General features: G+C 39.9%; 3 protein-coding genes across 10 annotated transcripts; 2 read left to right on the forward strand and 1 right to left on the reverse strand.

Moving 5' to 3' along the window:
• The first annotated feature begins 3730 nt into the window (after nucleotides 1–3730).
• On the forward strand, nucleotides 3731–14088 carry CSRP3 (cysteine and glycine rich protein 3). Of its 2 annotated transcripts, XM_002821964.3 has the most exons (5): nucleotides 3731–3842; nucleotides 7822–7990; nucleotides 9772–9904; nucleotides 11076–11169; nucleotides 13370–14088. In XM_002821964.3, the coding sequence occupies exons 1-5, from the start codon at nucleotides 3731–3733 to the stop codon at nucleotides 13444–13446; spliced, it is 585 nt and encodes a 194-aa protein (XP_002822010.1). In that variant the 3' UTR covers nucleotides 13447–14088. The 2 variants fall into 2 exon arrangements, with proteins under 2 accessions (XP_002822010.1, XP_054382160.1); XM_054526185.1 differs by lacking the exon at nucleotides 7822–7990.
• A 5606-nt stretch (nucleotides 14089–19694) lies between these two features.
• On the reverse strand, nucleotides 19695–72946 carry ZDHHC13 (zinc finger DHHC-type palmitoyltransferase 13). Of its 6 annotated transcripts, XM_054523839.2 has the most exons (18): nucleotides 72786–72904; nucleotides 72123–72370; nucleotides 53615–53760; nucleotides 50401–50523; nucleotides 48744–48821; nucleotides 47100–47244; nucleotides 45640–45704; nucleotides 44101–44263; nucleotides 43737–43862; nucleotides 40503–40636; nucleotides 37403–37505; nucleotides 32994–33116; nucleotides 32058–32120; nucleotides 31275–31368; nucleotides 30042–30125; nucleotides 25850–26007; nucleotides 23291–23388; nucleotides 19695–20291 (listed from the first exon to the last, which is right to left on the reverse strand). In XM_054523839.2, exons 2-18 carry the CDS (start codon nucleotides 72186–72188, stop codon nucleotides 20153–20155), a joined length of 1908 nt encoding a protein of 635 aa, XP_054379814.1. In that variant the 5' UTR covers nucleotides 72189–72370; nucleotides 72786–72904; the 3' UTR covers nucleotides 19695–20152.
• Nucleotides 72947–117336: 44390 nt separating this feature from the next.
• Nucleotides 117337–134916, forward strand: LOC100434444 (mas-related G-protein coupled receptor member X2). Of its 2 annotated transcripts, none has more exons than XM_002821965.3 (3): nucleotides 117337–117521; nucleotides 128579–128745; nucleotides 132944–134916. In XM_002821965.3, exon 3 carries the CDS (start codon nucleotides 132969–132971, stop codon nucleotides 133959–133961), a length of 993 nt encoding a protein of 330 aa, XP_002822011.1. In that variant the 5' UTR covers nucleotides 117337–117521; nucleotides 128579–128745; nucleotides 132944–132968; the 3' UTR covers nucleotides 133962–134916. The 2 variants fall into 2 exon arrangements, with proteins under 2 accessions (XP_002822011.1, XP_009244803.1); XM_009246528.3 differs by lacking the exons at nucleotides 117337–117521; nucleotides 128579–128745 and adding exons at nucleotides 129348–129605; nucleotides 129778–129892.
• Nucleotides 134917–144179: the final 9263 nt, after the last annotated feature.

The following is a 144179-nucleotide window of genomic DNA, read 5'->3' on the forward strand; positions in this document are numbered from 1 at the left end:
TGCCTCAGTCTCCTGAGTAGCTGGGACTATAGGTTCATGCCACCATGCCCAGCTGATTTTTGTATTTTTAGTAGAGATGGGGTTTCACCATGCTGGCCAGGATGTTCTCGATCTCTTGACCTTGTGATCCACTCGCCTCGGCCTCCCAAAGTCCTGGGATTACAGGCGTGAGCCACCATGCCGGGCCTGGATTCAGGATGCTTTAAAATATCCTCTACTTTTTGGCCTGTGAGACATCTTCTGTTTAGCTTCCATGGTTACATTCCCATCTTCAGAAATGGAACTGAGCATCATTAATAGAATACTTACAGATTTCTATTTTAAATGTCAAGTCCTGATGATGTATGTCAGATATTTATGATCACTTAAAAACAACCAGTGCTAGGATACATTAGTTTGTGAAGGAGGTATTATCTGTAATCCTATTCTCATTTTGAAAAGTACGCCTAGGCAATGAATCCACACACACACACACACACACACACACACACACACACACACAGATATATATGTATTTTTATCCCCCAAGAGGTATCTCTGTCTCCTATTAACTTGCAAGACGTGCCAATGAAATCTCCACTGCAAATCTGAAATGAGAAACTTGACCTAAGGTTGTTTTCATTGAAAATTTCTATATCATTAATTTTACAAGTGTCACTGCCATGTTTCTGGAGGAAATTTATTATATTTCTCCTCTATTTTATATCATGCTGAAACTCAGGATCAAAATGAACATGAGCAAAATTATGTGTCTATTCTTTTCTAGAAAATATATCAACTTTAATGAGAGAAGAATGGATTGTATAAAAAGAAGTTGGCTAAGAAAAATGTCCCTAAATGCTTACTTTTAAAATACACCTTGGTTATAAATGAGAGGGTCCAGCAATCTTAAAAATCTATTCCAGCCCTGAAAGTCTATAGTTTAAATGGAGTCCAAAATAAACAAATTTGGGCTATTTTAGAGGCTATTTAGGCCTCTATGCCTTTCTGCTTGCTCTTTTCTCTGCATGATTTCATTAGCATTACTCCTTCCCACTTTTCTGTATCTGGTGAACTCCTATTCACCCTTCAAACTCCCATTTGAATGCAATCTCTTCTGTGACCCTCCAACAGTTCACTGCCTTTATCCCCAGTCTAAATGTGGGGAGCCCCTCCGTCATTTGAGTTTCCATAGCATGTCTCACAAGACTCTTCTCTGGTACAGAGCATTCTGAATCTTGTCTATTTTTCTCACTACAACATGGGCTTCTCAATGCCAGGGGTCACAAACTACTCATTTTTATAAGTTTTCCCCCTTTTGTCACTGAGTACTTAGTGCAGTACTTGACACATGATAGGCAGGTAGTAAATGCAGGGTGAATGAATGAATGAACGAATGAATGTGCGTTTTAATTCTAAGCCTTTCAACTCAAAATCCATTACTCTTTCTAGTTTCCTAAACAACCTGAACTACAGAAATAGAAAAACCACATGCTTCCATTTTTTAAGAAATTCTTATTTATTTATTTTAGAGGCAGGGCCTCACTCTGTCACTTAGGCTGAAGTGGAGTGGTGTGATCATAGCTCATTGAAGCCTGGAACTCCTGAGCTCAAGTGATTCTCCTGCCTCAACCTCCTGAGTAGCTAGGACTGACTACAGGAGCATGCCACCACACCAGGGTAATTTTTTTTGTGGGGGGTAGAGACAGGAGCCTCACTATGTTGCCCAGGCTTGTCTGAATCTCCTGGGCTAGTGATCCTCCTGCCTTGGCCTCCCAAAGTCCTGGGATTATAAGTGTGAGCCACCATGCCCAGCCCAATGTTTCCTTTTTTAAAGTTCTTTTCTAAAATTTTACTGAATTAGCAGAAGATCCTACTTCTGTGAGAGGAAAGATAGGATGTTCCTGGCTAACCTCACAGTTTTTCTAAGCAGGAAAAGCTCTTTGGGGGAATAGTTAGACAGAAACATTCCTTCTAGACCTAGTATCAGGTTCAGTGGTCTGTTTGCTATTTACTTTCTGTTTCTTAGCAAAAAACTGCCTTTGTTATGAGACTGTGAGATACAATCCAGACCAGTTGACCCAGGAGGGCTTAGTGTTAATCGCCAACTATTATAAGAAGGTGACTGGTTTCCCAGAAGGGAAAGTGAAGGTCAGAAGCAGCCACTCAGAATGGCTGGATAGTGCTCCATGTCATGCCACACTAGGCTTCTTAGAAACCACAGGATCTCAGTGAAAATTCAGCTCCCCTGGGCAGCTGAATTTCAGAAATTTCATTTAACATCAATGGCTTATTTTAGTTCTGCTTTGAGGAAACTGAAAACTTGGATTCATACTAAAAACATATGCAGATGAGGACAATTATTATTACTATTTTATTTATTTATTTTTTGAGATGGAGTCTCGCTCTGTTGCCCAGGCTGGAGTGCAGTGGTACAATCTTGGCTGCCTGCAACCTCCGCCTCCTGGGTTCAAGTGATTCTCTTGCCTCAGCCCCTCAAGCAGCTGAGATTACAGGTGCATACCACCACACCTGGCTAATTTTTGTTTAGGCTGGGCACAGTGGCTCACGCCTGTAATTCTAGCACTTTGGAAGGCTGAGGCGGGCAGATCACTTGAGGTCAGGAGTTTGAGACCAGCCTGGCCAACATGGTGAAAGCCCGTCTCTACTAAAAATACAGAGGACAATTATTTTTTTAAATAATTTTCTTTGGTTAATATCTCTTAAATGTAATTCTGTGGTGAGGAGACAATGACAGTCCTGGGGCTGTGGCTATTGGCAGCTCCTTGTAGCTGAATGTCTCCAAGGGTGCAGGAGGACATGTCAGCACCATGGTCTGGCTCATGTTGAGCACTGTGAACTCTGTGGGACCTTCCTGCACATCATGTCATTTGATTTTCTAAAGGACACTGAAGCAGCAGGGAAAAGAATAACTGTATAGGTGGGAAAACAGGTATAAAGTTAAGCTATGTAGTTCATCCTGATATGCACAGCAGGTAGAGGGTAGCCCTGAAAGCAGAAAGCAAGTTTCCAACTACTGACCTAGTGCCAATATATCTTATAGCCTGGGTGATTATATTCTTAAAAAGGAATGTATGGATATGAGGAATAACTCGGAATAGGAGATTTTATATATTATTAATATACTTTTCTATCAGCAAGATAAGCTAAGAATTTGCTACCCAAAATGTAGTCCACTGCCAGCAGCATCAATATTGCCTGGAGTCTGTTAGAAACGCAGAATTTCCTGCCTCTCCCCAGATCTACCAAACCAGAATCTGCATTTAGCAAGGTCTAAGGTGATTTGAGAAGCTCTTAGCTAGACAAGAAGAAAATACCATCTTCACAGATGATTCCCACTTCTGATGGGATAATTTTTTAAACTTGAGATAAAAAAATGATATTTGTGTATACTTTTATGTACATGAAATTAGCCTATTCATTCCTTCCAAGAGCCCTGTGAAATACATAGGAATAGATGTTATTGAAATTTAACAGGAGAAGAAACTGAGTTCCCAAGTGGTAAAGTGATTATCCAAAGCCATCTAAGTGTCTGAGCTTATTTAATGACTAGCACACAGTAGCTGTTTGCTAAATGAATGAATAAATGAAACACTAAAAAAAAATTGGGCTGGATCCTGGTCTTCAGACCACTGCACTATTAGAGACTGGTTCACTCCTGAGGCCACTTCAATGTAGGGTATTTGCTTTATATCCCCTTAGACTTGACCTTGACCAGATAGTCTTCAAGATGCCAAACTGGGGCGGAGGCGCAAAATGTGGAGCCTGTGAAAAGACCGTCTACCATGCAGAAGAAATCCAGTGCAATGGAAGGAGTTTCCACAAGACGTGTTTCCACTGCAGTGAGTTGGGTGGACACCCTGGGGGCCCCTCAGCATCCAGACAGCATCACAAAATTCACATTTAATCACAAACACTGTATGCCAGTGGTTCTCATAGTGTGGTCCCGGGACCAGCAGCATCAGCATTACCTGGGAACTGGTTAGAAATTTAACTCTTGGGCTCCACCAAGAAAAGATGGTGCTTTCCTGAATACCCTTGCTTCAACTGCTTGCCCAGCTCAGAGGCCATTCATTTTCCTGTAGCTCAAAGTCAGAACAAACTAGCCTGTCACTGCTCTCTGTAGGGAAAACTTTGACCCCATGGCGACATTGACAACATGTGACTTGGCAGAGAAAGGAAGCCAGCACTTATCTGAAGCCAGGATGGATTTGGCTGTCTATGTTGCCCCTTCTGGTCAGCTGTGACTGAAGCCAGCTGTGACTGGTCTTGCCTGAGAGAGAACCTATGTCAGGCAGGGGGGCAACACATGCCAACTCTGTATGTAAGAGTCAGAGAGGGAAGCATTTCAGGGCCTGGGCACCAGTAACTGCATGAAAGAAATCCTGACCATTACCCGCCAGACACTGACTCACACATGTCAAAAATAGGGAGAACCTTGAGACCTTGTGGTCCTCTGTGAGTCTGGCCCTGCCTGACTCATGTGACTTTGGACAAGTCATTTCTCACATCTAAGCCCAGGTCATGTGCATCTGCGGTAGAGTCTTATACATGAACCTCTACCTTTAGACTCCATGTCCAGTGCTCTTTGACATGACTGCATTCTACACTGTTTCCTGGCAGCTAGTCCTGTTTGGGAGAAAATTGGCCTTGGTTTTGAAATGGCCGCTTACCTTCTCTGCTTCTCTCCAGGAGGTCTGGCTTAAGGGCTAGCTCTGCTGGATATTTGGCAAGCCCCCTCCTGGACTAGTCCCCACAGCCATGCCAGCACCCCCATGCTTCAGCCCGGTAGCTGCAAGGCGTCCATGCAATTGAAAAGAACTCCAAGGGCTGGACTCCGTCTGTTGGGGCTTTTGTCCAAAGAGAGCTAGCATTCTTTAAAAGTCAGGATTAGGAATATTAGAAATAATTCTAGAATTAGAGTAAAAGGGACTCGGGTTTGAGTCTGGGCTCTGCCATGTACTCACTGAGATTTGGGGCAGGTCATTTCACCATGGTGAGCCTCAATTTCTCCATTTATGAAACAAAGATGATTATACCTACTGCACAGGTTGTTACAAGGAGAAAACTGGGGGGTCTTGATCTGGAAATCCAGCCTTCTAGGCCTGTATTCTCCTTTGATCAACTTTGGTAACTGAGTGGGAACAGGAAATTGTAGGGAAGCTTTCCATAGTAGAGGGTGTCTTGTCTTTCCCAGGTAGCAGGAAGATGCCCTGTTCAAAGGAGTCATAGTAGAAGAGATTTGAGCATTTTTTTGGTACATCCCTTTTAACCCTTTGATATTTCCTGAGAACTCATTGATGGGATGAAGATTTGAGCAGCATACATTTCAGCAATGATGGATAGAAGAGCCCCAGAGAGGAGCACACTTTTCTATATTATTACCACATGATAATCACCTGTCCGCAGGCAACTCTGTAGCTGCTGGAAATGGCATTCAGAGACACAGGGTCTACCTTACATTGTGCCCAGGCCAGTGTCCCCCTGACTTCTAGATAAATCTTCACAATTAAATCTCTAGACTAATCATGAAATCTAGAAAGTAAGTTTGCTGTCCAAAAGAAATAAATATAATGCAGCAACATATGTAAATTTAAATGTTCTAGTAACCATAGTTTAAAAATGGTACAAATAAACAGGTGAAATTAATCTCAAAACATTTTATTTAACTCAATATATCCAAAACATTATAATTTCAATGTATACTTCAATATACAAATGATCAGTGGGATATTTTACATGATTTTTGCATTTGTACTGAGTGTTTGAAATCTGATGTGCATTTTGTGCTTACAGCACAGCATGTGGCTGTGGCCACAGCATTGGACAGCACAGTTCTCCTTTGTTCACAAAAGCTCATCAGAAGCCAGGGAGTGGCTACAGAATTGGCCAGGGCACCTTAGGGTATAGGCAGTCTTGGAGTGATGGGAATGAGCACTGGACTAGGAGTCAAAAGAACTGAGGTAAGCCGTGGCTCTGCAGCTTACTATTGTATAATTGTGAACAACTCACTGATTTACATTGACACATTCATTCATTCATTCATGTACTCAGTAAATGTTTACAGAGGACTAATTCTGGCCCAGGCCTTGTGCTAAATTCTGGGAATATTAAGACAAAACAGGCTTGCCCTCAAGGAACTCAGAGTCTAGATCATCAGCAAATATGCAAGCAGTTGTTGTGGAGGTTGGTAACTGACAGTAACAAGAAGAGTAGAGACAAGTATATACCTTCTATGTCTCAATATAAGGCATTCTCCCCCCAAATTCATCTTCATAAAAAAGATATGCCTTGTGTTTAAAGCCTTATAAAGTCTCTCCTGCTATAAGACAGTCTTCCAATTATTTTATTTACTGATTTAAACTTTTTTTTTGGTACAGATATTTTTTAACACATACAATGTTGACACAATAGTCAAATAAATCCCAGAATAAACTCCCTTGCCCCACACTCATCAGCCCCTGGCTAATCCTACCTCATCTACAACCTTATCTTCTTCCTCCACTCCCATATTCAATTACTTTATTTTTTTAAAAAGAAAATATCATTTGAAGAAGGCATATTAGCCTGAAATAACCTCATTCAATGCTGGATTGCTTGTAGGGATCATTTGATGGAAATGTTTTTTTAAAGGCAAATACATTTAATGTACACATATTATTATTCCTGGGGATATTATCTCCCTATTATAAGCACTGAGCATCACTATAAACAATCTTCAAGAATCATTGTTGCAACGCAATGTAGCAAGTCGTCACATGGTGGAAATTCTGTATCTTTTAAAAAATCTGCCCTAATGCTGTGCTAATAGGTCCTTCTTGTTGAGATGCAATTTCTAGGTGACAACCTCCTACTCAGGTATAAAACAGGGCTGCCTCTTAAAACGTACAGATAGAAGTGAAGGTGAGCTGCTCAGAAAAGCTGGGCCAGCTGCCCCCAGAAATGATTCTGGTGGTGAGGGAGATGCCGATGCTGAAGATGCAAAGACAGAATTGGAGATAATTATTCCCCGAATTTATGTGGGATTAGAAAAAAGTAACCTTTCCAAATCAATATATTGTTGATTTATATTACTAAATTAAAATTATAAGTAGATATTTGACATTTTTATTTATATCTTTAAAAGTTTCTTTTTAAATTTGCAAAATAAATCTTTCTATAAATCCTCTCTTTGGAAAAATGAGGGCTTGATTGCCTTATACTGGAGGATACTTCACATTAGGTAATATACAGTAACCACGGGACTTGAGCCAATAGAAGCCTAAGGAGTTAATAAGGCAGGTCTACCCCCTTCCCCTCCTCCTCTGCTTCCAGAATTTGACCAAAATTAGCCTCAATGGCAGTTGTCTGCTTGAATATCACAGTGTCCTTCAAAGGCTATGGTAAGTGCAGAAAGTGCTCAATCCTGATTCTTCTATGATTAAGAAAAAAGTAAGTTTCTCTCCTGCCTTAATCCACCCCCGCCAATGCTTGCGCCTACAAACACACACACACACACACACACACACACTCTTCCCTGATGTCATTTGGGAAGACTCAGGGATACAGTCCTTAGCAGGTCTGAGCCTATATATCTCGTTCTAATGCTAGCTTCCACCCTTTTCCAGCTGGGAACCACTGAACCCAATTTTGTCATCTGTGAGATCGGGACTGTCTTGGAGTGCACAACTCAGGACAGATGCGCCGGTCAGGAATCAACATTGTATTCTTGGCTCAGGGGCCCCTCGTGCTGGGTCTCTGGCCCCGAGCATGGCATTGTGGGTGCAAAGAAGGGGAGAAGGATTTCAACTCCAATCCCATGACCCTTCCTTTTCCTGGCAGTGGCCTGCAGGAAGGCTCTTGACAGCACGACAGTCGCGGCTCACGAGTCGGAGATCTACTGTAAGGTGTGCTATGGGCGCAGATATGGCCCCAAAGGGATCGGGTATGGACAAGGCGCTGGCTGTCTCAGCACGGACACGGGCGAGCATCTCGGCCTGCAGTTCCAACAGTGAGTTACTGCTCTGCTCCCCCTTGCCTGTTAAAGTCTCCAATTATCAGGACAGTTCATTTCGTTCCCATAGCAACGTTTTCTGGAAGTGGGAGAATGGACTCTATTGTTGACTTGCCAACAATAGGAATACTCAGTCTGACCGAGTTCGAACAATGTGTCATTTCTCCAAAGACTCTCTTTAAATTATCTGCCGTTCTAAAGGGCAATTACTTTTACACCATGGCTCTTGGTTTGCATGTCAAGAGAAAACCCAGGATGTACAGATGTTCCATTGTTTGACCTTTGCAAAACTGCATGGAGTCTCCTCTCTTCCCCTTTGAGAGTTTCTGTGTAAATCACATAAATATGGCAGGGCAGCAATGGCCATTCTTTGTGTGCCCGTCATGAAACGATTTCTTCCCTTGGATTGTAAGATGACAAATGTCCGCATGGCAGGGGGAGTGTGTCTGCAAGGATGGGCTGTGCCTTAGAGTTAACAATCAATCATGATTGTTCTGGGGGTTCCCTGGCTGCCTGTTGCCAGTACAGTGCTAGAGTTCCCGCCACATTATCCTAGGGAAGCTGGGACATCACTCTGGCCACCTCCATCCACCAGTCTGGTCCCCCGGGTCCACTTTCTTGATAACCACACTGACCTCCAGCCCAGAATTGAGGAAAGTCTGATGGCCACTGGCCTGACACTACTGTCTGGCCAGCTGGCCTCCAGGCTCAGCTCTGCACTGGGACTGTCCAGAAAGGCCCAGTCCAACCAAGGAAGTGTCCCATGGAGGGCCTCCCCCAGAGAGCACTTAGGCCATCTGAGGAATCAGCTGATCCCTTCAAAAGAGAGTAAGCCACAGGAGAGCCTGGAAAAGTGGAGAGATGTGTGATTAGTCATCTTAGAGAGAAGACTTCTTTTTGTTAGTTTTTCTTATTACTCAATCTCAAATGGAGACCCTTGTTAAGGAAGAAAATATACCACTGCATTCTCTGCCTCGCATTGACTGAAGTTCACTTTTCAACATTAGGGCTTCCTAGTGATGCTGCACAAAGAGTAACAAGGTCTGAAGACCTAGGATTTCCTCCTAGTTCCATCAGTCATGAGCTGCCTAGCCTTGGGCAGTCACACTCTGATCCTCACTCTCCTCCAACCAGCCCTGCCTACCTTATAGGGTTGTGGTACAGCTCAAGTGATATATAAGCAAACACCAAAAGATACCAACACATGAGAGGCTATTATTATGTCTCTATTTTGGACATTGTTCTCCTGGGACAGGTGATCCTTGGAGGCAGGACAACAGCCTGGCTTGTGATAACAAATGCATCAGCTCATGGACCGTGGTTCATCAGGAACTGATTAGCACCCACTGTCAAAATCCCACCTTGCTCTGTAATTTTCACAGCTCTCTTTAGAAAGGAAACAAGTGGCCTCGCAAATGGTCCAGAAGAACATAAATAAGCACAGTAGTAATAACAACACAACAACAACAACACAAGCTAACATAACTAGAACATTTGCTAAGTGCTTTACAACAAAAAGGAAAGCTCTAAACCCATTTTAGCTAACATTTGTTAGCCCTTACTACATGCCAGGCGGGAACTGTTCTAAGTGCTTTACAAATGTCACCTCATTTAAACCCTCTCAACAACACTATGAGAAGGACACCAAAATTATCCCCATTTTCCAGATGAGGAGTCCGAGGCACACAGAAGTGAGGTCGCTTTCTCAAGGCCACACAGCTCTTCTACTGTTTGCCAAGGGGAAATCTACATTTCATTCATTTGTCTATTTCCAACAGGTCCCCAAAGCCAGCACGCTCAGCTACCACCAGCAACCCCTCCAAGTTCACTGCGAAGTTTGGAGAGTCCGAGAAGTGCCCTCGATGTGGCAAGTCAGTCTATGCTGCTGAGAAGGTTATGGGAGGTGGCAAGGTAAGACCTTTTGTATGAGCCAGACAGAATTTGCTCATCTCCACCAGGCCATTTGGGAGGAATGAGAGAAAAATTGGGAGCTGCAAACAGCTGTCATTCTCTCTAGCTCTCAGAACCACTTTAGAAACCACACATCCTCAGCTACTTTCTCAGGCTGGGGCTGTCTGTCATCTAGCATTGCCCTTTGAAAGCTGGGACTGGAGCAGTTTGATGCAGCAAGCATTATTCTACTAGATGGAAGGCACCCAGCTGAAAGTTCTGGGATACAAAGCAAAAGCCCCTCTACCCTTCAGTGTCCACAATCCCCCCAAAAGATGTCAGCCCCAGATCCACCACTGCCTAACTCAACCTGTTGCTGCCACCACGACCAATGGATATAGCAGACGCCTCACGGTAGTGAGAAGCATCCTCACTTACGAACTTCCTGGTTCTCAGGGAAGTCATCAGATGTCCAAGACACTCATGCATATGTGCTCTGCAAGTTCCAGTTTCAGGCCCAAAGCCTGGGTACTCACCAAAGGAGTCAGACCTAAGGAAAGAGAAAAATTATGTTTATACCACATGGTGGGAGGAAGGGCCGTGGAGAGCATCTAACTTCAAACACAAGGGCAGGCTCCACCCTAAAACTGGCCATTTGAAGACATAGGAGAAGCCCTGGGCTGTACCTGGTAGACACGCAGATGTGCAGGAGGATGGAGATCTAGAACATCTAAATTGTGCAACACTGCCATCAGAATTACACAGAGGAATTAAACCAGAGAGTTAAAACAAGGTTGAATTCCCTGAACAATTGCCTGATTTCTTTATTTTTTTTCTTTCTCTAACTTTATATTCAACACAAACATCACCCAGTGCCCCCAGCCCAAGTCCTTCTCTGACCAGTTCGTTCCTTGGATCTTTTTGGCCTGGGGAAACCCTTTCCCGTTTAGTCTATTCTGAAGGAAAACATATGCAAATCACCAGGACAAATCCATTTTCAGGCTTCTGAGAAGTGCTGGCTAAGGCCATAGCATCTCATCTTCCCCAAACCCCTGGAGAAATTATGGGGCCCATTAGGTAAGCAAATGATTAAGACATGTCACTCCTCTGGATGCTGCTGCTCAGGGACTTGAAATGGAAACAGAATGTGTTGCCTACCTCACTAAATATGCAACTTTTCTGTGCCCCTCAGCCTTGGCACAAGACCTGTTTCCGCTGTGCCATCTGTGGGAAGAGTCTGGAGTCCACAAATGTCACTGACAAAGATGGGGAACTTTATTGCAAAGGTGAGTGATGCTGGAGACTTTCTTGAAATATGTTTTCCCTAAAAAGGCCCTTGGGAGGGGAAATTATGTTCACGCCTGGAGGTCTTCCTGTGTCTTCCAGGAGGTATGGCTGCTCAGCCTGGGCAGTGTTGGGTTCTCAGGAGCAAAACCACCTAAGGGGAGGGAATCTCCCACCTGACCCAGCTCTGGTCCTCTCCACTGGAGCACCTGGCAGAGACCAGATGCTTTCAGACACTCAGTGGTTCGAGAAGTTAGGCACCTGGGGGAGAGAGGAAGAGGAGGAAACAGTGCCCTGCCTCTGGTCTTGGAAGAGCCCTCAGGCCAGGACAACTAACACCACACCCCCTTCCAAAAATCGAAACACCATCTGTCCACCTGAGTGGCAGAGGGGGTGACTGGAGGAGGGTGAACTCGGTTTGGCCTCACTGGAGTTTATCACGACATATCTATCTCCCTCCTGCCTACCCCCCACTAACAGTTCTGTTGTTGATGTTGCACATTACTTGTGATCATAGGGACAGATCTGGTTTTCCTCCTGGTCCTTGCGGCTCTGCCCCTCGCTGCCTCCATAATCCCTTGGTCTTGTGGAGAAATAGTAGAGGCTTAGCTCCTTCTTGACACTATCAAAGGAAGGGATGCACTAGGGCCAAGGCAATGTGTCCTCCACCCCTGAGCCTAGGCCTATTCTGTTGCTCAGTGGAGTTTCATCACTTAATGATGGTGTCTCAAGAATCTCCAAAGGAGTATGTTGGAATGAAGTGAGAGGAGCAATGGAAAGGGAGTTAAGAGGGAAGACTTTATAAGTCATAACTGTAGGTTGCTGTATTAGTCTGTTCTCATGCTGCTAATAAAGACATACTCAAGGCTGGGTAATTTATAAAGAAAAAGAGGTTTAATGGACTCACAGTTCCACATGGCTGGGGAGGCCTCACAATCATGGCGGAAGTCAAAGGAGGAGCAAAGTCACACCTTACATAGCAGCAAGCAAGAAAGCAAGTGCAGGAGAACTGCCCTTTATAAAACCATCAGATCTTGTGAGACTTGCTATCACGAGAACAGCACGCCCAATGATTCAATTATCTCCCGCTGGGTCCCTCCCACAACATGTGGGGATTATAGGAGCTAATCAAGGTGAAATTTGGGTGGGGATACAGCAAAACCATATCAGCTGCCAAAGCTTTTCCTGTGATGACACAGGATGGGAACTAGCCCACTATCTGACAGATGGTTGCCGTCTCCCGGCAGTAGAAGACATACGGGGTCCTCAGCCTTCATAGCTCATAATACCCTAAAATATTGCTGAAGTCAGTAGGGAAATTAACATGTAAATGAATAATTGCATTTCAAAGTGAAAAAAAAAATCTATAGTAGAGAAACATTCACAATGCAGTCACCTACAAAGAGGAGAGGAACAAGCTTGGGGTAATGGGGAAAGCTTCTCACAAGACATGCTTCCTCTGAGGCTTGATGGGTGAATGTGGGTTTGGGAGGGGGCATTCCAGGAAGAGGGATCATTGATTACAAAGACACTTAAGCTAGGACATCATGGTTCATTCCAGGTACTGCAAGTGGTTCTGCGTGCCTGGAATGTAGGAAGGGAGGCAGAGGCGGGAGGCAACAGGGGACGAGGCTGGGCAGGCAATCCTCAAATGAGAAAATATCTGCAAACACATTTAGTAAAGTGGCAAGAAGTGTAAACAATTTTTATTAACAGATCTAAGTATTGTTCAATTTATTTTAAAAAGTTAGCTCATGCGTAAATCTTTTTATTATTATTATTTTTATTCTTGAGATGGAGTCTTGCTCTGTCATCCAAGCTGGAGTGCAATGGTGTGATCTTGGCTCACTGCAACTTCAGCCTCCCAGGCTCAAGCAATTCTCCTGCCTCAGCCTCCCCAGTAGCTGGGATCAGAAGTACACGCCACCACGCCCAGCTAATTTTTTGTATTTTTAGTAGAGACAGGGTTTCTCTATGTTGGCCAGGCTGGTCTCAAATTCCTGACCTCAGGTGATCTGCCTGCCTCAGCCTCCCAAAGTGCTGGGATTACAGGCATGAGCCACCATGCCTGGCAAACTTATGCATAAATCTATCAAAAGGATGTCTCTAATAATTAAAAGGACTGTGCCCAGACAGAAAGCCCTGAAAAAAATGGCACTAACCAATGCATTGTCTCTCCATTCATCCTCTTCTCATTCACAGTTTGCTATGCCAAGAATTTTGGCCCCACGGGTATTGGGTTTGGAGGCCTTACACAACAAGTGGAAAAGAAAGAATGAAGAGGTGCGCCATTTCTCAGATTTTTTGCGAACCTAAAACACTTGCCAAGTAATCCTGCACAGATGGATACCTTTCCCCAAATAGCCTCTCCTTTGTAGTTGTACGTTATGTGTTTCTCCTCAGAAGTGATCATGGTCTTTACTGAATGTTAGAAGAGGCCTTTGGAAGAAAATTATGTAAAGTTTAATCTATAACAAATGCTTTATTATTTATAATGCTTGGAGTGGGAGAGGCAATAAATAAATGTTTTAGTGCTATCTTGTATGGCTCTGGATCTTTTCTTTGAGATAGAAATTTTCAAAAAACATAAAGCTAGTTCAAAAAACGAGCTGCAGAGAACATAATAAATTTGGATGTCAACTGAGAAAGGAGTGAGAAGGAAGAAACAATGGGCAAAGGAAAGCAGTCTTTCAGAATCTGTCAGCCAAGTGTCTTTCTAGTTACTGCTAATGGAGAAGAAAACAGGGGGTCTGGGAGAAAATAGAGAACATGATAGCAAAATCTAAAAGGAAAATCAAAACTAATAAAATTGCTGAAGAGTTGATCCTTTTGTCCTGTCGTGGGGCTTTGTAACGTTACACATCTCGTGAAAACTCAGAAATGACAACAAAGCGTGGCATTTGCCTCTGTATTATAAATGACATGAGGATGATTTTCTTTTATTCTAGGACAATTCCCTGGGGTTTAGCAATTTTCTTAAGACTTCTACGTCAAATTTGCCAGCCTTGCAAATGAAATGCAGCCAATTAGAAATGTCTTTCTCTGCCTCTTCAGCAAGTTTCAGCAGCTCAAGCACTTCTTGGGCTTCTGCTTTTAACAACCACAGCACTTCCCCCAGCACTGTGCAATTCTGAATTATTTGGAATACATGAAACAAGTGAAAATCTAGTGATAAGAACTATAAAATACTTGGCTAAACCAAGGTTTTTTCCATGCTCCAAGTCCCCTGGGAAAGGCTTTCTTTGAAATGAGCATTTATTCAGTGCTGTTTATGTAGTGTCTTGGACAAGGCCCTACATGAGTTTTAAAAGCAGTATACGATCTTGGCACTACGCATGGGATTTCCAGGTTTGCTGAGCGGTAACACATATTTGAGAAATGACCACAGGACAATGCAACCTCCTCCTCCTCTGCTGCATTTCACAGTGACTCGCCCCACCGTCCATCTACCCAGGAAATCTGAAGCTAAAAACTTTAGCCATCCTTAGCTTTGCTCTCTTCCTCACCCCACCTTGCCTCACTTCTCAAGTCTCCTGGATTCTGACTCCAAATATCTCTAGAATACATCCCCTCCATCCCTCTTTTTAGGATGTGTAATAGTCTATTAGGGTTGCCATAAGAAAGTACCATAGACTGAGTGACTTAATAGAAACATACCGTCTCACATTTCTGGAGGCTGAAGTCTGAGATCAAGGTGTCAGCAGTGTTAGTTTCTTCTGACATCTCTCTCATTAGCTTGGAGATGGCTGTCTTCTCCCTTTGTCTTCACATGGTTTTTGCTCTGTGGTTGTCTGTGTTCTAATCTCCACTTCTTAGAAGGACACCAGTCATATTGGATTAGGGACCACCTGAATGATCTCACTGTAACTTAATTACCTTTTTCAAGGCCCTATCTACAAATGCAGCCATCACATTCTGAGGTACTGGGGGTTAGGACTTCAACAAATAAATTTTGCAGAGACACAGTTCAGCCCATAACAGTGTATCACATAAAGACTTTCACAAATTGGCCTCGGCCTTACCCCTTCAACTTAGCTTTAGACAATCTCTTCCAGACAAGTTCCAGCTACACTCAAAGACTCGGAGCTTTCCAAATACGCCCAGAACCCTCACCCCATCTTTTTTTTTCTAATGCTGTTCCTTCTGCCTAGAATTCCTGGAAGATGGGAACCTTCCCCCCCATCTCTACCCACTAATCCAACTTCTTAGCCTGGTGAACTCCTATTAAGCAAGTCACAGGTCAAATGCCAACTCCTCTGCAAATTGTTCCTGAACTACCTGGGCAGAATTAATCTACCTCTGTACTCCCATAGCCAGTATGTAATTAGCACAGCACTTATGTCATCGTATTGAAATTTTGAATTCCTATTTGCCTCCTTGTTAGAATGTGACATGTCAAGCCATTCACAGTGCTTGACACATAGTAGACACCTAATAAACATTTGTTGAGTGAATGAAATCGGGGAGAGTATAGGCCAGGCTAAATGCAAATTCTGCTAGAATCTAAAAGTTGATTACATACTGGAGTGAATGAGTTTAGAAAAAAACAAAACAAAGGAAGAAGCTTATTGTGGTTCAGCAACAGTTGTATTTCCCCTCCGTTTCTTGGGCATGCTGTTCCACTACATTTCCCAGGCTCCCCTGCTGTTCACTGAGACACATGACTGAGTTTGCCCAGTGAAGTCCTGGCCTCCATGACCTTTCAGGAGAGTCTCCATTCTTTCCATATGTCTGGATGTAGAAGTCCAGTGGATACCGAGGCCCTAGGAATGGTGGAGCCACTAGATGGGAAGCAGCTTGAGTCACTGCATGGAAGAACACCTGCTAACAGCTAAACAGACCATGACATGAGAAAGAAACATTGTGTGAAGCCACTGAGATTGGGAGGATATTTATTATTGCATGAGCTCCCGTGACTACTACACACCTGAAATATAGACTGTGCTACATCCAAGTGATTCCATTCATGGCGCCAGCGTCCATCCTAAGTCACAGGGGGCATGATCAAGATTTTGCCTGATATTTGTGAAAGAGATTCAAATTTGTTGTCTCTAATGTGGCTATATAGATATTTGAAGAAAGGAATAAAGTTATGGCAAAATAGCATAACAGTCACATTCTCCTGGCCCTGAAAAACATGATTGGGTTTGTCTTGGATTTAAAATAAAACAAAGACTAAACCTTGCTCTTATGCCACAAGCTACTGCTGTCTCCTCTCTCCTTTCAGAGCCAAGCTGTAAGACTAGATTCCACTTAGTCCTTAGTCTTTTAGACTCTTTAGTCTTCCTTGCCTCTACTCTCCATCCTCAACCACCACTAATAACTGAGGCCACTAATAACCTCTTTTTTTTTTTTTTTTGAGATGGAGTCTCGCTCTGTTGCACAGGCTAGAGTGCAATGGCACTATCTCAGCTCACTGCAACCTCTGCCTCCTGGGTTTAAGCGATTCTCTTGCCTCAGCTTCCCGAGTAGCTGGGATTACAAGCGTGTACCATCGTGCCTGGCTAATTTTTGTATTTTTAGTAGAGATGGGGTTTCCACCATGTTGGCCAGCCTGGTCTCGAACTCCTGGCCTAAAGTGATTCGCCAATCCCCACCGCGCCCGGCCCTACTAATAACCTCTTAATCACAAACTCTTTTGTCTTTCGTCAGCTATTCTCAACTTCTGCTCAAGCTGCTCCTTAGTTCCTGCCAACTGACTGCTTCCTCTCTGAAATGAATCCTCTCTTGATTCTATGACACTATTATTATTATTTTTTTTTTGAGGTGGAGTTTCCCTCTTGTTGCCCAGGCTGGAGTGCAGTGACGCAATCTCGGCTCACTGCAACTTCCACCTCCCAGGTTCAAGCGATTCTCCTGCCTCAGCCTCCCGAGTAGCTGGGATTACAGGCATGTGCCACCACGCCCGGCTCATTTTGTATTTTTAGTAGAGATGGGGTTTCTCCATGTTGGTCAGGCTGGTCTCAAACTCCCGACCTCAGGTGATCTGCCCACCTTGGCTTCCCAAAGTGCTAGGATTACAGGAGTGGCACCGTGTCTGGCTGACACTACTTTCTTGTCCTCCTACTCGATCTCCTTTTAGTTACTTCTTCCTTCTCCAGCTCCCTAAATCCATATTCCATAAGCTTTTGCTCCTGCCCTTCTCCTTCCTCTCACACTTTTTAGTCTGTTTGTTCGCATTAGTTGTCATCTTTGGTATCTTTTTAGCATTCATCTTTCCATTTGAGGAAGGTGACTCTCCATTTTCATCTATTTTCTACCTCTCCCCTGTGACAATCTTATCCATCTATGCAGATGATTCCCATCCATGCCCTGGCCTCTTTCCAGTTGCCTTCTAGACTTTCCCACTGGATAGCCTGCAAGTACCTCAAACTCAGTAGATCCCAGCCACCAAACTCATCACCTAGTCTCCCCACACTGTGTTCTTTATTTCTCAGAGTACCATCTTCATCCTCTCATTCATTGGGTTCAACATTTCAAAGCCATCTTTGACTCCTCTTTTTCTCCCCGTATCCACTCTGTGATCTGGGCCTGCTGGGTCTCCTCTGTGCCACCGTCATCATCTTGCTTCAGGCCTTCATTACTTCTTGCCTAGACCATCATTAACAGCTTGTTTCTAATATTCTGTATCTGTCAAGTTTCACCAGAAAAACAGAAACCACACTAGTTATTTTAATAAAGAGAATATAGTAGAGGCAATTAGCTAAACAGGTGCTATTATTTTTGAAAAAGTAAAAAGAGAACACACTGATTTAACACAGAGATAGTAATTGCTAGAGGCAGCTATCACTCCTGGGAATAGGGAAACTAAGAGAAGAGATGGGTTATCATAATTCAGATGCCCAGAGAAGAAGTATCCCGGGGCAGAAGTCAGATGTCAAAGGAGAGAGCCCTGCCTGGTTATTGCTAGTACTTCTAATGGGGCACAATGAAATAGGTTTTGGGAAGAAGAAAAGTTAGACATTCGTTCCAAAATGTCATTGCAGGGCAAAGGGCCATCGTTGGAGCAACACTGAGAGGAAGAGCTGGCAAGAAGAATGGAATAAGTCTCTTTTCTGCTCCTTCTTGCAGCTTACTGGCAGACTTTAACAGGAAGTCATCTGGCAGGGAGACTGTAGCTTGCAGAATTCTAGCCCTAGAACATACAACACAGAGCACAGAAGGCTGGATTTTGTGCATTTCTCTACCTCTAGCTTATCTTTCTGGTAATCAGTTTTCTGTTACACTTCTCAATTAATAGCCAGCATTTATTGAACATTTACTATATGCCAAGTACAATTCTAAGCACTTTTAAACATTAACACATTTAATTCTCATAATGACATTTCAAATTACTATTATTATCTACATAATCCAAATGAGGAAACTGAGGTTCTAGAGATTTATGTCATTTGCCCAAAGGGATTAAAAGTAACTTATGCAGTAATTAGTAGGTCATAGATTCAAACCCAGGATCCCTAGAATCTGGTCTCTTTACCACTACAACTGCATACCTATTAAGCAGTGATTCTCAAGCTTAAACTTTTCACAATGTATAGAATGGAGAAGGTAAGGTTCCTTAAGTAAATGATTCTCAAACAGTAGTGTGCATATGTAAGAATCATTAGGATTCCAGCACTCTCTCCCCAGAGACTGATTTGAAAGGTCTGAGATGGAGAAACTGAATTTTAAACTGTGAGCCCTAGACACCCACCCTGGCCCTGTGACTCTGATCTAATGTCTCTGGACCATTTGGACCACAATACTAATTTGGTAGGAGTTGGTGAGAGAAGAAGGGAGAAAGAGAATATACCTTGGAAAAGCTCTTCTGTACTCCAATTGAGAAGCACAGTCTTCAAACACAATTCTGATAGCATCATCTCTTGCTTAAAATCCTGAAATTGGTTCAACAAATTCTAATATTTTTTGAACAAATACTATGTGTCACGTGATATTCTAGGTGACTGTGACTGTAGAGTGGCAGCCCCATTTGGTATCTCTGTGACTCTGGAGAAGATAAAAACTTCTTTGGCTTTAGTTTCCTTATCTGCATCTCTTATCTCTGGTAGAAGAAAGAACGGATCCTTGAAATGAAAGGCCAACATGATTAGAGTACAACATGATCCACTGACACTGCTAAACAAAACAGGATTATATGCTTCAAGGCTTTGTAGGTCACAATGAGAATTTTTGCTTTTACCCTAAGAGCAACAGGAACCCAAGGGAGGTTGTTCAGCAGGAAGGTGCCATGCCCAGGGGTGTATAAATACTATACTAAAGTTGAATTAGCATTTCCTGTAGAACAAAGGAAATTAGTAATTATAGTCATACCAGTCTAATATTTTGAGGGTACTAAGTAAAGTTGTAATTAATATTTAAGATTTTCTATGTTCTATTTTCTAAGTAAGACGAAAAACCAAATTAAATCTTGTTTACTGGTATTAATCATAATCTCAACTCATTCTTGGAATTGTGAACTAATTTGTGTCCTATGTACATCTTAATTTAAGACTCTAGAAGTGTTAAGTGCCAGAAACCAAGTCTCAACTACAAAAAAAATTTTTTTATTAAGTGTGAAAGCAAAACAGGTACATCTATTCAAATATTTTTTACATATTTATAGATACAACAAAGACAGATAACTTAGCAAAAATTACAAGTTTAAAGAATAGTACTATTTTGAAACAGCCAATATAGTATCTGAAAATATTCCATTTTATCCATAATCAGTGAGTATTATTTCCAAAAAAAGTAACTTGCATTTTCTTGTGAAAAATATGGGTTTTTTTTTTTAGATGTCTGCCAAGATTTATCAGAAAAGTCCATCTTTCTAAACCTAAAAAATTGTGATGCCTTTATTGAGAACTTTTTTATACCTAATGGCTTTAAAAACCACGTGTTTTCCTTTGGACTTAGGTGAACTCTAAATCTTTACTTCACTTTCAAACTACAGGGCACCAACATAAACAAAAACAAATCAGATTGAGAGTTTTGGGTTGCTTTTCTTCATACTGAGCGAAGAACCTTCTCCCTGGCTGGGTGAAAGACCACGGTGTACTGTGATGTCCAATCTACCACACAGGGCTTCACCAAGCCAAAGCAGCCACACTGAAAAAAATCTGCCAGGTTCTGCATGAATCCAAGACTGCCAAGAAAAAAAAAGAGAACATGTCTTACTATATTTCCTGTGTAGCTTGACAAACATTTATGGAGAATCTATAATATACAATGTCCTCTGAACATCTTGCAGCAATCCAGGGGTAGATGGGGTAGATCAGATAGTTCCCGGGCTTCTGGTACCTTAAAACTGAAGCCTATTTCTGGACCTGAATCTATATTTTGAGATTTCCTGGCTTCTGCTCGCTCAGCCACTTAATTGGGTTTTTCGTCGTCACTTCATTTTGGATTCCCCACTTAATGGACTGGCCAGTGACATCAATAAGTTTCTTTCTTTCTATTCCTACTTCCCTAATTCAGACCTTGATTACCTCAAAGGCCACATAGGCCAGAACAACTGTAATCAACAAGATGGGATTTTCCCTAAACCTTTTTTTTTTTTTTTTTTTTTTTTTTTTGAGACGAGTCTCGCTCTGTCGCCCAGGCTGGAGTGCAGTGGTGTGATCTCGGCTCACTGCAAGCTCCACCTCCCAGGTTCACGCCATTCTCCCGCCTCAGCCTCCTGAGTCGCTGGGACTACAGGCGCCCACCACCACGCCCGGCTAACTTTTTGTATTTTTTTAGTAGAGACGGGGTTTCACCGTGTTAGCCAGGATGGTCTCAATCTCCTAACCTCGTGATCCACCCACCTCAGCCTCCCAAAGTGCTGGGATTACAGGCATGAGGCACCGCGCCCAGCCTCCCTAAACCTTATAAGTAACTCTCTAAATGAATTCTCTGTCTCAATTCCTTTTAATTCATCTTGCATATTGCAGACTGTTGTCCTCCAAAAACCCTGATATAGTCATAGCCCCTCACCTCCCAATCAAAACCCTTTAAAGATACTCCTCTGCCTAGAGGCTCAAATAAACATTCCTCCTCTTTGTATTCAAGGCTCTATACAATGTATCCCTCAAGTTCTAGCTCCTCTGTGCATCTTTATAAATCTCCTGCTCCAGCTACTCTGGCTCTATTTTTCCCATGATCATAGCTGTGTGGGCCTGGAATGCACACTGCTCTACACTTAGCTCAGGAACCCCCTTATCCTTTCAAGTCCTACCAGTTCTCAAGGCCCAGGCCAATATCCACATTTCCATTGGAGCTTTCCTGACTGCACTGTCTTGGGCATCATTTTTTCTCCATTAAATTTCAGAAGTACTACTATCTATTCCAGTTATGAGAAATGCTCATTTTTATGCATATGCTCTTATTTTTTAAGTGCTTAATCCAATCCCTTACACACGTCAAAACACACCTGTCCATGAGGATGACTGCGTTGCTGTTTAGAAGATTGTGTTCTGCATGGGGATGATGGCATTGCTGCCAGTAAAAGACCAACACTACTCAGAGGGCAACTTCCTGGGAAGAAGGCTATGTGGAGTTGATGGGGTGGCAGTGGGGACACATGCTAGAAATTTATAGGGCCTGGCTCAAAAGCTAGTTAGAGTAGTGTCCCCTTCCCCTTGGTTTCAGTTTCAGTTACCTGTGGTCAACAGCAGCCCAAAAATATTAAAATGAAAAATTCCAGAAATAAACAATTAATAAGCTTTAAATTGCATGCCGTTCTGAGGAGCATGATGAAATCTCATGCCATCCAGCTCTGTCTGCCTGAGACATAAATCATCCCTTTGTCTGGTGTTTCCACTCTGTCTACACTACCTGCCTGTTGGGTTATCAGACTGAAATAACATGGTATATACAGAGTTCAGTACTATCTGCAGTTTCAGGCATCCATTGGGGTTCTTGGAACACATCCCTCATGGAGAAAGGGTGACTACTGTACTGAGTAAAAGTAACTTAGGGCAGGAAAACAAGTAAAATCTTTGGTTTGGGCGGGACTTAGGTTTTCCCTTGAGTTCCTCTAGTTGATGCTGCCATCACTCAGCAAACGTGCTCTAGTGCTCTCATGTGTCCCTCTATTCAGACTCTTCTCTAGGGCTTGGAATGCCCTTCCTCCCTCCCAACTCCATTGTGCTCTGCCCCACATCTCTCAAGGCTCAGCTTCAAATTCCAACTCTATCACAGGCTTCCATAGTTTAGTGGAGTAAATATTTATTCCTCTGGTTTAGCTACAAAGAAAAGGACTTTATTATCACTGTCTATGTGAAACAATCATCACAAGTTTATACTCCTTTCCACTCGCCATTGCTTTAGCCATCTCTTCCCAGTTAAGTCAATTTCTCTCCTCTCCTAAATACACATTGTAGTTATATCCCAGTCTCTGATCCCCTTGTCTAACAGCCTAACAGTTTCATCTTGTACCAACAGCATGCTTTAAAATAGACTGCTCATGAGATATGCAGCGAGCGTTCAAATCCCCAGAGGGCTCTGGGTCACCTCTGCAGCACTCCCAGTTTCCAAGACCCTGCCATAAGTGGCAGGGAGATAAGCTTCAAAGCCCAATCTTTCATATCATAAGACGAAAGTCTTTCTACACATACTCTCATTTTCAACTGAAAATGTGTTTTATACAACCAAATGCTCCAGGGGGAACAAATCCAAATCTGAAAAATTGGCTTCTCCCTGGTACAAGTGGGCACATTCAACATAGGGCTAGAAGAATTAGTGGTGATAGAAAGCCAGGCTGAAAATCCTGGCAAAGCACACAAGTGAACGCTCTCTACAGAGCACCCTGTGGCTGGCTCTCTCAGCCATACACTTAATTATCTCACATCAACTCCACGCCAGCAACAAACAACCTTGTGACCATGTGGCTTGACTGGAGAGATTCCCCACCTTGGCAAAACTTCAAAGTCACTTACTATTTGTGTTGTGTCCACTAAACTAACTCTCGAATTCTTACCACCTTGGGGCTCACGACTTTACCACTCACCCCATCACTAAAGCTTCTCTAAGAAAAGGGGGGTCAACTGTACTAGATGGCAAATTACTGAACAGCAGCATGGCCATGGATAGTGGCACCAGCTTAGGAAACCAGTGACTAGGGATCTTCCACAGGACTCAGCGTCCAAAACAGGTCTCGCTTACTTGTATGGTGTCTTCCTGAGGGACAACGTCTGTTTCATATGCTTGCTCTGCTTCTGCAGGCTGATTCTCTCATGGGAGGTCAGGCCCAGAAAGGCAATCTGAAAAAGAAGGGTGGAAGGGACATGCAAAATACCACATCGTAGCTCCCTCACTCTTCGCAGTACATCACAGGACACTGGCAAACATTTAGTAGTCCCCTAAAGACAACATCCCCCAGCTTTCTAACCAAGGATCATGCTGATGCAGAGATTCAGCAGCCTTAAACTATACTCTCCCATATAAATCTAGTAGCTGGGCATTTTGTATTTTTTTAATTGTCTAATTTTTATTAACCTGCAAGAAAGTACTATACATTGACTTAGAGTTGTGAAATAACTGCTATATTAATTCAAGCTATGGCATATGGTAATGTTTAATTTTCAGCACATTCAGTGTGCAACTTTTAGATAAATAAAACAATATAAGATCAGTATCAGTGCAATTATCTCAATTTGTGTGTTCTCTTTAGTATTTCCTTGAAAAGGGCCAAAGAAAAAGTTAATCAGAAGTAAAGAACATTTAATTCCAAAAACATGCGGAAGACTGAGAATTAAGGTAACTTAAAAATTCTTAAATCATTAAAAACCATAACTACTCACAGAGTTATCTCATTTAAACCTCAAGTTCCTTATCTGTAAAGCAGCTCATCATACCACCCTCATCATATTATTTTAAGGATTTGAGATAATCTATTTAAAATACCTAACTGCGGCAGGGCGCGGTGGCTCACGCCTGTAATCCCAGCGCTTTGGCAGGTCGAGGCAGGTGGATCACGAGGTCAGGAGTTCGAGAGCAGCCTGGCCAACGTGGTGAAACCCCGTCTCTACTAAAAATACAAAAATTAGCTGGGCGTAGTGGTGGGCGCCTGTAATCCCAGCTACTTGGGAGGCTGACGCAGAAGAATCACTTGAAACGGGAAGGCGGAGGTTGCAGTGAGCCGAGATCCCGCCACTGCAGTTCAGCATGGGTGAAAGAGCGAAACTATGTCTCAAAAAATAAATACATAAATAAGTAAATAAAATCAAATATCTAATGCAGAGGATTAGAGAGATGAAGTAACTGATTCAAGGCCACACAGCTTAGAGTGGGAGAGCTGGGACTGACTACTTGGTCAGTGTGAGAATAAAGCCCATGCTCCTAACCAACACCTAGACACTCAGCTTGACTTGCTACAGTCAAAACCACGACTACCCAGAGCACTCAGGAAATGAACGTTTTCAAAGAACTGGATTGTTTTGTTCATTAAGAAAACAGCTTTGTTCTGAATTCTTCCTTTTGAAAATTATCTGAAACTTTGAGTCCATTTTTTGCCTTATTGACCTTTTACTAAAAAATTAAAGATATTATCATCTCATATACTTGTACTTATTCTAAGATTCCAGAAAAAAAGAAAGATAATTAGAAATGATGTCTCAGAGCATTATAAATACTAAGTATTATAAATGATAATATTAATAATCACAGATGCTAGTATCTATTCTTGCTGCTGGAGTCTATTGCAGTCAGAGTGATAGGAGATTGAGAGGAATGTTCAGAAACCTCAGTTTAGTCAATATTATTAACTCAGTTTCATCCCTAAACATTTTTTTCTTTTTTCTCTTTAATTTCTTTCTTTTTCCCTCCCTTCCTCCTTCTCTTCTTGTTATTATTATCATTATTATTATTTTGAGATTGATTACTTTCCCATAAAAGTGGAATACACTTTGATTTGGTTAAGTAATGCTCTAATTATCTGAGGTCTTACAGTAATTGATTCAGACTGATGACCACCTGCTGCCCATTCCACGTGGGCAGGACACAGCAATAATGAGAATTAGGTTAGGCTCATAGGGGATGGAAGCCAGCAGGGAAGGGACTAAAGCTTTGGAGAAAGCTGAAGGTGACTACTGCCCTGGAGCCTGAACTTTCTAATGGCCATGGCCTTCTCTGAAAATGTAATTACTATGACCATTGGTTAGTGATGTATTTTTCATTTCTTACCACTCTCATCCATTTAAACACTGCATAGTAATAAGGGTAATAAACAGGGTTGGAAAAACTGAGGGAAAACAATCATCTGATGTTTGCATGATGGTTTACAGTTTATACTATGCTTATATCCAACATATAATTTAACTGTACAACGGAAAAAGCCCTTGAATGAGACTGTCAGAAGACCTAAGTTTCCAGTTCTGATTTTATCACACACTGGGTGACCTTCAGCAATTCAATTTACCTTTCTGTACTTCTATCTATAAAATAAAGAGGTCAGATTAGGTAACTCCTAGGTCAAACTCTAATAATTTATTATGCTAACCTTTAAACCATCTTGTGGTTTAATGTAGTAGACAGGTGTTATTATCCTCATTTTACAGATAAAATACCTGAAATTCAAGTGTGGTTAAATGACATGGCTAGACCCACAGAGTCAGTGACAGAGGTAAAAACAGAATGTACATCTTCTGATTTTAAATTCAAGTCTGTCTCACTACAAGTTTTAGAAATTTTACCCAAAGCCATTATAAAAAGAGAAATAAATACCTGAAAGAGTTGATTCAATAATAAAAATGTTGACCATGAGAAATGGAAAGTTGCTAGCATCAAGATATATAAAACCCAAGGGGAACAGGCCACAATCTGATTGAGGTAAGTCCATAATCCATCTTCTTTGAATGTTGTGGCACAATGACTGGACCAATCTGTGAATTCACCAAAAAAAAAAAAAAAAAAAAAAAGGCAATAAACTACTTGTCAGTCTCCAAGAAGATAAAATCACTGCAGTTCTATATAGAGAGAAGAGAAAGTATGGCACAGATCATGATTCAATTTTAGGATTTCATTTTCCACATGACAGCTCAAAAACTAAAGATGACAAAATGGTGGCAATACAGTGTTAACTGAGGCTATAACACTGTATAAGTAGTTGACAGTGAAGGAATAAAGCAAAAAGGGTCCATAAAATCTTTACTAAAATCAGCATTCAGCATAAGATATACTGGCCTGAAGTTAATTATTTGTTTAGAACACTCCCTACCTTATTCATATTTATAGCAACTATGGGTCTATTACAGGACTGAATATAAACTCTTATTAAGCGTTCAGATGAACAGGCCATTGCTGTGGGCACAAGATATCCCATAAGCACCTAGATGTCATCAGAATACAATCTAATAGGATGCAGGGAGCTGGGCATGGGTACACTTCTGTACTGACACCATAACTAAATCTGCAGAGGAAGAAAGGCCAGATGAAGGGACTCACAAGACAGATACTCCTTGGAAAAGAATATAGAGCAAGATTCAGATGGTCACAGCTCAGTTTCTCCCCAGGTGTGCCAATTAAAGAACTTTACTATGGCTTTCATATTAACCTCCTAACCCATGTAGCTAGGAGCAGCAGTAAGGAGAAATACACACAGGAAGCAGCAGAAACAAGGGAACAGATCTTCAAGGTTATGTAAATCCAGTGACTTTTACAGGCACCCTGGCCATGCATAAAGCATGAATTATTTTTAAAAGATAATTCTGTCGATTTGCACCTTGAGGTTTCATAAATGCCTCCGACAATTTGACAAATAGTTTTGGACATTTTCCCAATGCTGCTCTGAAGAACTCCAGGGACAGGAAGAAAATGAGTCTATGACTTTCCTGTCAACTGTCCATTTAAATCCTAAAAATCTAAATTTTTTTTTCTCTTTAAGTCTCTGATTCCCAATCATCTTTCATGAATATGTGCCAGAAGCATTCTAAGAGCAATCATCACAGAGTAGCAATCAAGGTACAAGTTAAGGCAAATTACACTCTCTCTAGAGCGTCTCATTAGGACAGCAAAGAAAGATGCATCCCATGCACCTGATATCACAAAAAAGAATATGATTTCCAACAGTAGGTGGAGAAAACAGCTGTTGAGTTGGAAAGAATGTCTATTTTCTTTCAGCTTATGGATTTCTACTGCTCCCATCTGGGAATTCTTTTGATAATACAGCATGATCTCACACTGAAGTTTTCAGAATACTGGTTTTCAGATTTAATATCAAAGATACGACAGCAAGTTGTCACGTACATTATCTTATGCAATGTAACACTTTAATTTGTGCTAATACATTCTTATCAGCTGGCCAGTGGCTAATGGTAGGGAACTCACATCACTCCAGGTCAATCGTTTTCATCTTTAGATGGCTCTGACAGTTACAGAGTTCTTCCTGATGGTAATCTACAATCTGTCTTTCTGTAACTTGTAGGATGCTGACACTTTTGGAGTCACTTACTGTCCACCTTGTAAACAGACCTTACAAAAGATGAAACGGATAGAGGCTGTACAGAAGTAGCAGCTATTGGATCACATGAGAAGGAGAGTATAGAGCAGGGCTCTAGTAATACAGCATTAATGGTAAACAAGGGAGGTGGGATGACAGTGAGGCCTCATTAGAGAAATGCAGCACAAGTTCATGTTTTGTCTGTGAAATAATAATAAATGACACAATGCCCTCACTCAGTGTAAAGAAATATTGCTGGAATATAAATGGAATAAAGGTAACAAAATACACTCAGCTAGTTTATACAGTTGTAAGTGAATATAAGGTGGGACTGTTCTTATGAAACAAAATGTAATATGAAAATTGGTTCAGAGCCAGAGAAAAAAGACAAAGAGGAGGAAAGAATCAACATGTGTAATAAAAAAACTAACTTGGAAAGACTGAATGTGATGGAAAATCGCTTCTGTTCTTATCAATACAGTCTTATGCTGGTCATAGACGCCAAACAAAGGTGACTATTTTTAGTGAAGAGAGAGAAGAGAGGAGAGGCAGGAGTGGTGTAAACTCTGGCTCCTCTCCCATATGATCCAGTCCAAGAGACAAGTTGGTCCATGTGCCAACTTACAAAGGTTTTCCAGGAATATGCTTTACTGTCAGGCCTTGAAAGGCAGCTTTCTCAATAGAACCAAGCGCTGTCAAAAACTCTTTTACTTTTTACACCATAAGACATAATCTAAGAAGTTTTAAAAATCAAATGCTGGCCAGGTGCAGTACTTCATGTTTGTAATCCCAGCACTTTGGGAAGCTGAGGCAGGAGAATCACTTGAGGCCTGGAGCTTGAAACCAGCCTGGGCAACATGGTGAAGACGCTATCTCTACAAAAAATTTAAAAATTAACTGGGCATGGTGACAGGCACCTGTAGTCTCAGCTATTTGGGAGGCCAAGGCAGGAGGATCACTTGAGCACAAAAAGTTACGGCTGCAGTGAGCCATGATTGTGCCGCTGCATTCCAGTCTGGGCGACAGAGTGAGACCCTGTTTCAAAAAATACATTAATAAATAAGCAAAAAACAAACAAATAAAATTAAAATTAATTAAAATAAAAATAGAACGCTCAGGGTTACTGGTGGCCTTTGACAAGAACTGAGCTCAGAGATTACAACCTTCTGACTATCAGACCTATTTAAAATGGTGACAGTTACATTTAGCTACAAAAGCATTGCCTAGTGATCAAAGACACCCAAGGCGTCAGGTAGGAAAGGGTCTGACAAGGTAACTGAAGCCCTCCATGCCTATGGCAGGGCAAAAAATAACTCATTACACATAGATACTAGTTAATAATCTCTAAAAATAAAACCCCAAACAAAACAAAATTTGTAATACTTGATATTTCTAGGGAGGGAAACTGGGAGCCTGGGGGGCAATTGTACAAAGAATTGCCTTTCGAAAACTAACAAAAATTTTAAACTAAAGAGACAGAGAGACACAGAAGAGAGAAAGAGAGGAAAAAAGTATATGTGTATTGGGCTTAGGATGCTAAGGGGAAAATAATGTTCTTAATGTCTTTCGGAATTACTCCAGACTTCAGCTCAAGCAACAAACTAGTACCCTACTGGTAAAGTCTAAGATTTGACCAAGAACGTAACAGGAGGGTGGATGGAAGTGAAGTCTCTGTGTTTAGAGCCCAATTCTCCCAAAGCCTTAAAATAAATAAATAATAAACATTTAAAGTCCAAATAAACTACAAGCACTATAGGTTTTTCCAGTTAGGTAACCTATTTCCGAGGTCTGAAAGACATAATTACGCAATTCTTAAGACATAGCCAAAATCTTTCTTGCTTCAATTTAAACCCTGTCCTTCTTAGTCAACCACCGCAGAACAGCTGGCTGTCATTCCCTATGTGAGACCCCTATATACTCTTTTAAACTGCTACTGAAAGCTTTTTTCCTTCCTCAGGGCCGCAGAATAAGTGATCTAATGTTTTCTTCCAAGTTACTATTTCCAACCTTTTAACTGTTAGTATTCCCATCAGTTCTCAGTTTCAACTTGATACTTACCAAATAGCATGCGCTTTCAGAGGTTTGTTCCTTAATGACTGGACAACTATCCTCCAACCTCTCTACCACCGACCTTTTTTTTTTTTCCTGTTTTATTCGCTTATCACCTCCAGCTTTGTACTTCAGCAGCTGACTTTCCCTCTTCACTGGGGAGCAAATCTGCACTTGCCTTAAATGAATTTCCACTTTTGACCACTTTTCAAATTTACCACATTTTTTTCCTAAAGTACTGAGAACTAACCTCATCTTGTATTTCTTGCAGCTTCCCAATGCTGAGGGAGTCTTAGAGGCATTTGCTTTGTTTTTATTAGGAGTATGGTTTATAGTCACCCAGCCAGAATGTGATATACAAGGGTTTACAAGGAAAAGTAGAAATGGGTGTAGGTGTATGTGCTTGTTGTAAGAAAAATTTACACTTACAGATGAAAGATCCATATATAATCCAGCCACATACCATAGAAAGGAAAAACAAGAAGAATATGTAATAGTGATGGTTGCCAAAACCTAAAGAAAAAAGAAAAAAACATACTTAATATTTTCGTTTCTTCTGATTTTCAACATAAGACCTCCTTAACCACTTTCCTGTCAAAAGTCTTCACCAAAGTAAAATAGAAATAAAGCTGTTGCTTTGCTTTTAAGTACCATTAAATCAAACCACACATTTCTGATATGTCACAGTCAATTGTCCATGTTAACTGAACTAATATTTATTCATTGCTTACTTAAAAGAAGATACTTTTTTGGACTAGAATAAAGTTAACTAAGCAAACACTGCTCTAGGCTGGCCTATCCTGTGATGGAAGGAAGAGAAGCAGGCAGGAATTTGGACAAATCATACCCTGTCTCTTTCTTCCTTCCATGCAACATGTTTGTAAAAGTACAACTTCTGGAATAGAATAAAGTTAACTAAGCAAACACTTTTCTAGGGTGTCCTATCCTGTGATAGAAGGAAGGGAACCAGGCGGGATTTTGGACAAATCATACCCTGTCTCTTTCCTCCTTCCATATAACATGTTTGTAAAAGCACCACCTCTGAATATCAAGGATTGACTTAATCAGGGGGAACACAGAAAACGAATCTGAGGAGCAGCAACAAATTTACATGTTGCTACTGGACATGCAAAGAGTGGCAACCCACAATCTGAGAAAACTTCTACAGAAGGGAAGAAAGCGGGAAGGGCCAGGCAACTAAGTCTTCTCTTGCACACGCTGCCTTCTCAATGCTGGAGATGGGAGCATTTCAATGCTAATGACACAAATACTCCTCAGCTACTACATCATGGTCCGACCTTCTCTTGGAGCAAAACCCGGCAGAAGGAACAACACCCACTGGAATCAGGAGATCTAGGCTTGCATATTACTAGTTGTGTCACTGTAAGTTAAGTGTTTTAACGTCTCTGATCTAGCGTTTTTACAAGTAATATGGAGATAATACTTTTTCTGTCTACTTCACAGGCCTGTGGCTACCAAAAAGAATGATGCATGTGCAAATATTATGTTACCTGTAGAGTAATAACGATGTATGGGCTCATTGCTATTGGAATACTGGAATATTGAAAATGTAGCCCTAGGATGCCCTTCCACTTTTTCTGTGAGTCATAACTAAACATATGCTTAACTTCATAGTAGCAATTGAAAAATTAAATCTCTCACCTATGCACCGTCCAGTCCACAGGCAGTGTTGATCATATCGAGCTACACAGGAGTTGCATACATGGCAATGGAGTGACCTTAATGGCTTCCTTATCTAAGTGGGCAATTAAGAGAGGCCTAAGCAAAAACCAGTGTCTCAAAGTGGTAACAAATCACAAGCAAAATTTTAACTTTAGGTCACAAAGGCATTGGCACAAATCCTAAATAGACCATCAATTCACACAGAGGCTGTGGAATGCCTTATTAGTATTTACTTCCATATGTCTACTTTGATTATGACATCACTAAGTGGGATCTGAATTCCAGAGCCTGTTCACACTGGCTAAGTGGAAATGAGGCAGTACCACAGAGCAAAGTAAGCACAGAACTAAGGGAAGGAAACCCAAGTTCCATTTTTAGCACCACCAATAATTTGGGAGAATTTACTTCCTCCCTTGATTCCTCAATTGCAAAATGAGAGGTTTCACTAAGTGGTTTCTAAGGTCATTATGAGCCTCTGATTTGACGTTAGTTCTAATATATGCTTCATGACAGAGAAAAGCAAATAAAACACACAATGGATAATTCACAGAGAGATGTAACCAGAGACAACTTCAAGAGATTATAAACATCATTCTGCCATATGTTCAAGACAGAAAGCTGTTCAGACAGGAATGTAAAATTAGAAATGGGTAAAAACAAAGGTGTATAAATATACCATGAAGATCTGACAAATGCTTACATCAGCAACATTACCAAGAATTTGCTTTCACTATGGAAAAAAATTATATAGAAAAAACTCACAAGACATGATGTACAAAATGTTCTGAAGTCCAGAGAGCCAGTTTCTGCAAGGGTGATGATATTCTGAAAGACATGAAGTTTGACCTATTATCACATTTTATTGGAAAATGTATTATGCACGGTTATACACCATTCTCACAGTTCTCGCTCCAAAGTGAAGTAGTTAGAAAAGCAATTTGGAATACTTGCCACCAAATCATTCTGTGTTTGAAATGATGTGACTCTTCAAGGTTGCATTTTAAACCAACAGCTAATAAATTAGGATGCATAAAAATTATACCACCCCACCACTCCCGCCTATCACCTCATCTCTGTGAATGGCAATCATCTCCCAGTTATGATCTGCTAGAGAAAAATAAATATGCACATATACACACACATTAAAAAAGAAAAACCCACCAGTATACATCAAAACTGAAAGCTACAAGCACCAAGGGCTGGGTCTTTCAGGAACACTGGCTTTAGGTAACAAAGACAACATTCTCCAACTTCTAAACATTCATGAGCAACGGAAAACATGCCATGTCATCTGACAACTTCACATTTGAGGAAGAAGAGGGGCATCTCCTCAGCCAATAAGCAGAAGGACTCTCCCTGGTCACTGACTAGTTACTCTCCATTTGTTAAGTGGGGAAATGTAAGCTAAATGACCATTATGAAAATGTTATTACAAGGAAGTAGGAGATACTATTCCTAAAAGGAATCACATCTGAAAAAGTCTTGGTGGGATATTATTTCAACAGAAAATAAAAATATGTGTTAAAACTTTCATATACATAAACGAAAAAACTGCAAGAGTGGAAATCTAATTTTTGCTATATCACCCCACATGTCATGCAGCCGTAACAAAAAGCAACACATCTGCATATGTGCATATAAACTTTCTAAAGTTTACAAACCCTTCTATTAAAAATATCAGTAACAAAGAAATCTCACCACTTTCTTTTCTTCTTCAGAAGCCTTAGTGAAACCTGGATCAGTTGCCCAAGTCTTATAGAAAAAGTATAGAAAGGCTACTATGCTGAAAATGAAACTGAAATAGAAAGGGGCTCCTGCTAAATGTTAAAGCCAAGTTAAGGAATACACCAAACTTCCTTTAAAAATAATGTAATTATGATGTAAGCAAATTTCATCATTGGCGCCTAAGACTCTCACCTTCCTTATGCACACATGTCCCTGCCCCTAAATCTGTTCCCATCCTATGTTCTAATCCTACTGGAATTTGTTCCTACTTGGCTAATAATTAATGTTTCCTTATTAGTTGAAGTTCATATTAAATACTTGATGGGAATAGTTGCAACTTATGAGGAACATCCTGAAAAGTGACAAACACTCAAGACCAAATAAGTTTATCTCTAATGGTGTAATTGTGGCTCTCCTGTGAGCATCTAGAAAAATATTCTTTGATCATTTTAACAAAGTCATTCAAAGAAACAACCCTCTCGATTCAGAGATTCCAAATAAAAGTATTTCCCTATATATTAGACACATGTTTGCAGAAAGACACTATCAAAGGTACATAGGGCAAGATCCTTTGTTAAAGAATCACATCATAATTTTTTTATGAAATCCTGATCGACACATGACTCAGAATATATACATTCAGTTCTCAAAAATACGTTCAGTTTCATAATGCAATGATCCTGCATGCTGAGCTGACTGAATTTTCAGCTCCTATTTTGATTAACTTACAAAACAAATGGCAGGGGAATCATTGGATCACCACCACCACTCTCCAAGTAAAGTGAATTGCACCCTATCACCTCACATAGAAGCTGAAGACGCTCCTTGCTTCGGTGCTCTTGCCTGTGTGGTTCACTGACCTAAAATGTCCCCTACTTCCTCTGATTTTCTTCTAAAACCACACTTTTAGGGTGTCCAAGTCTTAACTGCGATTAAAACCTAACTTATATTTTCCCTCCTTCCTTGGAATCTTTTCTGATTCCCTGGAGAGAATCATTCTCTCCCTTCCCTGAATTTAAGAATGCTTTATCTATGGCACTCAGATTTGGACTATAGTTTATAGACACATAGCCTTCCCAGTAAGCTGGTAACACTTTTGCAGTTAAGTCTCTCAATATGGAGCAAAATTTGCCTTTCTATAACTTCAATCAACTGATTTTCATTCATTAGATCCTTTAGATCTGCACTGTAGCTGTCTTTTAGATCTAACCTATATAAGCTTATCCCCTCATTGATTCAATACATTTTTATTGAGTGCCCATTCTACATAGCGCATTGGCTTCCAAATGATAGACTTCCAAACACTTGAAATTGGAAGACAGTGATCATACCTCCAAGATAAATAGCAACACTGTCCTTATATAACATTTTCCTGGTCATGTTCCTCTGTTCCTGCTCCCATTTGTCATTCTCTCTTTTAAAAGGATATAATTCAAAACAGAGCAAACACCAGTGTACAGGACAGAGAAGCTGGTGTTGTCTTTTGCTTGGACACTCAAACCCTTGTAATACTATGTGAGAATATACTTGCTTTCTTGACAGCTGCATCACTAGCCACACTGAGCATTTAGTCACAGCTCCTCGTTCCTTTGCACTTGACCAGAAGCTATGTCATAGCTCACCATAACATGCACTTGTACAGCTGATTTTCTGAAACTCAGTATGGGACTTTACATGTATTTATCCCTCTTAAACTTAACTCAGTTAGTTACAGCCAATATCACAAATGTAATATTCAGTGATTCACCATTTCTCTCCTGAGTTTGAATTTTACCTTCAAACTCATCAATAAGGTTCTATTTTATTGTACTCAATCCCCCCTCGTACAAGCCACAGACATTACTTGCTGAACTTATAAAAGGTACCAAAAGAAACTGATTTTCTGAGAAGCCAACCTAGAATTTCCCTTGAAATTAGTTTAAACATGCAGCCTTCCACGTTAATTTTATTCATAAGAATAATTAATAATAAAATATTAGGTATATTTATAGAATGCCAATTTTGCCATGGGGACTGTGATGAGCACTTTATAGTAGTCCTTGCAGCCACACCATGAGCTTGTTTCTGTTATCTCCAATTTACAGAAAAACTAAGGCTTGGTGAAATTATGTACCTTGCCCCAATGGTGCATAACTAGTCTGAAAAGAGCTAAAACTCAAAATCGTTTTGTCTTCTTCCATAGTACCCCAGAACGTCTTCCCCTAATAGGCCAGTATCTGTGGAAGCAGATGCCCTTATTCAATCCAGACGGCAGCCTGAGACAAAGCTAGCCTAAACCCAGGGCGGCACCTCAGTTCATCCACAAGGCAGTTCCAAGATTTAAAATTTAGTTTGAAGAACATTGTTCTGATGGTGAAGTATGCCACCTACTGACTTACATGCCCTCACAAGTAGCAGGTTCATATGGTTGCCTAGAACAAATGGCTTTAGGTTGTACAAGCAAATACAATCATCCATCTTGTTGATTCCAACATCTTAAGATTCTGTCTAGCTATGGAAATCAGTTCTCTTTTGTTAATTTTAATCACGGTCCATTTAATTCTTTCACGACCCACTAATGAATAGCAGTCTGAGATTAAAACAAAAACAAACAAACAAAAAAAACTCATCCAAGAAATAGGTTTATTACTTAAGGATCAGGGCCCAGGACCAAGTCCAGCTTAGGGGTGTGTTGTTCTCTTAGTATTGGCCAAGTCCTGTCACCTAGAAATGGGGAGAGGGGTTACTTGGGCTCTAACCATTTATGACTTTGATTTATGACTTTGATTCTACAAATTTGAAATAATTCAATATTTGTGGAAAATCTGATATGTTTCTCAAATTTAAAAAATTTATCAAAAAACACATTTTTAAAACTGTTTTATTCCACTGCCATATGGATTGGTAAACAAAAATATCAGCTATCTTTCCTTCCTCAGTATCATGTCAACTACCCTCGAATTTATGAGCGTTAGGTCTTCTGCAAGTGATTTTGTTGTATCCTGTGCTGTTATTTGATGCACTCATGACTACTTATAAAATCATGTATTTTTCTATCATAATAATAGTATCAACCAAGCCTTCATTAAGTGGTGGTAATAAGGCTAGTGCTTAAAAAACTGCCACCAAATCAGTAATTATGAGACAAGAAGAGATAATAAAATCTTCTGAAAAAAGCCAAATGGCCCCCATGTATGCTGTGCCATTCATTTAAAGAAATCTGAAAAATTAAATTAGAGATAATGCTCAGAAATAAAAAGGAGCATAAAGGAAAAACATGCTATAATGGATGTAGACATATGTACTTTGAGAACTCATATGGCCATCTCATTTTACATTTATTCCTATGGAAAAAATATTCTTGAATTCAGTTTATACATGTCTCCCATAAACATTCTGTTCTTTCTTTTCGGAAATGCTATAACCAGAAAGAGAAGTAATGTGGAAGTTTAAATGAATACACTGAAAGGTATATTTCTATCTACAACATTCCTTCTTCTCCTACTCCATAAGCAAAGCAAGGCCATCAGGGATTCCCAGGGTCCTTGGAAGGGGAGAAGGGAGTCCGGCAAGAGGTGGGAAGATTGAAAATGCCTTCCACCTACCTGAAGTCACAAATGGTTAGAGCCCAAGTAACCCCTCTCCCCATTTCTAGGTGACAGGACTCGGCCAACACTAAGAGAACAACACACTCCTAAGCTGGACTTGGTCCTGGGCCCCGATCCTTAAGTAATAAACCTATTCCTTGGATGAGTTTTTTTTTGTTTGTTTTTGTTTTAATCTCAGGCTGCTATTCATTAGTGGGTCATGAAAGAATTAAATGGGCCGCGATTAAAATTTTTTAAAAAGGAAATCAGATGAAATAACACCATACGGTAAAGCATACATTAGGAGTACAGTCTTTGTTTTACATGTATGTTGAGTGGCAAAGTAAATTTATTTTCACCATGGATTAAGAGTCATTGCCTTAGATAATACCACTAACACTTACCATTACTGAGGAAGCCATATTTTCCCCAATATCCCTTTCATGCAGTCCATCTTAGTACTCAGAAAATGTATTAATTAACTGTAACTGCTGACCAAATTATGAGAACCATCTGACCTTGAAGGAATCTCAAGACAATCCAACAAATTATGATACAAGTAAAACAATAATACATTCTACTGTTCCCCTCCTATGAGTAATAAATATTAGATACTTACTGTTTCCATAATGTACTCTGAGACTACTTTTAGAATCAAGTAGATTTTCAACATTAAACATCTTCATCCAGAACCATTAAATGAATGCAAATATAAGTTGCATTCCCTGGGCCTTTTCCAATACCTAAATTCCTAACAATAACATTACTCTTTTAAAGGCAAAATGAGATATGCATCAAAATTGATGCTTAAAGGATATCAGGAAAAAATAAGATGAACCAAGTCATAAATATCCAAAAAACGGAACTTAGCAGAAAGGCTGTTGGTAAGTATACAAGGTTCTTATACCCAACCAAGAACCTAAAAGAAAAAAGATAAATATAAGTTATTAGTATGATTGTATTAATTTTAGTTCTAAATTTCCCTAAATAATAATGGTAGTAATAATAATACCAGCAGCAACAGTAATAGCTTTCACATACTGAGTGCTTACTATGTGTCACTTTCCATGTGGTAATAGAGTTATGCAACATCATCCCCCCATTTTACACACACGAAAACTAAAGCACAACGACTCTCAAGAAGTGTATGTTCTAGTTCTTCTAACCAACTCATACAATATTTAATTCACAACAATTTAATATATGTTTTCAATGAATCTTTTGTATTTCTACTGAGATATATATTTTTATTTCTTTTTTGGCATATATTTTTAAATACAGTATAATGCAAAAATTTATATACTTGAGATTTACCTTTACATTTAGCAAGCTTTCTTCCAGAGACTAAAATGATATTTGTTAAGCATACAGATGCACACAACCTTAAGCACATTCATCCTATAATCAGCTTGAGAAGTAGACACTTCATATAAAAAGATAAACAAAAGCTAAAAATGATACTAGTATTCAGAACACTAATAACCTCACTTGGGTCACAGGCAACTTGAGGTTCACATATAATTTATCCAAAATACTGCAGTTTCAGAAGAAAATGTCTTTTACACTAAATACTCACTACAGTCATCTTATGCATGAATATAGTTTACCTGAATATATTTTAAAATTTATTCCAGGAAAAAACAATGGTTAACAGTAGGTATGAAGGGTTAAAAAAAATTAGCTACCAGGATCATAACCATAATAATGATAAGTTCATATTTGAGAACTAAACAGTCCAAACTTTAGATGCTCAACATGCTGCCAAAATAGGCCAAATGAAACCCTTGCAACCTCCAGGGTATGGTCTGTCGGAGATCTTGCAGCAAAAAATGCATTTGAACAATTAGGTAATGCAACGAACTACTAATTTACAAGAGCCTGCTACCACTACATGTCCACTCCTGACAGGTGTCAGGTTAATAGCCTGGATCAATAAGCAACGGCCCTGTAATAATAATAGTTTACAGTTGCTTTCCTCCATGAAATTGGGACCCTATAGAGGAATACGAGAAATAAAGGATGTATGAATAAAGTTGTCATATGCATTTGACTCACATTTGAATTGTGTCCATTTTTATAATGTAGGCTTCAACTACAATAAACAAATAACCAAACACAATCTCAAATGTTCCTATCCTAGGGGAGTAGATATTACCAGCCCTTGCTTCCTCTCTGAAAAAGGAGTGATGACTCTGATCCCTGGTGATTTATTTAGAGCCCAAGTTAGTCCAATTAGTGGAAAGTGAATAAATATCTCTAAGTTACAAGTTGTCTGAATAGCAGAAAATTTTAGGCATTTTGCTATTTTTCAGAAATTTGAGTTTTCACATTACATTTAAATTCTAATTCATTTCCAGCCAATTGTCCTGCTCTTGGGTGATACAGTAGTAAGATTCCTCTAATACTTCATTTGCTCTTATGACAAAAGCAGGGCATGCTTATGCCAGAGAATGCTGGCAAGCTACAGAAAGACAGATGAATACTCATAATTATAATCTGCAAAGGGCAACCCTGTATTTCCTTTTAGATTCTTTTCTATGGATCATCATCATTACATTTTTCTTTCATTCAGTGAATGAAAATGTTTAACAGCAGAGTCAAGTTTCCTGCTTTTATGGGCTTTACATTGCAGGAAAGTGATTAAGTGCTACAAGAAAATAAAACAGGGATGCAGCAGCGTCAGTCAGGAACGGCCTCACTAAGCAGGTGACAGCTGAACTGAGGCCTGGATGACATATCCAACTATGAAAAGATAAGGTGTCACAACACTTCAGACAAAGACCCAAGCAACGGCCAAGGCCCCAGGTGGGAATGAGCCTGATGTGTGAGAAAGAAGGTACAGTGCAGTGAGGAGAAGGGGAAGACAGGAAGTCGCTGGGGAGGGAATGAATCACATAATACCCCATAGGCAAGGAGTCTGGATTTTGTTCTGAGTATAAGAAAAAGTTACTCGAGGGCTTTAAGCAGGGAGAAAAGAAAGAACGTATCTGCTTTTTAAAAGACTCCCTTGATTGCTAAGTGGGGGTAAACTCTAGGGGGATAAGAAGTCAGGAGACCAGTGAGGAGACTTGGTCTAGGATGCGAGTTGTGGAGATGGAGAGAGGCAGGTAGGGAACACTTGGTAATGGGTTGGACATGGGAGGTGAGGAGAGGATGACAGTAATCCAAGCATGACACCCATATTCATTTGAGGAACTAGATGCCATTTGATTGAGAAAGGAAAGAGAGAAGAAGAGATGGGGGGGTGATATGATTATTGAGTACTACGTGTCAGCTATAGTTCTATGTGTTTACATGTGTTAACTATGAGGCAGGCATTATCACAACAGTTAACCCTCATTTTATAGCAACTTGTTCAATGTCAGACTGTCATGTGGTAAAGCTTGACTTGAATTCAAGCAGTCTGTCTCTTAACCATTAACTATATATAATCATGTATAAATATTGTCCTAAAAATAAAACCATACCATATTTACTATTTTATAACCTCTCACAATTTAACTCAACTAAAAATGACTGACAGCAAAAATAACTAGCTTAAAATAAATTTAGAAAAAGGAAACAATTTCTGAAAAATGAGCAAAAATGCTTCAAGATGATTACAAAATCTTGAATAATTATGAAATGATCACAAAAATCTCCCCATCATTCACCAAAAATAACAATTAAAACGTGACCCAGGGTATTTATTTTCCACCAGTTGTCAAGTCAACCAAGTTACTGAGTTGAACAATTTGCTTTCAGCCAAATAATATGATACCAGAGCCCTTTCCTCCCATCCACCCTCAGGATGCTGTTATATGGTAAGTAATATTTACAGCATGATAAAAATCTGTGACTCCAGCTAACCAACAACAGAAATAAGAAATAAAATCAGAAACACAATAACCAGCCTTGCAAAAATTAACATACACACCTTGGAAACAAAGATGTCAGAAAAAACAATGTTACTAGAAGACATCCTTTTAAAAGCCAAGAATCTGAATTGAAGTCCAATATGTATCCAACAGCCCACATGGTAATCACAGAAAGCATCAGCAGCAGGAAGAGCTATTAAGAGATTCAGAATTTTAGAACTTTATGGATTTCACCTCTTAAGTATCTAATAATAGTGCAATATAAGAACTACTTCCAAAGTATATAACAATTAATACAACAACAAAACTAACACAAAGTTTTCCTCTAAAATTGCTGATTGATAAATTTGAGGTTTGAGAGATTGTACATCTTGGAAACAATCTTTTTTTTTTTTTTTTTTTTTGAGATGAAGTTTCATTCTTGTTGCCCAGGCTGGAGCACAATGGTGCGATCTCGGCTCACTGCAACCTCTGTCTCCCGGGTTCAAGCAATTCTCCTGGCTCAGCCTCCCAAGTAGCTGGGATTACAGGCACCCACCACCATGCCTGGCTAATTTTTGTATATTTAGTACAGACGGGGTTTCACTGTGTTGACCAGGCTGGTCTTGAACTTCTGACCTCAGGCGATCCACCTGCCTCGGCCTCCCAAGTGGGAAACAACCTTTTAAAAGCCCTACATTTTATAAAATGTTGCTTAAACATATTTTGTTTTGCTTTTCTTCTCTACAAGAAATGGTGGTCTTTTAGAAAACTGTTAATGAAAGCTAAGATTTTTCAAAATAACTTCTTGCAAACAGTATTCTATATTGGAAAGCATAAAGCAAGCTCAAGGGACTACATAGAAATTAATACAAAAGACTCAATGAGGGAACTATAAGAGCTCCAACCTGGGCACTGCACCATGCCATCCCTAATGCAGAAGATCAGATGCAATAGGTCTGCAGAAAAGATGAGCTATGTTTGGAGAACGTAGAATTTTAAATGCCTATGGACATCTAGGAGACAACCAGCAGGCAGTCAAAAGTAGGTCTAGCATTCTGAAAGACTTGAAATTTATCAGTACATAGGTAGTAAAGCCATGAGTGAATAACATCCCAAAGACTGTGTGCAGGTAGAAAGGGGGCAGAATCTTAGCCAAAACGAACACTTAAGGGGAAAAAAGCAAAGTCATCAAAAATAACCAAGAACAACTGACCAGAAAGGCAGGATGAGAACCGGCAGAAAGAAAGGTTTCAGGGAATCCAGGGAAGAGAGTTTCGAGACGGGGGATGTTGTCAGTGTCAAATGTCACATGGAGATCAAAGATTGAAATATGTCCTCATGATGCTACTAATTCAGGTTTATTTTGGCAAAGTTAAAAGAATGAAGCTTCTATGAAACAACAGTCTGACTGAATTGAAGCTGGGCCCCATGTTTGTGCAATGCAGTCTTTAATGACAAGATATGAGACCTTCAAAGCAAGCAGGGCTTCCTTCTTTCTTCTTCCATTTTCACCTCTCTAAGCCATATCTAGGAGTGGATAATTTCAAATGACATTAAATCTTTAAAATGTTTCCCATTCCAATTGGCATAATAACACAAAATGGGCTATTTAGATTTTTTTAATGTAAATTTAGAATATCCTAGCAACATAATCTCAGAACAGAGATAAGAATTAAATATGGATCTCAAAATTCTAAATCCTAGATATAACACTCTTACAGACAAGCTGCCCTATTCATTCAACAAATACTTGAGGGCATACTATATGCAAGGTACTATTCTAAGCACTTGGGACACATCAATGAATTTAAGATCTTTTTCTCACTTAAATTCTAGCTGGGGAAGATAGACGAATAAATATACTAAGTGAATTTTATAGTATATAAAAACCTGGATGACAAAGCACCTTATAGGCCGTCATAAAGACTTTGTTTTTACTCTGGGAGAAATGAGGAGACATCATAGGAACGTGAGCTGATAAGTGACATGACCTGACTTACATTTTAGAAGATTCATCTGCTGAACCAAAATGGCAGTGGTAGAGTGGTAAGAAGGGGACAGATTCTGGATATCAACTGAAGGCTGAACTAGTTAACCCGTCTTTCTAATGGACTGCATATGTGGTATGACAAAAAAAAAAAGGTGAAGACAGAGGAATGCTGGAGTTACTAGCTACTGAGATGGGGAAGGCTTGACTTAGTCAGGGGAAGGGTGGGGAGGGTATCAGGAGATGCCTATTAGACATCAAAGTGGATGAGTCAAGTAGGTAATTGGATATATGAGTATGGAAAGGTCTAGACTAGAGAGACAAATATGGGAGTTATCAACATATAGATGGCATTTAGGGAATGAATAGATAGCAAGGAAGTTCAATAACAAAATCCTGGGGCACCCTACCAACAAGAGATGGGGGAGAAGTGGAGGAGCTGGCAAAGGAGACTGAGGAGTAACCACTATTTCTTTCTCTCCCCACTCCACATGCCTAATGCAAAAGCAGTGTAGCATTCATGATGATCCTCTACATAAGAATATGGTGTCTGTTAATTTAGAATCACTCTGAAAGTACAATTACTAATTATTATTAAGATGATGGTATCATATTTGAAAACACTAGAAACAGTGGAATCAATCCAATATTCCATTTTAACAATTTAAATAGTATTCACTTCTATGACTTAGATTTTCTTAGCCATTCATGAGAATAAGCTGAAGTTTCTAACGTTTTCCATTATTCAGTTCATTTTAAAGTTTAGAGGAACACCACTCAGAATTGCTAAGCTAAAAAATGAATAAAATTTGGATTTAATCTCTCAAAATTTCAGTGTTTTCTTTTATGAAGTGACATCATATGCCTAAAGTTTTCAACACTATCATTTTTAAAGTCCTCATGATTCTAAGGAAACATTGTAAATGTTATTATTTTCTTTTCGAGAAATAAAATTTTAGTAAGGTATAAACTATTCCTACAAGCTTCTATAAAACTCCTTGCAACAAGGTGTTTTTCCCATTGTGTCTCTAAAAATCAAAACCTTTTGCATTTCAATACATTCATTAAATAAATGTGGAAGTACACAATAATATTCATAAGGTAACAAGCAGTTTTAGAGCATCTATTTGAGGACCAACAATAAATAGCCAATGAAAGTGCCAAATTTCCAACTTTGGGTAATAGGATGCAGGGGAAAGATATAGTCAGCAGATATAATGCAGCAAAAAGCCAACTCTCTGGTTTCCTCTGATGCCTTAATAAACAAAACCAAATGAACAAAAAAAGTCATCTATCCCATAGAAAAGACCCCATATGAAAATACCTCGCATTTCTGCAGCCACCTCCAAAGTCTGAACTTTTGGTTGGCTCTCATTTTGGCTTCTGTTTTTAGCATATGAATAATGAGCTGATTTTTGTTTTGTAGAGCCATATCAAGAGGTGTTTCTCCCTTAAAAAAGAGTGGGGTAAAAAGTTTTAAAGTATTTTTAATATATTATGAGTGCTAAACTTTTTAAAAACATACCAGAATCATAGACTCAACACATTACTCCAAGGATAGCCAGCTATTATCATTTACATCTATCTTGGGGTAACTGAAAACAAATATATAGCTTATCTTTACGTTAATTTATCAATCTTCTAACTCAAGATATAATAAACTAAGGGAGATAAATACCTGGCCATACCTTAACATTCTGGATATCCAGGCTAGAACCAGCTTCCAAAAGCTTATCAACTGCATTAACATTTCCTGCTGCAACTGCCCAGTGAAGTGGAGTGTTTTGGTGTATTTTATCAACCACATTGAGAGAAGGATTAAACTTTAAAAGAAATCCAGTTGGTTCTGGCCTGTCTCAAAATCATAAAATACCAAGAGGCATTAACAGAGATGATGACTTAAGGAGTAAATGCAAATTATGAATCTTTTAAGATAATGCCATCAATTAACCATTCAGTTAAGTATTCAGAACTGAGAAACTTCTTTGTACTGAGTTCTATTCTAGGTACTAATAGGAGATTTAAAAAAAAAGACATCTATTAAATGACGACTTGCTATATAGATAGATAATTTTAACAATGCAGTGGAATAACTGCTTTTGTTTTTCAAACTTTTCCTTTCATATTGTTGTTCTATTGGCTAACACTTTTCTTTGAATATAGATTTAACTTTAGCTAATATTAAATGCTATGCTATTTATTCAATTAAAGACTAAATGTATGTCTTAGTTGAGGAGCTAACTTCATACTCTCCATCAAATCAACTGTTAAATAAAGCAGGTATAAATTATGTCCTAAAATATTTGTATATCTTAGAAAGTTACGGACTAGAAGACAGAATTCAGTAAAATATTTTTACTTTACCAATACCTTTCCTTCCTTCATGACCACTGAAGAGATTCTTTTAATAAAACAATATTCTACTTTATTTATTCCATCAATATCTTTATAGAGATTATACCTGACTTCAGATTTACCAGCAAAGAAGAGAAAATGCTTTTTAATAAAATTCTACCTCCAGTCCTACCATTCCATGAACAAAAAGGAAACAGCATTAGAACTAACACAGTTCCTAGAAGAGAAGTTCTAAGTACAAGCAAAATCAGACATTCAATACAACATAGAAACAAACTGCTAAAGTGAGAACTGTCGCAAGTATCTGCTTAGATAAATACCAGAAGTTGAACTATACACAGTGGTCATTAATCATGTGTTTATAGAAATAAATACACAGAAAAACTTAAAATATGTAAGTGCCTGATCTGAACATATAGACTCTTTTCAGTTAATGATATTTTCAAAGTAGTCAAGAATGATGTCAGAGAATCTCAAAATTAAATATTTTCCAGAAAGCAGATTTATCACTTAGATTTCAAATTATGAGAACATTTAAAATTATAGCCATTTTTTTAAAGCCAAAGGAAGAAATACAAGTCATGTTAACAAGTATATTTCAAGGTATATCTACTTGTTAGGTAAGGAAATTTTTTTCTTATTAGTAGCTTTCAAACTTTTTGCCAAAGCTATCAGAAAAAAGAAAATGTATTTCAAGGCTGCTTTTCTAACTATAACTACCTTAAAAGTCGATTATCACAGTCTCAGCGTGGAAAATCTTATTTTCTTCAATGTACTATCATCTCACATAGACAGAGATACTTAAAATTACATACACAGAAAAGAAATAGTTGGAACCAAGAATGAGATTGAGGCGACTAAATTAAACTCACCCAATTACTTTGTGAGCTGATAACATGAGAGGTGTCTGCCCATTTACATCTGTCATATTCACACTCTATTCAAAAAGAAGACAATTAGCATAACTGTAAATACACTCAAAAGTCTATTTGTTCTCTTAATAGAAATATCTCTTTAATACATTCAATACTACCATTATTTCTACATAAAGGGCTCAAATATCATTTGATAAAAAGAATGTTCTGCTCACTTCCATAGGGTAAAAATCCATGGATTTCCACAAAATATTTTTAAAAAGAAAATCTGAATATATAATGTAAAGTGTTATATGATGTGAACACAGCTAAGGGAAAGAGTAAAATGTTGATAGCTACCATCAAGTACAAGAGATGGTAGAGACCTTAAAAGTCACCTAGTTGAGACCTTAGTTGACACATTAATTCGCATTATCATTTCTTATACAAAGTCATTCAGTATCTACTCAAACACTTCCAGTAAATAGTGAACTCCCTATCTTCTCAGGCAACTTGTCTTTCTGGACTTATCATATTAAGTTTTAAATAGTAAAATATGAAAATTTCCTTTCTATTTTCTGGAACACAGAAAAAAAAAGGAAATCATATTTCCATGAGGATATAATCCTTTTAATAAGACAGGTCTAGGTTTAAGGTATACAGCAATGGTTTCAGCTAAGCCAAAGAAAAACAGTTTCAGCTTCTGAAAATTCTTATGGGCCTTGGAGGAACAGGACTTGGGAAGGCACCCAAAGAGAAGCAGACAGGACTCTTCCTCATATATTTATACTTGTCCAACAATGAAACCTAGGAGGTTATAATTCTGCTTCAATCAGCTAAGTCTGAGAGAAAGTGCTTATTTAAAGGGAGCACAATCATTCCAACAGCATTTGTGCAAACACATTTTCATGCCTTTTACAGGCAAGTCTGCTAATACATAAACTACTTTGCTACCAGAAAACATATTCCAGGCAAGTATAATTGACAGTGAAACTTACAATAACCTATAATTTAACCTGTGCCTCTCAAGACAAGTCAATTTTCATGGAATTACTTTAGAGAACAATAAGAAACATACATTCAAATCGGCCTCCCATTTGGGCTCAAATAATGAAAGCAAATGATGGGTTAATTTAGTGATTTGACTACCATTTTTATATTCAACTAGAAGAAAAATACAGGCTTTGAAGTCATGTTTTTAAGAAACTCTGCAAATTACTGGGTTCATATGAAAAACTATTACCAGCTTACAAGTTTCAGAAACATCTATTATACGTTACTGAGCTAAATGACCTGTCCTTTTCCCTCCAATGAAGCTGAAAAGCAGTATTCAATAGCTAAACGTACTGAGGCTAATATCTGAATATCTGGATATCCATTAACCTCCACTTCAAAAATGAGAAGAGACTACTACTAATAATTTCCCCAACCTCTTCAGATGATAAAAACTGGAGTATAAGACACATTTCAGAACATACCTGTCCCTTTGAGATGAGATATGCTATAATAGGCATGTGTTGAAACAATACTGCCAAGTGGATGCTGCTGAATCCCTCTCCATCAATGAGAGTGGGGTCTGCACCATGCTGGAGTAATAATATGACCATAGGTAAATGTCCTTGTCTGCAAATAGAAGACAAAAAGCCATTCTGTAGCATGCAGAAAAAGCAAAAAGTCAGGGAGAGACTGATATTCCCAAGGCATGAGGGATTTTGGTTACATATAAAAAATATTTCCTAACAGTAAGATTTTTGAAACAATGGTGATTGTCCAAATGTTTTTAACTTAGATGCTGCAAACTTAGACCTATATGGACAACCATTCTCGTTTTTTTTGTTTTTTTTTTTTTGAGACAGAGTCTCGCTCTGTGACCCAGGCTGGAGTGCAGTGGCGCGATCTCGGCTCACTGCAACATCTGCCTCCCAGGTTCAAGCGATTCTCCTGCCTCGGCGGGGACTACAGGCGCATGCCACCATGCCCACCTAATGTTTTGTATTTTTAGTAGAGATGGGGTTTCATTGTGTTAGCCAGAATGGTCTCGATCTCCTGACCTCATGATCCGCTTGCCTCGGCCTCCCAAAGTGCTGGGATTACAGGCATGAGCCACCGCGCCCGGCCTGGATAATCATTCTTGAGTGCAAGTGATAAACTTGATAACTTCCCAATCTACCTTAAACCTTACACTACCATATGTGAATAATAATTTTTTATGACATGGTAACAATGAAGATTCTAAGACCACTTAGACGTCACTGTCATTTTAAAATCAAAAAATCATAAGCCAGATATACAGAAATATAATAGTCATAAACTATGGGTTTACTGTGATAATATTAAGAGCTATATATTCATATGCTTTTCTTATGCTTGACTCTGGTTCATTTTTCATGTAAAGTACTGTACCTCAGCAGCTTAAAGGGCGTGAATTAACCCTAGAGCTTCAAAACTCTTGGCTATGGAGAAAAGATTCAACTCCTTGACTTACATGAACAATTATTCACTTCAGTTTCAGATTCCTGTCAACCCCACCAACCACCGAGAGTGGAGTTTAAATTAACAAAAGAAACTGGTAAGTATTCAAGACTTATTAACTTCAGTTTCAGATGGCCAATATACAACAGAGAAAAGAGGAGAGTGACCACACAATATAAATGTTCTAAGTTGATCTACTCAAAATTTCTTGTTAATCCTGCAACAACTTTTAAAAGAGTTGACTCATTTGGCCCTAAGATATAGAGATATACTTCACATTTAAGAGGAAACTCACCTCTGAAATAAAATCGTAAATTTCTAAATAGACATCTGTCAGAAGCCTGAACTGACTGAGTTTGCAGTTCACTGAACTACTACTTTTATTTATGTTACCAAGTATGAAAATTATTTATTCTAATTACAAAAAAGAAACTATAAAACACATATTTGAGTTGGATAATCATAATGAAGCCCTAAATTAAATATTGAAAACATCCTTTCTGCAAACTCTTTAAAGCTGAAATTTATTTTTAAATAAAGGGGGGAAAGAAAAGAAAAGACAGCCTTTCAAATCGTCTATAACTGATTTTCGATATGGTGACCACTAGCTACATGTGGCTATTTAATTTCAGCGTTCAAAGAAACCTTACCGGATGGCCCAGTGAAGAGGAGTTGAATTTAAATCTCCACCCAACTGATCTACAACAGCACCTTTTGAAATATAAAACCTGTTAAAAGCAGACACATATGAAAATAAGATTTGAAACTTAAGCTTCATATTGAGAAAGAAAATACTAATTTTTTCATAGTAATAAATATGTTGGAGAACAAATTATGGTAGCAATACTCCCTAAAACACCCAGATCTATAGAAATATAAAAGACTCACATGGCAGAATCAGACAAATCCCTGATGAAACATTCTTAGGATGTAAGTAATTAGTCCTGCTGTAATTAGCATTCCATTATAACTTACATATCAAATACATCATAACTACTCTCTGCATAGTCTAACTACTGCAGCACTCTTGAAATTGTTTATATTCAAAAGGTTTAGGATCAGACAGATATTCTTACTTGACCAGAAGAAGAAAGGTAAAATTATGTCACCTTCAACAGTTTAAAAGTAGAATTACTATGTGGGGATGAATTTTAAAAGTAAGTAGTAAAGAATTAATTTAAAATCCTTTTGGAAAAGTTAGACATTTTGAGTGTTTTGCCCTGTATTTAGGGGACAGAGATGAGAGGCACTGTATAAGGTGGACATATAAGATAATGAGACTGATTTTCTTCTATGGTTTATAGGAATTAGTCTCATTACTTCAAAGTTGAGCTTCATACATTATGTAAATACCATGCCAGTTTATTTCCACAGAAGAGGAGTTTGCCTGTGAGTATTCATGTGTGTTAGAACATTTTAAACCTTAATAAATTTCTTAAACTTTGAGGATTTTAAATATCTAATCCTATAACACAAAATATACACACATTCACATACACATGCACATTTTACATGTTAAGCTGTTTAAAAAAAACAATGGGTAGGTAGCAGTGCTTTATGAAGGGGAAATATTTTATACAATCCAATACTTGCCCACTTAAAAGTATATTCCATATTTAGTTTTTTTAAAAGGTTAAATTTCCTACCTATCTATTCTTCGTGGTATTAAAATGTAAAATATTTCTTTTTTTTTTTTTACCAGCCAAATATAATCACATTTAATATGTTGTTTTATGTTTCCCATCTTTTAATAAATACATTAATGAAAATGTTATCACGCTTTACATACATTTTTAGTATAATCTGAATATCTTTTTTTAATTTTATTTTATTGTTATTACACTTTAAGTTTTAGGGTACATGTGCACAATGTGCAGGTTAGTTACATATGTATACATGTGCCATGCTGCGGTGCTGCACCCATTAACTCGTCATTTAGCATTACATATATCTCCTAATGCTATCCCTCCCCCCTCCCCCTACCCCACAATAGATGAGACTTCCCATTCCATTCTGAAAAAGTTTATTATACTCTTCCTTTTTTAAAAAATGTTCACTTTTACTTCCTAAACTTTATGATTGGCCCCCTTGGCTTTATCTCTAATTTTCCTTTTTGGATCAACCAGGCATGGTCTCTAAGGTCCTTTTCAACTTTATAATAACCAACGTGTGTGGCAGAAAAAGTTTCAGGTGTTCTTTTACACAAGGATTACACATGGTTCAATACTCATACTTAAAGAAAAAGATAAATGAAGGAGAGGTCTAAAATTATAAATACACAATTAACACACATATATCCCATCTTACTTTACAAGATCCAGTCTGTTGTTAATAGCAGCCCAATGAAGAAGCGACACATTTTCTTTATCTGGTTGCCTGACATCATATCCTGCTTCTACCAACTCTTTACATCGCTCAAAAATCCCGTATCTCAAATAAGAAAAAAAAAGCATAATTGATACAATTAAAATCATTTCAAATATCAAAATTTCTTCATTTTACTATATCTTTTCTCTATCCAAACTGCCTTTCAGTCAATACAGAAATAATAATTATAATAATTAACAAAGACATGCACAGAGAGGACACAGTATAGAGCCAAACAGCAAAAGGAAACCTGGTTTACGTACTGATCAGATTAATCTCTTTGGAGTTGAACTTGATTTTCTTAAGTAAACTTTAAACTTACATTGCCTTCCTTCAATAAGTTTCATCTGATTTCCACTATGTGCCAGAAACACCTGGTGCCAATTCCTGACAATAATCTTTCCCCTGAATCAAACCAAGCCCATGCAATAATCTCACAATAAGGGATAAAGACTAAAAGCAAACTTGGAATGGGATAAATTCAACAATGAAATATGGAAAGAATACAGGTATAGCAGACGAACGAATGATTAGCCCTTCCTGAAGGAGATGAAACTAAGCTATATTTTATAGGCTGACAAAAGGCATTTCAGGCAGAGGAAGCAGCATGTACAAAAATCAGAAATGTGAAACTACATGGATGTTCAGAGAAATAAAAGCAATTTAACATTGCTAAAGCATAAAGCATGAGAGGGAATGGTGAGACATGAGGTCAGAAGCAGTAGGCAAAGATCACATGGGCCTTCTGTGCTATGCTATGAAGTTTAGACTTTATCTACAGTTCAATGGGAAACCAATAAAGGGTTTTAAAGAGGAAAGCACTCAGACTGAGTTTTAAGAAAGATCGCATTGGAGGCAGTATGGAAGCTGCTTAGAGCAGGGTGAGGACAGAGAGTGAAATACCAGTTTAGAGATTATTGCAATAAATACAGGTGAGAGACAATGAGAGCCTAAAGTAAGAGAGAAGCAATAGGAATAGAAAAGGAATGATGGGCTTGAGACAGATTTAACTACTAGTTAATCAGTTACATAGTATAGCATTAAAAAGAGGTATTCATAGAAAAATTATTATAGCATTAAAAAGAGGTATTTCATAGAGAATAAAGAGGTAAGTCATTTATTAGCAATATTTCTTTTTTTTTTTTTTTTTTTTTGAGATGGAGTCTTGCTTTGTCTCCCAGGCTTGAGTGCAGTGGCACAATCTCAGCTCACTTCAACCTCTGTCTCCCAGGTTGAAGCGATTCTCCTGCCTCAGCCTCCCTGGGATTACAGGCGTGTGCCAGGACATCAGGCTAATTTTTGTATTTTTAGTAGGTTTCACCACGTTAGCCAGGCTGGTCTCAAACTCCTGACCTCAGGTAATCTGCCCACCTCGGCCTCCCAAAGTGCTGGGATTACAGGCATGAGCCACCACACCCGGCCTATTAGCAATATTTCTATGAAGTCCCAACCAACCCTTTAGCACTTTCTTTAAAACTTATTTCTATTTAAAAGTACCTGAAAGTTTCAATAAGCCCACAAGGATCAAAAACCAAACCAAATGGCAGAATTGTCTGTTTCTCACACTGTAAATTAGAATAATTTCTGCCTTACCAAAATACGCACGCGTGTGTGTGTCTGTGTGTGTGTGTGTGTGTGTCTTTTTGGCATCTTTAAAAGAGTAAATTTTTGAAAATGACACACATACATTTACACTCTCCATCTTTTAAATGTCAACTTTAACATCTTACTGGAAAATAAATACTCCCTTTATTTTAGAAACATAATAAGAATATACATTAAGGTTTTGCTAGTTTAGAAAACACACACACACACACACACACACACACACACACACACACACACACACACACTCCATAGCTCTCTATGCCCTTCCCAGATACTACCTACAGGTCTCCCCACAACCACTTGAGAAGGTCCAGGACCTGAAGAAAATTTTAGGAAAGACATAAAATGCGAGTTTTTACTGAGATTCCCTCTAAAAAGAGCCTAATTTCTGACATTTATCGTAAGAGTTTTATGGGCAACAGGGAAAGATTTAAATGTTTCCATCCTAATTAAAGCAAATATTTACCTTAAGAATACGCTTATCTTTGTACAAATAAAATATAAACAATATCAAATAATATTCACCTAAAAGAGTGGTTCCCAAGTCCTCTAGAGTTAATATAAATTGGTAATTAGAATACTCAAATAATTGTCAATATATTTTTTAATTAACATAGACAATACATTAATCCATATCAAGGCCAAATAGGCTAATTAATCTCCAAACATCTTTGCTTCTGATAGAAATTATATCAAGTTAGTATGGTAACATTAGTTCCCCTCAAGCTGATTAGATTGGCATGATTTTTATTTGATGGGCAATCTGCTGGGCAGATTTATGTTTGATTACTACAAAAATGGATTACTACTTGAAGTAGTCCGATGAACAAAATACTTCAAAATTTGCTGAATGTCAAGAGGTGTGATAGATGTTAATAATCAACAAGATCCATGAAGATGAAAATGTTGGAAATAATTGACTTAATGCAAATATCCACGTATGGAGATCTTAAGGGGAAACTTTCAAAATGTACTTCCATATCCAGTGCAAGCAAAACAACACACTATGTGTTTCAAGTGGTCAGAGAACATATTTCCACCTTACCTTACCATATTTCTTCTAGTTAATCCAGCACAAAAAGCACATGGAAAGTACTCAAGAAATAAATGATTTTTAAAAATATCTATAAATGTGTAAGTCCATATTTTTCATTCCATCTACCTATTCAGGTTGTAGTATATTTTAAAAGACTTAGATTTGTGTTTCAAATAAAGAGTTTGGCTTAGTGTCATTTAAAATCACCCATTCATTCAAGGAACATTTATTGGGTACCTTACACAAGAAGGAACTATGCAAAAGCACTGGAGCTACAAAGATGAAGACATGCTTTTGCTAAGAAGCTACCTACAATCTAATCGGACGTCCTGGTACATAAACAGCTCAGGTACACTGTACTAAGTACTGTGGTGTTGGTATGACAAATATACTGGTGCTGGTTTACTACCATTACAAAGCTAAGAGAGGTAAACCATATGAAGCTCCATAAACTACACATACATTACTATTAATTCTAGAGAACATAAGGATAGCATTTGGAAGACTTACTGAGTAGCTTTGACAATGTCACAGTTACTAGAGTCCTCTATAAGAGGAAGAGCTTCTCTTGCATTGGCAAGTTCTTTGTTTTCATGTGCACAGATGCCATATCGACCAAATCCTGGAGGGTGGGGGCCATGGCTGTGATTCCTGCACTGAAGAGTAAGAGTCATTTGACAAAGCATGAGAGAATTAATGTCACACTCAATTACATAATGAAGCATTTGCTACTATCAACAATATCTATATTAATAAATTACATTTTTTGGAGTTTTAGAAGTGTATCCTGAGAATGACTTGAACCCAGGAGGCAGAGGTTGTAGTAAGCTGAGATCACACCATTGCATTCCAGCCTGGGTGACAGAGTGAGACTCTGTCTCAAAAAAAAAAGAAAAAAAAAGTGTATCCTAAGGAAGATTTTCTTTATCTTAATTCTGTTCAGTAGAAAAGATGCTTACTATTACAAAAAATCCAAATTACATATTTTGTTCATAAAACAAAGGTCATCTAAAAAGGCACAGATGGACCTTGTTACTTGTAGTGGGCAGAGGACCATTGCTACTGACTTGGTAAGAAGTTTGCCAGGCCTCTACTTTTTGGAGTTGTGGTGGACATACCCTAAGAATATCCCCAAACCCCCCAATTAATCAAATTCTCATATAATTCCTTCCTCTTGAGCACAGGCAGAACTTGTGACTTGTTTCTAGGCAACGGAATATGGCAAAGGTGATGAGACAATCACTCCCATGATCATGTTATATCAGACTCTGTCTTAGCCAACTGAAGCAAGAGATTCTACTGCTGGCCTTGAAAAAGTAAGCTGCCATGATATGCGAGGGCCTGTGAGACAGCCACATAACAAGGAACTGTGGGCAGTCTTCAGGAGTGAAAACAGTCCTTGCTGACAACCAGTAAGAAAATGAGATTTCGATCATACAACAGCAAGAAACTGAATTCTGCTAATAACCAAACGAACTAGAAAGAGGACCCCAAGCTCAGCCTTGATGTCAACTGTGAGAGACCCTTAGCAGAGGATCCAGCTAAGCCATGCCTAGACTCCTGACAAACAGAAACTATGAGATAATAAATAGGTGTTACGTGGTGGCCTGCTAGCTCAGTTGGTTACAGCATAGCGCTAATAAGTAGGTGTTGTTTTAACCCACTAAAAGCGTGGTGATTTGTTATGCAGTAATGGGTAACTAATACAGAAGTGACTGCAGAATTTGGGAGGGTAAAAAGAATGACTGCCAAGATAGTCCCATTAGCTGAATCAATAAATGTTACATTCAGATCACCTATTAGAAGCAGCAGCAAATGGCAAGCTAAAAAATTTTTCTTTAAACAATTATCTCATATTTGTCATTCAAACTAATTTGAGTGTTTCTAATCTCAAACACTGAGCTTAGACCTTAGCAGAAAACCAATACAGGATTCGCTAATATTAAAAAAAAAAAAAAAAAAAACCCACAAAAATCTAAGATCAATTATCCATTCTGTGGATTATGAATGCATTTTATTTCTCCTTTCCATTACTACAGCCTTTTGGGTTCATTATCACCTCTAGGGCAGATGGGTAGATGATCAATTAAGATGAGCAATTTTGACACTTGTTGACAACTTTGCTAAAATATTTGGTGGACAAGCAGGCAGGCAGAGGGAGTTAAAATCTTTAGCACAAATGATGCTCACTAAATCACTTTAATACCCCCAAACAAAGACTTAGTTTTACTTGAGAGAAGGACTCCTTCAGCTAAAGATGTGGGATGCTCAAAGTTTCTGTTTCCTAAAAGCACAAATATACCAAATGTACATATTATTTACATACATTCTAAATAAATTTTAAAAAGACTCTACAGTGTGACCCTAATCACAGTGATATCTTTGACTACTCATTTACATAATAACCAATCTTCTAATCTCATAGGCTATTCAGATTTCCAAGTAGAAATAGATTCATGTTAAAGTAATCAACTTTAATAAAACATATTATATTGCATTCTCTAAAGAAATGATACCTTAAAGAGAAACCTCCCTGAATTAGTACAATTTTTAAAAATGTATTTATTTATTGGGAGGGGGTCTTCCTCTGTTGCCCACGCTGGAGTGCAGCAGTGTGATCATGGCTCACTGCAGCCTCGAATTCCAGGGCTCAAGCAATCCTCCTGCCTCAGTCTCCTAAGTAGCTGAGACTACAGGTGCATGCCACCATACCCAGATAATATTTTTTTTCCTTTTTAATTTTTTTTATCATACTTTAAGTTCTGGGATATATGTGCAGAACGTGCAGGTTTGTTACATAGGTATACATGTGCCATGGTCGTTTGCTGCACCCATCAACCTGTCATCTACATTACATATTCCTCCTAATGCTATCCCTCCCCTTGCCCCCCACCCCCTGACAGGCCCCAGTGTGTAATGTTCCCCTCCCTGTGTCCATACATTCTCACTGTTCAACTCCCACTTATGAGTGAGAACATGCAGTGTTTGGTTTTCTGTTCCTGTGTTACTCTGCTGAGAATGATGGTTTCCAGCTTCATCCATGTCCCTACAAAAGAAATGAACTCATTCTTTTTTTATGGCTGCATAGTATTCCATGGTGAATATGTGCCACATTTTCTTTATCCAGTCTATCATTGATGGGCATTTGAGTTGGTTCCAAGTCTTTGCTATTGTGAATGGTGCTGCAATAAACATACGTGTGCATGTATATTTATAGCAGAATGTTTTATAATCCTTTGGTACACCCAGCTAATTTTTTAGTTTTTAGTTTTGTAGAGACAGAGTCTTACTATGTTGCCCAGACTGGTCTTGAACTCCTGGCCTCAAGCGATCCTCTTGTCTCTGCTTCCCAAAGTGCTGGGATTACAGGTGTAAGCCACCACACCTGACCTGAATTAGTGCTTAATAAGCAAATTTAGTTACCTAGCTACAATTTTTAAAAAGCTGATTTTCAAATAAATGTATCAGAAATTATATCTTCAAAATAGTCTCCTCAGGAGATTATTAGTTATTCCAATAGCATTGCCTTGAAATGTTTTCAGAATTTCCTTTCTGAAACTGTCCTCAGAGCCATATAAAAGAGACTCATATTTTTAAACTCTGGATATCTGAAAATATTACGATTTATTATACAGAGTGAAGTATATAAAACATATACATATATATATATACACATATATATGGACTTCTTCTTTCGTAAAGAGTAAAGAATAAATATAAAATGAACCTCCATGAAACCACTACCTAAGTCAAGATATAGAACTGGGCCAGCACCTTAGAAGACTGCCCAGATACATGCTATGCTCCACCACATCCCCACACTAAAAGAACAGTTTCCTGACTTCAGTTATAATCACTTTTTGCTTTTCTTTATAGTTTTATCTCTAATGTATGCAACCCTAAAAAGTACAGTTCAGCTTTACATTTTTTAATCTTTGTACAAATGGAATCTATCATATGTATTCTCTATCATTTGTTTTGCTTAACATTAGACTTACAAGCTTCATCCATGTTATTATGAAAGCTACAACAGGTTCATTTTCATTGCTGTATAACATTCCAATACAGTAACATACTACAATTAATTTATCTATTTTACTATGGCTGGATATTTGGATTATTCCCAGTTTGGGGCTATTATAAAAAAAATATTGCTATGCGTATTCTTGTACATGTCTCTAGGTATATATATATGTGTGTGTGTGTGTGTGTGTGTGTGTATATATGTGTGTGTGTGTATATATATATGTAAACAATTCTCAAAAGCATATATCTGGAAGTAGAACTGTTGGCTTTGAAGATATGCTTAACTCATCTTCAAAATGGTTGTACCAGTTAAACTTTCCCCTGCAGGGTATGAGTGCTTCTGTTGCTCTAATCCTTACTAATACTTGGTATCATCAGACTCCATAACTTTTGCCAATCTGATGAATGTGTAAATATATCCCGTAGTGATAATAATTTGTATTTCCCTATAATATCAAGTTGTATATTTCTTCATGTTTACTGGCCATTTTGAGTTCTTCTTTTATAAAGTACATGTTTAAGCAATTTGTCCATTTTTGTGTTTTTACTGAGTTTCTCTCTTTTTCTTCTTGAATGGTAGCCCTTATAAATTCTGGTTACTCTTTGTTGGCTACATGTTAGTTAAAAATGAAGTAGAGCCTTCTACTTCTGTGCATGACGGGATAACTAGGATTGCACTTAACCTCTTTCTTTCTTGCTATAATAAAGAAACCTAGAAAAGTGAACAAATATATGAAGTAACCTGTATTCAGACTTTGGACAATGAGAACAGTAAGACTGTGATTGCCAAGATATGAGGAAAAAACAAAACAAAACAAATACACAAGGTGAGCCCCACCATCATCCCAGCAATTTTGCAATCATGGACACTGAGAGGAAAACACTTTGTTTTAGAGCCCAGCAGCCTTGCTAAATTGAGGAGACAGAAATTTGAGATCAGAGAGGCTGAGATAGCTGGCAGTTGTGGGCACATTTCAAGAGAGAAGTGAGCCAACCAGAAAAAAGGGGGCTCCAAAAAATCTGTACAGGAGGCCCATTGAGTCTTTGCAGAGTACTAGGACAAGTAATGCATAGAGGGAAACTTGACAAGGATAGGCAAAAAATGGAGATTTGTAAACTGAACAATTACTGGAGTTTATACATAGCAGGAAGATGTTCAAACTCTGATCAGCCAAAGCGGAGACTCTTCGATGATCCCTTGGGTTATTCAGTGGAGATATCAGAGGGCCACACCCTAGAAGTAGGGCCGAACTATATCTGGAATAAAGACTACCCCAGAACCACTCTAGAGAAGCCTAAAATCAGACTTCAAAGGACTCAAATTGAGCAGCATTAACTTTACTGCCTGCCAAACAATAGTTTTTAAATAGTTTTTAAAGACAGGCAACAAATACCAGATACTCATCAACACGCATTCACAAAGTCCACTATCAAATCAAAACTCACTAAACATGCCAAGAAGCAAGAAAAATGTGATCCATAGCCAGAAGAAAAGAACCAGACCTTGAAACTATAAAGATGACAAAATCAGCTGAAAAAGACATTAAAACAGCTAATATAAGTATGTATAAGTATTTAAAGGAAAACATTAACAAAATGAGCAAAGAAATTGAAGATATGACAAAAGACCAGGTTAGAATATCTGCAGATAAAAATCAATCTCTTGTAATCCCAGCACTTAGGGAGGCCGAGGCAGGCGGATCACCTGAGGTCAGGAGTTCAAGACCAGCCTGACCAATATGGTGAAACCCCGTCTCTACTAAAAATACAAAAAATTAGCCGGGCATGGTGGCGGGCGCCTGCAGTCCCAGCTATTCGGGAGGCTGAGGCAGGAGAATGGCGTGAAGCCGGGAGGTGGAGCTTGCAGTGAGCCAAGATCGCGCCACTGCACTACAGCCTGGGCGAGAAAGCGAGACTCCATCTAAACAAACAAACAAACAAAAATTAGCCGGGCATGGTGGCACGCAACTGTGGTCCCAGCTACTCGGGAGGCTGAGGCAGAAGAATCACTTGAGCCCAGGAGGCGGAGGTTGCAGTGAGCCGATATCGCGCCACTGTTCTCCAGCCTGGGCGACGACAGAGCGAAATTCCCTTTCAAAAAAAAAAAAAAAAAAAACCAGTCTGGAAAAATCAGACACATATGTTCAAAGAAGCAAAGATAAGAATACACTCAGACTTCTCATCAGACATAAGGCAAGCCAGAAAGCAACAGCACAACAGTTTTAAAGAGCTTAGTATGCAGCCTAAGCAGTGTTTACAGGGAATTTGTAGCTTTAAATGCTTATATTACCAAAAAAAAGGGGGCCTACAGTAAGTTATCTAAGCTTTCACGTTAATAATCTAGAGAAAGAAAATTAAACTGGAAGTGGATACAAGAAGAAGAATATAAAAATAGAAGGAATTCGTTAACTATAAAACAGAGAAACAATACAGAAAATCACTGAAGCCAAAATCTGGTTCTCTAGAAAGAGTAAGTCAATAAAAGTGATAAACCTTTGATCAGTTTGATCAAGAAAAATGAAAAAGTATCAATGACAAATATCAGGTTTAAAAAAGAGACATCACTACAAGAGCCTACAAATTTTGAAAGGATAAAAAGGGAATATTTTGAACAACTTTATGTCAATAAATTAGCAACTTAAGTGAAATATACAAACACCTTAAAAGACACACATTATCAAAATGGATCTTAAAAGTAATAAATAACATAATATCTATTAAACAAATTTGATTCATAATGAAAATCTTTCTCATAAAAAATTCCAGACCCATATAACTTAATTAGTTAACGCTATCAAATATCTAAGGAAGAAATAATACTAATTCCTTCAGAAAACAAAAGAGAGAATGCTTCCCAGCTCTTTTCTTTTAAGACGGAGTCTCGCTCTGTTGCCCAGGCTGGAGTGCAGTGGCGCGATCTTGGCTCACTGCAAGCTCTGCCTCCTGGGTTCCCGCCATTCTCCGGCCTCAGCCTCCCAAGCAGCTGGGACTACAGGTGTGTGCCACCACATGCGGCTTTTTGTATTTTTAGTAGAGACGGGGTTTCACCATGTTAGCCAGGATGGTCTCAATCTCCTGACCTTGTGTTCCGCCCGCCTCGGCCTCCCAAAGTGCTGGGATTACAGGCGTGAGCCACTGCACCCAGCCCCCAGCTCATTTTATGAGGCAGAATCACTACATACCAAAACCAACAAAGACATTACAAGTAAAGAAAACTATAGGCCCAGTATCCCTCATGAACACAGATACAAAAATCCTAAACAAAATATTAGTAAGGTGAATCCAGTAATATATAAAAAAGACTATACATCAAACCCAGCTTAAACATTTCAAAATAAATCAATGTAACCCACCATGTTAATAAATAAGGTGAATATTCATATTAACAGAATAAAATATATATTCAAATATATAACAGTAAAAAATATATATTCATCATAGTAGAATAAAGCATTTAACAAAATTCTTTATATGAAAATTCTTTATGTAAAGCACATGACAAAATTTGTAAAATCTTTCAACACAAGGGAAAAGAAGGGAACCTCCTCAATCTAATAAAGAACATTTACAAGAAATCTACAGCTACCATCACACTGAATGGTACAAGACCATTTTTACTCCAAGACTGGAAACAAAGCAAATATGCTCATTATCACCACTTCTAATTAACACTGTACTAAAGTACCAGACAGCATAATAAAGTAGGAAAAAGAATAAAAATGCATACAGATTAGAAAAGAAGTAAATCCATTTTTACTTGCAAAAACATGACCATATGCATAGAAAATCCTAAGGAATCTTTAAAAAAAAATGTTTACACTAGCATCAAAAAGGTAAAATACTTTAAATGCTTTTATACTGTACCCTGCATTTTTTGGTGTGTTCAGTGGGAGGGTTACTTCAAATATAGCCATGCTTTCATTAACAATGAGGATATATTCTGAGAAACATATCATTAGGCTATTTCATTCTTGTGCAAACATCACAATGTATATTTACACAGACCTAGGCAGTATAGCATATTACACACTCAGGCTAGATGATATAAACTATTGCTCTGATCAACATCGTATGTGTGGTCTGGCGTTGATCGAAACATTATGGGATGTATAACTGTACCTAGAAAATTGCTATAAATGAAAACTGACTTATTATTTTTTAATCTCATCTTGCTTTTTACCATCAATAAAGTTACCTAGCTTTCACCTACCTTATCACCAAACCTATTTCTGTGAACTTTTCAGTTTAAAAAGAAAATCATTCTCTAAGGATGAATACACAATTGAGAATAAAAAATTGAAGACATTTGAAATAATGTGCCAAAGTCAATTCTCCAAGAGTTCCAAAAAGTCTTAAGAATGAAAGTTTCTTAAATTTCATTTTTAAAAGGCAGTTTTTAAATATTTTTTAGAAATTTTTAATTTTAAAGAAAGTTTTTACAAGACAAGGATGCCTGCTCTCAGCACTTCTATTCAACACAGTATTGGCAGTCCTGTCCAGAACAATCAGGCAAGAGAAAGAAACAAAGGGCATCCAAATAGGAAGAGAGGAAGTCAAACTATCGCTGTTTGCAGATAACATGATTCTATATCTAGAAAACCCTATAGTATTGGCCCAAGAGCTCCTTCAGCAGATAAACAACTTCAGCAAAGTTTCAGGATACAAAATCAACATACAAAAATCGCTAGCATTCCTATACAACAACTATCAAGCCGAGAGCCAAATCAGGAAGGCAACCCCATTCACAACTGCCACAAAAAGAATAAAACACCTAGGAATACAGCTAATCAGGGAGGTGAAAGACCTCTACAATGAGAATTACAAAACACTGCTCAAAAAAGTCAGAGAAGACACAAACAAATGAAAAGACATCCCATGCTCCCGGATAGGAAGAATCAATATCATGAAAATGGCCATACTGCCCAAAGCAATTTACAGATTTAATGTTATCCCTATCAAATTACCAAAGACATTCTTCACAGAACTAGGAAAAAACTATTTTAAAATTCATATGGAACCAAAAAAGAGCCTGAATAGCCAAGGCAATCCTAAGCAAAAAGAACAAAGCTGGAGGAATTACACTACCTGACTTCAAACGATACTATAGCACTACAGTAACCAAAACAGCATGATGCCAGTACAAAAACAGACACATAGATGAATGGAATAGAATAGGAAGCCCAGAAACAAGGCTGCACACCTATGACCATCAGATCTTCAACAAAGCTGATAAAAACAAGCAATGGGGAAAAGATTCCTTATTCAACAAATGCTGCTGGGATTACTGGCTAGCCATATGCAGAAAAATCGAAGCTGGACCCTTTCCTTACACCATATACAAAAATCAACTCAAGATGGATCAAAGATTTAAATGTAAAATCCAAAACTATAAAAACCCTAGAAAAAAACCTAGGACATACCATCCTGGATATAGGAATGGGCAAAGATTTCATAACAAAGATGCCAAAAGCAATGGCAACAAAAGCAAAAATTGATAAGTGGGATCTAATTAAACTAAAGAGCTTCTGCGCAGTAAAATAAACTATCAACAGAGTAAACAGACATCCTACAAAATGGGAGACAATATTTGCAAATTATGCATCCGACAAAGGTCTAATATCCAGCATCTATGAGGAACTTAAATTTACAGGACAAAAACAAACCCCATTAAAATGTAGGTAAAGAACATGAACAGACACTTTTCAATAGAAGACATAAATGCAGCCAGCAAGCATATGAAAAAAAGCTCAGCATCACTGATCATTAGAGAAATGCTAATCAAAACCACAATGAGATACCGTTTCACACTAGTCAGAATGCTATTATTAAAAAGTCAAAAAATAAGAGATGCTGGCAAGGTTACAGAGACGAAGGAATGCTTATACACTGTTGATGGGAGTGTAAATTAGTTCATTGTGGAAAGCAGTATGGCGATTCCTCAATGAGCTAAAAGCAGAGCTACCATTCAACCCAGCAATCAATCCCATTACTGGGTATATACCCAGAGGACTATAAATCATTCTACCATAAAGACACACGTATGTGAATGTTGACTGTAGCACTATTCACAATAGAAAAGACATGGAATCAATGTAAATGCCCATCAATGACAAACTGGGTAAAGAAAATGTAGTACATATAAACCATGGAATACTATGCAGCCATAAAAAAGAATGAGATCATGTCTTTTGCAGGAATACGAATGGAGCTGGAGGCTATTATCATTACGCAGGAACAGAAAACCAAATACTGCATGTTCTCACTTATAAGTGGGAGCTAAATGATGAGAACTCATGAACACAAAGAAAGGAACAGCAGGCTGGGCATGGTGGCTCATGCCTGTAATCTCAGCACTTTGGGAGGCCAAGGTGAGTGGATCACTTGAGGTAAGGAGTTCAAGAACAGCCTGGTCAACATGGTGAAACTCCATCTCTACTAAAAAAAAAAAAAAAAAAAAAAAAAAAAATTAGCCAGGGTGGTGGTTTGTGCCTGTAGTTCCAGTTACTTGGGAGGCTGAGGCAGGAGAATCACTTGAACCTGGGAGGCAGAGGTTGCAGTGAGCCGAGATCACACCACCACACTCCAGCTTGGGTGACAGAGCAAGACTCCATTGCAAAAAAAAGAAAAAAAGGAGAAGGGAACAACAGACACTGGGGTATACTTGAGGGTGGAGGGTGGGAGGAGAGAGAGGAGCAGAAAAAATCACTACTGGGTACTGGGCTTAATACTTGGGTAACGAAATAATCTATACAACAAACCCCCATGACATAAGTTTGTGTATATAACAAACCTGCACATGTACCCCCAAACCTAAAACAAAAGTTTTTAAAAGAAAGCTTTAAAATTTTCAGTTTTACTTAAACGAGTCCATAACCCCTCAAGGGGTTATTTTGAAGGGGCACTGTTTTTAAAAAGTTAATTTACAGTAAAATTAACTTTGGTATACAGCTGTATGAATTTTAACACATGTATGTATGGAGTCACGTAACCACCACCATCATCCTTTGCAGTCATATCCTCCTGTAACCCCAACCAACTCTTGGCAACCACTGATCTGTTGTCATTAATTCTGTCTTTCCCAGAATGTCATATAATGGAATCATACAGTACACAATCTTTTAGGAGGAGCTTCCTCCACTCAGCACAATGGTGCTGAGATTTATCCAAGTTGTTGTATGTTATCAATAATTCCTTCTTTTTTATTGCTGTGTAGTATCCCACTATATGGGTGCATCACAGATAATCTATCCAAACAGTCTGCGTGGGTTGTTTTCCAGCTTTTGGCAATTATAAATAGAGCTGCTAAAAATATTCGTGGACAAACTTTTGTGTGAACATGCTTTCATTTCTCTAAGAATAAGACTGCTTGGCCATATGTTAGATATATTTAAATTTATGAGAAACTGCTAAACTATTTTCCAGACTGGCTATATCACCTTGCATTGCCACTAACAACTATGAGAGTTACAATTGTTCTGCATTCTCACCAGCACTTGGGATTGTCAGTCTAATAGATGTATAGGGGCATCTCATCATGGTCTTAATTTGCATATCCTTAACGGCTAATGAAGTTGAGCATCTTTTCACGTGCTTATTTGCCATCTGTATATCTTCTCTGGTGAAGTGTCTGTTCAAGTCTTTTGTCCATTTTTTAATTGAGCTGTTTGTTTTCTTACTGTTAAGTTTTGAGAGTTCCTTATGTTATATATTCTAGATACAAGTCTTTTGTCAGATATGTGATTTGCAGATATTTTCTCCTGGTCTGTACCTTACCTTCCCATCTCTTAAAAGTCTGTTTCATAGAGCAGAAGTTTTAAATTTTAAAAAAGTTCAATTTATCAATTTGTTCTTTTATGGATTGTGCTTTTAGTGTCACGTCTAAAAACTACTGTCTTGGGGTCACAATTCCTCTGTTCAGAGAGTTCTCCCTCAGTGTTTCTGGTGACTGTGCTGCCAGGAAATCCCTTTGCGACTCCTTGAGCTTTAACTAGATAGCTTCTCATAGAGCACTCGTCTGCACTGATGCTTATTTCCAGGGCTCAAGTCAAGGGTGGGGGCAAATCAGAGAGAAAAAAAGGTAAATCAGCTACTGATTTGGCGGTTTTTGAATTCCGGTCTTTTTTTTCTTCAGTCCACCTGCTTTTCTGAATAGGTAAATTCTGATTTATCTGGTAAATAATCAGTACCCCCCCCCCACCCACACACACACACAGAATCACACGCAGCTAAAAATAAACATGTAGGTAGTTGGATTAAAATGTAAATAAAAACATTACTTTAGGATGCTTTTCCTGATATCACAGTAATTATATGCAATCGGAAGAAGGCAAAGGGTTGAGGAAAAGAGTTGAACTATATTAAAAATTTCTAGAATCTCAATAAGTAACAGGTATAACAAAAAGTACAGCTAAGATTGATTAAAAAAAATCAGTGTATTTTTATATAAAAAATTTTTACTAGAATTTTAAAACCATAAAATAACATATTAATTTTAAAGATCTAGCAATACAGAAGTGAATACAGGGTTAACAATCTGGACTCTTGCCTCTTCAATACTGTACCACCAGAGATAACCATTATTAACAATTGTGTGCATCTTCCCTCATTATGCATATATATTTTAACATATATAATATTGTGCTATATACATCCATCCATCCACATTTTTAATCATTTTCTTCTTATACTTATTGAACAAAGAATAGGATCACATTATATACATTATTCTTCAACTTGCTTTTCTCATGTAACAATATATCATGTACAGTCCTGCGGTTCAGTAATGTTTCACTATTGTTCCATTGTATATAGATCTAGCATAATTCATTCAACCATTCCCCTTTGGTTAGAGACACAGGTTGATTTCAGCCTTTCACATCTATACACAATCAACACCCTGGCCATTCTAATTCTATAGGATTGATTCCTCAAAGTAGGACTGTCGAGTCAAAAAGTGTGCATTTTAAACATAAATAGATTCTGACCAAATACTCTTTCCAATTCACAGTCCCAATAGCAAAGTATATACGTGTTCTTTCTCCCTACAAACCTTCCCAGAACTGAATATTATCAATCTTTTTACAACCTTGACAATTTGATGGCTAAAAATGTCATCCTATTTTTCATCTGTACTCCCCTAGTTGCTATTGAGTCTGAGTGTTTTGTTTGTTGTTGTCGTTGTTAGGTATACTGGCTCTCCATATTTTCTCTTTTGTGGATTGCCTTTTCATAGTCTACTTGTTTTTCTAATGAATTGTACATATCTGTTTCTCTTTGTAGGTTAGAAAGATTAACTTTTTTTGTTTTGTTTTTGAGATGGGGTATTACTCTGCCACCCAGGCTGGAGTGCAGTGGCACCATCAAAGCTCACTACAGCCCTATCTGCTGGGCTCAAGTGATCCTACCACCTGACCCACCCTAGTAGGTAGGACTATAAGCAAGCACTACCACACCCTGCTGATTTTTTTATTCTTCTGTAGACGGGTCTTGTTATATTGCCCAGACTGGTCTTAAACTCCTGACCTCAAGTTATCCTTCCGTCTTGGCCTCCCAAAGCACTAGGGTTACAGGCATGAGCCACCACACCCAACCCTGACCCTTTGTTTATACACAGATTTTTCATCACAGAAAACTGACTCATTCTAGATACAAATTTGTTGCTTCTTATACTATGTTAAGGCATTAAGGACATCAGCTTTATTTTTCATGTATAAAGTTGAGGAGGTTTACATGTTTTAACGTGAAGAATATCCACAATTAAGAACATTTGTTTAGTCAGCAATTAATCACTGTGTATTTATGATGTACAGTTATGCTAAGGGCATATAAGACATGGGTGTCTATCCTCCAGGAATTTAAGTCTAATAAGGGAGATATGTCAGAGACAGAGTGAAATAATAATAGCAGGCAATATGTGATTATATATGATTAAATGGCAATTTTAAGAAACTAGAAAACAGAAAATATCTTCTGTTCATGTCATCATTGTTTACCCGAATGCAGATCAAAGTAAAACCTAAAAATGACTCTATTCCAAGCTTGTGTTTGAAGTCAATCATCTACAAAGTGAGGAAAGTACACTCAAAGCCAATATGCAGTAACCCACTAGGTAATGTGAGAAAATGTTACAGCTTCTATTATAATAACTTTTTATCTTTTTACTTAAAAAGCAAAAATAAAATTTACAAATTTGAGTTTTTAAAGCTTTACCAAATTTATTTTTTCTTTTTAGCACACCTCTGCTGGCAGGAAAGCTTTACTAATTTTTAACGACGGCAGTCTCATTTATCGATATGCCAAGCAGGTCACTCCTTATACTCTGTTTACAAGGTAACCTGGGGGCAGAGAAAGCTTCCACAAACAGAGAGTTGACAGTAGGACCTTCAGCATTTTACAATATATATTAGATTATTTTCAAATTATATTGTTAAATTTTAACTAAATTACCTCTCCCAAAATGAGCAAGTAGCTTAAGCTGATTTCTACAAAGACGCCATGAATTGAGGTAATAATAATAATAATAATAATAAGCATAAGCAAATAAGAAAATAGCAGATCAGGAACTCTTCATCAGACACAAGAAGTATAAACAAAGATGATCTAATCCAATCTGACAAGTCAGTACCCCCTTGGAAAAAATTCAAAATTGTCAAGAGGTAAAATTGAGGCAGATTTATAACCACCATCTTTAATTCAAATCTTGCCATGAACATATACTGAGCTATTAATGAATATAATTTAGAAATACATGTCAAATCCTACAGTAACATGACCCATGACAATATGAAATTGGCCGCCAGCTCCTATCCCCATGTTCAAACAGAAAAGAGCTGAAATTTTTATTTTCTGTGAAGTTTTCTGTGAAGCAAAGTCAGGAAAAGGAGGGCAAGGACATGACAGAGAACACAGGTAACCTTGAGTCTCAAAAGATAGGGAAGAAGACACATTGAGTCCCTGCTTCCACAGTATTCTCTCAGCCTAATCTCTCCTGATTGCACTGATGACACGGGCCAAATAACCAAATTCCTGGTACTGCCACATTGGCTGTATGATAATGGTGAATCATCTACTCTATTTTTGGCTCGTTTCTACGTTTGTAAAATGAAAGGGTCATATCAATACACCCATAAAGCTCCTTCTAAGTCTCATGTTGCATGGTCCTAAGCTGAGCTATTACAATAGTCACTATTGACTTGTGAACTGGTAAAGAATTTACTGTATGAACAAACACACTACATGGATAAAGAAGCTTAACTGCTACATGGCTGCCTACAATGTTAAGGTAACAGAACAGACTAAGCAAATTCTCATGATGCCAGCCAACTCCCAAGAGTTTTCATTAATTATTCATTCAGGGAAATATAAAGAACACCTATACAAATCACAGAAGTAGGTAATCAGGGATAAAAGATGAATAAGACACAATTCCTTCCATAATTCATTCATTCTAGACATTTACTGAATGCCTACTATGTGCTGGGCACTATTGTAGACACAGCAATATGGCAATGAACAACAGACAAGGTCCTTGGTTTTCAAGGAACTTATATTCTAGTTAGGGATATACTCCCTTCCCCATTTTCAGAGCAGAGTAAAATACAGACTACTCCTCAGACCTTGAACTAAAGAATGGGTGGACTCCAAGTGGCAGCAAACAATCAAACAAGATCATATCATGACTGGACCACCTGACTAGCAATGAAAATGCACTGCATCAGGAGCCCTGACACCTGGGCTCTGCTAACTTGCTATGAACCTTTGGAAAGTAAGTTATTATTTTTGAGTCTTGAATTCATGGGAAAAGTTAAAGGGCTAGACTGGATAAATGGTTCTCAAACCTTCCAAATGTCATGGACCTTTTTGAAAATGTTACCAAAATTAAGGCCTCTCTACTTAAGAGAAATGCACAACTGCACATGTAAACTAACTTTTCAAGATGTTCACTAATTTCAAGATGTTCACTAACGCCCTGAAGCTTATCCCATATGCCAGTTTAAGAATCTCTCAACTAGGTAATTCACTGAAAAGCCTTCCAGCTCCAAGTAGTCTATGATTCCATTCCATTTTACTTCCTCTAGTCTTCCTAGGATTCCAGTCTACAACTACCTCAAGATGCTAGAATAAAATGGTTTTTTTTTGTTGTTTTTGTTTTAATTAAGATACACAGGGAAAAAAAATTTAAAGAGGGAAAAAAGAGAGATACCAAGAAAGAGATATGTAGCTAGCTCACTGTCCTCCACAGAAGAGTGAAAAGCAGAACAAGATACTATGAAAATTATCTAACAGACATATGAATACATGTGTGTTAATTTTTACAACATAGCCTCAAAATTATTTGCTACTTCTCCATCAAGAGGTAAAGGTCTATGTCCCTTCCTCTTGACTCTGAGCTTTGTGACTACATCACTAATAATATATTTCAGAAGTGATGCTGTGCCAGTTTGCAGGCTCAGGCCTTAGAAACTGGCAGTTTCTTCTTCCTGGCTCTTTCATTAGATGGTCACTAATGGAACTCAGCCACTATACTGTGCAGAGGCCCAGGCCACGTGTAGGTGTCTTTACTGAAAGCTAACTGCCAGATGTAAGTGAAGACACTCGTAGACACTGGCCCCAGCTCTCAAGTCATCTCCAGCTTATGAGTCTTTGCAGCTGAGGCTCTAGACATGGTGGAACAGAAACAAACCAACCCTGCTGCAGTCTCTTCAAGTCCCTGACACACAGAGTCCATGAGCATGACAAAGGCTGTTTTATACCACTGTGTTTTGGGGTGGTTTCTTACACAATAAATAACTAGGGCATCTTTAAGCTCTGAGGGATCATGTAATACTTCTCACACAGAGATGTCACGAATGAGATTATTTTTCTAAATTTTATATAAGAATTGTTAAAGTTACAGTGGGCATTAATTTAAGCCAAAATCAAGATCTAGAAAACCACACTCAAACTCCAATGACAGGCATTATCCTGCCAGATTATCAAATAAAAAGAGAGAGAAGGAGCGAGTGAGTGAGAGAGAAATATGTGACACTCATTAAAAGTTCTCATGTCATTAAAGTTCTCATTAACAGAAGTACCAGAGTTTAGTTTCCAAGTTCATTCATTGACAAGTATTTACAGAGTACTCACCAGTGCTAGGCATTGTTCCAGATGCCAGGCACACAGCAGTGAACATAACAGACAAAAATCATTGTCCCTATAGCACTAACATTCAGTGGAGGAGAAGGAAACAATAAACAAGACCAATAAGTACGTTAAATGGTGTTAAATGCTGAGGAGAAACCTAAAGCAAGGAAGGAGGCCAGGGAGTGTTGCTGGTAGTGCTGATGATGGAAAAGGCTTGCAATTTTAAATACGGGGGTCACAGAATGCCACACAGAGGTGACATCTGTGTCAAGACTTTAAAGAGGTGGGGGAATAAACCAAGTGGGCACACAAGGAAAGCGCATTCCAGAAGTAAGTACGAAAGACTCTGAGGCTGGTGTGGCTGGGGATGACTGGGCAAGCAAGACAGTAAAAGATGAGGTCAGGCTGGGAGCGGTGGCTCACGCCTGTAATGCCAGCACTTTGGGAGGCCAAGGCGGGCAGATCACAAGGTCAGGAGATCGAGACCATCCTGGCCAACATGGTGAAACCCCATCTTACTATACAAAAAATTAGCAAGGCGTGGTGGTCTGTGCCTATAGTCCCAGCTACTCCGGAGGCTGAGGCAGGGGAATCTCATGAACCCGGGAGGCAGAGATTGCAGTGAGCCGAGATCGCGCCACTGCACTCCAGCCTGGCAACAGAGCAAGACTCTGTCTGAAAAAAAAAAAAAAAAGAAAAAAAAGATGAGGTCAGAAAGGAAACTGCAGACCTGATTGTATAGGCAAATCCTGGCAAAAATCCAACAGCACCGATCTTGGAATCAAAAGAACCAAATTCAATGAGAGCAGTAATGTTTTTGTCTGTTTTGTTCACTAATTTATCACAGCACCTAAAACGGTGCCTGGCAGACATTCAAAACACATTTGCTGAGTGAACGACTGTAGTCTTGACTCTATCACTTAGCAGCTATTTGACTTGCAGCAAGTGATTCCAGTTTTCTGAGCCTCTGTTCTCATCTTTAAAATCAGAATAATCATTTCTCCCCACCACATAGGATTATAGTGAGGATCAAAAAAATGGGGAAGTATTTTGCAAACTGCAAAGCAGTATATATAGGTAAGGTCTTCACATTATTGAAAAAGTGAACAAGAGCAATTATTATTAACAACGACAATGATCTCTCTACCTTTCCCTACTAAATTCAACCACCAAATCATTCTCTCCCTCTCTATAGGCCATGGAACTGGGACAAGGCTAATCTTCCCTTCAGCATGAGAGAGTGAACTTTAAGCACTTGAAGGCTTCTGTAAATGAGTGGCAGTAATTAAGACATAATAGTTACTCCTACCAACTTTTCTTTGAGCCTCTCTGAGAAAAAGAATGAATCTTCCATGTGAAGATTCAACACCCTTTGGTAAAATCCAGTCTGCCTGAAAACTATTTTTTTCCGTCAAAATGCAAGAATAACCAATAAGAACACCTTGACATTTCCCCAGACATTTTGTCCCTCACTTAAACCTACACAAGACCTTGCTGAAAGAAGGGAAAGGGAGAGCATGAGGAACACTCTTGGGACCGGAAAAACGTTTTTAGAGATCAACTAATCCAATCATCCCAAACTGAGAATCTACCGCCTAACTCGTTCCAACTGACGACAGCTTTAGTGTTCTCATCTGTATAGGGGGATAATATCTTCTTAAGGATGCTTCAGTTCTGGAATAAAATAATGCATATGAAAGCATCTGGCATGGGTTATGCACTCACTAAAACTGGCTGAATCTGGAAATTCTGCATTTATTCAATAAATATTAAGTGAACGTCTACAATATACTAGTCAGTACTCTAGGCACTAGGAAACGGCCATAAGCAAAAAGCACAAAAATCTTGTTTTCTTGGAGACAACATCTACCTCCTGTAACTTCTCCGACTGGCCCGCCTCGCTTCTTTGGAACTCCGTCTGGCTTTTATATAACATCTCCTCCACGGAATACTGTCCTTTGAGATTTTGCAGATCGCTATGGTGTACCTCCCCGTTCCACGCCCCTTTCCTCCATCCTAAACAAGCAGCCTTAATTATTTCAAGGAGTAAGCAAGGATGCGGAAACAGGAGCGAAAACTGGACTGGGTGAGGTGAAGGCGGGTGCCAAGGCGTCAGGGCTGAAAAAGAAATCAACAGAACCGCTCCGACTCCGGGCCAACATCAAGACTGGGGGGTCCGAATCAGGTGTGTCACCTGACACCTCTCCCGGGAAGGGCCATCCTCCCCTCCCCAGGCCCACAGAGGTCCCCGCCGGGCTCCGGGTACCGGCCCCAGGGGGCGCCCTGGCCAGGGATGGAGGCTGGAGGGGCCGGCTCGGGCCCTCACCCGTCAGTCCTCGCCTTTTCTTCCCAGTCACCTCAGAGAGAATTTCCAGCATCGTTCGTGGTGTTTCCAGGCTCCCGCTTCCCAGACCCAGGCCCCGCAGCTCCCGAAACCCCCTCATCGAGCGGCCTCTCACCCACACCATCCTTTCCTCCACAGCTGCAGCCGCTCTCGCTGCCCCCAAGACACCCACCGCCCGGCCGCACTCACCTGCGAGCCCAGCCCCGGCCCCTCCATCTCCCCAGGAGCCCACAGCGGCTGAAGCTACTAGGCAAGTAGCGACTGCCGCCAGCCCGCCAGCCCGCCTTGGGTCGCCTCTTCTCCCACTTCCTGCTGGCGCCCTCACCTCCGCCGCTGCGGTCCCCGCTTGTGCCCTGAGCCGTCAATCGGTCCCGGAGAACCAATCCCAGCCCTCCATCGGCTAGGGGCGGGACTTTCTCACCTCCTGGGAAGCCCGCTGTGAACAGCTCACCAGAGGCTCCACCCCCGGCCCGCCCGTGCCGGTCGCTCCCCCAGCCCCAGCCCAGGACCGAGCGCCCCTGCCCCAGGTGCCACGGGCCCCAGATGTGCGTCCAGGGTCAGAATCAGACTGTTATTCCAACGTCAACCACCATCTATTGAGAGCAAATCTGGACTTGGCTACTTAATTGCTAGATGACCTTGTGAAAGTCTCTTATTTTACCTCAATTTTCTCATCTGTGAAATGAAGAAAATAAGGGTACCTACTTCATGGAATTATCAGGAGGATTAAATGAGAAAACGCATGTAAAGCCCCTCAGCCAGTGCGTTACGTATAAAAAGGAATCAATAGATGTTAGCTATTTAAATGTTTTCCACTCCATTTGTGTGATCTTGGGCAAGTCACCTCTACCGGCTGAGGTTCTGTTTCCTCAAATGAAACAAAAAGTGAGTTCTACGGCGCAGGCTAGAGGGGGAGTGGGCGAGAGCCTCCTACTTGAAGTGCACCTCCCCCCGACCTCCACGACCCTTTGTGGAGGGCACTGGAGAAGCTGGCATTTAAGCCCTGTCCAGCTTGAAGGTCTATGAAGCAAGCATGAGGGATGGCTCCTTCCCTTGGGGCGTTCCAATGGGGCAGTGGGGCTCTCCTACCTCAGCCCCGAGTAAACACTGGGGTTTTTGTAGGCCAGCACTTAACACAGTTCTTTGTAATGGTTCCTTAGATGTGTCTGTTGCCAAGTGGAACCAGATTAAGACCTTTAGAAGCTAATTTGAAAACTATCTGAAAACATTATGACTTCCTTATTTTATAAAAATAATACTAAACCATAAAATAAATATCTAGAAATCCAACAAAGTGCTGGGTTTTCCATGAAAAATATTGCTATGATACAATAAAATCGTAGATGTATTACTATTGCTTTAGTGTCTGTGTCCTTTGGGCACATCAGCCCTGGCTTGCCCCCAAAAGCCCAAGCCCTTTGAGGACAGGAACCATGTCAGATCCATCTCTGAACTCCCAGTGTCTAACACAGCACTGGGACATGGAAAATGCTCAGCACAATTTTAATGAATGATGGATGGATGTACAGGTGTGTCATTAATACACGGACAAACGGAGTGACAAGTAGAAGTGCAAGCAACTTCCACCAAAAGCCAGAGGAAAAAGCAATTAATTCCGACAGGTTAGGATGAGGCATTGGGTGAGGATTCACAGAGGAAGGAATGTTTGGGTTCGGTCATTTTGCTTAACTAATAAGAGCTTTCTGGCCGGGCGCGGTGGCTCACACCTGTAATCCCAGCACTTTGGGAGGCCGAGGCGGGTGGATCACGAGGTCAGGAGATAGAGACCATCCTGGCTAACACGGTGAAATTTCGTTTCTACTAAAAATACAAAAAAAAAAAAAAAAAATAGCCGGGTGTGGTTGTGGGCGCCTGTAGTCCCAGCTACTAGGGAGGCTGAGACAGGAGAATGGCGTGAACCCGGGAGGCGGAGCTTGCAGTGAGTCCAGATCGCGCCGCTACACTCCAGCCTGGGTGACAGAGCTAGACTCCGTCTTAAAAAAAAAAAAAAAAAAAAAAAAAAAAAAAAAAAAAAGCTTTATTTATTCATCACTTACTATGTGTTGGCACTGTGCTAGTGTTTTCATACATTATGTCTCATCCACGAGATGGGTGTTATTTTCCCCATCTCCTGGGAGGAGAAACTGAGGTTAAGGCTGATTCCATAAGCCCCAAGTCACTCAGCAAGTAAGTAGTAAAGAGAGTATTCAAACCCAGGTTTCTTACTGCAAGCATTTTGGCTGAAGTAGTTTGTTCCTTTCATTTTCAAAATCTGATTTAGAAGATGTTGTTGAACTTGAGGGAGGCTTAAAATCTGTTTCAACGCCTCTGCACTAATATCCTAACACATTGGAAGATTTTGGAGCAACTAAATCCGAACACCCCACTCCTTAGTCAGGCTCCTGGTTTCCCTCTGCTCATGTTTTATGCTTCCAGTGAGCTATTCCAGATTAAGCATATCCATGTCTAATGGCTATATGAAACCAAACGCAGTGATAGCCTCTAACTGCCACCAATACCTCTCAACTTTGAAAATACCTTTGCTGGGATAGACTGAATTAAGAAAATGTGGCACATATTCACCATGGAATACTATGCAGCCATAAAAAATGATGAGTTCATGTCCTTTGTAGGGACATGGTTGAAGCTGGAAACCATCATTCTCAGCAAACTATCACAAGGACAAAAAACCAAACATCACATGTTCTCACTCATAGGTGGGAATTGAACAATGAGAACACTTGGACACAGGAAGGGGGACATCATACACCGGGGCCTGTTGTGGGGTGGGGGGCTGGGGGAGGGATAGCATTAGGAGATATACCTAATGTAAATGACGAGTTAATGGGTGCAGCACCAACATGGCACATGTATACATATGTAACAAACCTGCACGTTGTGCACATGTACCCTAGAACTTAAAGTATAATAATAATAAACAAAAGAAAATACCTTTGCTGGTAGACATAGTCCACTAGAATAGTATGATGGTAGAAGAAGCAGGCTCCTGGAGCCCACTGCCTGAGCCGGAATCCCAGCTCCAGCACTTAGTATCTGCATGCCCTTGGGCAAGTTACGAAGTCACTTGTGTTTCGGTTTCCTCATCTGTAAAAATGAGATAATAACAGTACAGTACTTACTTCACAGTGCTGTCAAGAGAATTAAATGAGCTAATGTATGTAAGGTACTTAGAGGAAGGTCTGGTACATACTAGGCACAATGTATATGTTAACTATTCTCACCATTGCCATTGTCATCCTTGGGAGTGGGTGTTGGGGAGGGCATTGACTGTACCAGATGGGTACTGTCATGCCAAGGGCCAAGGATAGAGATTCAGCAGACCCGACTTCTAATTCAAGATTTGCCATCACTTTCTGTGTGTATTAGTTTCCTAGCACCGCCATAAGAAAGTACCACAGACCGAGTGGCTTAAACAAAAGAAATTTGTTCCACAGTTCTGGAGTCTAAAAGCCTGAGATGAAGGTGTTGACAGGGTTGGTTTTTTCTGAGGCCTCTCTCCTTGGCTTGTAGATGGCCAAGATCTTCTCCCTGTGTCTTCACATAGACTCCTTCTTTGTGTGTAGCCATATCTTAACTTCCTCTTTTTATAAGGATACCAGTTATATTGGATGAGAGCCCACCCTGATGACTCATTTTAACACTATTACCTCTTTAAAGACTCTATTTCCAAATAAAGTTACATTCTGAGGTACTGGGGATTAGGACTTCAACATATGAATTTAAGGGGGACAAAATTCAGCTTATTACCCTGTGTGACCCTGAGCAAATCACTTTCCCTCTCTAATGACAGTTTATTTGTTTGTAAAATAGGGATGAGAACAGAGGCTGGAAGCACTAACTCTACAGTTCTCTCAGCTCTGATCATGTCATTTCCCAGCTGAGACTAAGCTTTACCTTTCCAGTCTCCCCAGCACTTTTAAGTCTCTTTTAGGTGACACTATTTCCCTCATTCTACAAACATATATTGAGTTCCTTCTATGGACCAGGCACTGTTCAGCATTGGGGATTCGGTATTGAGCAAGACAGAGAAAACCGTTTTGTGGCTTCCTGGGGCTTACTCTACTGTCTAGCAGTAAGAGACAAACTTTAATCAAATGGGGTCACAAATATTTACTTTTTATAGTCAGCCTTGTAGTTCTTATGTAGATCCTCTTTCCTCTACTTGGCCACCTCTTTCGTCTACTCAGCCTCCACTTGGCTGCCGGTGGACATCCATTTGTCTGCATTATGTTTTGCACAAGGTCTGGCCCATGCTAAAGGCTAAAAAGACGTGTTTTTTAAATAAATGAAGAAACAAATGAGTCCAGTTGAAAAAAAAATGGTTTATAAGACTACATTAAAGACAGCTCAATTCCATAAATCACTCTAAGATGTGCTGATTTCACAAAGTTTAACCACTATTGGATTTTAAAAATTCCATATTAAGGTTTACTAATCCTCCTTGTCACAATATGAGCATCAGCTGACTTTGTTCTGACTAAACTTTTGATTCTGGCCTCGCTTCTTCCATACCTGTGGAAAGGACAGGGATGGTTTTTGAACCAGGGACTTGTGGTTGTAATCATTTTGATGGTGGCAACAAAATGACCTTTTGGAATGTCCAAAAACCCCACACATCTGTCAGCAGAGGGCTTCTCACAAACACCAGGTAGGAAACCCTGATGCTCTGTGGTACCAAGCCAGAGGGGCTGGTGGGGTGAGTGCTTGCTGTCCTTTAGGTAGTGAATGTTTGTTGAGCTCTAAACGTACACGAGGTCCAGGCTAACATATGAGTAAAGTGGTGGACACCACAGCCTCCGCTCTTCTGGAATTCAGTCCGAGGGAGGCAAATACTGATAGAGATAAATAAATAGATAAAAAGAAATAGAGACAATGGCAAATGCTAAACAGGAAAAGTGCCAAGAATATAATACAGGAACCCACTTTAGCCTGGGGAGATAGGTGGGGTAGAGAGTCCTCTTCAGAAAGTCATAAAACCAGCTCAAAAGGACTTTCCCAACTTCATTCACCCATGGAGAAACTGAGGCTCAGGGAGGGAAAATGACTTGAACAATGCACTTTCCAAAGTAGCAGTGAATATAGGGCTAGGACAACTCTTCTGACCCCATACGGCTCTCTCGCCAGCCCTTGGGAAGCCTCAGCTTTCTAACTGTAACCCAACTCACAGATGCTCCGGGCTGGGGATTGGGAGATGGACAGGGATTACTTGGGAGTCTTGCGCAATCGTTTGTCTTCTACTCATGAAAAAGCTTCAACAATGAAAAGTTAAAAACTCATTTTATATACAGATCACCAAGATCTAGTCATGAGATGTTTTAAGAACCACAGTTACTATCTGGGTTAGGAGCCCATGGTGTGCATTTTATATTTTACTTGCCAGATTAACCAGATTTATATGGTGGTGGTGGTGGTGGTGTGTGTGTGTGTGTGTCTGTGTGTATGTGTGTGTCTGTGTGTGCAGGTGTGTGTATGCAAGGGAGGTGTAGAGAGGGAGAAAGTGAAGCAGGAAGTATTCCTACTACTTTCTGTAGTTACTATTTTGAGTCTTAGTCATCTCCTTGCAGTGATACATTTAAATATCTATGGAAATTGTTTATGGCTATGTCCAAATTGTGACAGCAACACTCAGAATTGGGTAATAAATCTACCTTGACTCTGATACAGATGTGGCAAGACTCCCTTCTCCACCTTCTATGTCCTGCTATGATAGTTGTGTATTTATTGGTTTATATACCCATCTCCCCATAGTCTCTGTGCTCACAGCAGACATTTAAGTATCACTCCTCAAGGAAGGTCTTCCTGGACTCCTAGACCAGGTTAGGATGTCCTGTTAGGTGCCCCATAGCACTTTGAAATGCTGCTATCACAGCACCTGTGGAACACTATTACTTTGCTGCATTCAGGTTGAGAACATTTATCTTCTCTGCCTACCATAAGCCGTGAACACAGAACCTGGGCCTGTCTCAGACACAGATGCATTGCCAGTGCATAGCATGGTATGTGGCCCATGGGAGCTGCTCAATATTCAGTTGTTGAATGAGTAAACAACCATATGTCATTCATTTTTATTTGCATTTCTAGCACCTAGCACAGTTCCTAACACAAGCTAAGTGCTCAAAAATGTAGACTTGCATTAAAAAATCTCATTTCTGTCTCTATACAGTTTGCAAACCCTTTTGCTTCCACTGAGATTGAGATTTGTAACAGCTTTGTGAAGTAGTCAGAACAGGGATTAGCATCCCACTTTGTAGACATGGCTCAGGAAGTTTAAGCAATTGGCTGACAATATCAGGCTAGAGAATATTGAAGAGCTGAGGCCAAAAACATTCAATGACAAGGGCAGTGATGTTTCCTTGTCAATATCGCCACTGACAAAAATTAAGTTCAGAGCCCAGGAACTAGTCACAGGTTCAGGGCCTTTCAAAACTTCATATAGCTACTTTTTCAAAGATATTTTCAAATACGCCCACTTGGGGAAATCAAGGTGGGTCATAGGTTTTAGAGGCTCACATTCTGCATCTTCCCAGGAAGAGACTGTACCACTTTGAGCTTTCATGTTCTCATCTATAAAATGGGAATAGTAATAGCATCCACTTCATAGAGGATTCAATAAAAGGGTTAAACAAAAAAAATGTATATGATGTGCAGTACAGTAAGTGCTCTACAAATGTTGGCTGTTATAAAGGCGGCTGAGAAAAACTGAAATCTTAGGCAAGACTTGGCCTTAACATTGATCCTCATGACCAATTTAATCCAGAGCCCAGCTCTGGAATATTCATGACTTTACAGGAAATATAATGACCAAGGATCCACTCGCCAAAATTTATTTCTAGTTTCAACAGGTGAAACAAATGAGTAATTGTTCTCCTTCCATCACCAGCCTGCCCTACACACTAAATTACTTGTGCTCATGAGAAAAGCTGCATTCCCCTCAGCTCTGCTTTCATGGAAGAACAAGTGCTGGTTTAATCTCTTGTTGGCTGCTGCTCTAATTATAGTGATAGAGTGGTGTCCCTGGTAATGGGCCAAGCTGGCCAGCCGTGTTGCAAGTTGTTCAAGATACAGAAGGTGGCACCATCTGAGGCCAAATGGTTACCTTTCATCTCAGTTTCTATATAAAATAATTCTGCATTGTGCTTTGCATAGATGGTGAAACATGGCAAAATCAGGATTTCCCAAGCTGAAGGCACTGGGATCATTCCCAAGGCTACTGAGTTGCTGATGTATCTGATTTCTGGACATGTGGATTGTTGTAAGCAAGGGCAATAGGCATGATGGCAGGAGAGGCAGAACACTGAATAAAATGATAGATTGGAATTCTGCAGGAAGAGGAGAAGGAGAAGAATTGGATGTTACCCCTTGTACAAAACGTCCCATTATCCCTGGGGCTGTGGTGACTGATATCCTCTACAGCTCCACAGCATTCTGGCATGGTGCTTGTCTTGCTATATCGTAACTGCCTGTTTACTCCTCTGCCTCTGCCTCCAGCTTGTCTGTGAGTTAAGGGTTCTTTCTGTTCATCATTGCATCCCCAGAGCCTAGTACAGAACATACACAGGTAGGTATTTTATAAATACTTGTTGGGTGAGGGATAAAAATTGTCAGGAAACTCATTCTTAGGACATGGTTGGGTAGGAACGGGGAAGGAAGCACTAAATTTGAGGTTAATCGGGGCATGGTGGCTCCTAATTTCAGTTAGTCATATGACTCATTTTCAAATTTCACACGTACTGCCCCCACTCAGAGTTGGTTCAGGAGCAGGATGGCCCACCAGTCACCCTTTCTGTGGGAAGCTGGAGGAGCAAGGGTGGTGCTCATGGCACAGGCGCTGACACCAGCCATATCAGAAACTCAAGTGTCTTAAGGCTGTGGAGGCCACACCTGACCCCAACAGGAAGAGCTCTCAGGCTGGCATGTCCCCAGGATGGGGCAGATTAGAAAGGAGGTTCAAGACACAGTATCACTAGGGACCTGGATCCAGGGCACCAGAGGCCAGGCCTCCAGCTGTGATCACAGCTGGGCCACATTACAGACTCACAGAAGGCCTATGGCAAGAACCCGCCTTTCCTTGGCTCAGCTTCATCCTCTACCAGCCTGACGGGAAGTTGCACATGGAGGAAGAACTGTGCAAGCAGTGAAAGGAGCACCAGGCTGGGCATCAGGAGGCCCAGCTTTCAAGTCTTTACACAGCATGACCAGCTGCCTGACCTCTGGCAAGACAGGGAACCTCTCTGGGTCTTGGTTTCCTCACCTGCAAAATGGAGCTTGGGACACAGTAGCTCCACATATGCCACAGATGAGAAAGAAACGAGTCCTCATCTCCAAGACCAAGTTAGTTTGATCCCAATTCCAAACATCTATGGACACTTATAGCAGATTGTCCTATTGGACAGTTGGACTCCTGCCTCAGGAAGAGAGAAACAGTCCCACATCTTCCCTTTAGCACAAAGCCTGGGGTGATAGACCCATGGGAGGGGTAGAGGGAGACAGAAGGAAATGCCTCCAAGATGCCTCTCAGAGTGTGGGCATTCTTGTCAGCCCTTCACCTCATGCCCCAGCTGGGTCCTTTCTTTCATGCAGCACTCCCACCAGCCAAGCTCTCCCAGGACAACCTCGGAGGAAGGAGGAAGGGCTCTATCTCCCATTTCATGTAAGAGCCCAGCCTCAGAGCTGCACGCAGGGCAAGGCCACATACGGCAAACAAAGTGGTGCTGTTAGGGCTTGATCCCACATGCCGAAAGCAAGCTCGGCTCCTGTTTTAATTTGCTTAGAGTCTGAGGCAGAATATTAAAATCAGTAAAACTATTTTCAAACAAGTGGAGTCATCTTAATTGGATAAAAATGGAGTATTTTTAAAATGATAAACATGAAACTAAAAACTCTGGAAAAGTCTGAGACAGATTAAAATGCTTAAAGACGCATAAAAATGTACAACGTGTCCCTATGGTATGTTCATATTATCAACATGTTTTGTTTTGTTTCTAACCAACATGTCTTTTGGCTTAACTTTTTTTTTCCTTTGAGACAGGGTCTCATTCTGTTGCCCAGGCTGGAGTGCAGTGGCGTGGTCTCAGCTCACTGCAGCCTTGACCTCCCGGGCTCAAGTGATCCTCCAGCCTCAGCCTCCTGAGTAACTGGGATCACAGGCACCATGTCTGGCTAATTTTTCAACTTTTTGTAGAGACGGGATCTCACTATGTTGCCCAGGCTGGTCTCAAACTCCTGGGCTCAAGCAATCCTCCCACGTCAGCCTCCTAAAGTGCTGGGATTACAGGTGTGAGCCACTGTGACAGGGCTTAACTTAAAAAAAATCAGTTTACCCTCTGGAATTGATCCAGAAGCTTGAGTCAGACTTGCAAGGATTCTAACTTGAGGAAATGGGGTTAGCAGAAAGCAAGGAGTGATTTCATAGTTGTAGGATCTTTAGAAATCCTCTACCCAATATGCTCCCTGAGTCAGAGTTCTCTCACTCTCCCACATCCTTTAAAAGCTGTTGGCACTATCTCCTTAAATACCCACAGTGGTGGGATACTCACTATCCTCTATCATACTGGTTATATTGAACAAAAGTATCCCTCCCTTTTTTTTTTTTTTTTTTTTTTTTTTTTTTGAGACGGAGTCTTGCTGTCTCCCAGGCTGGAGTACAGTGGTGCGATCTCAGCTCACTGCAAGCTCCGCCTCCCGGGTTCACGCCATTATCCTGCCTCAGCCTCCCAAGTAGCTGGGACTACAGGTGCCCGCCACCATGCCTGGCTAATTTTTTTGTATTTTTAGTAGAGACGGCGTTTCACCGTGTTAGCCAGGATGGTCTCGATCTCCTGATCTCGTGATCCGCCCGCCTCGGCCTCCCAAAGTGCTGGGATTACAGGCGTGAGCCACCATGCCCTGCCAACTATCCCTCACTTTCATGTTTATAATCAGTCCTTTTTTCCTGGTTATGGTGCCACAAAAATTCCAGTGAATTCTCTCTTCTACTTCACCGCCCATTAGATACTTGAATGGATAATGGTACCCCTAAGTGTGTTGTCCCCCTGATTAAACATCCCCAGCTCTTTCAACCATCCCTCAGTTGGTGTGGAAGCCAAGGGGAGGAAATGCTGCTGTTGTAGGAGCCAGACAGAGCTAGCTTTATATCCCAGCTCTTGCCAAGTAGCCTTGGCTAAGTCACACAATCTTTCTGCAATTCTACTACTATTTTGTAAGGCTGTTAAGAAGACTAAATGAGAGAATGTGTGTAAAGCATATGGTATGGTGTTTGCCTTAGGGTGGGTGTTTTGTATAGTGATAGGTGCCAATATTGTTATGGGACCAAGGACAACTTATTTGCCATCAAGTCAGAAGAATTCTACATAAAAAAAAAAGGAATGAGGTTGAGATATCTGGGAATGAAAAGAAAGCTGAGGCTGGGTGGCCTGGCTAAGGGAGCTTGACAAAGAGGGACTTGAAGTCAAAAAGAGAAGAGACAGATCATAGAAGGCCAAAGATTCTATATAGTGAGGATGAGGTTGCCAACTTCATAGTGGTTGGCATTGTGAGGAACAAATTTTTTCATGTATGTGAAAGGACTTTGTAGAATAGATGCGCCCCCCTGCTCCCAGAACACCTGGTGCTTTACCACATTATATTAGGACAATTTTTAAATCATTTCCCCCAAGACTATAAGTTCATTGTGGTAGGAAAATTTCTTTTTTGTCTGCCCATCTTCCACTGGGCAAGTGCCTCTCCCTTACCCCAAGTGGTTTAGGTGGGATTGTCAATTTCAGTATCCTGCCTGCTATGAGCCATAGGGCTGAGTCCCTGAGCCAAGCCTGACCAATCAAGGTACACCATCATTTTGCCCAGGGGGATTGTCGGGGTGAGGTGGGGGGGAGCATGTGCCCAAAACAGGGCCAATAAGAGTACTTTCATATAATCTGATCTATTGATGCTGTAAAAGCCAAGTTTCTTTCTTTTGAACTATGAATTCTAAGAATATAAACTTGGGGCTAAATTTTGCATATTCAACAAGTATTTATTGAGGGCCTAAATATCAGTCAGGGTTCACAGGGTCCAGTCATGAGAACACAAATCTCTCTAGATATTTTAAACAGAGGGAATTTAACATAAGAAAGTGCTTACACAGTGTTGGAAGGGTTGAGAGAGCAAAGAGCGATTTTAAATGGACTCAGAGCTTAGTAACTGCCAAAAGAAGCTTCCATTCCTAAGGTTGTGGGAACAAAAAAGTAGAAGTATTGTTACCAGATCTAGAACCCAGGAGACGGGGAGGCCTGGGCTGGTGCTTTGACCACAGGTGGCTGGTGCCAAGACCATGGTGGGCACTGTGCATGTTGATTGGAGAGCTGCTTAGGCTCCGAGAAAGTAGCTCCATTGGTGGGTGCTAGAAGTGCCCAAAACACCCATTGCTCTCTGTGCCTGTTGGAAGGTTGCTAACAGAAGTCTGAAGCAGGAAAAGAGCCTCTTCTCTCTTCCTCTTGTCTTCCAATTTCCCATCAGTTCCTTATTAGGCTTATAGAAGGCCTCACTGGCTCTCTATCTGAAAGCCAGTTGGCAAGAGAATCCAGGGAATGTAACTGCAATGTCCAAGCCTCCTTAAAACCCATAGCAGAACAAAGCAGTGGAAATGAAATTTGAGAGCAATCAGGCAAAAGGCAGCCCATGTGCAACGTGCTAGGTCTCATTCTAGGGACTGGAGGAATAGTACTAAGCAAGACAGACAAAAATCCACTCTCCAACGACTTGCTTCTAGAGAGAATGAGAGATAATACAAAAGCAAGCCTATAGGCAAGCAAGATACAAACAAGGATATCAAGCGCCATTTGTCTCAGTGCAGACTCCCTAGAAGCTGAGGATTATTATGCAAACGCCTTATTAAGGAAGTGCTCTCAGGAACACCTGCTAGGAAGTGAGGGAATGGGATGGTTAATTTTATGTCACTTGGCTAGATTACGGTGACCAGCTGCTTGGTCAAACACTAGTTGAGAGTTAGTCAATGTTTAAAACCAGTCGACTTAAAGTGAAGCAGATTACTTTATATGGTGTGGATGGGCCTTATCCAATCAGCCGACTGCCTTAACAGCAACGGCTGAAGTTTCCCAGAGAAAAATGAATTCTGCCTTCAGAGGGCACCACAGAAATTCCAGCATTCATGTTCAAGACTGCAACATCAAATCTTACCCGAATATTCAGCCTCCAGCCCACTGACTTACCCTATGGCTTTCAGACTTGCCAGTCCTGACAATTGCATGAACCAATTTCTGAAAATACATCGTTGTCTTTCCTGTTGGTTCTGTTTTTCTGTAGAATCATGACTAATAAAGGGAAGGGGGAACAACCGAAAAAAAAGGTTATGATTTCAGGCCAAATCCTCTCAGCCTGATGCCACTGGAAGCTCTGGAGTGTAAACTGCACCACGGAATTTGCCATTTCTTGAGGCAAAGGAGGTGAGCTTCATACATCTGTACCAGTCAGTCCCTGGGGCAGGTTATACACATACTTTGACTATCGGGAATTTATTTTTTCTGTTTTTTCAAAGCTATGGTATTTTAATTCCAGGGGGTCAGAGATACTCCTGGAAGGAATAACAGGAATAAAGTATGATTTCTTCATCATCCATTGACAAATTAGAAGGAATTTCTTTAATTAGAAAACTTGAGAGTTATAGGGCTTGGCTTAAGGAATTAGCAGTGTGGATTTAGTTTCCAGGTTGGCTAATTCATCATGTGACCTTAAAAAAAAGTGGCCACCTTCTTTGAACTTTACCTCCTGGGTATACCAGAGAGCTAGCCAGGGTAGTAACTACTTCTACTCAATCCAGTTCTCCCACTTACACCCCCACATCCCTGCCCTGGCAAATAGCACTTCCTCTGGAAGCTTCCCTGATCTCTCCAAGAAGTCACGACTTCCTTCTTTGTTCCCCCTTTAGGGTTCTACATGCTCCTTTATTACATTATTGCATTTTTCTGTAATGAACTCTACCTTGTAGGTGGCCAACCATCACAGTTTTCCTGAAACTGAGGGGTATCCTGGGACACCAAACTTTCTTGGTTTTTTTTTTTTTTTTTTTTTTGGTTGTTGTTGTTGTTTGTTTGTTTTTTCGAGACAGAGTCTCACTCTGGCATCCAGGCTGGAGTGCAGTGGCGCAATCTCCGCCTCCCGGATTCAAGCAATTCTCGTGCCTCAGCCTCCCAAGTAGCTGGGATTATAGGCACACGCCACCATGCTTAGCTAATTTTTTGTATTTTTAGTAGAGATGGGGTTTCTCCATGTTGGCCAGGCTGGTCTCAAACTCCTGGGCTCAGACAATCCACCCGTCTCAACTTCCCAAAGTGCTAGGATTACAGGCGTGAGCTGCTACACCTGGCCGGGACACCAGACTTTCAATGCTAAAACCAAAGCTAGATGGTCACCCTATTTTTCTTTCTCCCCCAGTGAGAAATGGAAATATGGGATCTTGTCCTACTCAATCTGATGTTTGTTCTTGCAAGTTCTTACATGAAGCATATGCTTAATTGTTTTCAGAGTTGTGGGGGCCAATAAATAATACCTTCATTTCTCCATCCAAGTTCAGAACCCATTAGGATACACACACACAGAAGTCAGACACAAAGAGATAAAAATACCAGCTTCATTACTGATGAAAACTGATATCAGGGAAGGGTCTTAGGTCTTCTAGCCAATAGGCTTCTAATACTTCACCCCCTTAATTACAGACTTACCCAATCACAATTTCTGGCAGTCTTGGACCACTGCAAGCATCTGGGTGTCCAAATGCGTGGAATGGAGCAAAAGGTAGGCAGATATCAGAGGTACAAACAGCAGGCTGATTTGAATATGAAAGTTTGTCTTCCAAACTCTCTTATAAGTCTTTTCTCCTCTTTTTGGGGTGAGGGAGAAAAACGGGGAGGGGAAAGTAGAGAGTGGAGAGAAGTGTTACTTCAAACTCCCTCCACAAAAAAAACACAAAGCCAGGAGAAAGGGGAATTCTCAGGAGGATTGGTTGAATGAATGAATCAACAAATAAATATTCATTAATGCTGCTCATTCTTCCTCTACCATTTGATCATTTATTGGGGAGTCTGGAGCTGCAGCAAGGTAGAGGCTCTCCACTATAGGCATCATCACCAGGCCCACCATCTAGTGCAGGGAGGACACTGGTGACCACTTGCTGAGATACTGCCCCCCTCCCAATTGTTGATTTGATTACATGAGATCCTTGCTAAGCACTTGCTCTGTACCCACCTGAGGGACTTCATCAGCTGTACTTACCCCAGGACTTGCCAGAACCATACTGAAAAAGTAGCCATTATTGTTTTCAGGACTTTGCAGCTACTGAAATAAGTCACCCAGTCTCAAAAACAGGATACCCACCCACGTGTTGGATTTAATATTGCATTTACTTAGGGTTGAGGAGTTTGATCATGTTGAGGTTGAGGTAGTAATGAAGGTGTGTGATGCTTCAGTTCAAGTGAGGTTCCTTTAGGGTTTCTGTATATAAAGACAAGAGTGATTTGAAGTTACATTAGACCAGAGAAGACTTGGTTCAACCAAAGGACTATTGAAGTCCTCTCATTTCCAGATGTCCTGGTTCCCCAATTCAACTTGAACCTTGTTTCCCAACAGTAATGGGTAGAGTCTAATAAACCAGATAAACACATTCTAAATGGCACTTTTTTCTTATCCAGCCAAATGTAAAGTGGCTAGATTCTCAATTCCACACAAAAAACACCTGTTATAGATTAACTTGATTCAGCAAGTACACAAGGAAGGCTGGAGATAAGGCCCATACTGGCTCTGACAAGGTGAGCAGGGGTGTGTATGTGTGTATGTGTGTGTGTGTGTTGAGGGGTGTCCTAGGAGGCAGCATGGTGAATGGGAAGAGGCATGGGCCCAGGAGTAAAGTTTCTACCACACACTAATTCATTACACACCGCTGAACTGAGGTTCTGTGAGCCTCAGGCTCTTCATCTGTGAAGTGGGGTGGGGGTGGGGAAGAGTTGGGTTAAATACATTTTAAAATCTCCTCCAGTTCAAATAGAGCACCAAGAACTACTAGCTATCAAGCATGTCTAGATTGGTAAAAATCTTCACTGAAGCTCTTCTGACAATGATTTTTTTTCTGACAGCTCCATGTCTTCTGTGACTTCTTGCAACAGGTGTTTTCTACTGAGTAACGTGTGTGTAGAATATTTTTTTTCAAGTGGCCCAGTGACTCACAATCTAATATTTACATTGTGATTATCTACAATAGCCATCTCCTGAATGCTCAGATATTAACATTCCAAACCTCTCCGAAGCCACATTTCACAGCTTCCCCAACATCCATCCATCCATGAATAAGATTTCATTATTAAGAATGTCATTTTCATAATGGATTTTCTTTTCTAACTCAGGCTCCATAGGAATGAGCTGAGATTACATGATTTATTGCTTTCAGTTTGTTGGCCTTGGACTGTTCTGCCTGTGTACTAATTTTATGGCACACTAAACTTCTGCTTATTTACCAGCTTCTTCCTAGAGGAAGAAAACTGCAGCCCTGACACCTTCAAAATGAAAACAAGCAAATGAACAAACAAAAAACCTCCTCCAGGATGTGGAGGCAAAGCCTTTCTCTTAGAATGAAAGGCTCACATTTGTTCATGATGCTGCTATTCTATCCATGGGCTTGAAAATGGACTGAAGAAAGCATCGGACAAATAACTGTACTTGTAGGAAATGGAGCAGACAGATTGATTCTTAATTAGTACCCATGTAGAGTAAACATCTTCATGTAGCAAGCATCTAAGCACATTCTTAGTAAGCATTTGTTCCTACTTCAAACATTTCAACTCATCATAGAGGTTTTTCTTATTGTTAATGGAATACATATGGAAATACATATTATTTGTTATATAACAAGTGATAGAGTTTAGATATTTGTCCCCACCCAAATCTCATGTTGAATTGTAATCCCCAGTGCTGGAGATGGGGCCTGATGGAAGGTGTTTGGGTCATGGGGGCAGATTCTTCATAGCTTGATGCTGAGTAAGTTGGTGTCGAGTAAGTTTTCGCAAGATCTGGTTATTTATAAGTGTATGCACCCCGCCCCACTCTCTTGCTTGCTCCTGTTTTTGCTGTGCAATATGCCTGCTCCCTCTTTGCCCTATGTCATGACTGTAAGCTTCCTGAGGTCTCACTAGAAGCCAAGCAGATGCAAGCTTCCTGCACTGCCTGCAGAACTAGAAGCCAATTAAACCCCTTTTCTTTGTAAATTACCCAGTCTTAGGTATTTCTTTGTAGCAATGTAAGAACGGCTTAATACAACATGCTTGTGTATGAGTGTGTGTTTTATGGAACTCAGAAAGATTGTGAAAGGAGGGAAAATTAATATTTACTGAGTGTATTAGTTTCTTGTGGCTGCTATAACAAATGACCACAAAGTTGGTGACTTAAAACAACAGAAATATATTCCCTCACAGTTCTGGCATCTAGAAGTCAGATATCAGTAGCACTGGGCCAAGATCAAGGTGTCAGTAGGGTTGTGCACCTGCCAAAAGCTCTGGGGTAACTCTGTTCCTTGTCTTTTCCTACTTTTAGTTAGTGGCTGTCAGTATTCCTTAGCTTATGGATGCATCTCCAAATCTCTCTGCTCCATCTTCAAATCAAATCAGCTTCTCTGTGTATGAAATCCCTCTCTGCCTCCTTCTTCTATGTATACAAATGTTTGTGTTTAGGGCCCACTTGGATAATCCAGAATCATCTCCCCAACTCAAGAATCTTAATTTAACCACATCCACAAAGACTCATCCCCTTTCTTTTGCCATATAAAGCAATGCTCAGATTCCAGGATTAGAACATGGATGTATTTTGGAGGGCCATTTTTCACTCCACCACACTGAGCATTTACCCTGTGCCATTTCCTCTCCTTGATCTACATACCTGTGTCTCCTCCCACAAGCCTTCTGTGAGGAACATGCAGTGAGAAAAAGACCTTGGGCGGGGAATCAGAGAACTGTGTCCCTTAACTTGCCAGAGTGTGTGCCATTATCCTCCTTTTCTGTGCCCAAGGAAGACATTGCTAATTGGCCACAGCACTAGCTTTTGTTAAACCCCTGGACTTGACCCCAGAATCCTTAATATAGTGTTTCCGGAAGTAATTGTGAATTTAACCCTATTTGACACCCCCATCTTGAACTCTTAGTCTCCTCATTTGTAAATAAGAATAGTCCATGCACATCTATCTCTTAGGGACAGTGTAAGGATCAAATGGCATAATGGATGGAAAACACTTCATGAATCCTAAAGCAGATGACTAAATAAAGAAGTTACATTTCCAACGGGAATTCATGGGGAGACTGTCTTGGAGACCTCTGCTTAGAAAGTTAGAGGGCTTCCATTGCAAGGAGATTGTGAAGGTCAGGTTCAGGGTGGTGAGCGAGCCTAGGTCTGAACTCTATCAAGCTTGTCCAACCTACCTTATTTTGTTGTTGTTGTTGTTCTGTTTTGTTTTGTTTTAGGCTTTTAGCAGTCTGAAGCCATAGTTTTTATTTTCTGTGTCTAGTGATAAGCAGAAAAGAGGACTGAGGAAGGAGCTTTACTGACTCAACCAGAAACAGAAACTAAGAACCCATGACTGTATTCTCTCCCTTGGGCACCCCTGCTAGATGATAATTCTTCCCTTTATTCACCCAATAAAATAATGTAAGCAAACACAATCTTAAACATTCAGTAAGGACAGCTTAAAAATCACATCACCAAGCATGTAAATGGTGCACTACTGTCTTGTCTTGCTCGTAATAGCCATCTAGTATGTGTCGGCCTGATGTCAGGACTATACATTTGCCAGGTATCCAGGCACCCTCAACTCTGTCTGTTCAATTTTGTTTTGATCCTTTGAGGATTATTGAAAATGCATCCCTCTAGGAAGTCTTCCCTGATAGGAAGTGCATTTCCCCAACTCTGAACCTCAGTACACTTTACACATGCATTTCAAATGCACGTACAGGAACAGGGACAACTTAGGATAGGAACAGGGACAACTCCATCCCTGTCTCCACACATATTTTATGGACTCTTGCCAAAAAGACTCTAAGTGAATACTACAAATTCCCCTCCCAGATTTCAAAGTGTCTCCTCTTTTCCTTCCTGCCTTTGAAGTCAGAAGATACTCCCTCAACATTTTGGTGCCTGAAATGACTCTGGCTTGGCTGCTTTTATGGGATCTGGTTGCAGGCGTGGTCCTCCTACAGACCAGCTGTGTGATCTTGACATGTTCTGAGACTCAGCTTCCTTCTCTGTGAAATGAGAAGGGAGTAGAACGCTTGCCCCTTCTGCCTCTCGGGGTTTTAGGCAATGACTGAAAAACACAGGCTTTGTTGCACACAGACTAGTTAAAATCCCAGCTCATTCACATGCCAGCTGTGTGACCTTGGGAAAGCTGCTAAATCTCACTGAGCCATTTTTTTTTAACCTGGAAAATGAGAATGCTAATCCCTGCTTTCTAGGATGATTAGTAGGGATAATACATGTATAATGTTTAGCATAGTACCTCAAATCTAATAAGTGCCCAAGTTAACAAGAGTTGTTATTTTAAAGGAATTGCTATTGTTGAAAGAGACGGTATTGTCAAACCAGAGGCACACCTAGGCAGGACAGAGGGGGCTGGGACCAGGCAGGGAGCCCAGCAGCATGTGTGAAAGTCTAGCAGTTGGTCTAGAAAGGAAGGAGTGTTTGCAGGCTGGAGTTCAAGATCAGGCAGGTTGTGTTGGAATGATCATAATGATAACAATCAACATACATGACAGAATTGTCCTAGGCACACACAACTTATTTAACCCCTCAGCAATCCTATTGGTCGGGTATTATTATCCTCCTTTTACAGATGAGGAAAAGGGGCTCAGAGAGGTCACATGACTTTCCCAAGGTCACATAAAAAGATCAGGGCTTCGAACTCAGGTCTGTCTGTTGTCATAGCTCTTGCTCTTAAATGCAAGGTAAAAATGGTATGTATAATGTTTCTAGGACCATGCTGGGTACAGAACAGGTGTTCATCACTTGCTCTTTCCCTGCCATTGGTGGAAGAGCAAGAGTATGACTGGTACCATGCTGGGGCAAAGCCACATTCTAACTTCATGGGGAGAACCCTGGAGAGGTGGATGTTTCATAGGGCCAGTGATAGTGAATGTGTTAAAAGTATGACCTTTTGAGTAGGAGGTGAAATATAAAATGAAGCCATTCTGGTTTATCTGGAATTAGCTAGTAAAACCTTGTTGAGAATAAAAACCTTCAGGTGTCCCATTTTCTAAGAAGCCAACCATTCCCCACTCCTGCAGGATTGATTGAGAGGGACCAGGCAAGCAGAACCAGCATCATCTCTTATCCTGCCATCACCACCCCAAACACACACAAGATAAGAGGAAGCCTGGGATCGAGGATGGGGTTGGCTTTTGGAGAGTGCAATGTTTGAAAAGAGAGTTTAGGCTCTTTGCTCATCTCCCCATGGGGAGGTGAACAAGGCTACTGACTGGATCATCCTTCTGCAGTGAAGGGAGGAAGACCAAATGTATTGGTTGAGAATGCATCTGGTTGCAAGTTACAAAAAGTATGACCTGAAGTGTTTTGAGCTTGTATTGCTGTGTTGGCTCACACTGGGCATGCTGGACTATGCCATCAGGGACACAGGTTCTTTATTTTTGTTATGCCATACGTGTGTTGGTTTTCATGGTGGGGGAAGTCTTGGAGACTTCGCCTTCTTCCCCTGTTCTCTACATATACTTCTTGTGTTTCATTGGTCAGAACTGGGTCATTTGCCTGTGCTTTGACCAATGAATGGCCAAAGGGCATGAGGGTACTGTGATTGGCTTCGATCAATCAAGAGTCATCCTCTAGAGATGGGGTAAGGAAGTACTTCGTGAATGATATGGGGTCTCTAGCCACTATCTATGGAAATTGAAGAAAGGGAGATGGAAAAAGATATTGTGCAGGCAATGGACAGTATCCTCCTCACCTCAAGAGAATCAATGGAAATATTTGATGACTACTAAAAAGGGGAGACTGACATCCTATCCCTTGACTGGACACTCACTAGGTCTCAGACTTGTTGCCTGCTCTAGTGCTATCATATTTGGAAAAAGGATACTGAAGGGAGCTGGGGAAGGCCAGGCAGAAAGTGTGCAGGAACCACTCCCTCAAATTCCAGATTTTTGAGAGATCAGGAAGATGACTTCCACTGATGCACAAGTTTCTAAGGGATAGGGACCAAAGAAGATAGATAAGATTGGACGTTGTGGGCTTACTGGGGACCATCACGGATGCAGCAAGGAACCAACTGGCATTCAGAGAATGCACTGTGAATTGAGACTGTGTGATCAAAGAAGTTATGTGTGAAGGAAGATGCACTTTTGAGAGGCTCTACCCTTTGATTAACGCCTCTGTGTCTCAGTCATACTTTCATACGGTGTGCTTCAATGCTTTTCCATCACAGTTTTAACCACCATCTTGTCAACATAGTACCTTCATACTAGGGCACAATTCTCTCCATTTCCCTCACCTTCTACCCCAGTCTCCAGCTGTGTTTCTAGACCCATTTGATAGGAAAATTTGGGCAATGTGGTTATCAAGTACAAGACAGAAACCCAAACTGTAATAGCAAGCAAGGACTTGTTGTTAGGAACTAGACAAGACCCAAGTTGTAAGAACAAAGTCCAAGGTAAGCTTCTTCCCCACATTAAGACAGCAATTCCATGCTGAGGGTCAGGCTAGAACATGTATCGCTGTAATGTGAGGCCAACTGGGATAAATGCTCTAAGAGAGGATAACTTTATTTTATAGATGAAGAAACTGAGGCTCCAAGAAGTTAAATGACTTGCCTGAAGGTCATTTATATATAAATGACAGAGCCATCCATCACAACCAGGTCTCTTTGAATCTCATCCTTGGCCCTCTCTGCCACACCATGCTGCACTGAGATTCCAGGAAAGAAAGAGGTAGTCTCACTCCACTCCTACCCCACTCCCAGTATTTTCTGTCTCTAACGGGTTACCATTTAAGTAGCACTGTTCAGCCCATTTGGCACCTCTATGGGGTGGGCCTCATCTTACCCTCGAAACTTTTTCCACTGGAGAGTCCTTATTACTCACCAGGAAGCTGGGCAAGAAGGGGAACAGCCATGAGGTCAATAGGAAAATTTGGGGGTTTTATTACTAGAGGTATGTAAATTGGGACACATTTTCTTGGGGAATTGGTAGCAATGTGCAACAATAATCTTAATACCATATTTAACTTATTTTTTGTTGTTTGAGACAGGGTCTTGCTCTGTCACCCAGGCTGGAATGCAGTGGCACGATCTCGGCTCACTGCTACCTCCACCCCCCGGGTTCAACTGATTCTCCTGCCTCAGCCTCCTGAGTAGCTGGAGTTACAGGCGTACACCACCACGCCTGGATAATTTTTGTATGTTTAGTAGAGACGGGGTTTCACCATGTTGGCCAGGCTGGTCTCGAACTCCTGATCTCAAGTGATCCACCTGCCTCAGCCTCCCAAAGTGCTGGGATTACAGGCATGAGCCACTGCGCCTGGCCATAACATGAATAACTTTTAACGCAGCAACTCCACTACTAGGAATTTATTCTGAGGAAATAATCCAACAAGTATATAAAAATGCAAACAAGCACAAAACAAAACAAGAAGTCTAACAGATCTTAGTTGGAGACTAGGTAAAGATGCCATATTCACACAATATGCAATCATTTAAAGTGATTATGTCAGTTATAGTTATGGTTATGTCAATAACATAATAAACAAAAATGGGCTACATGTAACATGCAATCCCATCTTCTGTAAATAAATTATTTTGAGCGTATATGTATTTATATAGAGTGTGAACTCTCCTAATCGACATCCAACCACTTGGTTGACTCACCAGTTGAGTCAGCCTTCTCCCTTCCACCTGGAAATCCTGATGCTTAGGCCCATGGAAGGCTGTGGAGGGAAGGCTGTGAGCTTTCACACCTACCCACTTTTGCTCCCAGCAGGGAGCTCGTGTGCTTAGCAGGTGTCAGTTGTATAGTTCTCTATGAAGTTCTCCTCATGCCAATTTACTTGCTACTGTAATTACATAATTAAATATTATGTACACTGAAAAAGGAGATAAGACCAAAAAAAGCTATGAAAAAACTAAGTTGAATGTTTTGAAGAACTAAATTCAATAGCTATTGTCTTGTGGGTAGTAAGTAAGGTGGCTAAAAAGGATGGGGGTGAGATAATAAAAATTCAAGGTTCCCCTCTCAGAGTGCTTCACAAATGTTTTTAAGTTCTCTTTCTTATTCAAAGAAGCCAAAACAAGAACTTGAAAACAAAATATTATGATATCTTTATAAGAAATACAAAGGTGAACTCCCTTCAGCAGACTGTCTATATTAAAGAGTATATTAAACCACTGACACAAAGTTAAAATAAAAGATTAAAGTACACATATATTTTATTATTATCATCGTTTCTTATTTTAACTAACTTTTTGTTTAACCTGCTAAATATTGGCCTCTGTACTTACAGATATGATATAGGTCTGGAAAAGGGAAAGATATAGTGATATATCTGGAAGGATATAGTGAGATTCTGGTTGATTTTTACTCTTTTCTATATCTTTATATGCTTTAAGAAAATAAGTGTGTCTATTACTTTTATAATCAGAAAACACAAAGCCATTGCCATCTGGGGAAGGGAAAACAGAAAGAGAAACTTCAGGATTAAAGGAATGGTGTGCTGATGCTTTAAGGGTGCTCTGGGGAGGCCCTGTCTGTCTTTCCTTGATGACTGGCACTGTTTGGATTATTTTGTTACACATCCTAATAGTGATCATGAGTTTAGCTCCCTGGTTCCACCCCATCCTGAGGGTCAGGTGACATCTGCACATAGACATTGCAACACACTTAATTACTGCGGGAAGAAGGTATAGGACTGGAGCAGGTTAACTCTCCAGGGAGGAGAGATAGACACTTCCCAGTTGACAGCACAAACTGTAGGGACCATGAGTCAGACAGACCACAACCAGGATACAAACGAAGAGGAACACTTCTGAGTACCTCTAATTACTCTCATTCCACAGAAGTTGCAGCGAGATGCCAAGAATGTCTTTATGTTTTACAAATATAACTTTCTTTTCATGGAAACTTCAAAATAAGTATTCAGTCTTGACTTAACAATAGAAATATTTGTTGAAAACCAACTTTTAACTATAATAAGTAATTTTCAAATTTTCATAAAGCTGTCCAAAGTCTTATGTAAAGAAACAAATGGAAACAAAAATCAGGCTTTTGTTGTTGTTTTTTAGAGAAGGGGTCTTGCCATGTTGCCAAGGCTGGACTCAAACTCTTAGGCAAAAGAGATCTTCCTGCTTCAGCCTCCCAAGTAGCTGGGGCTACAGGCTCATGTCACGGTGCCTGGCCAAAAATCACTTCTTGTTCCAGTGCCTTTCTCTGATACCTTCTGCTTCATTGACAAAAAGGCTGGGACAATCTGACAGAAAAAAAAAAAAACTGAAACAAAAACTCTGACAGGGCCAAAATCTTGGCCTTAGAAAAAGGATTACTAATTGCTCTAGGTAATTCTGGGGACATGGAGTTAACAGGGACTCAAAGAGAACAGGGGGAGAAGGGCTATAGGGCCACATGGTACTTAAATTCTAGAGGTAGCATTGGCTTTGTGCAGGTTTGAATTCAACTTCATCACTTACCAGTGTGTGATTTTCAACAAGCTACTTAACCTTTTTGAGATAGACTGTAAATATCAAAAAGGTGGTAACCTTTTGTTTACTTTTGTATTCCTAGGCATAGCACTGTATACAGAAGGCACTCAATAAATGCACTGAATAAATGAACACGCTTAAGACACCTAGCACAAGTTAAATATATAAGAGCTTCCTTCACCGCCTCTATCCCAGACTACCTTTTAAAGGTCTTATTTTAAAATAATTTTATGCTCACAAGAAATTATAAGAACGGTATAGAGAAGTCCCATGGACCTATCACCCTACTACCTGCAATGATGACATCTTACATACCTGTAATGCATCACCGATCAATTGGCACAATACAGTTTCACCAGCTGCTGCATGCACTTATGTGTTTTCTATATCTGCGCATGTATAGGTTGGTACAGCCACCACCATAGTCAAGACACAGAACTGTTCATCACCACAAAGGATCTCTCTGACGCTGCTCCTTTACAGTCACAGCCCTCTTCCCTTTCCCACACCCCTGACAACCCCTTATCTCTTTTCCATCTCTGTAATTTTGTCATTTTGAGACTATCTTATAAATGAAATCTTTTTAATATCTAATTTTTTGAGATTGGCTTTTTTCACTCAGCACAATACTCTTAGGATCCATCCAACTTGTTTCATTGTATCAATAATTCATTCCCTTTTTACTGCTGGCTACCATTCCATGGTATGGATGTACCACAGTTTGTTTAACCTTCACCCATTGGAGGATGCTTGGGTCGTTTCCAGTTTTTGGTTATTACAAATAAGGCAGCTATGAACATTTGCATAAAAGTTTTTGTGTGAACATAAATGTTCAGGATTTTGATTGATGGGTCATATATTAGCTTGGTGCAAAAATAATTGTGGTTTTGCCATTACTTTTAATGCAAAACTGCAATTACTTTTGCAACCTAATAGTACATATATGTTTAACTTTTAAAGAAATTGCCAGACAGATTTCCAGAGTGATTGTACCATTTTACATGCCTACCAAAAACATTTACAAGATCCAGTTTCTGCATTCTTGCCAGCATTTGTTTTATTAGTATTTTTTATTTTGGTGATTTTAATAGGTGTGTAGCATCATAACTAGTTTTCCACAAAAACTAGTGATGTTGAGCACCTTTCATGTGTTTATTTTGCCATCTGTGTACAGTGGCAGCCACTACATACAGAAAAGCTATAGCCACTTTTTTAGTGAAGTGTCCAAGTCTTCTGTTTGTTTTCTAATCAGATTGTTTGTTGAATTTAGAGAATTATTTCTTCTGAAAACAAGTCCTTTGTCAGATATGTAATTTGCAAATATTTTCTCTCAGTTGGTACTTTTCATTTCATTCTCTTAACTGACTCACAGAGCAAATGTTTTTCGTTCAGTGAATTCATTTTTTTTTTTTTTTTTTACTTTTTGGATTGTTCTTTTAGTGTCATGTCTAAGAACTCTTCTCCTAACATTAGATCACAAACATTTTCACCTATGTTCTCCTCTAAAGATTTTATGGTTTTACATTTTACATTTAGATCTGTGATCTATTTTGAGTTCATGTACAAAGTGTGAGGGGTAGATATTTTGACTGTTGATGATCTGTCTGTTGTTTCTGCCAAATGAGGTAACACCAGGTTCTATAGGAATCACAGAAGTAAGATAACATACAGGGATGCAGGATGTCTGTCTAGCCCCTTGCAGGAAATTAATTACCCTCCCATGTGTATCTAGAATGAGCTTCATGCTATGGAAACCAAACATTTCACCAGTGAGTCTTTCTTCTGTAATCATATTGTTCAACCAAACACTGTTCATACTGGATCCTCAAGGAAGCTCCTACTGCCCCTTGCATCATAGCCTGCAATCTCTGAAGCAGGAAGTGAACATGGGAAATTCCTGTTACACATGGTAACATATCATTTAAGGTAGGAAAAGGTGTGTCTTATAGCCTCAGGGACCCGGAGGTGGAAAGGGCCCAAAGCAGGAGTCACTTATACAGCCTCTCTGCAAAGAACAATCTTTTATTCAACAAATATATTTTGAGTAGTTACTATGTGTCAGAAACTAGGCAATGAAGATGAGAGCGAACAAAAAGACATGGTCCCTGCCCTCTAGTGGGAGAGGAAGTGTGGAGTACAGGTAATAATATAGGCACATATAATACTGCACACCAAAAGTTAGTGATAGGTTGCTGAGGGAATATACTGCAGGGACACATAACCCAGACTTCGGGAATCCAGGAATGCTTCCCAGAAGAAGTGACACTGAACTTAAGACCTAATAGATAAATAGCAAAGAGCTAGGTGGAGTGGAGTGGGCGGGGTGGGGGGAGTGGTAAGAAAATAGTCTTCCAGGCAGGGAGAAACAGCACATGTAGGCTCAGAGGTGAGTGTGAGCATGGTGGGCATGGGATCTAGAGTCTCCAGTATTGCTGGTGTGTAAGGTGCAAGGGAAAACGGAATGGGATAGGATGGCCAGGTCAGGCCATGAAGGACCTTGAAGGTAACTGTAAGGATTCACCCACTTGCTAAGGACATCCAGAATCCACTGGAGGCTTTGAGCAGGTGTGTAACTGATCCAGATTTGTATTTTAGAAATCTCATTCTGGAAGCATAGAGGCAGATTGGTGGGATTCTAGGTGGCAGGCTGGAGCACTGGTTAGACTGTTGGAGACTGTTGCCAGAGATGACAGAACCAGAATGGGGGCCGTGGCAGTGGAACATGGTTGATGCATTTACCCTGGGGTAGAATCTGAGGCTTAAGGAGGAAGACACAGTTTTAAAGATGGCTTTGAGAAATGGAGTGAGAGAATCATGCAGAGAAACAGAATTGAGGGCTGTGTTGCAGGAACCATTGTGGTTGGAACCTTCACTTGGACATTCCTAATGAGAAAGGGCCAGCTCATTCCTTCCTTCTTGTTACTCTTCCAGGTTTGACAGTCCTGCTTGAGCAGAACTCTGTTTCCTGTAACTTTGCTGCCTTGGACCAACTTTGGCCCTGACAGACCACACAAAACTGCCTACCTCTGCTAGTCCAGGCAGCCTTCAACGGTCTTAAAGACATGGATCACCTTGTCTAAGACATTAAAGGATTCTCCCTTCTCTCAAGGTTTCTTTTCTCCAGCTCACTAACTCCAAGTTCCTGTAGCCACTTCCCATTTAGCATGACTTCCCTCTCTCTCCTCTTCCTGATACCCCTTCTACCTCCTACTTTTAATGTAATTATGTGGTGTCCAAACTGGATAAAATCTGGTCAGTCAGAGAACAGTAATAATCCTTCCTGGAGCCTGGAAATTCTATCCCTAGCATCCACACACTTTCAGCCTTGTTAGGGAACCTGCCTCCCTTCTCTGAATGTTTCAGCCAACCAACATCCCCCACTGTCCCCTGGGCAATGGAGACAGGCCTGATTCCAGAGTCTTAGCTGGGGAAACAGGTCAGACAAGGACTTCCCTGACTCACCCTCCAACAGCAGGTGAGCTGGGTCTGGAAGCATGTAATCAAGCCTCACCAGGAAATGGGGTTCTTGCTTTTCCCCTCCAGTGAGAAGGCACTAGAAACTATTCACTGACCATTGCTGGATGTGTGGCTTGAAGGGGCAGGTACGAAGATGGGACACTGGCTCTGTCTTCAATAAGTGTGCAGTCTTGTTGGGAGAGAGGATATAGAAGAGGTGGTCACAGAAGGCCCTTTCCAGAGGAAATGAGAACACAGCAGGGCCTTGAAGGACAGGAGGAATATCAGCTGGTGAGAAAGATGGGGATGGTGCACCAGAATGGAAAAGGAAAGCTTTTTCCTTGTGCAGAGGTCACAATGTCTAAGGTGGACCTGGGAAAAGAAAAGAAGACACTGTGGTCAGAGAAGAGACTATATGCAAGCATTGAGAGAAAATGCTGCAAAGGTAGATTGAAACCATATTGGAAAACCAGCTTTGCAGCCTGGACTGTCCTATAGGCTGAGAGCCACCAAGAGCTCTTGAACCAAAGAAAAGGAGTGAAGTGATAGATGGCTTGGTTTTTGGGTCTGGTGAAGCTAGATAGATGAATTCTACACTCCACACCATGATCCAGAGTTTCATAACGTCTAGGTGTCAGAAACGTGTGAACTACATGACTCCATTTTGAATAGAGACTGGGTAAAATAAGGCTGAGACCTACTGGGCTGCATTTCCGAGAGGTCAAGGCATTCATTGTCACAGGATCACACAGCAGGTCATCACGGGATACAGCTCATAAAGACCTTGCTGATATAACAGGATGCAGTAAAGAAGCCAGCCAAAATGCACCAAAACAAAGATGGCGATAAAAGTGACCTCTGGTTGTCCTCACTGCTCATTATATGCTAATTAGCATGCTAAAAGACAATGCCACCAGCACCATGACAGTTTACAAATGCCATGGCAATTTCAGGAGGTTACCCTATGGTCTAAAAAGCGGGGGAACCCTCAGTTCCGGGAATTGCCCACCCCTTTCCTGGAAAACTCATAAATAATCCACCCCTTGTTTAGCATATAATCAAGAAGTAACAATAAGTACAAGCAGCTGAGTGGCCTCTGCTACTACTCTGCCTATGGAGTAGCCATTGTCTATTCCTTTACTTTCTTAATAAACTTACTTTCACTTTATGGATTCACCTCAAATTTTTTCTTGTGCAAGATCCAAGAACCCTCTCTTGGGGTCTGGATTGAGACCCCTTTCCGGTAACATAGGGAGGCAAAAACCCTTCCAGGAAGTAGTCCAGGGCATCTAGACAGGCACCTGGCTGGCCTAGCATTAGCTCACTTTCAGGTGATCTTTCCAATAGCCCTTCCTAGAGTGATATGGGCAGAGAGGATTGAACTACTCAGATGTAAGACCTGGGAAGTGCTTTGAGTGGCAATAATAAAAGCTAGAATCTGGGAGCAGAAATGGCTACATAATTTGCAGGACCTCATTTTTTACAAATCATCAAGAATTTTAAGATGGCAACATTAAGCCAACCACAGGGTCCTTCTAAGCATGGGGTCCCATGCAACATCACAGGTTGCATGCCCATGATACTGGCTCTGTCTAGGGGTAAAGATTGGAGCAGGTTCTTATCCAAATGCACACATAGGGTCTTCAAGGGGGCTGCCAAACTCAGTAGGCTCACAGCCTCTTCCCTGGGCAGATGGTAGCCCGGCATTCCAGCTCACACAGTCAGCTTGTGGCTCTCGACCTCATGAAAGGAACAAGAGGCAAGGAAGAGGAAATCTGAGTTCCAGTCCTGGTTTTGCTTTAAAATTGATGTGAGTCACCTAACTTTAGGGCCTTAATTTCCTTGCCCAGATTACGTGTTGAGTAAGTATTGTTTCTCTTCCTTTCGATAAAAAAAGGCCCAATTCTGGGATCTCTACCACATGACCTCTTGCCGGAGTATTTGGAGAAAGACACGGGTCCAATGATGGGTCTTTGGTTACAGAAAGAACTCAGTGAAATGTATTTGTAACTCAGAGCAAACTCCAGATACTTTTTTGCATCCCAATACCTTCTTATTTCACTAGAAAAGTAACCATTGGCCATTCTCTGCAGAATTTATTTGAAGAGACTTCAGGTCTTTTCTTACCTCCTCACCAATTCTTTGTAGGCCCACAGGTGACTGATGCCCTCTCTCTGTGCCTCAATTTCCTCTTCTGTAAAATTGAGACCTGGATTAGAGATATTTATGTCCCTTTTAGCTCCCATTTCTGCATTTCTTTGAATCTATGAAGTAACTGGTCCAGCATATAGCATCACATGGTGTTGAGATGAACTTAGCTGTCTCTGTCAATGGAAGGTAAGCTCACTGAGGTCAAGAATGATGTGTGATTCACTCTAAATCTCCAGTTCCTGGAACAGTACCTCATGCTCAATTAAGAATGGAATGGACAAATCTATCAATGGATGGACAGGGTCTCTGGAAGAGACTTAAAGCAAATGATCCAAGGAAGCAAACACAGAGATGTAATCAGAAGCAAAGCCCAAGGCAAAGAAAGAGAATCGGGGTAACCACCTATCAAGGGAGATTGAGTACTGGGTGATCAACATCTGAAATGATACAAAGGCAACAAGAAAATTTAAGGCTAAAAAGAGACAAAAAGGGCTGGGCACAGTGGCTTACACCTGTAATCCCAGCATTTTGGGAGGCCGAGGAGGGTGGATCACTTGAGGTCAGGAGTTCAAGACCAGCCTGGACAACATGGTGAAAGCCTGTTTCTACTGAGAATATAAAAAATAGCTGGGCGTGGTGGCACACACCTGTAATCCTAACTACTTGGGAATCTGAGTTAGGAGAATTGCTTGAACACGGGAGGCTGAAGTTGCAGTGAGCCGAGATCATACATAGATCTCACAAGATGGGCGACAGTGAGACTCTGTCTCACACACACACCCGAAAATGTCAAAAAGATTTCACATTGGGGAGGTCATTAGTGACCCCTGAGAGAAAAGAAGATACCAAAAGTTAAGGAACAGGTAGATCAAAAGGAAGGGACAACAGGTAGAAATGACTATTTCAAAAAATTTGTTGGAAAAAATGAGCGTGATAAGAAGGTAAATGGGCACATGGCAAAATCAAAAGAATTATTGTTTATCAGTGTATTTTCTTTAAGAGGAGACTTGTATGTTTATCACAGTACTATTCACAATAGCAAAAACATGGAATCAACCCAGGTGCCCATCAATGGTGAATTGGATAAAGAAAATTTGGTACATACACACCTGAAATACTATACAGCCCATAAAAAAGAACAACATCATGTCTTTTGCAGCAACATGGATGCAGCTGGAGGTCATTATCCTAAGTGAATTATCACAGAAACAGAAAACCAAATAATGCATGTTCTCATTTATAAGTGGGAGCTAAACATTGGGTACACACAGGCACAAATATGGAAACAGTAGACACTGGGGATACCAAAAGGGGGAAGGGAGAAAGAGGAATAAGGATTGAAAAACTACCTATCAGGTATTATGTTTGCTGCTTGGGCAATGAGATCATTAGAGGCCCAAACCTCAGCATCACACAATGTATATATGTAAAAAACCTGCACGTGTACCTCTGAATTGAAAATTTAAATAAATAAAATAAAGTGAAAAAGAAGAGAAGGAGACCCAAAATATTTGTTAACCAAGAGGAAAGACTGAAGGAGGAAAAGGCAGAAATTTTAATAGAGGGAGAGTGGAGGCAACTGATGGATTTATGTCCTGGAGGAGTCAGGAGAGAAAGGGGACCAAGAGCACAGTTCTTTTCCCGCTTGTCTCTGCCACCTATAAATCTGACAGGCAGACCACTGGGTGCTGTAGAGGACATCCAAACATAGAAAGAAGTTGGGAAGGGTGACTCTTGAGGTCCCATCTTACCAATCCTGTGACCGTGATGTCCATGCATCCTTACTGTGGCATGTGGTTCACAAGCAGATGACAGCAATGTGAAGAACATCTTTGAAATATAGTCTAGTGGTGGCTTACGCCTGCAATCCCAGCACTTTGGAAGGCCAAGACGGGAAGATCACGAGGTCAGGAGATCGAGACCATCCCGGCTAACGCGGTGAAACCCCGTCTCTACTAAAAATACAAAAAAATTAGCTGGGCGTGGTGGCGGGCACCTGTAGTCCCAGCTACTTGGGAGGCTGAGGCAGGAGAATGGCATGAACCCAGGAGGCGGAGCTTGCAGTGAGCTGAGATAGTGCCACTGCACTCCAGCCTGGGCGACAGAGTGAGACTCCGTCTCAAAAAAAAAAAAAAAAAAAAAAGAAATATAGTCTAGTGCCTGCAGCTTACCCTGGACCACATTTCCAAAGAAGAAATGAGCCCTTTGGGATGTACTCCACCTGTTTGGGAATGTGGTCCAAGGATGGAGAGTGGCGTAGTAGGAAAAGCACCAGGTTGGAAGACAGGAGTTCAGATCTAGTCTCTCCTTGTAATTCTTTATGTGCCCTTGGCCATATCCCTTTTTCTCTGGGAGTTGCAGTTTTCCTTGGAAACACAGGAGTTTGAAATAGGTGACTGCTTTATTTCTGCATGCTCTGACTGAAGTGTTACAGAGTCATCCTGAAAGAGTTGGCACTCATCTCTGTGGTTCTTGGGCAGCTCTGTGCCTAATGTGGCCACTGAGGTACAAAGAGCAAAATAGGAAGGAAGTCCTTCTTGGCAATTCTTACTCATGTCACTAAACAGCTCACAGTATGAGCATCACCTCCAACAGGAAAACCCACATGTTTGTCAGTGACATTCCAGACCCTCCCATTTGGGCTGCAGCATCAGCATGACCAAATCTTGTCTGGCAAAGAAAGGCTCATGTCTGGCTGTGTGCTGATGACATTGATGAAATTCAGTATTGCCTTGGGGGACTGATTTCCTAACAGAATTCCAAGTTCTAAGTTTATAACTTGGTTTACCCTTTGTCGACCAATTTCCACATAGGATTAAAAGGCAGGTAGATGTATCTTTGCCATTAAATAAATCATGACAAATCAGTTATTCATTAATTCATTCAAAAATGTGCATTGAGCAACTTCTATATACATTAAATGTATATGAGTTGGATGCACGGATGATGAATGAATAAATGGAAGGATGGATAAGTGGAAGGATAATTTAGTAAATGGATGGATGACTAGGATGGAGGGATGAGTAGGTGAAAGATGGATAGATGGATGGATGATGAATGGGTAAAATCATCAGGAGGGAGCTTGACAAAGAACTAGGAGACCCAGGATCTGGTCTGCAACATCATTTATCAGCTAAGCATATGAGCAAAGATTTTTTCAGTTACAAGTGACAGAAACTTAAAGTGGTGAACAGGGAAATAAAAAAGAAATGTATTGACTAATATGTCTGAAAAATTATCATGAGTCTTTGTCTTGCAGCTCTGGTTTCTTTCAAGTTAACATCATCCTTACCTAGTCTTTCTCCTTCCAGTGGCCAGATTTACCATCAGCAGCTCCAGCCTTACATTATTCCAGCTTTGCAACCTCCAAAGGAGTGTCTTTCCCCAAGAGTTCTAGAAAAAGTTCTTGAGAGGGTTCTCATTGGCCCAGCTTGAGTCATTTGCTCATCCCTGAACAAATCCTGTGGCAAAGAGGGTACAGTTCTCCAACTGCCCTGGACCCACCCACAAAGTCCAGAGGTGATGTCTTGTACAATGAAATGCATGGACTCAGAGTGAAGACAGGGTGGCATTCCCAGAAGAGAAAGGAATGGATGCTGGGCAGGCAAAAACCTTGGAAGTCCTCTTGCTGGGTGACTACAAGGCAGTTCCTTTGCCACTTGGAAACTCTTAGCTCCCTCCCATGGCTGTCCTCACTACATAGATTTCTTGTGATGTGAAAGCTCTTTGACAAAGTGGGGCTTATGCTTTTCACTTGTCCCTTATTCAGCACCCATCTGTGGCTCTTCCTCCTTCCCCAAGTCTTCGCCAGCATTTGGCCTCCAGGTTCCTCCCTTTTCTGACTTATGCCACTTAACTTTTCAGGCCATGCAACCTGACAACTAACCATTAGGTGTATTTGGAGCAGAAAAAGTGCCCAGGCCTTTGTCAGGCCCAACAAGAAATACTGCAATGAATAAGACCCTCTCTCTCCACACAAGGAACTCCCAGTTTAGTCAGAGACAAGTATCCTTCTTGCATTGTGCTCTAACTGCTCTCTGTGTGAGTCTAATCTCCAAAATAAAACTACTGGCTCTTCAGGGGCAAGACCATGACGCATCTTTCTGTCACCCACATCCCTCTAGGCCATTTTATCCCAAGAGCACCAACAAGGGAACTAGGGCCCTTAGTGCCCCCAACAGTGAAATAGTTGAAAGTCCTACCCCACTGGTCCCAACCTTCCTGCTAAAGGACCCAGTATCTGGGACAGTCTTCCTCTTTGCTACCTCACAGCACCTGCCTTGCCTTCCACACCACCTCACCTGGGGCCCTCAGTCACTGGGTCATTGGGACCTAGTTTAGCAATGACTTCCATATTTGGCTTCTGAAGCACTGGAGCTGTGTGGCCCTGGCTGTCCTTTGGATCTAGACATCTCCAAGCTGAGGAAGGAAAGGATCCTCCTCTGGCTGTTTCAGACCACCTTGCAAGGCCAGAAATAGGGTGGCAGCTTCGTGATCCCTTCCTTTAGCCAGCAAATATGTTCTGAACATCCACCTTTCTGCACCCAGCTAGTGTGCTGGGGAAAGAATGGTGAGTAGGTAGGCAGAGTCCTGTCTTTCAGGAACTCACAGACCAGCTGAGAAGACTGCTGGCTCCTCATCCAACCCGAGTGAAGCTTCTCAGACTCCACAGTGACATCCTCTATCCACTCATTGGAACAAGAATGATGGGAACTTAGTAACAGTGCCCTAGGTCCTTGGTGGAGGGGAGTTGGGAGTGAAGGAGAGGAGTGGCCCCATAATGAGCTACTCAAAATGATCTTTTGATGTCATTTGTCAGTCGGGTTCCTGGACTTAGCATATGTGCCCAGATTTACTTTTTCTCTACCTACTGCCAGGGAAGTATTGTGACAACCATTGGCCACGTGCTGAACATCTTGGCCTTGGCTTCAGCCATTCATTTAAGGAAGCCTATTAGGGCTCTCCTGGGAGGTTCCTGTGGCCTTTGCTGCTTAAACCAATGTGCCCAAATCTGCAATCTTGCTTCACTTACATCCTTCACTTTATGTAGCACAGGTCTGAATGCTGCTGACTGCTCAAAGGACAGCTGATGATAAATAAGTCTAAAGTGAAATAAAGCCAATGATCCAATGGAATTGAACTGCAATAAACCGAATGACCCTCTCTTAAGCACTTACAGACAGAAGTTTTTTTTGGTTTGTTTGTTTTGTTTTGTTTTTGTCAGGGTCTTACTCTGTTGCCCAGGCTGGAGTGCAGTGGCACCATCACAGTTCACAGCAGCCTCCAACTCCTGGACTCAAGTGATCCTTCCACCCCAGCCTCTCAAATAGCTGGGACTATAGGCACATGCCACTACATCTGGCTAATTTTTGTTTGTTTGTTTGTTTTGTTTTGTAGAGATGGGGTCTCACTATGTTGCCTAGGACATAGTGAGACCCCATCTCTACAAAACAAAACAAAACAGGAGTTCAAGTTGATTGCATGAACTCAGGCTCAAGCATTCCTCCTGCCTCAGCCTCCCAAAGTGCTGAGATTACAGGTGTGAGCCACCATGCCTGGCAGAAGTTGATTTTTTAAAAAGGAGGAACATTTCCTGATGCATCTGCTCTTGACTAAATATCCCATGAACTCCTTCCAAAGGTGAGCATTTCTCTGGTATATTTCTGCTCTTGTCTCCTTTAAACTCAGAGGTAAAATTACTCCCAGGATCTCAGTCCCTTTTCCTCTCCCTGCCACATCTTCTTTCTGACATTAAAATCAGTCTCTGTCTTTCATATCCACACAGGGAGGAGGTGGGGCTCAGCTAATGAATATTTGAGAAGCCCTTTGAGATCTTGGATGAAAGGTACCTTATAAAATGCAATTAAAAATAATATGGGTAATTACTAGCTGGGCTAATCCCCATAGGATAATTAGAGAGTTTTCCTCTGGCAGATTCTGAATTCATGCAGAAACTCATGAGTTCAAAAGGCAAAACTGATTTGAAATTTCAGGGGCCACTGATATGGTTCCTCTGTTCCAGCATCATATCCCTGAGTCTTTTCTGAAATCTGAGGAGCTTCTTAGCAGGCCAGAGCTGGAAAGGATCTTTGAGATGATCTTTCCAACCTCTTTGGATTACAGATGAAGCCACCAAGACCCAAAGAACTGATGTGTCTGGCTTAAAGCTGCAGAGCAAGTGTGGGAGAGCCACAGCTTAGGTCCAGTCCTTAGACACCCCAATTTAGGGGTTCCTGTCACCACTCCTAATCTATAATGTACTCTATCCAAATCTCTGCATACTGCACAGTAGAGTACTGAAACAAGAGTCACACTGAGTTGAATTCAAATCCCAGCTCTGACACAGATGAAAGCAAAGTAGCTGGCAAGTAAGCCTCAATTTCCCCGTGTGTATAATGGGAATAATAACACCTGCCTCATAGGGTTGTTGTGAGGAGTCAATGAGTAATGACACGGAAGCATCTGGCAAAAAGCACGTGTTCTGTCAAAGCTGCTGGAATGAATGGAGTCTTGGCAGTCCTGGGGTTTGACCTACAGTCCTTGTTTTGTATAGCTACGTTTAGTCTGCATTTATGGGGCACTTACATGCTGCAGACTGTGCTAAGCTCTCCAGTACTTTATGTCATTTAGTTATCACCACATCCCCTCAAGGTCAGCAGTGTGAAGTTGAGCTTCAGGTTGGTTAGCTAACTTGTCCAAGGCCACAGCTGAAGAGGAGGCAGGACTTGGCCCTGTGCGCTCAGCCACCACGCGACACTGTCATCACTTGTGAGAAGAGGAATGCACATTGTTATAACCACAGTGGAGCCCTAAAAGGGTTTTCTGCTGGGATACAGGGGAGGAGTAATGGGGGAGATTGGGAATGGTTGTAGCAAGAGGATCTATTGAAGCATTTTTGTTTCCAGTTATAAAAATTAAACTCTTCTCCTGTATAAGATTTAATTATTCTGAGGAGGCTGCACTGATGAAAGTAGTTAAATTATCTTCTCTGAAAAGAGAATCAAGAAATCTGGATTCAGGTCCTGGATCTGCTCCTTAGAAACCATGTGTCTTGCTCAAGTCCCTCAACCTTTCCAGCTCCCCAAGACTTGCGTTCCTCATCTATGTAATGCCTTATCCCACATGGAGTCTTTGGAGGCTCAAATGTGAGTAACATGGAAGTGCTCTGTCAATTGCAACTTCTGTACAAATGGGAATCATTACTGGTACCATTCATAGTTTAGAAGACTTTCAGTCTGCAGGAGGAGATAGCTGGAAGCCCCAGGCTGGGCTACTAATCCAGCACACTTCGCAGGCTGGGGACAAAACACATCACATAATTTATGGCTCTGAGCTCAAATTATTTGGTTAGAAGAGGGCATTTTTGGGGAACAGCCCTTTGAAATTTAATTGTAAATTAATGAGTTTCACTTGTTTCAGGTTTCAAATTTTTTTCTGGGCTGAGACCCAAGATTAAAACCTGATGTGTCACATTCTTTCATTCCGTGTGTTTAGAAGAAAACAGGTCCCTGTGAAAGGCTGCTGGGTGAGGCTGGCAAAGGAGGAAGGAGCTGATCCAACAATTGTTAATCACCCCCCAACGATTTCCTCATCAATCGAGCCTTTCCCAAGGACTCCCTAGAAACTTGAATAACCAGGAATGTATTCTTCTGAACTACCCTGTTTAAAATGCGGCTGAGTCATCCTCTCCAGGGATGTCCAGGGCTGACCAAGAGAATGACAGTGGCTAAGGCTATCAGAGCCAAAGGAAACTCAGAGATTGCTCTCTACAGCCACCCCAGGCAGGGGTTTTTTGAAGAGATGGTCATCTGACACCCCCAGCGATGGGGAACTCACTCCCTCTCATTGTCAGACACTTGCTGGAAGCTGCTCCAGATCTCCAGCCTCCATTTATCTCTATGTAATTCTCACCCACTGCTCAAGGGTCCGTCCTCTGGAGCCACAGGGCCATGTATAGACCTCTCCACCACCTGCATCAACCCTGAGACAACCCTTCCCAAGACTAAGTCCTCCAAATTAAAGAGATGAATGTAGCTGAAAATACACAGCTTGAGGTATCAGAAGGCTTGAATTCAAATCTCAGCTTAACAACTCATTAGCTTTGTGACTTTGGGAAATTTACTTAACATCTCTGATCCTTAGTGTACTTATCTTTAAAACAAATACTTTTGGGGATTGTTGTGAGGATCTAACATATAAAGGAAGAGGAACCTAAGGCCAAAAGTAAAGTCAGACCCAAGTGAATACATGGGAAGAAACTATCACACACTCTGGGGAATTCTGTACAGTCTGGTGGCCTAGACCTGTTACACACAGAACTTTACTAGGAATGAAGGAGTGACTCTGCACTAATCCTTATATCCATGCAGTGCAGGGAGTCAAATTAGAGAGCCCTCTGAATAAAGCCAGGACTCAGAAACAGCTATACTCTCTGAGAAAAACGATGATTGATGAAAAATAAAACAAACGGAACATAAAACCTGCACAGTATAACTAAGCAGCAAGGAAAAGTGTCTGTGTCCACCTTGATTTAGGGTAGTTGGGGGAGAAAATAGTGCCCTGAGGTTTTAGTGCTACTGGCTGACCATTGCATAACTAGGGATTCTGAAATGACACTAATTTACACATGGTCTTAAAACCCTCAAGATGATCAATTGAATTTAAGTGGACCTTGAAAAAGAAAAAAATAAAGTGAACTCTATTCTGTCATCAGTATGTCCTGATGCCTGACAGAAGCAATCAGGAATCTTCCCTGCAGAAATGCACCCTCAAGCCAAGCCTTACAGAATTATCATAAGATTCCAAAAACTAGGGGCTCACAATCAAAATGATGTGTGCAAGGAAACAGACCACCATGAGTCAGTAGCAGTAGAAACAGCAAATTATAGAACCAGGCCCACAAAGACTTCAGATATTGGGATACATATAGACTATAGAAAAATTATGTTTAATATGTTTAAATAAACATATTAAAGAAAGACTCAAAAGAAGACTCACACCCACATCTTCTGGCATGGTCCAGTGCTCTTTCCACTAATTCAATAAAGAAAGAATAAAAAGTGAGTCAAGAACAAAATATGAAAATGACCAGGCAGATTTGAAAAATAATCCAAGTGCCTACTAATGATGAAGAAATATCCCAAGCTTCCTCTATGAAAGCCAACACACTTCCTATTAGACAAAAATTTAGAAAATGTCCAGTCCACCCCCTACTATTAAATGCATCCTGTGCCAGTAGCAGGAAACAGTCATAAATATTCTTCCAGAATCATCCTTTTGCCTGACCCATTCCTCTTGTCCTGCTTTTCCTAGCTCTGGGATTCCCTGGATCCCTTTCCCAGTTCCAGGCACCAACTTCTGGCCCTCCTCCTTATCTAGGTGACACATTCAGACACTCCTCAGCTCCCCTCTCAACTCCACATTTCATGGGGCACCTTCAGTCCAAGTGTGAGGGGGTCTCAAATATGACTGTGCTAGCAGCAATTATTATAAACACACTACGTGCTACCACCACCATCTACATGCTTCTTTACAAAATACCTTTTATGTCTATGAAAGCTTGGCCCTCCTCACAAATGAAGGAGACAGGCTCACAGAGTTATAGTCATTCAGCTAGAAATGGACAGAGCCAAGACTCAAAAGAAGACTCACACCCACATCTGGCATCTCCCAGTGCTCTTTCTACTAATTCAAGCTACCTCCAATTAGAGCAATGATGAATAACCAACCAGCACTGTCTGTTCTTTATTATTACATAGGTTAAACCCTCACCTGTTTTCATCAAACTGAACTGAAACCTTCTCAGAGTTACCCAGTTGGTTGAGAAATCTTTGGGTCATTGCCAAGTACGGTCTTAGGATCAAGGAAATGTTAATTTATGTCCCAATTGTTTGGAGATCACTGGCTACAGTTAGTGGAGACATAAGTACAGGTTCTTTCGGGCAAAAGCCAGCCTAAGCATAGCAAAGGATGGAGAGGTACCCGAGGGGAACAGAGTCCCTGTGATTCCCCCCTTCCCCTGTCTCAGGGTAACATCTGAAGTTCCACAGAAAAACATGTTTTAAACTCTCAAACAAAACATTAAAAACCATTAAAAAAAAAAAATGAGAGCATGTGTACCCAACTAGGTAAAGTGTGCAATTTGAGTCTGTTTTCTGTTCATTTTACTCCGGGAGAGATTTTCTAGACAAAAGCAGAAAAGGAACTTTGTGGGCGCCCTCTTGTGGAGAAGGCCTAGCACTGCAGGGCCACCCCCAGCCAGCCTTGCCCTTCAGAGCTGCTGAATGAGACAGACAAGGGGCCGCCTGCCCATGGAATTTACATTCTAGTGGAAGCAGATGGGGAAAATCCCAAGCAGATAAATGAACAAGATCTTTCCAGATCATGAAAGTAAAGAGCATTAAACAGGGTAATGTAATAGAGTGAGTAGAGGAGGGTGTGGGTCAGGCTACAAGTTGTGTGTTCAAGAAAGGCCAGCTGGGGCAGGGGAGAGGAGATGGCTAAGCTGAGCCCCAAGTATCAAGAAATTACCAACCACAGGAAGGTCAGGGCAGCCAGCCCAGGCAGTGCCAAGGCCTTGAGGTAGGAATGAGTTTGGGGTGTTGAGCACAGAGAAGCAGTGTGACAAGTGGCAAAAGCAAACAGAAGTATTCCAGTGAGTGAGGATGGAGGGTGAGGCACCTCTGGGAGCACCCATATCATCCAAGTGGGAAAATGGGGTCTGTTTCACACTTTCAGGAAACTTAATTCTCACCCCTGCACCCACCTCCCACAGCCAGTTCTTCAGCAAATCCAGTTGGCTCTGCCTCAAACCATCCACTTCCCTCATCTCCATGGCCATCCCCAGCCCTAGTTATCACCCACTTCTGCCAATAGCTTCCTAGGGGATCTCCTTGCCCCTTGCAAGGCATTCTCCTCTCCACAGAAAAGTGATCTGCTTAATGTAAATGAGAAAATCAGATAGTGCCTCTTCCTTGCTTAGAACTCTTCAATGGCTTTGCACTTAGAATAAACCTCCTCTTAGGTCTGACTTCTCCCTCCCTCTGCTCCAGCCACAGTAAACTCTAATCTCTTTCCTGCCTCAGGACACTTGCACTCGCAGTTCCCTACACCAGGAACGTTTTTTCCTTGGTTTTTGACAAATCTGGTTCCTTTTCATCCTCCTGGGCTCAGCTTAAACTTCTCAGGGAATCCTTCCTTGACTACTCTATCCAAAGGAGCCCCCAAGTGACTCTCCATCACCTTGTCCTATTGATTTCCTTCATGGCAGCTATGATAACGCATCATTATTCCATTTATTCATTATTTTCTTACTTTTCATCTTTTTTCACATTGGATTTGAGGTCCATGAGGGCAGGGACCATAACTCTTATTCACTGCTGGATCCTCAGTGCCTGCAGAACTCCTGGTATTTGCATGATATTTGAAGAATGAATGAATGAGCCCTAGGAGGTAGCAGTCAAGATGGAATCGAGGAATTATCTAGCCCAACAGCCCTCAAATTCTGTTTTTAGCACAGAAGCCGTTTCCAAATGGACTCTTACACAGAACCTAAGAATGAAGCAAGACACAGCAGACGTGAGCCCTGCCCTCCTGGCTCTGTCTCCACGTTGCCAAGAGCCCTGGCTGAGCCAACGACGCTGGCAGCTCTTGAGAAACACCTCCCAAGTGGCTAAGTCCTCATGAATTTTCCCTCAGCCCATGTTTCTCTGGCTTCCTCTGTTCTACAAATGAGAACAGAGGCAGAATGGAAAATAACATTTTAAATTGCCATCAGCATTTTGGGGGGTGGGTAGAGTTAAATGTATTAGAGAAAATTTTCATGGGGGAATGTATTTGGGAACACTTCTGGGGTGTGAGTGAGCTCTGTGGTTTTTACTTCAGAGCACCTGTGTGGGCTCAGGCACATTTGCGAGAATTTCTGGAAGCCCTGTGTGCCCCAAGGAGGGAGCAGAGACCAGTTACTCTCCTGCCACACTTTTCCTTCTCCAGAACATTGATGCGCCCTTTCAGGTGCCAGGCAGCACAACTCAGTGGGCACAAAAAGAGGGTGAGCCGGCAGAGGCCTGGTTTCCAGGTGTCCTGGGAAGGTCCTTAGCTGTGTTCACATCATTTATGACCCAGTTCATATATTCTCAACTCACCTTTTTACCTTGGCCATTGATGTGGCAACCAACTATATGTAAATGTAGCCTGACAGCTGTCCAGAATGTCTCTTGATTTCTGTTTGTTTTTTTGAGACAGAGTTTCGCTCTGTCGCCTAGGCTGGAGTGCAATGGTGCCATCTCGGCTCACTGCAGCCTCCGCCTGCCGGGTTCAAGCGATTCTCCTGCCTCAGCCTCCTGAGTAGCTGGGAATACAGGCATGTGCCACCATGCCTGGCTAATTTTTGTATTTTTAGTAGAAATGAGGTTTCACCACGTTGGCCAGGCTGGTCTCAAACTCCTGACCTCAGGTGATCCGCCTGCCTCGGCCTTCCAAAGTGCTGGGATTACAGGCATGAACCACTGTGCCCGACCATGTCTCTTGATTTCTAATGGCTACTTATCAGCTGTATGATCTTGGGCAAGTTGCTTAACCTCTCTAGGTTTCATCATCTGAAAAAGGGGGATGATAATGATACCACTTCGTATGATTGTACCAAAGAGTAAATGAGTTAATAAAGTAAAGTGCTTACAACAGTGCCTGACACAAAGCAAGTGCTATCAAAAAGATCAACATTGTTATAATAACTATTATTATTGTTGTTACTCTCCTTAGGGCTGAGCACTAGAAGGGGGAGACGGGGCTTCTTATAGCTCCGAGTCTGCTAAGTTGGAGCCTGATTTGCCATGGATGGGAGTTGACTTCAGTTCTCAGGCTTGTGGGGTAGGGGCAGGGAGGACAGGAGCTACCATTTATTGAAGGCATGGAATCAAAGAATTCTCAAAACACCTCAGGGAGAAGATACTCTTGGTATCGAAGTGGTGCCATTTGTCTGGGGCAATACCCGAGGTTCATTGCCTCATTCCAAGGAAATCGAGGACATGGATGCACACAAGGAGTGAGTTTAAGAGCAGAGGTTTAATAGGTGAAAGAGAAAAGAGAAAAACTCTCTCCTGCAGAGAGAGGGGCTCCGGAGTGGGTCTTCCGGTTCCACGGTGAAATGCATGGAGGCGTTTTATAGATGAGCTTGAGGAGGAAGTGTCTGATTGACATAGGGCATGAGAGATTGGTGGAACCAGGTGTGCTGTTTGCATAGCATGCAAAGAAGATGGTCATCCCACTATAATCTTTTATTATGCAGATGGGGTCTCTACCTGGCCGGTGCCATGTTGCCTGCTTTTTACTGCACATGTGGTGACAAAGAAAAGGGAAGAGGGAGCCTCCGTGTTGAATATACCTGGCTTCCAGATATCCCTTTTCTATTGCCACAGCTGCCAGTATTTACTTATGTAAGCTTTTAGCTTGCTTATCTATGCTTGCAGCTTGATTTTTCAGGTTGCTTTTTCTTAGAAAAGAAACTAGTTAGGGGCTGCTTTTTATTAAAAGGAAACCTTACTGAGGACTCTCTTACCCTCAGTATCTGCCTAAATAATTTCTTTCTAGTTCCTACATCACTATCACCTTTTTAGAGATGAGGAAACCAAGGCTTAAAGGTGTTACAGGAGACACCTGAGGTCATGTAGCCTGGAGTGTCTGAACCAGGGTTGCCCCTAGGCCCAGTGAGTGTGGCCCTGGTCCCTGTCGCCACCCTGCGAAAGGAAGGAAAGGGTAGTGCATATCCCTGTGGTTCCCAGAATGTCCTAGGGGAAGAAGGAAACTGCAAAGATGTACCTCTCAGCCCTTTGTGCCTACTGGAAAATGCTGCAGGCAATATCCTATCAGGGCCCTGAGGGGAAGGTGGTGCTCTGGGCACTGCTTCCCTGACCTACATCCAGGAGGCTGGGCTCTGGGTGAGGTAGGTGGGGATGGGAATCTGTTGGGAAGAGCACTGGGCCAGGAGTCAGGAGCTGAATTTCAGACCTCGCCCAGTGTGCCAGTTCCAGCACCTAAAACAAGGCCTATCAAGTAGCAAGGAGTGCACAATCAATATTCATTGAAGAAATGGATGAGTGAATCCATGAATGAATAACATAGGCCCTGCTCTCAGGGAGCTTTCAGCCTAGAGGAGCAGAGGAGACAGGTGCAGCAGCTACAGAGTTCCGATGAGGGGAGTGCCCTAGGAGCTGGGTTACACCCCAAAAGGGGAGCCTTCTGGGGCCTAACAGGTAAAGGGGATTACAGAAGGCAAAGAGGAGAGAGAAGTGCAGAGCACAGAGGCCTGCGGAGCATGGGCTTGGAGGCTGAGCAGGTTAGCATTTGAGAGGGATGTGAGAAACGGCTCACACTGTTCGGATCCTTATATTCTGGAACACATCCTGCCCCGACAAGCCCTTCCCTTCGCTCTCTCAAAGCATAACTCCAAACTGTGCAGTTATCTGTGGATTGGAGTAAGCTTGGCTCCCCCACACTGATTTTCTGAAGTTGGGCTGGACACAGGGGCTGATCTGACACAGAGGCCCCACAGGTCTCCTCCATCCAACAAGCAAAGCCTGGGACCAGCCCAACCTTCAGGGAGTCGCCCTTAGCCTCCTGAGCTATAGGCCTTCACTGGACCCAGGTCTTCACTGACCCAGAGCTCCACACTCTGCCCTCCTCCCTGGCTGCCCAACCCTCCACCGTGGGGTCAGACACACCCTGCCTACCCCTGGCAGCTGGTCCCTACAGCCTCTCCCTGGCCCGCCCTGGCCAAACACTGGCAGAGGGAAGCCTGGGAAAACCAGACAGGCAGGCCTTGCCAGATGGCAGCCAGGCCTGAAGGAACCTGGGGAGAAGAGGGTGACATGAAGGTCACTGGGGCTCCCTGAAAGTCAGAAAGACGTGGAGATCAGTTGTTGTTACTGAGACCTAATGGACAGTAAGTCTTACTCTTTTGTTCCCCAACAAATGAGAGAATTATACCAGAGGTAATAACCCTTTCCATAGGGCTATCCAGTCTCCAGCCCATGTTCGCATGAGGTATCCACTCTAACAGAGAAGCGGGAACAGAAGGGAACCTGGGGCATCCCTCCCTCCATCGCATAGCAGCAGGTGCAGGCACGCATCTTTGCCCAGCGCTTCCATCTGCTGTCCTCAGGCTATTGCCCTGCCCCAAAGCCTAACGTGGCAGACACGTGCTGAGCAGTTTCAGACCCTGCTGGCCTTGGGGATTGGGATTTTAGGAGCAAGCTTCAGAAACCCTGTGGAAGACTGGGAAAGTCGGTGAAATAATAAAGATGGTCCTGACGATGACAGAGAGCACATTCTGATGTCACAGGGCTTTAAGCATGTGCTAAGCACTCACGTGTGCACCTTGAATACCTCACGACAGCCATCTTACTGATGAGGAAGCCAAGGACTGACTAGTGAGGTTAAGCAACATGACAGTAAGATTAAATTAGTAATCCTAACCTGGATTCATAGACTTAGTAGATCAGGATTTGAGACCAGCATTTCAGTGGTTGATTAATAGACACTCGCAGGAGCTGCTGTACATGCTGCCATCCGTGAATGCTCAGGTTGCAAAAATTACATGGGTCCCCTTCATTGCTCTACTTTAAATTGGGATGGATAATCTTGGCTACTCGGGAGGCTGGGGTGGGAGGACGGCTTGAGCCCGGGAGTTTGGAGATGCGAGCTATGATCCTGCCACTCCACTTCAGCCTGGGTGTAGGGGGAAACTTTGTCAAAAAAAAAAAGAGAAAGGAAAATAAAAGAAAAGAAAAACAAAAGAAAATTGGCGTGGGTAAGTAGACAGTGAGTAGAGACCGGTTCCCAAACTTCACAGGGCATTCGTCTCACTTGGATTCATCTTCCTGTTCCCTCCCTCTGTCCTCACCTTCCCTCCCGGTTCCCTCTTGCGCGCAGGCACACACACCACGCACAAATACATGTCGGCTTGAGATCCAGACTTTTTCCAGCAATGTCATTGACATGGGCCCCCTGCTGGCCAGTCAAGGGTTACCTCATACTAACAAAGCAATGATCCTTGACTACCACCTAGTGGCTTAATGTGGTAACGTTACATTTCTTTTCTATCGCTTCATAATCTGATGTGATATTAAGTATTTCAGTAACCAGAAGCCAGAATGTTAAGAGCTTGCTCTTTGTGCTCCCTGCTTCAGAATCCCTAAAAAAATTCTTCATTAAAGTATATAACAGTGAAATTTTTATGAAGTTGAAGCTCTAAATTTAACTCAAAACTTGGCAGTGAAATTTGAATTAGAATAACAGGTACTATTTATCAAGCATCTATAAGCTAGGCATTGTACCAGTTGCTTTATATTGTTTAATTTACAATTTAATTTGATACTTCTATGAGGCATATCTTATACTTATTTAACAGATTTCAAAATTGGGGCTCTGAGAGGGAAAATAGCTTATTCAATATCAAACAGTTATTATGCAGAAGACTCAGGACTAACCAATACCTTCATTTATGAAGCATGCAAAAGTTAACCAAATGACCCTCAAAACACTCTTGGAGAACTACAGGATTAGTCTTATTTTAGGAATGAGGAATAGGGATCCAGGAAAGTTAAGGAGCTTCTTAAAGGTCACACAATGAGTACTGCAAAAAGTTAAGTGTCAGACTTCACTCCCCAGGAAGTGGAGTTTTTGCTGTGCTGCTCCTTGCCCCCTAGGACCAAGACAACAGTTGTGCTCTGACATTTTAGGGTCCTCGCTGCCATTGTACCTGGCCTCACAGAGTCTAAAATACACCCCACCATCCCCAAGGTCTAGAGTCACCACATGGTTCCTCATCCCTGACACCTGAGTTGCCACCAAGCCCTATTGGCTCAGGTTCCCAAATTGCAGCCATATTCTGCTCCCCCGGCCCAAACCTCCAGAGCACTCCTTCGTCTCCTGAGTCAGACCAGATCTTTGCCCTGGCCCCTAGAAGTAGAATTGCAGCTACAACCCAGCCCCTGAGCCCAAACTGCTAAGGGTGCCTCAGAGTCCCAGATCATGGCTCTCTGGACAACCTACATCCAATAAACAAACACAGAGAGCAAACCTGCACCACAAGACCCAGGTGCCACAATAGGTTTGTGATACACTGAGCCTAGGACCCCAGCCCCTCAAATGCTCTAAGCAGCTTCACCTGGAACCTAGTACCACTGCAGCTGCATGTAGGCCATGTCTGACCTGATACCAAGAAGGATTTTCTCAGCTAAGTCTCCACACTGTGGGGGAAATAAGAATAAGAGGACCCCAAAAGCCCTCGCCCATGAAGACTTTAACAACCTCCACCACTACTGCCACCCCCACAAACTTCTACAACCTAAGTCATTGAGGCACCCAAAGTTATTCAACGAGCCAACAGTGAATACAGCTGAGGAAGCTGCATAGTGATTATATCACTCAACTTACCCAAAAACAGAGTTGTCCTCACCAACCAGCACACTAAGACCAAACTGCAGGTGAAAGTCTTTCTCTGCAAAGATGATTCTAGAAAGTTTGGAAGAGGTAAATGTTCCATCAGATGCACAGATACAAGAAACATCATGCAGAGACAGAAGAAACATAAGCAAGCAAGGAAATATGACACCACTAAAGGAATACAATAACTCTCTAGTAACAGACCCTGCTAAAAATGAAATTTAAAAATGTCTGGAAAAGGAGTTCAAAATAATGATTTTAAGGAAACTCAATGAGATACAAAAAAATACAAAAAGACAATTTAACAATATCAGGAAAACAATTCATGATATGAATGAGAAATTTAACAAAAGGTGGATTTTTTAAAAAAAATAAACAAACCCTGAAGCTGAAGAATTCAATGAATAAAATAAATAATACAATAGAGAGATTCAACAATAGACTTGATCAAGCAGAAGAAAGAACTCTAAATTCAAAGACAGATCATTTGAAATTATCCAGTCTGAGAAAAAAAAGAATGAAAAATAGTGAAGAAAGCCTATAAGACTTATGGGACACCATTAAGTGAACAAATATTCATAGTATGGTGCTGGAAACACTGGATATCCACATGCAGTAGAATTAAAATAGATTCCTATCTCTTATATACAAAAGTCAACTCTGAATGAATTAATGACTCAAATATAAGACCTTAAACTATGAAACTATTGGAAGAAAACAAAAACATTATATCAGAACATTGGTGTGGGCAAAGACTTTGTGAAGAGGACCTCAAAAGCACATGGATCAAAAGAGAAACTAGACAAATAGGATTGTATCAAACTAAAAAATTCCTGCACAGTGAAAGAAACAATCATCAGAGTGAAGAGACAACTAGCAGAATGGGAGAAAACATTTGCAAACTATTTATTCAACAAGGGATTACTATCTGGAATATACAAGGAACTCAAACAACTCAAAAGCAAAAACCAACCAAACAAACAAAAAAACCCACCAACAATCCAATTTAAAAATGAGCAAATGAGCTAAATAGAAGTCTCTTAAAAGAAATACATAGGAATAGACAACAGGTATATGAAAAAAATGCTCAAAATCACTAATCATCAGAGAAATGTAAATCAAAACTACAATGAGATATCATCTTAATACAGTTAGAATGATTGTTATCAAGAAGACAAAAAGTAAATAAATGCTAGTGGGGATGCAGAGAAAAGGAACCCTTATACAGTTGGTGGGAATGCAAATTAGTGCAGCCATTATGGAAAACAGTACAGTGCTTCCTCAGAAAGCTACAAATCGAACTACCACATGATCCAGCAATCCCACTACTGGATATATATCTGAAGGGAAAGAAATCAATATGTTGACGAGATGTCTGCACTCTCATGCTTATTGCAGCACTATTCACAATAGTCAAGATACGGACTCAACCTGTGTCCATCAACAGATGAATGGATAAAGACAATATGGTACATATACACAAGGGAGTACTATTCAGCCACAAAAAAGAAAGAATCTTGTCATTTGCAGCAATGTGAATGAGTCTGGAGGACATTATTTTAAGTGGAATAATTCAGGCACAGAAGGACAGATACCACATGTTCTCACACATGTGAAAGCTGAAAAAGTTGATGTCATAGAAATAGAGAGTAGAATAGAGGTTACTAGAAGCTGGGAAGGATGGAGAGATGGATAGCCTAATTTTGGTTAACAGATACAAAATCACAGCTAGATAGGAGAAATAAGTTCTAGAGTTCTAGGGCATTGTAGGGTGATTATAATTAATGACAATTTACTGTATATTTTTAAATAGCTAGAAGAGTATATTTTGAATATTCCCAACACAAAGAAATGATAAATGTTTGTGGTGATGGATATGTTAATGAACCCAATTTGATCATTATACATTGTATACATGTATTGAAATATCACACTGTAAGCCATGGAGAGGGGCCCAGGTTGATGACTTCATCATAGTTATGAAAACTCTGGAAGCCACTAAGGATCTAAAAGATGAGAGTCATCCTGGAATTCCAAGTTTGGCCTCAGAGAGAGGCCTATCTGAGGTCTCTACTCTCTCTGGTACCCGGAGGAGAGAAACCTCCATAGGCACCAGAGTTCTCTTAGTTTCAGATTCATCACAACTGTAAGGCATCCCATTTTACAGATGGAGAACTGAGATCAAAAGAGTTGTAATTTATGCTGGAGGTCCCACAATCAATAATTATCAAATTAGAAATAAACCACATATTATAAAACAGTATCAATTGTATATTTTGTATGCATATACTAAAGTATTTATGCAGTTGTTTCCATGTAGAAGTATAACCAGTGATTTATGTTTTCATCTATATTTTATATCTTGTACATTCAGCAGCCTGATAAGACTTTTCTGAAGCACAGACATGATCAATTCATTTCCTAAATGGTTATCTTTTCCTCTCAGAAGGAGATTCTCATTTCGTATTATGGCTACAAGCCTAAAAGGAATGAAAGAGTTTAGAACAACTCATGGTGGAAAGTCTAACAGGAAAACCTCATGAAAATGCAGGACTTCAAAAGACCGAACCTTTAGTGTATTCTAATTCATGAGAAATACAACTGCCAAGAAACTGCCTGATGCACATTTGGCTCTGGGGAAAAAAAACAAAAACAACAACAACAAAAACAAAAACAAAAACAAAAACAAAACAAAAAGCTTTTCTTGAGAATTTATAACCATAAGTCAGTATCACATTGTGATCCAAATTCATACAGCCTGTGGTCTTCCTGAAATTTCAAACGACAAATGAGGTTTCTGAGGACAACCTGATACATGAAAGCATGTTGGGAAGTTCCTCCAGTCAACTAGAAAAAGAAAACAGAAGACCTCTCTAAAAGAACTCAACTACAATTCAAGCCTTAAAGAATTTCCACAAATAAGCTCCCAAGGCAAGTGGAAACTCACAGTCAAAAATCACAAACAAATCACATGAAAGTGCCAGAAGAAATTACAGACAGTAAAGTCAGACACACACAGACTTTAGCACTAGAATTATCAGATAATTATAATATCGCCATGCTTAATAGGATTAAAGACATAAAAGGAAGAATTGACAACACAAGTCAGCATCAAGAAATAAAAAAATGACTATGAAAGTAGAAAAACAAAATATCAAATAGATTAACCTTAAATGTAAATGGGCTAAATGTCCCAATTAAAAGATACAGACCGCCAAATTGGATAAAGAGTCAAGACCCATTGATGTGCTGTATTCAGGAGACCCATCTCATGTGCAAAGACACACATAGGCTCAAAATAAAGGGACGGAGGAATAGAATATTTATCAAGCAAATGGAAAGCAAAAAAAAAGCAGGGGTTGCAATCCTAGTCTCTGATAAAACAGACTTTAAACCAACAAAGATCAAAAGAGACAAAGAAGGCCATTACGTAATGCTAAAGGGATCAATTCAACAAGAAGAACTAAGTATCCTAAATATATATGCACCCAATATAGGAGCACACAGATTCATAAAGCAAGTCCTTAGAGACCTAAAAAGAGACTTAGACTCCCACACAATAATAGAGAGAGACCTTAACACCCCACTCTCAATAACAGACAGATCAATGAGACAGAAAATTAACAAGGATATTCAGGACTTGAGCTCAGCTCTGGACCAAGCAGACCTAATAGACATCTACAGAACTCTCCACCCCACATCAACAGAATATACATTCTTCTCAGCACCACATTGCATTATTCTAAAATTGGCCACATAATTAAAAGTAAAACACTCTTCAGCAAAAGCAAAAGAATGGAAATAATAACAGTCTCTCAGACCACAGTGCAATCAAATTAGAACTCATGATTAAAAAACTCACTCAAAACCACACAACTACATGGAAACTGAACAACTTGCTCCTTAATGACTACTGGGTAAATAACGAAATTAAGGCAGAAGTAAATGAGTTCTTTGAAACCAATAAGAACAAAGACACAACATGCCAGAATCTCTGGGACACAGCTAAAGCAGTGTTTAGAGGGAAATTTATAGCACTAAATGCCCACAGGAGAAAGCAGGAAAGATCTAAAATCGACACCCTAACATCACAATGAAAAGAACTAGAAAAGCAAGGCAAACAAATTGAAAAGCTAGCAGAAGGTAAGAAATAACTAAGATCAGAGCAGAACTGAAGGAGACAGAGACATGAAAAAACCTTCAAAAAATCAATAAATCCAGGAGCTGGTTTTTGGAAAAGATTAACAAAATACATAGACTGCTAGCAAGACTAATAAAGAAGAAAAGAGAGAAGAATCAAATAGACACAATAAAAAATGATAAAAGGGATATCACCACAGAGCCCACAGAAATACAAACTACCATCAGATAATTCTATAAATATCTCTATGCAAATAAACCAGAAAATCTAGAAGAGATGCATAAATTCCTGGACACAAACACTCTCCCAAGACTAAACCAGGAAGAAGTCGAATCCCCGAATAAACCAATAACAACTTCTGAAATTGAGGCAATAATTAATAGCCTACCAATCAAAAAAAGCCCAGGACCAGACGGATTCACAGCCAAATTCTACCAGAGGTACCAAGAGGAGCTAATACCATTCCTCCTGAAACTATTCCAAATGATAGAAAAAGAGGGACTCCTCCCTAACTCATTTTATAAGGCCAGCCTCATCCTGATACCAAAACCTGGCAGAGACGAAACAAAAAAAGAAAATTTCAGGCCAACATCCCTGATGAACATTGATGCAAAAATCCTCCATAAAGTACTGTCAAACCGAATCCAGCAGCACATCCAAAAGCTTATCCACCATGATCAAGTGGGCTTCATCCCTGGGATGCAAGTCTGGCTCAAAGTACGCAAATCAATAAACGTAATCCATCAGATAAGCAGAACCAATGACAAAAACCACATGATTATCTCAATAGATGCAGAAAAGGTCGTCGATAAAATTCAACACCCCTTCATGCTAAAAACTTTCAATAAACTAGGTACTGATGGAACGTATCTCAAAATAATAAGAGCTATTTTTTATAAACCCACAGCAAATACCACACTGAATGGGCAAAAGCTGGAAGCATTCCTTTTGAAAACTGGCACAAGACAAGGATGCCCTCTCTCACCACTCCTATTCAACATAGTATTGGAAGTTCTGCGCAGAGAAATCAGACAAGAGAAAGAAATAAAGGGTATTCAAATAGGAAGACAGGAAGTCAAATTATCTCTGTTTGCAGATGACATGATTCTATATTTAGAAAACCCCATCGTCTCAGCCCAAAATCTCCTTAAGCTGATAAGCAACTTCAGCAAAGTCTCAGGATACAAAATCAATGTGCAAAAATCACAAGCATTCCTATACACTAATAATAGGCAAACAGAGAGCCAAATCATGAGTGAACTCTCATTTACAATTGCTACAAAGAGAATAAAATACCTAGGAATACAATTTACAAAGGATGTGAAGGACCTCTTCAAGGAGAACTACAAACCACTGCTCAAGGAAATAAGAGAGGATACAAACAAATGGAAAAAATTCCATGCTCATGGATAGGAAGAATCAATGTCATGAAAATGGCCATACTGCCCAAAGTAATTTATAGTTTTAATGCTATGCACATCAGCCTACCATTGACTTTCTTCACAGAAGTAGAAAAAACTACTTTAAATTTCATATGGAAACAAAAAAGATCCTGTATAGCCAAGACAATCCTAAGCAAAAAGAATAAAGCTGGAGGCAACACGCTACCTGACTTCAAACTATACTACAAGGCTACAGTAACCAAAACAACACGGTGCTGGTACTAAAACATATATATCAACCAGTGGAACAGAACAGAGGCCTCAGAAATGATGCCACACATGTACAACCATCTGATCTTCGACAAACCTGACAAAAACAAGCAATGGGGAAAGGATTCCTTATTTAATAAATGGTGTTGGGAAAACTGGTTAGCCATATGCAGAAAACTGAAACTGGACCCCTTACTTACACCTTATACAAAAATTAACTCAAAATGGATTAAAGACTTAAACATAAGACCTAAAATCATAAAACCCTAGAAGAAAACCTAGACAGTACCATTCAGGACATAGGCATGGGCAAAGTCTTCATGAATAAAACACCAAAAGCAATGGCAACAAAAGCCAAAATTGACAAATGGGATCTAATTAAACTAAAGAGCTTCTGCACAGCAAAAGAAACTATCATCAGAGTGAACAGGCAACCTACAGAATGGGAGAAAATTTTTGCAATCTATCCATCTGACAAAGGGCTAATATCCAGAATTTACAAGAAACTTAAACAAATTTACAAGAAAACATAAACAACCCCATCAAAAACTGGGTGAAGAATATGAACAGACACTTCTCAAAAGAAGATATTTATACAGCCGACAAACATGAAAAAATGCTCATCATCACTGGTCATTAGAGAAATGCAAATTAAAACCACAATGAGATACCATCTTACACCAGTTAGAATGGCAATCATTAAAAAGTCAGGAAACAACAGATGCTGGAGAGGATGTGGAGAAATAAGAACACTTTTACAGAGTTGGTAGGAGTGCAAATTACTTCAACCATTGTGGAAGACAGTGTGGTGAGTCCTCAAGGATCTAGAACCAGAAATACTATTTGACTCAGCAATCCCATTACTGGGTATATACCCAAAGGATTATAAATCATTCTACTATAAAGACACATGCACCCGTATGTTTATTGCAGCACTATTCACAATAGCAAAGACCTGGAACCAACCCAAATGCCCATCAATGATAGACTGGATAAAGAAAATGTGGTACATATACACCATGGAATTCTATGCAGCCGTAAAAAAAGGATGAGTTTATGTTCTTTGCAGGGACATGGATGAAGCTGGAAACCATCATTCTCAGCAAACTAACACAGGAACAGAAAACCAAACACTGTATGTTCTCAATCATATGTGGGAGTTGAACAATGAAAACACATGAATACAGGGAGGGGAACATCACACACTGGGGCCTCTCAGGGGGTGGGGAGCTAGGAGAGGGATAGCACTAGGAGAAATACCTAATGTAGATGACAGGTTGATGGATGCAGCAAACCACCATGGCATGTGTATACATAGGTAACAAACCTGCACGTTCTGCACATGTATCCCAGAACTTAAAATATAATTTTAAAAAAATAAAATAGAACTTCTAGAAATTAGTAATATAAAAATTGGATTTAAACTTCAGTGGATAGATTAAGCAGATGATTAGACACAATGGAAAGAATCTAGTTAACTGGAAGATACATCTGAAGAAATTACCCAGAAAGCAGCCTCAGAGACAAAGAGACGAGACATAAGGAAAAGGTTAAGAAATAAGGATGATAGAAGAAGAGGGCTAACATATGTTGAATTAGACTTCCAGAAAGAGATAATACTAAAAGTGATAATGAGAGCTAATAATTGTATAGTACTTACTATGTGCTCCTATTGTAAATCATTTATATACATTAAATTATTAATCTTCACAGCAAACCTATAGACTAATAATGTTATCCCCATTTTACTGATGAGGAAACAAACACAACAGAGTTACAAAATCTGGCTAAGGTGCCATAGGAGAAATGCCAAGTAGCCTGGTCTTGTGTTCTTCACTGTTATGTAATATTTCAAGAGATTATAGCATTAAATTGTTAAAACATATTAAATGATTTTTAAAAAATAATTTTAAAATCTAGGAAACTCCACAAATCCCAAACATGATTTGAAAAACAGTCACCAGATACAATTTGGTGAGAATGTATCATAGCAGAGAAAAATAAAAGCTCTTAGAGAAAAAAAGGCAGATCACCACAAGCAAATGGCAACCGGACTGATGGCCGCAACAGTAACCATAATGATGGCCACAACAGTAACACTGGCAGTCAGAAGGTGGATCTTCAATGTGCTGGAAGAAAGTAACTATCACCCTACAATGCCATGCCTAGAAAAACCATCTTTAGAAGACGAGGGTGAAACAATGACACTTTCAGACAGATAAAGGAGGCATGTACCATGCAGAGACTCTCACAAAAGGAACTCCTGAAGAATGCGTTTTGAGAAATGGAAGCTATGAGATGTAAAATGGGAGGTTGAGCAAAAGCATTGGTGATTATGTGGATAAATCTGAACAAACACTGACTATTTAAAACAATAATAAGTATTTCATTTGTTGGAGGGAAACAGAATCAAAATAAAATAATAGAGCACAGTAGGTTAGACGGTAACAGAGGTTAAAGCTTTCTGAAGTCCTGGTGTTGCTAGTGAGGAAAGCAGATTTCTGGGGACAAATGCATGGTTTACCTACTGAACCAAAGTATAATACAAGAAAATGCTGAGTCTCAGAACTCGCCTCAATCAACACATGCTCCCTCTCTGAGGTCACCCAGCTGCTCTGGAATGCAAAGGGGCATGATCTTGTATGGTGTTCATCATTGTGTCTTCATTGCCTGGAACGGTACCTGACATATCATAGGCAAACAATAAACAGTATTGAATGAATGAATAAATGAGTGAATAATTTCTTCTGATTGTCTTAAATGCTTCAAAATTGTTACTTATAACTCAATTTGGCTGCAGCATAGGCACATGAAAGGAAGTCATAGGAGATAAGGCTGAAAATATTGGTTGGCTCTAGATGATCTAAAAATAATCTAGCTAATAAATATCATGATGTAGAGGGAAAAACGTGACAGATGGTGCATGTGATGTGCTAAGTCCCCTATATTTTGTAAGGAGACTCAATATATCTACTTGTTAACATTGATAAATCAAAAATAGAAATGTTGTTTTATTATGCAAAGCTTTTTTTAAAAAAAGAGTGGAAACTGTATGCAGTGGTTGCTTTTGGGGAATGAGACTTTGAGAGACTTTGCATTTCATTTTATACACCGTAGTGTCATTTGAAATAAACCCAATTTTAAAAGATCAAGTAAGCCAGGGCCTTGAATGCCAAGCAGAAGAGGGCAGACTATTCTTTAGTTATGAAAGCTCACGTTGCTTGATTGGTCTGCTTCCTGCAGATGCTCATTGTGGGCAACGAAAGACTTCAGGATGGTGATTCCTTGCAGGGAGTGGGGCCGGAGAGGGTAGGGGAGAAACCAAGATAAGTGACTGGAGTCAGGGCAAATGCTGAGAAACATCTCATGTGGTTTCATGTGTCATACTCTTATTTTCCAGCACCCTCTGTACAGGAAATCACAGGGTTGTTGAGCATCTTGATAAGCTTTACTCAGTCATCAGGTTTCACTCCAGCTCCTGCAGGCATCTCCCCATCCTCAGCTGTTTGCCAGTCCCAGGAAAGCACTTCTCAACTCACCAACTCCAGTAGAAAGAAGTGTGTTAAGGTAAGAGTTTGTTCAAGAACCATCTTCTTTCAAAGGCAGTTTTGGTTTTTACCTTAGTCCACATTCTGATGAATTCATTAGGAAAAGGAGACAGGAAGCTCCTTTGAGGGAGCTTTGGATGCTGGCAGCTTAGATGGTGGGAGATCCGAATGGGGTCAAGCAGGTTTGTCCTACTTCTCTTCTATCTACCTATATTCTCACCTTCTCTTCAACCATTCAAATCTGCAACTATGGAGAGAAAGATTTTGCTAATTTTAATTTAGGGGCAGGCTAGAATGAAGTCATTACTTCCCTAAGCTAAATTGTTATTTAAAACCTCAGGTTGCACTGATTTTCTTGTTATTCAAAAGGTTTTTCCTTCATATCTGTCATTGTCCCAGCAGAAAACACACATCACACACTCTAGAGGGGTAGTTTAGAAGAGTTTAGTGAAGAGACTGTTTACAAAGGTGTGAACAGGGATTAAGGAATGATGAAGCCCTCAAAGGCAAGTGATAGTGGAGGGCTGTTACCATTGCTAGGTCTGAAGTGATAAGGAGAAAGAGAAGTTCTGAGAACTCAGAATGTGCTGTAGCGGTAGCTGTAACTGTAACTGTAGCTGCGGCTACAGGAAAGGGCCACCAGACAGGGCTATGTCCTTAGGTAGAAAAACACTGCCACTGCCAACTCATAGCCCTTCAGAGCGCAGGGAGAGAGCCAGGAAATTTTTTAAAAATCATCCCCCAATCTCCTGTCAATGTGTCCCTTTGCCTGAAAAAAAAAGTCACCCTCCAATCTCCTGTCAATGTGTACCCTTTGGAGCCTGAGTGAAAGACAGCCCATTGACGAGGCTCAGACATGTCTCCTCCCAGGATGCAAAGGCAGGTAGAGAAGGATGGACATGAGATCCTAATGGCAAACAGGAAAAGTCCATTTCTTCCCATAGCCTCTTCTCAGTTTGTATTTCCTGAGACTTTCTCTATTAATGTGATTGAATCAATTTCTCATTCTATCACCTCCCATTTTTTTTAATTGTTTGACCTTCCCATCTAGTGTCACTTCCTTGGACTAGTCTCTCACTATCATCATAAATGCCTTGAGAATGGAATGTGGTTGGGGAAACAAAGGGATTGGGAGTACATAGGTACTCCCAGGTATAAGTACACAGGTATGTGTAATGTAAGTTTATGATTTTGGCTTCTCTAAAAAGAAACCTATTATAGTGATAATCAAAAAGAATGTTTATTAGACTTGGGCTGATGACTCCAAGACATCAAACATCAAGCCTCCTTCCAATTTCTATTTCCCCATCCCTAAAGCGGTACCCTTACCCTCATGGTCCTACGTGGCTCCCAAACACATCAGCGTTCCAGCCAGAGAGAAGAGAAAAGAAGAAAGAATACAGGAGGAGCTGGTTATATCACTTCCTCTCACCTCCCCTTGACCATCACATATGGTTACATGGTGCCATTAGCATAAAGGGAAGCTGAGAAATGGGCCTTTTTCTGATCTAAGACTCAGAATTATTATGTGTGAGAAAAGGAGAATGGCTTTTGGGGCAACAAGCAGTCTCTATAGCCCCTGATTCTCTTTTAGCATCTGTGCTCACATGGAGATTTTTCTCAAGACTGCCTCACAAATAGTGAATGATGTAGACATGGAACAGAAATAAACCTAGGACAGGGCCCCAGGAGACTGGAGCTGGTATTGGACCTGCTTTTCACCATGTGATTCAGGAAACTCTTTTGTACACGTTAAGCCTGTCTTTCTTTGTTAAATGAGCATATTACAATAGATGGGCTCCAAGGGACATGTGTTGGAGGCTGGGGATATAATAGTGAACAATCACAACAAAAATGTTGAGTTTAATGAGGGAGATAAAAGAAAAAACAGACATACACTTAAAAATACAGGTGGCAGGGCCGGGCGCGGTGACTCACGCCTGTAATCCCAGCACTTTGGGAGGCTGAGGCGGGCAGATCACGAGGTCAGGAGATCGAGACCATCCTGGCTAACACGGTGAAACCCCATCTCTACTAAAAAAAAAATACAAAAAATTAGTCAGGCGTGGTGGTAGGCGCCTGTAGTCCCAGCTACTCAGGAGGCTGAGGCAGGAGAATGGCGTGAATCCGGGAGGCGGAGCTTGCAGTGAGCCGAGATCACGCCACTGCACTCCAGCCTGGGCAACAGAGCGAGACTCTGTCTCAAAAAAAAAAAAAAATACAGGTGCAAACTGTGTTCAGTGCCACAAATAAAAAGGCCAACCTGCCCTGAGGGAGGACAACAGAAGTGGTTTTCTTCCATATCCTCAATAGGCCAACCAGGGCTACAGGAACTAAGACAGCATGTGATGGATGCATTCAGTCCTTGATGCCAATTCTGCACCCCCATGGAGGACACATTCACTTTCCCCTTGGAGGCCTCCAGCCCGTGAGAGTTTTCTGCAGTGTGGAGTGATTGATAGCTGTTTTTCTGAAGCAAGAAAGAGCTCTTGCATTCAGTTGCTTATTCTCAGTTGGCTTCTATTCACATCTCTTCTCCTTATTTGATTAATTTCTCTTCCTTACTGTTTCTTAAAGTTGCTTAATCTATGCTTAAAAAACTGCAATTTTGACATTCCATTTTGGATTTGATATGAGCATTACTTGTTGCTTTTCTCCTTTCTTCATGTGTAGTTGGCATTGAACCCTTGCAATGGGGCTGCAAGGCTGGTTAAGAACAAGCCCTCTGACCCGGAACCGTGGGTTCAAATGCAGGCTCTACCTACTTGTTTGTGAGACCTGAAGCATATTACTCAATATATTTGTGCTTTAATCTCCTTATCTGTAAAATGGGACTAATAATAGTACTGACCTCACCGGGCTCTGAAGACGATTTAAAGAGGCTATACCTGAGGAGCACTCAGCCAGCCGCTATTGTTCACCCCATTGTGAGTAAGGGCTCCTTCCCAAGTGTAATTTATATAAGCATATGCCTTTTCCCCCAAAGCCCTGCACAGTGTAGACATGGTTCTTTTTTTCTAATTTCCCACTCCTTTCCCCAAATAATCCTGTTCACAAATGCTTTAATTTGCAAAGAAAGCTCAAAATCATCTGGGGGAAGTAATGGGTCCACCTTAGATGTATTCATACCGCAACACCCTCTAGTCACCTCTAGACACTAGACACTCTCAACTGCCACCTCTGTCTCCTTTTCCCAAATTGCCCCCTTTTCTTCCAAGATGCAGAGAAATTCAGATAAACCCTGAATCCTCTCCATAAACTGGAAGTTTAAACTCTTCTGGGTGCTGGGCAAAAGCCATATACTAGCCCTTCCTGGATTGAAGATATGACAGTGGCCATTATTCACTATCTGTGTAGGCAGAAGCAATCCCTTCAAATACACCAGAGCTTTCCCAGAAGGAAACATGAGGAATGATATTTTCTTCATTTCTTTACATGTATGTTTTTTAGTGACTAATTTCATTTTAAAATGTTGGTGTTCCATTTAGCCCAAATTTTCAACTACTCTTGGCTCCCCATGCATTCATTCATTCATTCATTCATTCATTTACATGTGGTACAAACTTCTTGACTCTCTACTATGCCCTCACATTGAGCTAGGCACTGAGGACACAGAAATGGATAAGAGAAAAATTCTTCCTGTTTTCATAAAGCTGACCCACTGAGCAATTTCTAGCCTGACAGGCCTGGCTGTCCTCAGACCTGTCCTAGCAAGAAGTCACATCTCCATTATGACCCTAAATGATGATCTCCATTCTGACTGTTGATGGACCCCTCTCAGTCATTTAGGGTGGCCATGGGTCATGGCCTGGGTCATTTCTTCTGGCCCCTGAGTGGAAATCTGTATGCCAGGATAAAAAGAATGCTGAACTCAGAGTCCCGTCTCTTGCTGCCCCACATATTCTGCCTAGACTTTTCTCTTCCTGCCTCCAGGAGACATGACACAGTGACAGTGAGTGGGGGTGTTTGGGCCTTAAAATATTCCCATACCAGCAGAGGATCTACCTTGTAATAGAAAGGAGCCCAGGATTTAGAGTCAGCAAGAAATGAGTTTGAATCCAGGTGCTAGGACTCCCTGGCCCTTAATGAATGACTTAATCTCTTCAAGCCTCTGATTTCCTCTCCTGTAAAACAGGGGCGGTAATTACCACATAACGGGCTGGTCATGAGAATCAGTGAATATGCAGCAGGTGCTCAAGTCTTGTTTTTGTTCCCAGGGGCACCAGTGGAAGTTTTCTGAGCATGGATCCAACCACCCCGGCCTGGGGAAACGAAAGTACAACAATGAATGGAAATGACCAAGCCCTTCCTCTGCTTTGTGGCAAGGAGACCCTGATCCCGGTCTTCCTGATCCTCTTCATTGCCCTGGTCGGGCTGGTAGGAAACGGGTTTGTGCTCTGGCTCCTGGGCTTCTGCATGCGCAGGAACGCCTTCTCTGTCTACGTTCTCAGCCTGGCCGGGGCCGACTTCCTCTTCCTCTGCTTCCAGCTTATAAATTGCCTGGTGTACCTCAGTAACTTCTTCTGTTCCATCTCCATCGATTTCCCTAGCTTCTTCACCACTGTGATGACCTGTGCCTACCTTGCAGGCCTGAGCATGCTGAGCACCATCAGCACCGAGCGCTGCCTGTCAGTCCTGTGGCCCATCTGGTATCGCTGCCGCCGCCCCAGACACCTGTCAGCGGTCGTGTGTGTCCTGCTCTGGGCCCTGTCCCTACTGCTGAGCATCTTGGAAGGGAAGTTCTGTGGCTTCTTCTTTAGTGATGGTGACTCTGGTTGGTGTCAGACATTTGATTTCATCACTGCAGCGTGGCTGATTTTTTTATTCATGGTTCTCTGTGGGTCCAGTCTGGCCCTGCTGGTCAGGATCCTCTGTGGCTCCCGGGGTCTGCCACTGACCAGGCTGTACCTGACCATCCTGCTCACAGTGCTGGTCTTCCTCCTCTGCGGCCTGCCCTTTGGCATTCAGTGGTTCCTAATATTATGGATCTGGGAGAATTCTGATGTCTTATTTTGTCATATTCATCCAGTTTCAGTTGTCCTGTCATCTCTTAACAGCAGTGCCAACCCCATCATTTACTTCTTCGTGGGCACCTTTAGGAAGCAGTGGCGGCTGCAGCAGCCGATCCTCAAGCTGGCTCTCCAGAGGGCTCTGCAGGACACTGCTGAGGTGGATCACAGTGAAGGATGCTTCCGTCAGGGCACCCCGGAGATGTCGAGAAGCAGTCTGGTGTAGAGATGGACAGCCTCTACTTCCATCAGATATATGTGGCTTTGAGAGGCAACTTTGCCCCTGTCTATCTGATTTGCTAAACTTTCTCAGCCCTGATTTTAAAACAGTTAAGAGAGTCCTTGTGAGGATTAAGTGAAACAGTGCCTATGAAACAAACACTAAGTGCAGTGTCTGTAGAATTGCCTTACTCACAGCCTTCCACCACAGCCCTATGAGAGCTTTGCCAACTCTGGGGTCCATGACTGTTCCCACTTTTAATGAATCCTACCTTTCGCAGAAGGCCGAAAGCAGGGCAGAAAAAGTCTACATTTCTTTGGTCACTGCACTTGATAGGGACTCAAAGAATATTATATTTTTAATTAATTTCTTTTTCTCTTCTGTACAATTTCTGTCTCAACAAAATTAGAAGAATTAAATTTAAATCTAGCTCCAAAAGAGCAGTTGTCTTTCATTTTGGCAGACCTTAGAATATCCCCCTAGCTTAATAAATCTTTGTTGAATGGCTTAATGAATGAATAAACTGGTTAATTTTTAAGTTAAACCTCTGAAAAGTCTCCATTTACCAGATTTGAGTCACTAAATTTATTGCTTTCACTACTTCTGAATTTTGCAAACATGAAATTAAGTTTTATAATTAGATAAATCAATGTCAACACATATTTAAAGTTTGAGGTACACTGTCTTCCTGCGGTTTCCTTTCACATGCCATCCCTTAAAATCCCAGCTACACGCCTTCCCATTCCTTCCCCTTTGCCTTTGCTCTAATCTTCCCTCTCTGGGGGCTCTCTAATTCATTCTGGAAGTTTCCAATGGTCTTATAGACTCCATGTTCTTGGAGGACAGGCTCTATGTCAGATTTACCTTTTATTCCAAAGAACTCAGAGCATTTATTTTGTTAATTAAATTGCACATATTTTTAAAAGTTACGTGTTCCACAAAATAAAATACTAATTGTAAATGCTGCATCTTTTAATAATTTTTTTATTATTTTTAATTAAGGTATAATTAAGAGAATGATATGCACAGATCATAAATGTACAGCTTAATGAGTTTTGTTAAATGAATACACCTATGTGACTCAAACTTTATTCACGACAAAATATTTTCATCATCTCTAAAAGTTCCCCTGTGCTCCCTCATTCTTCCTGCCCCAAGAGGCAACCATTGTTTCTATTTCAATCAACAAATATTAGCTTTGCCTGACCTTCAACTGTATCTTTTTAGAATCATAATATGTGTATTTTTTGTTTCTAGCTCTTGCACTCAACATAATATTTTGAAAATTTACCTATGTTATTGCATCACATGTATCAGTAGTTTGTTCCTTTCATAAAGCTGAGTACTATTTAATTGTGTGAGTGTACTATGGTGTAACTATTTTCATACTGACAACCTGCGATGTATTATGAATTTTTTGGCTATTATAAATAAAGCTGCTGTGAACATTCTTATTCAAGTCTTTTTGTAGATATATGTTTTCATTTCTTTGTATAGACAACCTGGAATGAAATTGCAGGATGATGGAAAGATGTATGCTTAATTCTATAAGAAAGTACCAAGCTATTTTCTAAAATGGCTGTACCATTTCACATTCCCACCAGCAATGTATGAGAGTTCTAGTTGCTCCACATGCTCCCAACAAACATGGTATTTCCAGTCTTTGAATTTTAGTCATTGTAATGAGTCTTAAGTAGTATCTCATTGTGTTTTAATTTGCATTTCCATAATGACTTATTAAATTGAGCATCGTTTAAGTGCTTTTTATCTACTCTTTTTTTTTGGCAGTGTCTGATTAAGTTTTGCCTATTTTTATAAAGTATTTGTCTTTTTCATTATTAATTTGTATACATTTTTTCATATGCTGAATGATTCTTTTGGTAGTTATGTGTATTATACTTATCCAGTTGGTGGTTTGCCTATTCATTTTTACATATTTATTTATTTTTAACAATTACATATATTTATGGGGCACGATGTGATGTTTTGATCAATGTACACCTTGTAGAAAGACTAAATCAAGCTAATTAACATATCCATCACCTTACCAACTTATTTGTGTGTGTGTAATGTGAATGTTAAAAATCTATTCTTTAAACCAAACACCACATGTTCTCACTTATAAGTGGGAACTGAACAATGAGAACACATGAATACAGGGAGGGGAAGAACACACACTGGGGCCTGTCAGGGGGTGGGGTGGGGGGAGGGAGAGCATTAGGAAAACTAAGTAATGCATGCTGGGCTTAATACCTAGGTGATGGGTTGAGAGGTACAGCAAACCACCATGGCACATATTTACCTGTGTAACAAACCTGCACATCCTGCACATGTACCCCGTAACTTAAAATAAAAATAAATTTTAACATCTATTTTTTTTTGAGATATAGTCTCACTCTGTCACCCAGGCTGGAATGCAGTGGCACAATCTTGGCTCACTGCAACTTCTGCCTCCTGGGTTCCAGCAATTCTCATGACTCAGCCTCCCAAGTAGCTGGGATTACAGGCGTGTGCCACCACGCCTGGCTAATTTTTTTAAAATTTTTAGTAGAGATGGGGTTTCACCTCATTGACCCAGCTGGTCTTGAACTCCTGGCCTCAAGTGCTCCACCTGCCTGAGCCTCCCAAAGTGCTGGGATTACAGGCATAAGCCACTGCACATGGACAAATCTCTTCTTCTTTTTTTAAAAAAAAAACAAAAAAAAACTTTTATTTTAGGTTCGGGGGGTACAGGTTTGGGGAGTACATGTTTGTTACATAGGTAAATTCATGTCATGGGGGTTTATTGTACAGATTATTTCAACACCAAGATATTAAGCTCAGTACCCAATAGCTATCTTTTCTGCTCCTCTCCCTCCTTCCACCCAATGCCCTCGAGTAGACCCTAGTGTCTGTTGTTCCCTTCTTTTTGTTGTGAGTTCTCATCATTTAGCTCCCACTTATAAGTGAGAACATGTGGTATTCAGTTTTCTGTTCCTGCATTAGTTTGCTAAGGATAATAGTCTCCAGCTCCATCCGTGTTCCCACAAAAGACATGATCTCATTCTTTTTTATGGTTGAATAGTATTCCATGGTTCATATGTTCTGCATTTTTTTAACTTTTATCTTAGGTTTGGGGGTACATGTGAAGATTTGTTACATAGGTAAACATGCGTCATGGGGATTTGCTGTATAGATTATTTCATCACCCAGGTATTAAGCCCAGTACCCGGTAGTTATCTTTTCTGCTCCCCTCTCTCCTCCCACTCCCCCTCAAGTAGACCCTGGTATCTCTTATTTCCTTCTTTGTGTTCATAAATTCTCATTATTTAGCTTTCACTTGTAAGTGAGAACATGTGGTATTTGTTATCTCTTCCTGTGTTCATTTGCTAAGGATGATAGCCTCCAGCTTAATTCATGTTCCCACAAAAGACATGACCTCATTCTTTTTTATGGCTGCATAGTATTCCATGGTGTATATGTACCACATTTTCTTTATCCAATGTCATTGATGGGCATTTAGGTTGATTCTATGTCTTTGCTGTTGTGAATAGTGCTGCAATGAACATTTACGTGCATGTGTCTTTATGGTAGAATGCTTTATATTTCTCTGGGTATATACCCAGTAATGGAATTGCTCAGCTGAATGGTAGTTCTGCTTTTAGCTGAGTATTTATTCACCATACTGCTTTCCACAATGGTTGAACTAATTTACACTCCCACCAAGAGTGTACAAGTATTTTCTTTTCTCTGCAACCTCGCTAGCATCTGTTCTTTTTTGACTTTTTAATAGTAACCATTCTGACGGGTGTGAGATGGTATCTCATTATGGTTTTGATTTGAATTTCCTTAATGATCAGTGATATTGAGCTTTTTTCATATGCTTTTTGGCAGCATATATGTCTTCTTTTGAAAAATGTCTGTAAATGTTCTTTGCCCACTTTTTAATGAGGTTGTTTTTCTCTTGTAAACTTGTCTAAGTTTTTTACAGAAGCTGGATATTAGACCTTTGTCAGATACATAATTTGCAAATATTGTCTCCTATTTTGTAGGTTGTCTGTTTACTCTGTTAGTAGTTTCTTTTGTTGTGCAAAAGCTTAATTAGATTCCATTTGTAAATTTTTGCTTTTGTTGCAATTGCTTTTGGTGTCTTCGTCATGAAATCTTTGCCTGTTCCTAGGTCCAGGATGGTATTGCCTAGGCTGTCTTCCAGAGTTTTTATAGTTTTGTGTTTTACACTTAAGTCTTTAATTCATCTTGAGTTGACTTTTGTATGTGGTGTAAGAACAGGGTCCAGCTTCAATCTTCTGCATATGGCTAGTCAGTAATCCCAGCACCATTTATTGAATAGGAAGTCTTTTCCCCATCACTTGTTTTGGTTAGCTTTGTCAAAGATCAGATGGGCTGTAGATGTATGGCCTTATTTCTGGGCTGCCTATTCTGTTCCATTGGTCTATGCGCTTGTTTTTGTACCAGTATCATGCTGTTTTGGTTACTGTAACCTTGTAGTATAGTTTGAAGTCAGGTAATGTGATTCCTCCAGCTTTGTTCTTTTTGCTTAGGATTGCCTTGACTATTCGGGCTCTTTTTTGGTTGCACATGAATTTTTAAACAGTTTTTTCTAGTTCTATGAAGAATGTCATTGGTAGTTTGATAAGAATAACAAAAAATCTATTCTTACAGCAATGTTGAAATACACAATACATTGTTATCAACTGTGGTCACAATGTAATGCAATAGATCACAAAAACTTATTCCTCCAGTTTAACTGCAACTTTGTACCCTTTGGTAGTTATCTTCCCTTTTCCTTTTCTCTGCCCCTCTCTAGCCTTTGGTTACCAACTTCCTACTCTGAGATTGATGTTTTTACATTCCACTTGTAAGTGGGATCATACAGTATTTGATTTTTTGTGCCTGCCTTATTTCACTTAGGATAATATCCTCCAGTTTCATCTATGTTGTCCAAATGACAAAACTTCTTTTTAAGGCTGTATAGTATTCCACTGTATATATAGCACTACATTTTCTTTTCTATTCCTTCATTAACAAATGCTTAGGTTGCTTTCATATATTAGCTATTGTGAATAATGCTGAAATAAACATGGGGTTGCTGACATCTCTTCAACATATTGATTTCAATTCCTTTGGATATAAACTCAGAAGTGGGATTGCTGGATCATATGGCAATTCTATTTTTAGTATTTTGAGAAACCTCCATTTCATTTACCAAAATGGTTATACCGATTTACATTCCCACCAACAGTATGCGAGGGTTCTTTTTCTCCACATATTTGTCAACACTTATTATGTTTCATCTTTTTTATAATAGCCATTCTAACAGATGTGAGGTGACAGCTTATTGTGGTTTTAATTTGCATTTCCCTGATGATCAGAGATGTTGAGCATTTTTAAACATATCTGTTGGCCATTTGTTTGTCCTCCTTTGAGAAATGCCCATTCAGGCCCTTTGCCCATTTTTATAGTTATATGTTTTCCTGCCAATGAGATGTTTGAGTTCCTTATACATTTTGGCTAAGAAGCCCTTATCATATGCATGGTTTGTAAACATTTTCTTTTTTCAACATATGATTAACACATAATAATCGTACACATTTATGGGATACAACATGATGTTTCAATACTTGTACAAATTGTATAATGATCAAATCAGGATAATTGGCATATCCATCACCTTAAACACATTTGTGATGAAAACATTCAAAAATCTATCTTACAGTTATTTTAAAATATACAATACATTATTGTTTACTCTAGTTATCCTACTCTGCAATAGAGAGAGGTTTGCATATATTTGCTTCCATTTCATGGGTTGTCTTTTCACTCTGTTGTTTCCTTTGTTATGCAGCAGCTTTTTGGTATGATGCAATCTCATTTGCATATTTTTCTTTTGTTGTCTGTGTTTTTTGGGTCCTATCCAATAAATTGTTGTCCAGACTAATGTCATGAAGCTTTCTCCTATGTTTTCTTCCAGTAGTTTTACAGAGTCAGGTCTTATATTGAAGTCTTTAATCTATTTTGAGTTAATTTTTGTATGTGGTGAGAGATAAGTGTCTAATTTTATCTTCTGCCTGTGACTATCCAGTATTCCCAAATAATTTATTGAAAAGACAATTTTCCCCATTGTGTATTATTCACACCTTTATTGAAAATCAATTGACCATGAATACTTAGGTTATTTCTGGAATTTCTATCCTGTTTCATTGGTTGATGTGTCTATTTTTATGCCAGTACCGTGCTGTTTTTATTACAATAGCATTATAATATATTTTGAAATCAGAGGGTCTGATACCTTCAGCTTTGTTCTTTTTCTCAAGATTTCTTGGGCTATTTGGGTCTTTTGTGGTTTCATAAGAATTTTAAGGTTATTTTTTCTATTTATGTAACAAATAACATTGGAATTTTGATAGAGATTATATTGAATTTGTAGATCTCTTTGGGTAACACAGACATTTTAACAATATTCATTCTTCTAATCCGTGAACGTGAGATGTCATTCCATTTATGTGTGTTTTCAGTTTCTTTCATCAGTGTTTTATAACTTTCAGTGCACAAATTTTTTACCTCCTTGGTTAAATTTATTTCTAATTATTTTAATTTTGATGCTGCTGTAAATTGAATTTGTTTTCTTATTTTTCAGATAGTTCATTATTAGCGCATAGCGTTGCTACTCATTTTAGTATGTTGATTTTGTAACCTGAAACTTTATTGATTTTTGAACCAGTTCTAGCCAGTTTTGGGGGAATCCTTAGTGTTTTCTACATTTCACCAGCAAACAGATAATTTCACTCTTTCCTTTCCTATTTAGATGCCTTTTATTTCTTTTTCTTGCCTAACTGCTCTGGCTAGGACTTGCAGTACTATATGGAACAGAAGTGGCAAGAAAGAAATCATCGTCTTGTCCCTGTTCTTAGAGGACAAGCTTTCGATTTTTTACCATTGAGTTTGATGTTAGCTGTGGGCTTGTCATATATGTACTTTATTGTGTTGGGGTGCATTCCTTCTATACCTATCTGACTTGGAATTTTAATCATGAACAGATGTTGAATTTTGTAAAAAACCCTTTCTGCATCTATTCAGGTAATTGTGAGGTTTTGGCCTTCGTTTTGTTAATATGGTATCACATTTATAAATTTGCATATGTTGAAGCATCCTTGCATCCTATGAAGAAATCCCACTTGATCGTGGTGAATGATCTCTTTAATATGTTGCTGAATTTGGTTTGCTAGTATTTTGCTGAGAATTTTTCAATCTATGTCCATCAGAAATATTGGCTTGTAGTTTTGTTTTCCTGTACTGTCCTTGTCTGGCTATTGTATCTGAGTAATGCAGGCCTTGTAAAATGAGTTTGGAAGTATTCTCTCATCTTTAATTTTTTGGAAGAGTTTGAGAAAGATTAGTGTTAGTTCTTTAAATAGTGAGTAGAATTTAGTAGTGAAGTCTTTGGGCTTTGTTGAGAGGTTTAGGTGAGTACTGATTCAATCTTCATACTCATAATTGGTTTGTTCAGATTTTTCTGTCTTCATGATTCAGTCTTGGTAGATGTATGTTTCTAGAAATACATCCATTTCTTTTAGATTATTCAATGTGTTGATATATCATTGTTTATAGTCGTCTCTGATCTTTCATATTTTTGTGGTATCTGTTGTAATGTATACTCTTTTATTTGTGATTTATTTTGATTACTCTTTCCTTTTTTCTTTTAGTCTTGGTAACAATCTGACAATTTTGCTTTTCTTTTCAAAAAACTTTAGTTTTTTATATTTTCTATTGTTTTGTAGTCTATTTTATGTATTTCTGCACTGATCTTTGTTATATCATTCCTTTTGCTAAGTTGGAACTTACTTTCTTCTTTTTTTAGTTATTTGAGGTATAACATTAGCTTGTTTATTTGAGATCATTCTTCTTTTTTGATAGGTATTTATTTCTGTAAAATTTTCTCTCAAGACTACTTTTGCTGCATCCCATAAGTTGTGGAATATTGTGTTTTCATTTTCATTTGCCTCAAGATATTTTAAATTTTCCTTTTGATTCATTGACCACTCAGAAGCCTGTTAATTTCCACATATTTGTGAATTTTCCAAGGTACTTCCTGTTACAGATTTCTAGTTTCATGCCATTGTAACTGGAAAAGATATTTAATATGATTTCAATCGTCTTAAATTTGCTAAGATTTTCTTTGTGGCTTAACATACATCATTTATCCTGGGAGAACATTCCTGGTATGTTTGAGAGGAATGTATATCCTGCTGCTGTTGGATGAAAGGTTCTGTAAATTAATGTCAGGTCCATTTGACCTAAAGTGTAGTTCAAGTCTGCTGTTTCCAATGATTTTCTCTTTGATCTGTCCAGTGGTGAAAGTGGGGTATTGAAGTTCTCTATTATTATATTACAGTCTATGTTTCCAATAAGATCTTTTACATTGCTTTATATATTTAGGTGAGCTGATGTTGAATATATATATAATTTATATATTATATACTATATATTTTTATATAAAATATAATATATATTTTTATATGAATATATGATATATATTTTATATATAATATATATTTTTATATAAATATATAATATATATTTTATATAAAATAAAATGTATATTATAGATTTATATATTATATATAATATATATTATATAATATATAAATCTATAATATATATTATATAATATATATTCTATATAAATATATAATATATTTATATAATATATATTCTATATAAATATATAATATATATTTATATATAAATATTAAATATATATTTACATATATGAATATTATATATATCAATATATAAAAATATATAAATATATATATAAATTTTCTATATATTTATATATAAAAAATAAAAATATATATATTTATATATAAAAATATATATATAAAATATATAAATATATAACATATGTATTATATAAAAATATATAACATATTATATTTTATATAAAAATATATAACATATTATATTTTATATAAAAATATATAACATATTATATTTTATATAAAAATATATAACATATTATATATTATATAAAAATATATAACATATATTTATATATGAATATATACTATATAATATAGTACATAATATATAAATCTATTATATATAATATATATTATATAAATAAGTACTATATAATATATATAATATATAATATATAATATATGATATATATTATATAAATTTATAATATATGATATATATTATATAAATTTATAATATATATCATATATTATATATAAATATATAAATATATAATATATAATATATTATATATTATATAAATATATAATATATAATATATTATATATTATATATAAATATATAAATATATACTATATTATATATATAATATATAATATATATTATATATAAATATACAAATGTATAACATATTATACATATATATAAATATATATATTTATATATAACATATATTATATTTACATCATATATGTTCTATATTATATACATAATATATTATATATAATATAATATATCTATAATGTAATACATTACATTACATAATACATAATTATATATAATATATATAAATTATATTGATATATATTTATCAATATATACATAAATTATGTAAATATATTTATATTATATATGTTATATATTATATATTTATATTATATATGTTATATAGTATATATTTATATTATATATGTTATATATAATATATTATATATATTCTTTATATATATTAAATATATATTATATACAAATATACATTATATATGTAAATACATATATTATATATAATCTATAAATATACATTATATATATAAATATATATATTATATATAATGTATAAATATTATATATAATATATAAATTTATATATATACTAATATATGTAATATATAATATATAAATATAAATATATTATATATTCATATATGATATATAAATATATACTATATATTCGTATATGATATATAAATATATCTTATATATTCATATATATGTAAATATATCTTATATATTCATATATATGTAAATATATCTTATATATTCATATATATGTAAATATATCTTATATATTCATATATATGTAAATATATCTTATATATTCATATATATGTAAATATATCTTATATATTCATATATGATATGTAAATATATCTTATATATTCATATATGATATGTAAATATATCTTATATATTCATATATATGTCAATATATCTACATATTCATATATGATATGTCAATAT

The sequence above is a fragment of the Pongo abelii genome, chromosome 9 (assembly GCF_028885655.2).
Source record: "Pongo abelii isolate AG06213 chromosome 9, NHGRI_mPonAbe1-v2.0_pri, whole genome shotgun sequence".
Taxonomy (NCBI): Eukaryota; Metazoa; Chordata; class Mammalia; order Primates; family Hominidae; genus Pongo; species Pongo abelii.

Bases quoted from the DNA above. Each gene is read 5' to 3' on its own strand.
- LOC100434444 (XM_002821965.3), top strand. From the start codon at position 132,969: ATGGATCCAACCACCCCGGCCTGGGGAAACGAAAGTACAACAATGAAT.
- CSRP3 (XM_002821964.3), top strand. From the start codon at position 3,731: ATGCCAAACTGGGGCGGAGGCGCAAAATGTGGAGCCTGTGAAAAGACC. The intron at 9,905-11,075 runs GTAAGACCTTTT...TGTGCCCCTCAG, and splicing joins AGGTTATGGGAGGTGGCAAG to CCTTGGCACAAGACCTGTTT. The intron at 11,170-13,369 runs GTGAGTGATGCT...TCTCATTCACAG, and splicing joins TGGGGAACTTTATTGCAAAG to TTTGCTATGCCAAGAATTTT.
- ZDHHC13 (XM_054523839.2), bottom strand. From the start codon at position 72,188: ATGTTATATAAAAGCCAGACGGAGTTCCAAAGAAGCGAGGCGGGCCAG. The intron at 40,637-43,736 runs GTATTTTCATAT...ATCTCTTAATAG, and splicing joins GGTGGCTGCAGAAATGCGAG to CTCTTCCTGCTGCTGATGCT. The intron at 30,126-31,274 runs GTGAGAGATTTA...TTTTTTCTTTAG, and splicing joins GTGGACTGGACGGTGCATAG to GTTTTGGCAACCATCACTAT.